This window comes from Xiphophorus maculatus, chromosome 19, assembly GCF_002775205.1.
Source record: "Xiphophorus maculatus strain JP 163 A chromosome 19, X_maculatus-5.0-male, whole genome shotgun sequence".
NCBI lineage: Eukaryota > Metazoa > Chordata > Actinopteri > Cyprinodontiformes > Poeciliidae > Xiphophorus > Xiphophorus maculatus.
This window is the reverse complement of record NC_036461.1, coordinates 17,241,786-17,368,625: the sequence shown is the minus strand read 5'-3', so window position 1 is coordinate 17,368,625 and position 126,840 is coordinate 17,241,786. Positions and strand designations below refer to the sequence as shown.

General features: G+C 39.4%; 6 protein-coding genes across 14 annotated transcripts; 4 read left to right on the top strand and 2 right to left on the bottom strand.

The window, feature by feature from the left end:
* Positions 1 to 16,864: 16,864 nt before the first annotated feature.
* On the top strand, positions 16,865 to 63,876 carry LOC102236994 (single-stranded DNA-binding protein 3-like). 3 transcript variants are annotated; one of them, XM_023353364.1, is made up of 18 exons: positions 16,865 to 17,131; positions 28,846 to 28,918; positions 30,927 to 30,988; positions 34,366 to 34,450; positions 47,148 to 47,237; positions 52,560 to 52,643; positions 53,749 to 53,808; positions 53,895 to 53,958; positions 54,530 to 54,594; positions 54,693 to 54,754; positions 55,812 to 55,857; positions 56,494 to 56,529; positions 56,614 to 56,665; positions 56,904 to 56,974; positions 57,205 to 57,283; positions 57,389 to 57,417; positions 57,512 to 57,613; positions 60,489 to 63,876. In XM_023353364.1, the coding sequence occupies exons 1-18, from the start codon at positions 17,076 to 17,078 to the stop codon at positions 60,516 to 60,518; spliced, it is 1,146 nt and encodes a 381-aa protein (XP_023209132.1). In that variant the 5' UTR covers positions 16,865 to 17,075; the 3' UTR covers positions 60,519 to 63,876. The 3 variants fall into 3 exon arrangements, with proteins under 3 accessions (XP_023209132.1, XP_005798403.1, XP_005798402.1); XM_005798345.3 differs by having other exon boundaries at positions 16,866 to 17,131; positions 56,614 to 56,668; XM_005798346.3 differs by lacking the exon at positions 52,560 to 52,643 and having other exon boundaries at positions 56,614 to 56,668; positions 60,489 to 60,518.
* On the bottom strand, positions 63,023 to 72,610 carry LOC111612311 (ankyrin repeat domain-containing protein 34B-like). 4 transcript variants are annotated; one of them, XM_023353361.1, is made up of 5 exons: positions 72,521 to 72,610; positions 67,020 to 67,952; positions 66,160 to 66,342; positions 65,827 to 66,043; positions 63,023 to 64,878 (listed from the first exon to the last, which is right to left on the bottom strand). In XM_023353361.1, the coding sequence occupies exons 2-5, from the start codon at positions 67,227 to 67,229 to the stop codon at positions 64,172 to 64,174; spliced, it is 1,317 nt and encodes a 438-aa protein (XP_023209129.1). In that variant the 5' UTR covers positions 67,230 to 67,952; positions 72,521 to 72,610; the 3' UTR covers positions 63,023 to 64,171. The 4 variants fall into 4 exon arrangements, with proteins under 4 accessions (XP_023209129.1, XP_023209128.1, XP_023209130.1 ...); XM_023353360.1 differs by lacking the exon at positions 72,521 to 72,610 and having other exon boundaries at positions 67,020 to 67,232; positions 67,825 to 70,959; XM_023353362.1 differs by lacking the exon at positions 72,521 to 72,610 and having other exon boundaries at positions 63,023 to 64,875; positions 67,020 to 70,959.
* LOC102226049 (RNA polymerase II elongation factor ELL-like) lies at positions 72,591 to 84,282 on the top strand. 2 transcript variants are annotated; one of them, XM_023353358.1, is made up of 12 exons: positions 72,591 to 72,858; positions 75,334 to 75,378; positions 75,463 to 75,584; positions 76,612 to 76,772; positions 78,988 to 79,286; positions 79,415 to 79,539; positions 81,243 to 81,732; positions 81,819 to 81,909; positions 81,991 to 82,057; positions 83,002 to 83,173; positions 83,270 to 83,314; positions 83,394 to 84,282. In XM_023353358.1, the coding sequence occupies exons 1-12, from the start codon at positions 72,724 to 72,726 to the stop codon at positions 83,520 to 83,522; spliced, it is 1,881 nt and encodes a 626-aa protein (XP_023209126.1). In that variant the 5' UTR covers positions 72,591 to 72,723; the 3' UTR covers positions 83,523 to 84,282. The 2 variants fall into 2 exon arrangements, with proteins under 2 accessions (XP_023209126.1, XP_023209127.1); XM_023353359.1 differs by having other exon boundaries at positions 72,592 to 72,858; positions 81,243 to 81,720.
* Positions 84,283 to 85,242: 960 nt separating this feature from the next.
* d2hgdh (D-2-hydroxyglutarate dehydrogenase) lies at positions 85,243 to 91,497 on the top strand. 2 transcript variants are annotated; one of them, XM_023352665.1, is made up of 10 exons: positions 85,243 to 85,388; positions 85,650 to 86,017; positions 86,109 to 86,166; positions 86,932 to 87,071; positions 87,148 to 87,341; positions 87,939 to 88,107; positions 88,193 to 88,336; positions 89,140 to 89,282; positions 90,441 to 90,606; positions 90,684 to 91,497. In XM_023352665.1, the coding sequence occupies exons 1-10, from the start codon at positions 85,348 to 85,350 to the stop codon at positions 90,944 to 90,946; spliced, it is 1,686 nt and encodes a 561-aa protein (XP_023208433.1). In that variant the 5' UTR covers positions 85,243 to 85,347; the 3' UTR covers positions 90,947 to 91,497. The 2 variants fall into 2 exon arrangements, with proteins under 2 accessions (XP_023208433.1, XP_023208434.1); XM_023352666.1 differs by having other exon boundaries at positions 85,243 to 85,600; positions 85,697 to 86,017.
* Positions 91,439 to 99,851, bottom strand: LOC102236735 (activin receptor type-1-like). 2 transcript variants are annotated; one of them, XM_005798344.2, is made up of 10 exons: positions 99,708 to 99,851; positions 97,920 to 98,003; positions 97,120 to 97,362; positions 96,812 to 97,017; positions 96,613 to 96,712; positions 95,902 to 96,048; positions 95,536 to 95,811; positions 95,181 to 95,378; positions 94,938 to 95,068; positions 91,439 to 93,729 (listed from the first exon to the last, which is right to left on the bottom strand). In XM_005798344.2, exons 2-10 carry the CDS (start codon positions 97,990 to 97,992, stop codon positions 93,598 to 93,600), a joined length of 1,506 nt encoding a protein of 501 aa, XP_005798401.1. In that variant the 5' UTR covers positions 97,993 to 98,003; positions 99,708 to 99,851; the 3' UTR covers positions 91,439 to 93,597. The 2 variants fall into 2 exon arrangements, with proteins under 2 accessions (XP_005798401.1, XP_023208435.1); XM_023352667.1 differs by lacking the exon at positions 99,708 to 99,851 and adding an exon at positions 99,375 to 99,679.
* A 10,369-nt stretch (positions 99,852 to 110,220) lies between these two features.
* Positions 110,221 to 116,578, top strand: LOC102225523 (otolith matrix protein 1-like). Its single transcript, XM_023352390.1, has 9 exons — positions 110,221 to 110,390; positions 110,503 to 110,639; positions 110,918 to 111,020; positions 111,504 to 111,689; positions 112,102 to 112,276; positions 112,964 to 113,031; positions 113,838 to 114,022; positions 115,220 to 115,391; positions 115,578 to 116,578. The coding sequence occupies exons 1-9, from the start codon at positions 110,309 to 110,311 to the stop codon at positions 115,586 to 115,588; spliced, it is 1,119 nt and encodes a 372-aa protein (XP_023208158.1). The 5' UTR covers positions 110,221 to 110,308; the 3' UTR covers positions 115,589 to 116,578.
* Positions 116,579 to 126,840: the final 10,262 nt, after the last annotated feature.

The window sequence follows — 126,840 nt, the reverse complement described above, 5'->3', positions numbered from 1 at the left end:
AATGTGATGGACCAAACAGAGCTCTGTTTGATGTTCAAGGCTTGGGATGTTGTTTTATAAACTAACTATGATTCGAATTTGTCCACTACTTTCTCCCTGACCTGTTTGTTGAATGGTCTCTATGACGTTTTGTGTTTTCTAACAAACCTTTGAGGCCTTTACAGAACCGTTGTATTTATACTGAGATCAAATTATACATACAATTAGTCAATTTATCAATTATAAATTGATCAATCTGATAGTATTTGGTTGCAATGGGTTTAATGCCCTCCACAGTTTTATAAATCTTGTTTCTTAAAAAAAAAAAAAAAAAGGGAAAACCACACGTCACCTTTCTTTCACTTTGCAATTATATGCTTTTTTGTGTTGGTTTATCAGATAACATAAAACCTCCATCAAATATTATGAGGTTTCTGATTGTAATGTGACAAAATGTGGAAATAGTTTAAGAGTTATGAATATTTATAAGGCAGCAGGACTCATTGGGGTGCAGAGTGGATTCTCTGGAAAAAAAAAATCCTATGTTACTTGAAAAGTAAGAAAGGTAGCCTTGCAAATAAATGTGGTTTACTAAAATATTACTTTAGGGGTATGGATGCTCATACAACCAGATTATAGAAGTTACATTTGGCTTCACAAACATTTTGTTTGTTTGTTTGTTTGTTTGTTTTTTATACTGAGTTGTACAAGATAAATCTCACATAAATGGTTAAAAAAAAAAGTTCAGTAATTTCTCAAAGTCTCACGTTTAGATCTTTTTAAGTCCACCCCGGGTCATTTTAAGGAAAAGTACGGCTTTCATTATAACACCCAAATGCAAAAAGTCCCTCTCAAAAACAGGAGTAAAAAATGAATGAAATTATTTAAAACATATATAATTCAAAAAGCCTTTTGACTCCACCAGTCAGGATATCTGCTAGGTAGAATCTCAAACCAAAAGTGGAACGTTTGGGGAATTAAATTTAGCTTTTCAGCATGCTCTTCAATTTTCATTAAACTTGGGCATAACATCATGAACAAATATCCTTTATTTAATAGAAATGTATAAATACGTGTATGCACATAATGTGAAATTAAATTTAAATCTCTGCTCGGCTCAATGTCAGCTCACTGACTGCTGTATTCAGATCTGTTTACGTCTTTGTGACATTACAGCGGCTCATATACATACACATACGAGTTGATATTACGGTTACACAAGCATTGTTACATAAGGGCACCAGGTGAAGCAAAACTGTTTCAGCCACATTTCCTCACTTTGAGTCTCCAAACAGTCCTTTCATGCTACATAAAATGCTAACTTCCTCTGTGTTCTGGTTACAGTGTGAATCTTTGCTTTTCGCGTGCATATTTCCGTGTCGCTCCCTGAAGGCATGTTGTCGTCAACCATGGGAACTTGTGTGTCTCACTGTGAGTCCACAGTATCTGCCCTGTCAGAAATAGGCCGGGTTAGGTTAAAAAATGTTTCATAAGCTCCGGCTGACCTCCTTCCTCTCCGCTTCTCCCGCTCTGCCGCCCCCCTCCCGTCTCTACCCGTCCTGTCTTTCTTTTTCCTCTTGTGCTTGCTTTTCTCCCTTTCACCTTAACGCACAAACAGCCGACGCAAAAAAAAAAAAATGTTGACGTCGCTGTCAGAAATATTTACTTTTTGCCAGTATTTTATTCTGCTGTAATAAATGTTTGCATTATTTATTTTCCACTTATGCCTTTGTTCTCGTGTTTTCTCAGTTGTTTCTGCCTTAAAATACTTGAGTGTAAAGGACGGGGTGAGCGCGCAGATGTGTGCAGGTTTGTGTCTTTACACAGATGTTTTAAGTCTCTCCTCATGCGTCGCCCATCTGCATATGCATTTGCGTGTGTGAGTCTGTGTGAGACTGTAATTGCATGCATGTGTCTCCGTGTTTGTCTCAGTCTACCATTTGACTGCCATCTGAATCTGTGGCACGTACAGCAGAGCAACGAAACAGCAGATTGGCAGTCAGGAGGGAGAGAAACAGAGGGAGAGAGACAGAAAGAGAGAGAAAAAGTGGACGTGCATGTTGGGGGTGGGGGCAGCAGGAGGGCTGTGGAGAAGCAGGAGAGAGAAGAAGAAGTGCAGGAGAAAGAAGAAGAGGAGGAGATGAGGACAGGAGGAGGAGAAAGAGAGGGAGAGAGATGTGAGCGTGAGAGTTAGACAAATAGAGATACAGAAGAAAACAGAGAGACAGGCTCAGAGCAGGAGGAGGGGGTGGTGGGAGCGGGGCATCAGCATACAGAGGCAGTCTGTGGTCTTCCAAGCAGCAGCAACAGCAGTAAAAATAGGGGAGAGGAAAAACAACGATGGCTTAAAAGATTAAATTCCTGTTGGAGTAGGAAGTGCAGAAAGCGGGAAGGGCAGATCCCGAACGTGGCAATGGGACAACACACGTTCTAATAATCTGCCATCGCAGTTTGTTGGGTCTGTGGTATCAATTGACAGCCTGATAGATTTAGTGGATATATTAAAGACAGGGATGTTATTAGAAGACCAGGTTCTGTGACGTAAAAAGTGAGGATTTTTTTGCGTATCACTCGAAAACTTATAAACATTTGACTTAACTTGCTTTGTCCCTTGCAACTTAAAAACAAATCACATCTATCAGAGGAAAAACATCAAAAACAATAAGCTGCATCACCACGGATGGATTAGTGTTCAGTTCTTTCAATCAAATCTATCCCTGACGTCAGATTGAGGAATATTTGCGCCACTCCTCACTTTTCAGCTGTTTGGTGTCTCTGTGGTCTCTTGCATGTGCACCACCTTTCTAGCAACCCCCCAGTATCTCAATGAAGTCAAAATCTGGGCTTTGACTAAACCCCAGAACTTTCTATTTTGTAATTCTCAGCCAGTCCTTAGTGAATTTACAGAGATGTTTGGGGTTGTTGTCATGTTTGAGTGTCCAGATTTAATTGTTTTTCAAATGGTGGCTAATATTCAACAAGCAATCCATGGTGGATGCTAATGGTGAGCCGCAGTGAAATCATAACACTCCCAGCTCTGTTTTCCACACTTTGCAGGAGCATACGGCCTTTGTTATGGAGTCCAGTAAAAAAATTTAATCTTGAGGTGAATTTCCTTGTGTGCTTTAGATCATTACTACTGCAGAACCCGAGCGGGCTTGTGCTAAAGGTTAAAATATCTGGTTAATCACAGTGGGTTCATGATTTAACAAGGGAGGCAATTGAATTTTCTCACAGGTTTAGGTTGGTTTGGATAGCTTTCTCCATGACAAAGATGAAATTATCATTTCAAAACTCCTGTTATTATTTACTCAGGTTATTCTTGTCTGATATTAAAATTGGTTTGATGATCTGATAGCATCTTTCAGGACTTCTGATGCTTTGTGACTTTAAGGTGTGCTGAGAATAACTGTCCTGTTTTGAAGATCCAATGATGCCAAACCTTAAAGGTGACAAATTATGCTTGTTTGAACAAGTTAGCACATGTCATGCTGTAGGATATACAAAACGTAATAATTATTTTTTTTTTAATCATTCTCACATTAGGAGATTTTTACCTGGTCAGTTCTGCCTATTTTGAGCTTCTTCCACAATGAGCTGTTTTAGAACTCTTTCACTTTTATGCAAATAAGCTGCTGCTGGTCACGCCTCCAACTTTAAGTTTACACTTTATGCACATGAACATGGCTATAAACAGACACAGTTGTACAGCTGTACATCTAAATAAGCAGTTCCTGAATAATAAGTCAATATTCAGTGCAAAGGTAAAGGTGCAATACTCATCTGCACCTTTATGAGTTATCTGTTTTGTTTTTTTTTTCTATTTAATTATGTATCTTACGTGGTCTTGACATGCAGCCATCATCAAAACATTTTTTTGTAGCAGCTATTGTACAGCATAGAGCAGTAAAACCAGCTGACCAAATGTGCTGGAGCTCCGCATGGGTTGCTAGGTGATTGTCGGGGCTGGCTGAGGTTGGTAGGTAACAGTGTAGCACCCAGCAATTGTTACTTTATAATGAAAAGTCTCATTTCTGGACATCAACAAAACACTTAGCTGGATGTTTTTTTTTATTAGTGCTTGAAATATTTGGAAGTAAATGGAAGTAAAACATGTACAAAGAGACAACATTTTGCATAGGAGATCCCCTTTAAATATCATCACAAACTGCACACAGGTATTTTTTTTCTCAAATTTTCTTGATAATTGACTAAATTCATTATGCTACATGCTTCAGATTTCCTGTGCCAGCCAAAGTAAAACAGTGGCAGGGCATTATTAAACCTCAGCCTTGCTTCAGTGTCAGCAGATTTTGCTTTTCAGAGTATTCTTCAACCCTCCTCCTCAGGTTGGCCTGAAAAGTTCCAGTCTTGCTACATCAGGCCACAGATCAGGACTGGCAAAACCGGTATGGGTTTTTTAAATAGTTTAAAGTAAAATAGAGTTGACTGTTCCTGTGCTCTTTGGGTCAGTCGTGGTGTAGGTCCTGGAGTTCGGTTACCATTTGGTATGGGTCTTGCTGTGGCAACTAAAACGTCGGTGGCCGCTGAGTGCCTTTGCTGTCGTTTTGAATACATTTCCCTGTTTCTGCAAAGGAAGGATATTTTCCCTGAAGTTTGTAGACTGTTATTTTGACTCAGCAATATTTTAACACACAATCCGGGTGTTAGAAGTGTTCAATCTCAAGCTCACCAGGCAGCTATCAGGTCCGGATTGACTACATCAAGTATTCCTGATATCGTCTTCTTCGAGAGAATTTGATTCAGAGGGATCTTGTGCCAACCTGACATGGTGGCACCAAAAATGTTTGGAATTAGAATTCACATCACCATCTTGCTTATGCAATTACTACATTATAATTAATAATCAATCAATCATTAATTGAAATTGTTGATCAATTTAACTTAAAGTTGGTTATGCAGACAGCTTTTTAAAGTTCGAAAGTTTTAAAAGTCCTCTTTTTATGTCCAGCAGGTTCGTAGGAAACGTGTGCAGAGCTGATGTGTCTTTGTTGGAGGCTGACTCCAAAGACGAGGTTTTTTCCGCCCAGGTCTTTATCCGCTCTTATCTGATCAGCTCTGAGTTTTATTGCAGGGAGGAAGTTTTGGCAGTGACAAGGGAAGACCTGTTTGTGAATAAAAATGGAGTCCAACAGGGTTGAACAATTAAAACTCACCATTTTATCATGTACAGGTGTTGGAAAAACTACATTAAGTTTAAGAAAAAAACTTTCAGTTGCATTGTTACAGTCAACGTCTAATACGTGATCATTCTGACATTACACCAGTTTCATAATCCCCCCACAATCCCTAACCATCAAAATTTCATCCATTTTTAAAAGAAGTTTATAAAATCAAGCAGACTCAGTTTCATGTGTTTCATCTACCTTGAGCTTTTTGGGATCAGTGTTCATGTCTGCGTTAATTTTGACAGTTATGATAATTATTGTTAAAATGGACAAAGTCATAATGCAATGAAAGTTATTGTGTTTGCTTCTCTAATAGAGAAATCAGACAGACATTTAACTGGTTCACAGTGCATTGGACTCTCACTGACAGCCCAGTTAGCTCAGCTGTTTGCTCCTACATGTGAGAAATATTGTTCAGAGTATTGTTGTATTGCTGTTAGTTGGTGAGAGTTCAGACCATCAAAAACTTTGACTTTTTTTTTCTTTCTTTTTTTCCAAAATCTGCATTTATTTAACCTTTTCATCCAGTAACACATAAAGGCGAAATGCTGTGGGTGGAGAACACAGTATTTACTAAAAATTACTTTTTTAACAGTAATGATAGAGGGAATTTGTATTATAGGAATGTCTTCTGTAGCTGTCTGCATGCTGTGAGATAAAGATTATGTGTGTTTTTGTTTTTTTTGGTTCATCTTATTAAATAGCCCTTCAGATAATTATGAATTCAATGATGCCAAGGTTCTTATTTTTGAATATGTTTCTCTCACATTCTGGGGTTATTTGAGTTTTTTTTTTTTTTTTTTTTTAAAAAAAGAAAAAACAGCTGCAGCCAAGTCAGAAGGTTGCAGTTATTGTTAAGGTGTTATTATTTAGACATTGAACAAATGACATTCTCTTTCCACATAAAAACATGAGGCCGATGCTGAACGTTTGTGCTACATTGTAATGGAAACACTGAGTCCAATAAGTTCTACTTAAACATTGCAGAAAAGACACCACTTTTTTTTTCCATGTTTGGCTAAGCTATGCAGATGCTCAGTCTGCCTCAGTGAAAAATCATGAGCATTCGGCAGGCTTGGAGTAGCCATAACTGATTACCTATTTTATAATTCATTCAACAAATAACTACTTGACCATTTAGAACCACACACTGAATGCTGATAGAGCATTGGATGTTCATGCATAAGTTTTTCTAGAGTTTTCCAAGTGACAAATATTTAAAAACAATGGTTAGAGCAGGACCTGGGATTTTTGACTTTGCTGTGTTTTTGTCAGTGAAAACGTAAATGTTCCTTCTCAGAGGTTGTAATTTCAAGATGGAAAGACAAACAACAAGGAATCAGGAATCTGAAGTCAGAATAAAAATGAAAAAGTCACCATACCAAACTTCAAAAAACCTATTATAGATTTTAAGAACTCTGCAACACTTCTTTTCTTCTTCTTCTTTGCATTTATTCCTCTCCCTAGGTATCCAGTGTTCATCCAGTCTTAATACTACTGAGAAATTTCTTAGAAATTGTCATTCAATAATTGCTACCTTAAAAAACAACACCTTCGTTGTTTTCTTCTTGGAGCTGGTAAGATGCTTCAAGACTAAGGCCTAGTATTTGTTTTTATATAATTACTATTTAGAGCAAAATCTACGCACATGGATTGATCACTTTGTTATATTAACATTCAAAATAAAGTTTATTACAGGGCATGTAGAGATGTTATTTTTCTCATGTCACTGATCTCATATCTTCTATAAATGATGTGAAATGCCTGGTTCTCAAAAAGGCATTGCTTGGCTGCTTTTCAGCTCTTATCTCCTTTCATGCTGCTTTCCTAACGTACACTGAAGTCGCTGCGTTCTTGCACAATAACCAACGGGTAAGTTCGTGACTACAAGCCATGAGAAGAGACTATAAAATAAGGACAATTGTAAGATCTCTCAATGACCTTTGATCCTCTTGCTAGGTGAGTTTTAGATGTCTGAAATAATTCAAAGCAAGATTCATCAGAGAAAAAAAACGTTGAAGCTCCTATTATTGTCCAGTTATTAAACTTACTGCCTCTTTCAGGTAGATGGTTCTTTACCATCCCTTTACTCACACTGGTAACAGCATTGATTAGCTACACTCTAAAGGGTACAGTCTCTATGGATGCAATCTGACTCTCCTTGAAGTTTTTGATGGTCCAGAAAACATTCCACATGAGGTACATAACATAAAGTGAGGGACGGTTTACCTTTTTCTTTTATGATAACTTTCTAGAACTTTAAGCAACTTCTTGCTGGTATTATTGGAGTCCCCAAACCCCTTTTCCCCATGGAAAAGAATATGGAAGACACCTTTGAATTATTGTGCATCAAAGCAAGTTTGAAATGCTGCAATGAACTGATGCATTGTCAGTCCGAAATATCCAAAGTGACTGTGGCTGCAAGGATATGAAATGGCACGGGGACAAAAAGATCTGCATCTGTTTCTAGAGTTTTAGAGATCTACATGTTATTTATGTTCCATACTGTATTTCAAACCTTTTGTATGAAACAATAATTACGTACAGACACATCAAAATCCTAGTATAAGCAACAAGCAGCAGACTTTAGAATGTTTCTCTCAGGGTTCCTCCGTTTATTTCTTTTGGTCGTCTCCGAAAACATCCAATAAATTCAGATTGTTTTCGCGAGAGTCAATTGTGGACGTCCGTTGTTCTGTGCCGGTCCTGTGATGAGGTGCCCCTGCCTCTCAGACAATGTCAGGAGGGACGGGACCGCCTGACCTTCTTCGGGGTAAAAGAATTTCTCCTTGCCCGACCTCACAAAGGGAAAGCCTGTTTTTACAAAAGCTCGCGCACGAGGAGAAGGAAGGAAGCGGCTCCAAAGTGCTGGAAGGAGTCCCACGTCTCTGTAAGAAGCCAGTGAGCTCCAATAGAGACGTCCCAACAAACCCAGCTGATTGGCATGCCAAAAGACGCCATTCATTTAGAAACTGAACATGCGAATTGAAGGCTTCTGAGAGGAAGCTGGAGTGATGAAAAATACAGGTTTGGCATGATTGAGCTCCAACCTGTTTGGGGACTGCACATGTGTATGGGATTGTGTGTGCATGCGTGTATGGGGTGTGTGTGTGTGTGTATACACTCTCGCTGATAGGATGGGGGGGCTTCGTTAGGGTAATTACAGCTTTGCTATGTAAATAAGCCCGTCATAGTGGAGAGAGACACACCCACCTCTTTTTCAGACCCAATTAACCTAACTCCCCTGGAATTTGCATACCTAACAATCTCAATACGCCCATATGTACACAGATGAATCCACCCCTTTCACATTTATACACTTTATTAAAGTCGAATTATGCTTATCATTACATTTATACATGTATTAAACTTCTCATTTCTGCTCAGTAGTTGGTCGCAAACACACCAGGCAGGACAAAGTCTGAACTTGAGGAGTATTTTGTGTGTTTTGTCGATCTTGGACGAGCGAGGAGACTACAGGCAGCCAGGTGATATCTGTATGCATAAGGCATCACCTGGGGCTAACTGGCTGCTGGAGCTGTGGTGAGCAGCATCTATCATCTCAGGCCGCTGATGAATGTCTGTCCTGAATGGCTCTCTGGCGTAGTTGAGGGGAGCAGAGATAGAGCACAAAATGAGTCGCGGTGGAAACAGAAGCTGGAGGAAGCAAGGTGGGAAGACAAGGAGGAAGGGTGTAGGCGAGGGAGGAGAGAATGAGCGGCACACAAACGTACGAGAGAGGTAGGAGAAGAAGAAGAAGAAGAGAGACCGAGAATATCCAATGACAGCAGAGGAGATGCAAAGGAGTGACAAGCAGGTGATGATGCAGGGGAAGAGAATTAGAAAATGTCGGGGGGGGGAGACACTTGGAGAGCCTGAAATGACTGCAGAGGAGAAGAGGAGGGAGAAAAAAGTAAGAGATGGGGATGGATGGGTGAATGAGGAGAACTAAGAGGATGACAACATGTCAGAAATAAAAGAAGAGGTGGACAAAGATGATGATGTTGGAATAACTAAAATTTGAATGGCAAGACACAGCATTACTGAAACAAAGGCTTTTACAGAAAATATTCAAACATATTTGTAAGCCTGATTAATTTTACTTTTCGAATCTGAAACATTTTCATGTAAGAGAATGGTTGCTAACCAGAGACTGGATGGCTTCTCTCAATCACTTAGCCTGAAATGAGCAGTTTTGACCGTGTCCACACGGGACACGGGAATTTTTAAAAAGCATCCATATGCAAACTCAGTTTTCATTAAGAAAAAGATATATATATATAAAAACACTTTCTATAGTGAAGATTTTTACTCTGTGGAGCAGAAGTCAAACTGTTACCCTTTAAATACAACATGAAGAAGTTATTGACTGAAACAAAAGTCAATAAACACGAGCTACAACCGTGACTGGGCGAGAAAGTCTGTTGGCGCTACTGAGAATCTTCTAAATTTTGGTGTTGGTGATGTTGACACCGTTGCTGCCAACTTTCACAACAACGGAACGATTATTTATAAAATTGCAGAAACTCTGTTAATGCAAAAGTTTCGAAAAGGAAATGATATCCACAGATTTTCAGATTAATACATGTGATTTCTGGAGATAACACTTTGCTGATGTGACCATGACGACAGACCAGGGGCGGAAAGTAACTACTATAATTTCCTGTCTACAAGATGCTTCTTTTTTCACTCGCTTTGAGTGCAATGCGGCTAATACACGTTTTGAAAGCCTGGACTCCTGCATGATGAAAAGGAAGTTTAAGTTTAATTAAGTTTAATTTTTACTTAGTTAAACTTGACCAGTCTAATTAACTATAAGAAAGGCATCAGCTTTATCATCCAGTGCAGACTTAGTTTGGTGTATATTAAATACTGTGACCATGTAAACATTCTGAATAAAATTTCAACAACAAATGTAAATATCAGTTTCATCTTTTACCAATAATCTCTTTTGACTAAAGCTGAAATCAGAGGATCAAGTGCTTCTTTTGGAGTGAGTTATTTAAAACTATTAGAAAGGAGGGACGGCGAATAAGTTTGGACAAAATGACTGGATGAAGGTCAGAAACGCCAGTTTCTGAGGAAGACGAACACCAGAGAGTAGCTTCGTAGCTGTAGTGAAGGTTGGAGTAGGTTTGGTGTGGCAGAAAGATGCTGAGATGGATACGAAAGACATGAGAAATTTATTTCCCATGGAAATATTCACGGTTTTATATGCTAACATGTTTTATTTTGTGTTGCACTTTTGTTTAATAAGGTAATCCTTAATTGAAACAGTTTGAGAACAATATATTCTTGCTTCTTTTGTGAAAACCACAAGCATATCTTGCTTCCGCTCACAAAAAACAAAGTAAAGTGTACAAGAGTAAAATTTTAATGAGTTTTCTGCTTTTATTGGAGCAACATTTTACACTGGTAACTTTACTAGTATTTAAGATTTTTGTTATTATTATTAAACTTCACTTTTACTGGAGTTGGTTAGTTTTCTACTCTTTCCATCTCTGCTACTACTTTGTTCTGTCCACTTGATTTTTATTACAAACGAGGAATCAGCCAATCATTTCGCTGCAACTCAACAAACTGAGGCAACCTGCTGAAGTTCAAACCAAGCATCTGACTCGGGTATTAAGGAGATTTAAAAGAACTTGCCGTCCAAGCTGACATGTTCAGTCAAACACGAAGCTTCATACACGTAGCTCAAGAACCATTCACTACAACCAAGGTATGCAGAATTTTGTCTCTAATTGCACATGTTGAACCCAGATGGGCTGCAACAGCAGAAGATCAGACCTGCTGCTCTTATTGTCAGCTGAAACCAGGACACTAAGGCACCAGCTTGCACATGCTCACTAAAACTGAACAACTGATTGGGAAAAAAAAACTTTGCCTGGGCCATTATTTAACCACAGTATTCAGACGTTATGGTCAGCATTTGTCATAATTGTTCAGGGTGGTTTGAAGGTATGCAAGGCATTTTACGGGCAATTCTGGCGACGTGTGTAGAGTAATTGTCTTGCAATTGAAAAGTTGTGGGCTTGATTTCAGCTTGCTGTCCTCGCATATTGACGTGGTCCAAGGCACCAAGTCGCCTACCAATTTGGTTATTGCTGTATGAAATTTTTTTTATTTTTTTTGAGTGTGAATCTGGACCGATAGTCTAAAGTGCTCTGGGTGGTCATTAAGACTTGAAAAGCATCACATAAATTTGGTCCTTTTAGCTTGTGTATTTGTTTTAGCATTGGCACCTTGATATTGATGCTCTGTCTTCTCGCTTTTCTGTTTCATTTTTTTTCTTGTTCTGATCTGGGGGCTTTTTTGGATTGGTTACATTTGGACAGTTTTTCTTTTATAAATTTTTTACAGTTTTTTATGAATGTATTACAGAAAAAAATATGCTAGGTTTTACACTTAACAATTCACGCACCTGTGTTGTGTTTTGCTGTTCTCTATCATTTTTTCAATACTTGACATTGGTTATTACATACAGTATTTATGTTGTAAAGCATTTGGAACTGCTTTCTTGCTGAAATGTGCTACACAAATAAACTTGACTTTGACTTGACTTGATTTTCTAGGTGGTAAATGTAATTTTATTTACAGGTACACATCCAAGGTTATTTCTGTAAACTTTGTTTGAATTCAACACTTAACTTTAACAAAGATTAACAAAAAAATATGCTTGAGTTTGATTGGTGGTTGATTCAAGCAAGAAAATAGAAGTTTTAATTTTCCTTTTAATGCACCATAGTACTTTATTAATATTTATCTGATTTCACTCAACTTAAAACAAAGTGCATCTTATGGAGTGCTAGTCCTTACAGGGCAATAGAGAAACCAGTTGAACTCAGTCAGAGTATGTGCAGAACATGTAAACTTCATGCAGACAGAAAGCAAGCTGGGATTTGCATATCTTATAGAAAAAAACATATTTTTGTAAACTTATTGTGCTGATTTTATTTATTTATTTATTTATTTATTTATTTATTTAACAATTCAAAACCACATTATTTTTGTGGAGTGCACCAGCTAGATATAGATGGGGAAGATATACAAAATGGCACAGAGTGAGAGAAACAAGAAACAATGGACGAAATGGAAAATTTTGAAATCATATGGACACCAAGGGGACAAAATGCTAACATCCCTGTCTGTGTCTTTATGTAACAGAAAAAGCAGAGACAGAGAGAGCACACAATGTCCTTGCTTATCTCAACTCTGTGCAAAAGACGAAGAGCCAGTGTTCCCAGGAATTATTGGGTTCTTGGATCAATAGTGGTGCTATGATAAGACAGTGATAGAGTTTGTGATCTAGGGCTTAAAACACAGGGGTGCACTATCTCTTCTTCTTTCTCTGCTGTTTTGTCCACAGCAGAGTCAGCTGAATTTAAGCTTTTTAATAGAAACAGTAAAAAGAAAATCACAAATAGTTCATGTAAGTCTTGGTGAGAAAGGTAAATAGTATAAAGAATAGACTTACAAATTATTATAGAGCGTATATAAGATCCAATATGGTGGTTATTCTAATATAGCATAATTTTTACGATAGGTTTTATTAGAAATACAAAGGTTTCACATTTTTAAAACAGAAATGTATACCAAAATACAATCCCTACTGCTGCTAAAATTAAATAAGAATAAAACAGTTTTACCTTAATAGGACTGAGGGGTGGCCATTCTGCAGTTTTTAAATGATCCTGCCTGTTAATGACTGGAAATATAAGTAACCAAATTTCTCTGTCTTCTAAGACAGGGTAATGTGTAGGAGTCTTCTTTCAGCCAGCTGAGTGGTAGTGTGCAGCAACAAGCGGTTCCAAAGCAGCACTCTGCACAGAGAAAACTCCAGAATCACGATATTTATAATGGGGAGGGTTGCCAAACAGCTGGACGTCTCCCTCATATAAGCTACTAAAAGTCTAGAAGCCTTTTTTCAAACATCTAACCAGCAGTGCAGATGTGCAGAAAACTCTTTCTCTCTGGCACAGTGTCTATCATTTCATTATAAGGACTTTAAACTGTGGAAATTGTCTGAAATTATACATTGATACTGATAAGTGATTCATGCAATTAGCTAATATACAAACATCTTATAATTACTTCCGGATAGAAAGATAGCATTTAATCTGTGTGATAAAAATGAACACTTAAAATATTTATTTTCAGTTTATTTATGCTTTTAGGTTAGTAAAAACAAATAAATGTCAGGTTTTTGCATTCAGTTGTCATTTTTGACATGAACTATACGGCTCTCCGCCCAGGGCAGCACAGATTTCTCAACCAGGTCATTTCATTTTTTTAATTATTTTTAACATCATAACCACCCAACAGGTTTGTCTTTTATCAGTTTATTTGTTTTGAATAAATGTCACAAAGTTTTAAAATGACTTAGCATGGGCATGCTGTGGTGGCGCAGCGGGTTAGCACGCCCCACGTTTGGAGGCCTTAGACCCGCGGACGTCGCGGGTTCGACCCGACGACCTCTGCCACATGTCCTCCTTCAAAAAATGGCGCCGGCTCAGCTGGCTGCCTGCAGACACAGCTCCTGTCGTGTGCTGTAACTGCGAAATAATTTCCCTGCTGGGATGAATAAAGTAAAAATTACTATTTCAATTTTTACAGCACAAAACCCTTTTTTAACGGCGGTATGTATACTTTTACATGTACTCTTCAAAGGGGAGACATTACGTAAAATCTGCTTTTTTTTTACCTTTACGTCATGTCGTTCCCTGTTGCTTTGACAATTTCACGCAAGTTTGAGAAAGCTTCTAATCTCCACGGCAACCATTCAGCTGTGCAAAACGTCTGGGGAGACCAAGCGCCGCCTCTGCCGCCTCTTCGTAGCTGCCGTTTCCAAGCCATGTTTTTGCATTACAGAGCACCGCTCCAACGCAACGTCCTCACTCAGTTCCTTCACACTGGCCAGCAGCAATTAGCAAACAGCTGGTGGAAACCCACATCTGCTGAGTTCATTACACGAGCTATTTGTCAATGAAACGCTGATAAAAACGTTGTTAATGGATTAATAGAGCACCACTGTTGTGATGACTTCCTGAAGGTGGAGTGCTGGAAAGAGTAGGAGTTTTTAAAGAGACAGAGACTTTGACAATTTCAAAGTCTTAAATTGTGAATTAAAATTTATTTTAAGTCCTATTTGATATGTGCAGCATTTTTATAACAAATGAACATATTATAGTTACTTGATTGTTCTATAAGATGATACTATTGTGGCTGGAGAACACATACGAATGCCCTTTTAAAATGATATCTACCTTTTACTGTCTATGTTTATTAAGTCAATTAATTACTCAGATTTTAAAAAATAAAGGATGGGTGTGTTATCTTTGTGCTCAACATAAAATCCAAATAATTTTCTGTAACTTAGAAGATAAAACAAAAAACTTCAGCCAGCGACATTGTACAGCTGTTCCCCACTTTGGACTCAGTACAAATTAGAATATACATCGTGTTATAGTGGCGCATAGGAACTCGTAAAATCTTACTCTGTTTAAAGTATATCTGTTCCATAACTGAGGTCATCTGTGCACTTATTTGTTATATAAACAAGATTATTGGGAAAATGTCGATCCTTTACAAAATGATGCCCCTCGCTCCTTTTCTATCTCTTTTGTTCCTCTATTCTTTTATGAAAATGTCTGCTTGCGAGAGCAGGTGTTTGTACCCTCTTATAGTAGAAGGCTTTAGCGCATATGCAGAAATATATTCTGTCTTTCTCTCTCCCTCTTTTTCTCTTTCTTTCTCTCTCTCTCTCTCTTGCAGACAGAAATACATGTGCATGTCCAAGCACATATACACACAGGGCGTGCGTGCAGACAGACAGTCAGCTGTGCCCTTCCCACAGCAAGTAGCACAAAAACAGAGCGCTGCCTGTCCCTGCCTTACATATACACACACACACACACACACATATATATATATATATATATATATATATACACACACACGGACACACAAACTCTACAAAGAGCTCTCCACATACTCTTAAAGGGACATGACACACAATTAAACTTAGCCGTCAAGAGCCGGCACCACACCTGGACAACAACAAAGTGCACGAGTTACAGCCGCGCCGTCCCTTATATCTGTTAAATGTGACTATTTGTGTTTCTCTACTCAAACAGAAGAGCATGTTTGTACTCCAAAAAGTCGATTTAAATAGACTTATGTCACTTTTTTTCTTTCAAGTCTTGCATGTTCATAGTTTAGATTGAAAGCAAGATGTAAAAAAAAAAAAAAAAAAACACCTGGCACCTTTCAAAATCAACCTGTTAAGAGCTGGAATTGTGACACCAAAGTCTGTTACAGTGCAAACATTTATGTTTAAAGTTCAAATCAAGAAATGTTGGCAGGATTTAAATGTAAACCTGCAGAAAATGAAGCCATCTGAGCAGCTCATAATGATTGTGAGCAGTTTAATGAGGGGATTTTGGAGCTATATGAAACATATCTTCAAATTTTACATGCGATCTAATTGAATTGTAAATTACTTTCCACAGCATGCCCATTAGAGCCTTTTCCTTTCATTGTAGCTCTGATTCCCATTTGGGCTGACTTGACTCTCATTGAGAATGACCCCTGATCAAGCCAAAATAACTGACCTTCTGCTGTTAGTATGTGTTGAATCCACATGTGCACATTTCCTTACAACAGTAAAGCAATAAGCAATAAATTATTACTTTCCAATTCAGGTTTGAACTGTCCATCTGGTGGACACAAATTAATAATCAGTATGAAATGTAAAGTACAGGAAGCTTAGGGACCAGAGAGGGGAGCAAAAACAATCTAGTGAAAGCACACTAAAAACAGTTTTATCAAAATCTCAATCTTTTTGGGGGGCTCTGGGGGTTATGACCTAATATAAGCTGGGTTCATGTTTCTATGTAGCGAATAAATTAGTTGATTTCATCGATTGAAACTTGTGTTAATTAGCACCTGCAAATTCTTGTAGGCATTGACTTAAAAAATATTAAAATTCACCTAATGTTTGGCCTAAATAGTTAGAGTGATCCTGTAATCACTTGAGAGAGAAAGATAGAGAGAGAGTGATCAGAGTGAAGGAAATACATTTAAAGAAAAGAAACCAAATAAATAAATATTGATAATCGTTGCTTAATTTTCTTTTCTCTCTTAAATACATGTTTTTAAAAAAAAAAAAGTAGTACTTTCAAATGCAATAAAAATGTGCAATATAATCTGATCAGGAGGTCAGTGGTGCTGTTGTGGGTGGTGGGCCCCAAACTATATTCTGCCTTGGGCCTCGTTCAGCCTGGAGCTGGTTGGGTCTGTGAACATCAGGATTTAGCTTTGAGTTAATTTATTAGGTACATTGTAAATTGAAGATGGTTAATTATTGTTTAGGGTGCACAAATATGACCAAAGCCATCCATTATTTCCTGTTAGTAACATATATATAGTACATTCTACTGTTTAGAATAATTAAACATAATAGTAATAGTTAAATGCAACAGTGTGATGCTGTAGATGAAAAAAAAAGGAAAAGTTGCACGAAGGCCTGAAGAATAGAACTTGAACTTGAGCGAAGTCTGTACAAACTTGGACACTGTGCCTTTAAGAAGCCCCCACCGTCTCACAACAGGGGGGGCGTGAGCTGAATCCAGGAACAGCGATTGAAAAAAAAAAAAAAAAAAAAAAAAGCTCCACCACTGGACTGTTTCAAGTTCCCCTCTCCGGCTGAAACCCTGCCTGATTTGTGGGCAATGTTGGGGATGTAGAAAAAAAAAAGAAAAGGAAACCGGAGCAAAGAGAGCGTAAGGAAGGGAGAGATAGAGAGACAACACTAACTGGGTAGCTATGGAGATAGTAGGTTTTCCTGGTTGCTTTCTTTGACAGGTGTCGAGTGGGATAAAATAAAGTGTGAGAACAGCCTCCAAGATGTACGGCAAGGGTAAAGGAGCTGTGGTTCCCTCCGATAGCCAAGCGAGAGAAAAGTGAGTAAATTATCGCAGTGTCACAACAGCAAACCCCAGTAAAGAGAGAGGAGTGTGCTAGGTGGCTAAACTTGCTAACTGATGTCGAAGCAGTTCAGCAACTTCAGACTCATGCACAAGTTTGTTACTGTAACTTTTCTTTTGTTTCTTGCCAGTGAAGCCGTGCTGCGTGTGTTTTTGCCACTTCTCCTGTGTGTGTTGTTGCCTTTTCTTGCCTCTTCTTCTGTAGCATCCTCCAACTTGCAGGCATGTCTGCTAAGTTAGCCCCAGCAGCTAGCTGCAGCCAGTTTCACTCTTGTGTTTAATTGTTTTGTTGCTCATGTTCAACCCAAAGCGGCTGCTAAAGTTGCGCCACTTTTTTCCCCCCTCTTCTTTACACGCGTGTGTGCTTTAAATATCCAATAAGGAGCATGGAAGTGGGGGCGGGGGGGATCCCACTCGAGTTTCTTCCTTTCTCCTCAGCCCCCCCACCATGGGGGAACAATGCATTTGGATTTATTGTAGCTGCGCATTTGGCATTGTATCCGATTGCGTTTTTGCGTGTATGTTCGTGTCTGCTCTCGGTAAAAATAGGATACAGCTGTTTTGTGGGAGTGGGGGTGGGCAGCTTTGTCACACACCAGCCGTGTTCGTGGCTTGTTCGCGCAGGGGTCGCGAGTCTGCTGGTCGCTCGGCTGCGTTGGATGCACGCGTGTTTTCGGCGACTCTTCGTGCAAAAGCGGAGCGGCGCTTTGTAACTTTTGTACCCCGCTCCGTGCAGATCTTCCACCCCCCTGGCAGCGAAAGCGACCCACGCTGCTGCCCGGAATAGGCGCTGATCGGTGGGGTCTTTGCAAGGGAAGCTGCAGCCCCCTCTGAGTCTCTTTGTCTGCATGCCTCAGTCTCGCCCAGAAGACGCACGCAGCTCCCCTGCTCAACACTTCAACAAGACACATCGCTTCCAGATTGACCTTAAATATCAGTTCAATAGTCTCCCCGTGCATTAGCGGGCCAATCAGGGGCCACTGACCTGGGTGAGCCTCCCTTGATGTCATCCTATTTGGTTGGTGTTAAAACTTTGTTGGACTGAACTTTTTTTTAATGCAGTTGCAATCACACCGGGACAGAACCTGAGTTTAGATCAACAGGCACCTCTTTTGTTTTCTCAAAGCTCTTCCTCGTCTCTTTCTTCATCTGCTGCACCTCGGTCCTCATCCCTCACATTGCTGTTGAATTATTGAGACTGACCGAAGCAGCTGCTCTCAGCCTTGCGTCAAGAGTTGAGAGAGAGAGAGAAAGAGATGGAGGAGAAGAAGAGGAGGAAGATGTGGTGGGCAGACTCATCCATGTTTAAAGAGGGGGTTTTGTCGCGAGCCCCGGGCAAGGTGTCAGATGTACTGATGGTGCACACCAGGGAAATTTCACTCTCTGTGGAAGCGAATGCATTTGCGCGCCGATGTCTCCCATCCTAGAAGTTTTGAGGGAGAGAGGCGGGACGGGGAGGTCAAAGGGCACCGCGCTTTCCTCTGCTCTTTGCGTTAACTTTTAAACTCGGTCTGCTGCTTCGTTTGTCCTGCAGGAAGTGAATCTTTCTCCTTCTTTTTGCTCCTGGAGTGGCTCGTCTCCTCAAACTTCTCCTGCTTTTCAGTGAGCCAGCTCGCAAACTTTAATAATGCAGCAGGCCAGGTGCATGCACAAGCAGCCCCTTATACAACACACACACAGGCAAACACACACACGGGACAACCATGCACATCGACGCCACACATAAAATTTTCATCGAAGGTCTCATGAAGGATGGGAGGGCATCGGCAGCAATGATCCTCCCATCCCCAAACATGCGAATGGAGTCCTTAAACATCTCCTACTGCGGGTCAAACTCCTCTAAGGATGCACATGTTTCAAGCCTGCACAGAGCAGGGAGATGGTATCAATATTTGAAGACTTTGCTGGATCCTGCGAGCTTTTGCCAGACATTTCAAAACTCTTCCAAATGACTTTAAATCTAGTTGATTTTAAATCAACCAGTAAAGTTGCTTGAAGTGTGTGTGTGTGTGTGGGCCAGTGCTAGACTGACCTGCAAGTGGCAGTGACTTACACTCTACACCAGCGGTCAAAGAGAGCTTTGTGACCTACAAATTGCTGGAAACCTCAGAAAGTGGTCAGATTCCCCTGGCTACCGTGGTCAAGTGTTTTTGTTGCTCAGTGGAAGGGAAGTCTCCATCCTCCTGGCTTTATTGGGCATTTCTGGAGCTGCGGTTACGAACTATGACCTGTGTTTAATCAGGCGCATTAAAGTAGTTGCAGTGATGATTAGCTTGAATTATTTTGGGAAGTAAGGAATTCAAGACGGCTTCTGCGTCGTCTCTAAGGCGTAGTCCACATGTAGCTGGATGTCTCAGAAAACAAAAATAATTTTAATGCATTTATTCATTTAATATCTCTAAAAATAATTATGAATAAAAACTCTGACCAAAGTGGAGTTTTGAGAAAACTCCCTCTTTGTGCGAACATGGGAAAACAGAGATTTAGGGTCCCGTGCCTTACAGTTTGTGACAAATAATGCACGGATATATCAGCATGTTTGCTTTGACATGATTCCCAATCAACATCGTCTTGTATTTTATTGACTTTATGTTCTAATACACTATTTAAAAGTAGTTCAACCTATACATCTTTATATGTCTGTCCATACAAATGAACCTCCTGTCATCATGTTTAGTTCCTACTAGGAAGTCGTTTTTAGTTTTGAAGCTGTCTGATTGGCTGACATAGGTTTTAGCTTTGCGCTACACTGCCCCCTGTGGGTGTGGAATGTTTAAAACAACGTTCGGGTGCAGATTATGTGGATTCATGGGGATGAAAACTTTTCTGAAACTGATCATGCGTGTACATATTTATATGTTAAACGATGCGGCGGAGATATTTGTCTTAGCTACATGTGTACATTTCCTAAGTTTGAACTGCCTTGTTGCTCACATAGTGCTTTATAAATAAAACAACTTCTTCTTAAGTTTGCCTATTTGTATATTTCTTTTGTATCTTAGTGTGAAAGGGAAGCTTCTGACAGACAGTTCATAATGTTTATGTATATAAACATGGGCAGATTGAATCTATCAATACATGACACTAAAACCTACTAATGTTTAACCTGGACTGACCCATTTACAGCCAAACACTGTTGTCACAGTGTTGTTATGGGACTGTAGTTGTCCAGATAGAGCGGGAGTGTTGAAACGTTTTGTCACATGGGATCAAAATTGTCCAGTCAAAAGTACCTGCAGGCCAAAAATATATAATTTTTAAGAACTAACATCACCATATATATATATGTGTGTATATATATATATATATTTGTTTTTACCAAGTCAATGACAAATTAGTCAACGACAAAGAAAATTTGAAGGAAAACAGAAAGCTTGGAAAAGATAATTTTTTTTGTATTTTTATAAGTAGATTTTAATTTAAAAGTCATGGTTTTGTCCTAATGTTTAAATGTATTTATTCTTGAATTGTGGTCAGGGGGAACAAGGAAAAAAAAAAAAAATCAGTTCTTGTGCCACAAATAGCTGCTGGGCCATACTATGAACACCCTTGACCTGGAGTAATGTATGACACTGTTATTTTGAATCTCGTTAAAAATAAATGTTAAATCATAATTAGATTTGAAAGCTAGTAAATACAGAAGCAATGGTCAGTTTTGTGGTTGATTTTTGAACACTGATTTTTGTAGAACATTGACTCGTTATATATTAAGAAGAATAATCTTGACTTCTGACTTAGCCTCCTCAAGTCAGTGGTCAAATTATTTACACTGTTTTTGTCTTTTTGGTGTTTAAAACAAAAGCTCTATTATTCTGGAGTTTACATTTTAAGCAGTCCTTAGCTATTTATATTAGCGACTAGAACAAGTAGTGTGTCTAGACACACTAATGTAGATTCCTACTATAAAGCTGATATTTCCAAACATATCCAGCAAGTCTCATAACAGACTCTACTGGATGAAACGGAGCAACTTTGCTGTAATCCATTCAGCCACCCTATTATCTTCTAAAAGCCTCGCTCTCTCTTGGACCCTCAGTCAATAGTGGACATGCCTGGACATATATAGTGGAAATAACAGTCTCTGTTTTTACAACTTTTTGTTTCTCTGTGTTTTACTCTAAATTGTTGAACGTCCACAAAGAAGTGAGTTATTGTAAAAGCAAACTGGTTGCACTTGGGTGGGGCAAAAAAAAAAATAGATATGTTTTTTCCTGACCTTCCAATTACTGGTGAGGGCAGATCAAGCTAAAAGTTTACTAATTACAATGCCTTGCTGATTTTCCAATAAGAGGCACATATTTCATTTAGTTATCTCAAGGGATTTTTGCAGTGTGACCTTTTATAAACAAGTTTGATATTCATTACCTGCACAAGGTGGCATTGGAGAAATGTCCTCACTAGGACCAAACTGCTTGTGAGGGATGCTATTTTAGCTTTTTAACATCTTGATCAACAAATATCAGTTTCCATTTCCTCCAAACTGTTTTTTTCCCCAATACAAATTTAACTAGCGATTCATCGATAATCCACTGGTAATCAAAATGGGCCAATAAACTCGGATTGAAACATCTTATAATAATAATGAACATTTTATTGTTTTATTAGTTACATCAAAATTAAAATTCACGTTGTTCTCAGTCTGTTAACGCAAAGGTTGTTTCTTCATTTTCGACTTGATCCAAGAACACTCTCAGTATATATTCTTGATTAATGTTTACTTTTTGTTGGACTAAAATGAGAAAATCCCAATTTGGCAGGTCAGAACTAAGAGAAAACAAATAAAAGCCTAATCGGCACATTCCTAAAACATCTAAAATGTGAATCAGAACCAGAGTTGTGATCCGTTTTCATGAAAACTTCACTCTGTAAATGGACAGTTTAATAATCAGCTTTTTGAAAAGTCAACACAGATCTACAGTATCAGAGTTGTCAATTAAATCTGTTTTCTATAATTGTGTTCAATTTATAAATAAATTGGGTCATGCAAATGATTGTTTTAAGGTTAAACAAACCCTGGGATAATGATATTTAAACAACTGAAGGGGTGTGCTGTGGTGGCTCAGGGGTTAAGCACAACCCATATATGGGAGGCCTTAGTCCTCGATGTGGCCGTCGCAGGTTCGATTCCCGGCCTGGCGACCTTTGCCGCATGTCTTTCCCTTCTCTCATTACCCACTTTCCTGTCAATTAACTATCAAATAAAGGCCACTAGAGCCAACAAAACCTTAAAAAAACAACTGAAAACAAAACCCTCTTAAGTGGAAACTCTACTGCTTCTAGATGCAGGTCAGTTTTCTTGTTGTTAAATCTTTAAACGTATAATTTTGTTTTATCTTAAATTACTGAGGAACAGACTCTAATATTGGCCTGTTAGTTGAAAATGCCTGTGATTCTGCCTTGGGCTGAGATATCATCATGTAAGAATCATTGGCTCAGTGTTTGCCTATTCATATCTTCCGCAGACTACATTTGCATACTAACAACGTATTTGCATACTATTGGTAGTAAGTACAGGTCAGGTATGGGTCGTATCTGTTGTAGCACTTTGGAGCAGTGTTCATTTCTCCTCCCCTCTGGCAGAAATACGCAGCATTCATGACACAAAGATTCAACTGGAGTCTTATAGAACCTGCGTTCTGTTTTACTGCGACACATGTGAACAGTTATTTTGTATTTCCTTCATGCACGAATGTCATCTGGTGTTTCAGCAAAGATAATTTTTCAGAATCTTGGATTAAACGGGTGTAATTGTGATTAGTAGAGGCAGGTGAAAAAAATTGATTGACGTTGCTGTTCCTGTTAGCTTCAATGTTCCGAATTGACTCGCTGGTGCTGCAGATCGTTTTTTGCTAATGACTTTCTGTTGGTGCGATGAAAAACCTGAATGTCAAATACAAAAGCAGAGCGCTGAAGGTTCACAGTTTAACACTTGGTTATTGTACAGCATGCAAATACGGTCTTTATTAAAATATTGAGGAAGATGCCCTTCCTTGTTGGTATTAAGCCAGACTTCATCAAACATGTTGGAGCTCTCCACATCCTAACTTGAGTCATGGCAAGCTTTGGTGGAAAAGAAATCTCTTTCTCCATTATTAGTTTATAGCTCTACTTTTTACAACAGATGCCTACTGCTTTGCAAAAAGAATTGCAGTGTTCCGCATAAAATCCAACGTTTTTAGCAAATATTACAATTTTCAAATCTTGCTGCTGAAAGCTACCAGTTTCCACTGCTCGAGTTTTAGCTGTTCTTTCAGAACCACTTTGATCAGGGGTGTCAAACTCCAGTCCTCAAGCGCCGCTGTCCTGCAACTTTTAGATGTGCCTCTGCTGCACCACCTGAATAGAATAATTAGGTCATTAGCAAGGCTCTGGAGAACTGATCTACACAAGGAGGAGGTAATTAAGCCATTTCATTCCAGTGTTTTGTACCTGTTGCACATCTAAAAACTGCAGGACAGCGGCCCTCAAGGACTGGAGTTTGACACCTGTGACTTTGATGCTGATGATGATAATAATATGTGGTAGCCGGTACTTGTCTCTCCTGGTACCTGCTACTGGGAGAGGCAAAGCTTCACACTTTGTCTACTAAGTCGGACTTGTTTCTGGTTAGAGTTGTTCTTTGTCGCCGATTCTACTCATAACCTTTATCGACAAAATTTCTTGACTCAACCAAGTTGTTGAGAGGATCCATTTTTCTGACCTCAGGATCATCTTTTTGCAGATGATATGGTTCTTTTGGCTTCATCGGGTCGTGATCTCTAGCTTTTACTGGAGCGGTTTACAGCTGAGTGTGTGACCGGAATGAAAATCAATCCCTCCAAATGTAAAACCATCGTCCTGAGCCCAAAAAGGGTAGAGTGCCTTCTCAGTCGAGGAGAACTTAAATTCTTCCCAAATGGAAGAATTTTAAGTTTCTCAGGGTTCTGTTCACAGATTAGGGGAAAAATTGAGTGGTACGTTGATGGACCTGTGGACGCCACAACAGTGGTGTTGTTGAAATGGCTGGTTAGGATTCCTTTTGGACGCCTCACTGGTGAGGTGTTCTGTGGATGTCCCACTAGGAGGGAGACCCAGAGAAAGATTTGGGGCCCGCTGGAGGGGCTATGTTTCTAAAAATACTTAGTAAATTAAGAAGAAGTTTGTCCTTTTCATTTATGTCTTAATTAAAAAGGAAAACATATGTTAAAGGCAGAATAATATAAGTGTAATAATAAGAAGTGCAGAATCAAATTCCAGTTGTTATTGCAAGGTGGGCAATGCTCAATTGCATCTTTAGATGCAGTGTTTGGTAGGACAGACTAGTTCCGGTGCATTAAACCTTAGCTTTCCATTGTTATCTGTGCTCCGTTTGATGATCTTCTATGTAACTGATGTTGGTGACCAAGATTTAAAAGCTTAAGGTGAAAGGGGCAGTGTTGCAGAAAAGAGTGAAAACATGTTTGCTCTCAAGAAGCAAACTGATGAACACATTAAGGCAGTATTAGAGTTAATAACCTCTCTTATCGTCATGAAGATTATCAATGCGCTTTGCATTTGATTATATTGCAGCCATGTTTCAATTCAGCAGATAGAAAAGCAGAAGATGTCTTTTAAATAGCTGTAAATTGAGTCTCTATATCACGCAGTACAGAGGAAAATCTGAAGAGCTATCATTGTTTAAAAGCAAAGCGCACAACAGCCTGATTATCTCAGAAACCATGTTTCATTGATCAGCTCATTGACTGCTGATGGTGACGATGACACTGAGCTACTGTCCTTCTCATTAGGACCTTATTGGCCTGTCAGAGGAGTGTCTGCTGTGGGCACACAGGGCACTGTCATATCCACACTCCGGGTCGATTGATGGTCCATTAACAGCCTATTAAACATGACTAAGTGAAGGAGTTTGGAGTACAATGTTGAGCCAATGGGGGTTTCCCACTCTGCCTGATAAGATTGGTGGATTTCCATTTTTGAATTTTTTTGGGGGCTTTTCTAGCAGTGATTTATTTTACATATTTTTTTTAAATTGTCAGACCAGAGCTTCTTTATTTTTTAATTGGTGGGAATGCCTGTTTGGCTTGCTCCAATGAATCATTAAATTAAATATAGTTATTGCATGATTATCAGTTTTGCATTTATTGAAAGTTGGAAAACAATAAATTTCCTCATAATGTTTTTCACCAGCTGTCTGAGTTGACCTATGGAGATTATGTTGTTTGAAAAGTCTTTAAAGTAATGCCAATGCCCTGTCTGCTGCTGTGGTGTCTCATGGCATTTTAGAGCTACTTGACTGTAATCAGAATCACAATTTTACCCAATATGAGCAGTAATAAAAAGGCAAAGCTCTGATTGGGGCTATATTTGCCGCGATCTTTATAGCAATGCTATAAAAATGTGCTTGCCAATAACAGATTTGTTAAATTGGATTGGCTATCACTCTTTATACCCACATCTAGGTGACCTTGATGGTAAAGGGCAAGTAGAAGATTATGGACTAGAAAGTGGTTTAAATTCAATCCTCTTGGATTATGTGTGTTATTCAGGATTGATATCCTCATCCTACATGTAACAATAATGTTGCATTTTCATGTGTTCCTAATCACGTGCAGCTTTATGTTCCAGTTACTGTATTTGTTTGGGAATAGGAACATAGTTCACATCCGGTAGCTATAGCAACCTCTTGCAAATGTTTTCTAGTTTTAATTTAGTGTTGGGGAAATTATAATTTAATTTAAATACTTTTTTTCTGTAGGAGGGGAAAAAATAAGCAAGACGACAGACATGTCAGGCAGTTTTATACTTGTTTCTCTTCGGTGGATTATCAAGACATGAGTACAAGTCACCAGAATGCTTCCTTTCTCAAAAGAAATAAACATTAGCATACAGTAAGATATATTCTAACTGGCTATATTGTATCTTGCCAAGATCTTGTAAAAACTTATGATAAAACATTACTAGTGTGTATGATAGTGATAGCTAATATTAAAGGTTTTTCAGAGATGTAAAATTTTTCTAAACATGATAAAGGGGATTTTTGTTTTAGAACGTTATCTGAATTATTTCACTTCAGTCTAATAATACTCATCTATCCAGCTTATGTACTCCTTATGCCAGTAGAGGAAACCATCTTTGTGCTGCTGGTGATCTTTACTTAATCCCTTCAAACTCAAAGACTTAGGCTTCACCCTATATTAACTTTTGTCTGCTACAGTTAACGAAGTATTTGCATAAAAAAGAAATTAGGAAGGTGGTGTTATTTTTTCAGTGATTCAAAAGAGTTTGGGAAATATTTAGGACATTGTTAAATATTGGTTATCAACCACATAGGCAAAAATATTGTATATCGATATTGGCCCAAATGTTCAAATTGGTGCATTCCTAATTCACACCATTATAAGAATAGGTGGCAACAACTGCTTCTTTCGAAAAGCAATTGTTTTTTGAAACAAAAGATTGTTTTTTATTAAATCTGTACCTAGTACAGATGTTACACCAGAAAACTTCCAGTTGGGAAACCCACCTAATAAATCTGTCCAAACTAGGCAAAATTACCACATTTTGACAGTATCTCAATATTAGTAGGACATTTGAATCAGAAATGTAGAATATGAGCATATAGACTTTGTCTGAAACAGAAAAGCACTGAAACATTTATTGCTGCTTTCCAAGAGAAATTTCCAGCTACTGCAGTACTTTTAGGTGTCTCCTTAATGGGGTTTTAAAGAGGAATGCACCAAATAAATTAATTAACATTTGTATTGGTTGACGTTTTTAACATCGTCAACCAATGTTGACGTCAACCAGTTAACTGGGCTGTCGTTAACTAGCGTCATGTAGCCATATTTTTATGTGTGGAGTAATGTGCTCTGTTTTTTTCTTTCTTACAATGTCAGAAGGGTGGTGAAATATATAATAATATAAAAATATATTCTGCTAAACATCAATTATTAGCAATAAAAGCATAATTTACATCTGATGGAGATACTGACCTACATTTTCCTGGGTAAGGTGGTTCATTTGAGGGAACTGAATAAACAAATTAAGAAAAAGAAAATAAGACATTCCAACAAGTAAAGAATATTATTTAAAAATGACAAAGTTTTGTCATTTTTAAATAATAGCAGTAAGATGAGGTTTCTCATCTTATCGTTTTCTTATCATTGCTGTAATACTATTCTTATGTTTCTGGCTTTACAGGCATGACTTGTGAACAAATGTTTTTGTTAGCAAAAAGTACCAGAAGCTGTCAAAGACAATTTAGACCTAACTTGTGATTTATTGGTATATCAGAATAACATTCTGTGTTATCAGAGTTCCCATGCAGATTTGGAAATTTTTGAAAATAATTAACTTTTATAATTTTCGAGCTCTGGATACAATCTGGATACGGTTGTTTCAGTAGCTTTGATTTTACTATAATGAAAAAAATTCACACTCAAGTTTAAGAAAGGGCTATAGCACTACTTTTTTGCCTTCTAGATGAATTTAAATTCAGGTTGACCTGAACCTGTGGTTCATAAACACAACTGTTCAATTTCTGTCTTTATCTACTAGTCCTTACAAGTCTGAAAGTTGTAGATTTAAATGGGGAGCAAAAATGCAACCTGTTGAATGTGACAGGTAGCCAATCAGAAAGCGCCATGACGTAAGCACGGAGGGGAATCCCAAACAGCTGAAATCACTCAACCAAAGCCTGGCTTAGTGCATAGCAGCAAATAGAGTAACTCCACCCACCGTCTTTTATCCAACGCCTTTTCTTTTTGTTTCGTCTTTTATCGCTTAAAGTGAGTCCACAAACTATCACTACTGCTTCCACATCGTCATCCATGTTTGATTATTCTAAAATCACATATGGTATGTTGGAGGGGTTTTCCGGATTTTCTTGTGGAATCGGGATGTTCGTGAGTGGAATCGATTGTGGACTTTTATCGACTCTGTGCTCACAGAGGTTTGGAAAATCGGCCGACAATTCTTAAATCGTGCCTTGTGTGAACCAGACCTAAAACTCACAAGCTCTAATTCTCTCCTCCTCTCGACCACTGCTAATGCTTTGACTCTGGTTGCTATGGTGACGTTTGCATATCCCTTCAAAATAAGATACAGATGCACCACAAAAACGAACATTTTACTGTCGTGAAAATTTTAACTCGATAACGACAAATCAATGGGAGCCCTGAGGTTTTTCTCTGCAACCAGACGGTCCATCTGGGAGTGATGGGAGACAATGACACCCAAAGTGTTGCTTATGCACAGGATGCTTGGTCTCTACGTGGAGAAACAGTTTGAAGCTTCATTGCCTCATTAACGAGCCGATTATCATATCATGCAGAGCTTGGACTGTGGGAATCACCTACCGGGATAAATCCATTCTTCTGTCTCTTCTCTGGGCCTTTTCATCTTCACAAACAAACTTTACAAAGACATTTGATCTGTTTCTTACTCATTTTGCTGCTTGTGGGCTCAATGTTGGCGCTCAAGACTTAACCGAGAGAATCCGGTTAAAGGATTTTCAAAATAAAAGATCCTCCAGATTCAAATAATACATAAAACGGAAATATTTAAGTATTTATTGTGCGGCCCGGTACTAATTGGTCCACGAATCGGTACAGGTCCACGGTTGGGGACCACTGCTTTAAACCATTTTCTTCCGATTTCCAATTCTTGTTTCACACAACACTTAAATTTAGCATTTCTTTTTCTCTTTTCAGGTTAGCGTTATATGTGTACGAGTACCTGCTACATGTGGGAGCACAGAAGTCAGCACAGACCTTCCTGTCTGAGGTAAGATGGCATCTTCGACTCAAGCAAGCGCAGAACACATTTAGCTCCGACTGAACGTTCAAAGTCCTCTTGAATTGTTTTTCGTTGGAAATCACCTCTGCTTTAAGTTCAGCCAGGTCCTGTTGAAACATGTTACCTGCAAAGTGGGCCCAAGTGCTTCTGAAGGCAAAACGACTTTCTACATTCCTCAGTCTTAATGTAGATCTGAGCAAATACACACTCTTTCAAGTTTTAGCTTTTACACAGCAGGATAAACACTAGTAAGGACATAATTAAATGAACAGCATGTCAATATTTATTAAAAGCTCCAGACAGATGCTGGTAATTTATGGCTAAACTGAATAACGTTTTAACAACCAAAACGTACTGAACAGGTTGTGAAGTGGTAAGACGAGAGCAATTATCTCAGAAGACTTAAGTGTGGGAAAGACTAAAAAGGACATTTTGAACAATTTGGATTCCTAAGTGAAAAATGCATGGTGTAGTATGAAAGATTAGTCAAAAATTTTTTTTTAAATGTCGCAGATTATTGTTGCATCGATCCGTTTGAAGTCTTTAGTCTTTCTTTAACGGCTCTAGCTGCTTATCAGCATATCGGTTACAGAAAAAAATTCAATTGATTTGATATATCTAAGCTAAAAACATGTTTGTCTATAAGAAAATCAACAACCAGTGTTCTTTGGTGCACTTTGTTTATAGTTTAGAGGAAATTGTATAAAGGTAGGAACATATGTTTTGATGAATAAATAAGGATAACCTTGTGTCTGTTTGCTCTGCAGCACATTTCCCAGATTTTTTTTCTCACGTCGCCATGAAATAAAAACAGTTTGCTGAAATGAAACTGTACCTTTTCATAGACCGCTCAAAGAGAATTGTTATTGTTCAGTAAAACATGACCAGCATGTCAATATTTGTTAAAAGTTCATCTACACCTGCATATTTTCTCAGAAGTTTTTCACAACTTATTGTCTTTTTGAGGGAACATTTATAGAGTTGTACATAAATAAATAGCTGGTGGTGTTAATGAGCCGAGGCAACGTTATATAGGAAGAAAAATCAAACTCATGCACCTCAATGTGATTGACAGAAAATATGAAATAATGATGTTACTTCAAGTATGATGAGTGGTTCCTAATGTTGTTTTTTTTGTTGTTGTTTTTTTAACAGTATTTAGGAAATGTCTTTTATTCTTGATGTTTTTCAGATGCACCAATAAACCCTTTCCTGGCCAGTACAAATGTCTATTTTTTTTACATTTTTGTCATTATTCTAAGGGCTATAAATAAAGAAGAATAGTTGTTGTGCAGGTTATTTTCTAGAGTTTGAATTTTGAATCCTTACAGAAATCGAAGGAATTACAAGATTGCCCTAGTTATGTACCCGAACATGTTCCTAACCTTTTGTTTTTTATTAAACTCTAGAAAAAAAAAATTCTTACATTTAACTGACTTAACAACCTTTTGATCACCTGTCAGCGCCAATAAGGGGAAAAATAGGCAGAGTTTTAAAATATTTTTATGTCTTGAATTTTCTCCCTCTCAATGGTCCGATTTAAAAAAAAAAAAAAAAAAATTGTTAAAAGTCGGATTTATTATTTCTATCTCAGTAATGGTTTTTTTTTTGTTGTTTCTTTGCGGTGAGTTCAAGGGTCTAAACATGATTTCCTGGTGCAAGCTGCTATGTAATGCTTTAGTTTTACACCAGGTCCTGCTAGCTCTCCACCAATGAAATGTGAAAACCTAAAACAAAGCTGAAGTTCTTTAGAGAACTCCATATTTAGATGTTTGCATCAAAATACTTTCTCAAAGCATCTCTTCAGTCATCTGGGAGCGTTTGAGTCTGGATTCATGTGTTTAACGTGCTCAGAGCAAAACATTAAAGAATGAAAGATGCCTATCATGATGTCAGGAGCTGTTCTCAGTTTTACGCAGTGATTACACTTTCTTAATCCCTGGACCTACAAACCAGATGCTATCTCTCATGACTCTCCTCCTTGTTTTCTTCTCAGATTCGATGGGAGAAAAATATTACATTAGGGGAGCCACCCGGATTCCTTCATTCGTGGTGGTGGTGAGTATCCCTGTCACGTTTTCCACATGCAGCAGCTTACTCCTGCCTTCATGAAACAAGTGACTGAATAAGCAGCTTGCACATTTACACTTCATATGCCTTTTCCATGCCCATTTGTTTGCCCTGACCTCCTACAATGTCTTACTATATCAGTGAAACCTACAATTGGTGGATACTTTTGAGCCCCCCAAAAAAGATAATATTATGTAAATGCACAGAAAGTGAGATTCATGTCCTCGTCGATGATTTAAAAATGTCCTCCTAGAACTGAAAGTCCAGCCGAGCATCAGCCTTTTACTTGACCAAACTAAGTGAGGCCCTGACCCCCACCGCTCTCTCCTCCTTCTTGGCCCCTCCTCTCGCTCCCCAACCTTCGCCGCCGCTTCTGAAACAATAGATCCAGATGGTTGGGGAATGGACCCCCATCTTCGCTCCTCCTCCTTCCCCCTCTCCTCACCCTTTGTGTTGCCCCCCACCCTCTGCCTTTACCCCCTTTGTTCACACGGGTGAGGGCTTTTTAGCAGATTAACCCGTTGCATTCCAGCTTCCTTTGTGTCATCTCCCCACCTCCTCCTTGTCATTTCTCCCCCTCTGTCAGACTTGACCTGTTGGGTCAACACCTTAAGCCCCGATCAGCATTTTCACTGGATTTTACTTCACTGGTGCATTGTGGGATTCAGTGCAGTCAAACATTTCTTCATTTACCCGTCCAAAAATGTCACAAAAGAGGCTTGTTAAATTTAAAGAAGCTATAACTCAGACTTACATGAGTTTTTCAGGTCATTTATAGCTTCTTTTTAAAATTACATTATAGTTTTAATCATTTTAATGTTTCTTGAGACATTTCTCAATAAGTCGGTGTGTTAAACTTCAGTTTGATAATTAAATTGTGAGACATATGCATAAATGTAAAACCACAGTGGGAGACCGTTTGATACCAAATTAACCATTTTTACAAACAAAAACTGTAACAGGTGTGTAAGAGAAGGATACCACATACCAAAAGGTGGTGCATGTAAATTATTGAGGTCTTCCTGTTGCGGTGCTCTTTATGAACGCTCATCTTGATACAAAGATGTGGTTTTGTGTTATAGAACAGGTTATTCTGCCACCAAGAGCTGGTGAAGTTACACAAATTTGAACTTTGACTCCAAAACGACAGAATGAACTCTTAAACACCCTTTTGGTGACATTGTTGTGTTTGTTTTACACCTCCTCGAACCTGCAGTTTCCGAGCTTCCACCTTGTCACCCCCACTCAGCTCCTTCAGACTAGCCAGAAGTAATTAGCAAACACCTGGTGGAACTGCACATCTACTTCTCAGTGCAATGCTGGTAAAAAAAAGTTGCTTTTATCAAAGGAATAATAGACGAGCGATGTTGTGATGACTTCCGGAAGGCGGAGTTTCAGAAAGAGCAGGAGCTTTTAAAGAGTTAGAGGCCCAAATTCAAGACTTTAAATTACAAAGTCAATTTTCTTTATTTTAAAGAAAACATCTGAAGGTTGCTTTATTGTACTATGAAATGGCACCACGTCCCTGGAAAATACATAATACTGCCCTTTAAATTATAATAATTATTTAGGATTTTGGATTTTTGATAAATAAAATGTTGCCATTGTTTTTTTACTTTTCTTCATAATTACCTTTTTTTGCTAACATAAGCCAAAAACGCATTCTTCTCCAAAAGGGAGTATTTGAAGGAGAAGAAACAAACTTTTGAAGTAATTTGTGATCTGTTTAGTGAAATAAAGGAGTTCAGGAGAAGGTGGAGACACTGAAAAAGCTGCTGTGTTTTTAGGTGAATGAAAAAGTCTAACTCTCAGGCCTTTGGCATGTTTGTTAGCAATGCAGATTGCTGATGTGAAGTGCAACTGAAGCGTCTGGCTGATTAGCCCTCTCAGTAGTTGTCTTGCTGTTTCTAATAATGTTTTTGTTAAATCAGTACTCAAAGAATGATCCAGTAAGAACCTCTTACACAGGTATTCAGCACAATTATTAGCAGTTTGATTAGCCTCTCTTCCCTTAAACGTAGTAGAAAACCTGTTCTCAGATTTCCCCACTGTTGTGCATCTGAATATCAGGGCTATCTGAGGCCCAGATTTGTAAACAGTATGTAATAACTAGCTATATTGTTTCAGTTACATTTACTTGAGCAACGTTTTGCAAAATATGTACTTTGAGTAGTTTTAGTGCTGCGCCGATGATGTCTCCTGTCCCTGTGGCCTCTCAGCTGACATAAAACATCATCAGAGGAGAGGGAGAGATTAATTTCAAGTTTATCGTTGCCTGCAGAATAATAAGCTTCTCTTCACTAAGCTCAAGTTCAAAATAACCCTTCATAAGAGAAACGGTGAAATATTAAGTTTAAGATGTACAACAGCGAAATATTAGAAGGTTTGCAATTATAATTTAGTTTTCCTTCTTTAATTTTATTTTATTTTATCTTGATGTTTTTAAGTTTCAATTTCAGCTCATAGAAGCACTTTAGACACGTTCACTTTAGACACCCATCTTGAACAAAGCAAATAAAAACTTTCTGTTTAGCAGATTGTTCATTAATGCAGGTTACCTTTATGGACAGTGATTTAGAAGAAAAAAAGCTGCTATGTCGAATGTATTTAAGGTACAAATTTGTGTGCACCTAAATAAAAAGGTTAGGAACACCAGTTCTACCAGTGTAGAAAGTAAGTCTAGATTCCTGATCAGCCAAAGTTACCCAAATGTAATGATTTCAGGGCTGATTATATAGTAAATAGTATGTCAATATTGTTGTCACATGAAGTATTTTACCCCCTCACACAATACAATATTTACACTACATGCTGGACGTATTAATTTTAGAAGTTTTGTATTTTTATGGGGTTTTTTTCTTACTTCATGTAATACCAAACTTATATTATGTTTCACTGTCTGATTCCATCATTTAAAAATAATAAATGTCATTATTCTGTACTTGAGTAGCCTTTTACTAATTCCTTTTTTATTCTTTCTTGATCATTTTTATCTGGATAGCTACTTTTTACTTGAGTAAATCGACTTTTTTTTTTTTTGGCCGTCTACGCATCTTTGACTGTAACTCACCATGGTGTTTCAGGGATGAGAGCATTTGCTCCTTTTGCACTTTATAGTAAGACATGGGCCCTAGTGTGATAATACAAGTACATGTGTGTATTTTGAGTGAGTGAGCGGTTGATTGAGAGGGTGACACTGGCATTGTGTCCCTCTCACAAAGATGCTCAAGTGCGTAAGAGGTGGTTTAAGAGTGCTAGGGAGATAATGAAAGTGTGTGAATGGGTTATGATGAATAGCTGTTACACATGGGCTTGGAACGCTCTGTTTGCTAACCTCTGACCTCTCCTTTCCCTCTTCATTTTAGCGTATTCTGGGATTTGTATTGTGCAGCTCCAGACCGAAGGGAGACGTGTGAACACTCCAGCGAGGCAAAGGCCTTCCATGACTATGTAAGTGACAAATATTGAATGTCGGCTAACGCTCGGTGTTGGTTTATCTTGAGAGTGAAACTCTGAAATGCTAGCATCTTCTTCAGGGACATTTGGCTGAGAGAAACGCGTGCAGTGAGGGGCGAGTTTGTTGAAAGACATGTAAAAAGGCCTGAAATGAATGGATTTTTCACTGCAGTAGCATAATCTCACTATGAAAAATGGTCTCCATTGAAAGCATTCATTTCACAAGGTTGAAGCATAAATATTATTGTTCCTTTTAGACCATTTTCAACTAATATAATGTAATATAATGCTTACGCAGAGACATTTGTATAGTAACAATGGAAGTATACCTTCAAAGATCAATAAACTTTAATTTTTAAGTAATATTTAACATTGTAACTGGAGGACATTTTAAATACCCCAAATAAACAAACAAAACAACCGATACAACAAATAAAATGGAAACTGAAGTCTGTGCGAACAAAATTCCCCGTCAAAAAAAGGAGATAGCTGAGACCGATGAAGACGTTTGTCATTGGTCTTTGGTAGAAAGCGAGAAAAACAAGAAATTATTGAGCTCGTTTTAATTTAGACTGCAATTTATTGCGACAGGCTTAGTGGTCATGATATGAGTTTCCACATATCCATCCTTAGTTTTCTGACTCACAGCTATGAGTTGTGAGTCAGAAACACAACTGACTTCTTTTCTTTTGTTTAGTCTTTTTTTTTTTTTCTTTTACAATCTTCATCTCAACTGACCAAATCACAGATTTACAGTTTGTCTTTGTGATGGTAGGACAGAACAGGTTGATGGTTTTTATCAGTCAGACAGCTAATCATTCAGTGCCTAATGGTTCCTACAGAGAGCCTGGGTGATAAGATGTCACATTTTGCTGCAGTTTCCCAAGAATGAGCTTCAGAGTTTTTTCTGGGTTTTTTTTAAGTCTCAGTTCAGTGTGGGTGAGAGCAAGATAAATATAGGTTCTCGTCCAGCCTGGTGTTCAGTTGCTAAAAGAATGGCTGGCTGTGTCACATCGTATTTATACCCCGGGAAACTAAAAGTCATGGATTGCTGATCAGAGGTTCCTAGAAATTCAGATGATCCTGAATCTGTGATTGCAGAATCAGGTGAAGATTTAAAGGTAGAGTTGTTGTTGGTGTTAAGTTTACACTGAAACTACTTCAGTTTACTCACTAGTCTGGTCTTTTGGCAACCCCACATTTACCCCTCAATGTGTGTTTCTCATCTGTGTGTCTCCCAGATCAAATGTCACCTAAATGAACTTCATGCTGTGGAGAAAAAGCTGCTTTCTCTTGACTCTTATTTTAACAAACTCAGAGCTTTTTCATCTTCGCTCAAGAACTTCCACAAACATTGCACGTTTGTTTGTGTATTATTTTGCATGTGTCTGAAGCTGTCCAATGAATTCAGCTGAAATTTTACAAACTCACATTTCTGCAACTAGTTGGAGAAACTGCTGGAAAACTGACATTTACTCTGACTATTTTCCAGCTCTTAGTTTTGACTTTCTGAAGGGGATGTTTTTTAAAGTTTTATTGGTTTTACTGGCTTGGTGTTGTGGTCTTGATACATGGTGCCCAAATGCCTTCAGTGCTTCAGATGACGAGTTATTCGGTGGCATCGTCAACATTGATGATCTGCTGATGCATGTTTTACTGCAATTAGAAGGAACCTGAAAAAAAAATCAAGCGTCTCTGCTCTCTCTGCTGCTGCTTGTCGTGTTTCTTGTTCAAAGTCTCTTCAGACCTTTTCATCTCATGACTGGGACTTCCTCCTTTTAGCTGATCATGAGGCCTAAAGAGCAAGTGTAGATCATAGATTGGGAGGCTTCAGAAGTCGCACAGTGGATTCCAGTGTGACAACTCTTAACTTTTGTTTTTTTTATACATATGTAAAAGCTGGAAATGCACTAATCCAGCTCTTCTGGTCAATACCAATATTTCCATTTTTCCTTTTGTCTTGACCTCCCAATTCAGATTTTTACTTTCCATGCATTATAAAATGCAGATGAGAAAGCTATACGCTGTATGTGCATTGCTTAGCAGTTTTGAATCCAACTAAATATATGGAAAATATGAGATTATCCCATTTATTCAACGAAACACAAGTCATGAAGGACTTGTTGTTGACTGATGTGTTTATAGACCAAAAGTTATGGGAGTTTGATGCATTTAATGCACCAGAGGCAAAAGAAGTCAAATTTTTTAGCCCTTTACTGCTGATCACAGATGAAAGCTAGTAAAGAAAATGTTGTACTGATTCTGGTACCTGGCCAATTTATTGATGCATCTCTAGTTACAGTGGCTGTTGAAGATGTTGACTGATTATTCTCTTTATACATTAGCAAATTGGTTGATTTTTTTTTTTTATGTGAAAATGTTGCAGAAGTTGTCACGATGACCTGATATTCTTTATCCTCAGAAGGGATTAAATAAGACAGCAACATAGAGAAGAAAGTTTTCCAAATGTATTAACTGGAAAAATGGAAGAAAATGTAAACGTTCTCATGCAATTGTGAAGAAACGTTGAAAAATTCAATCTGCAGGTTGTAGGCCTGAGCTCTTCTAACTTTAAGAAACGTACATTCAATGCCAAAGAAAAATCCCAGCATTTTGTTTCAAACTTTTTGGTAAACATGTTGTCTTTGTAATATGCTACCAATTTTAGTTGTTTGCACATTAGCAGGGATTTTCTCATGGCTAACAACAAAGTTAGGTACAATATAGTCATGATACTTTCCCGCTGCCGTTAAAGAAACACTGTAACTGTATGGTTTTATGTGTAAACATCAGCTGTTGTGATTGACACTGTTATCTGTCTTCGGTCTGTCTTTGACCAAGACTATGCCTGTGTGTGTATATGTGTGTATATATGTGTGTGTGTGTATACTGTATAGTGTGGGGAGATAATGGAATAGAGTTCTAATCCGGTAATCCCAGCACTGGGCCGAGGCTAAGCCAGGGATTTGTGTGTGTACGTGTGTGTTTTGGTGGTGGTGGGGCATCGTTGGCAACCTGCCCATAAGAGGGTGGCTGGGCTCACACCCTCCTTCCAGTTAATGCCGTGTATAAATGTAGATGGGCATGTGACATGGACACTTGCTGTCTGCTCCCTGACGGCGATAAAGCTCAGAGACGGGACCGGTTTAATTTTGGCTCCAGCCCCCCGAGGCTAGCCTCTGAGCACAGGTCCCCTCTCTGCTGGTTTCAAAAGAACGAGCCAGTTAAACGCAGCGCCGGAGGAAAAAAGAAATTTCACCTCGAAAGAGTTTTAGTCCTGTGAACTTGCCGGATCGCACGCTGGCATTAAAGACACACTATCACTGTTCTCGCTGCTGGATGCAGAGAAACCGCAGAAGTTGCCTCAACATTAACTAAAACTCTTTGCAAAGGTTCTGTTGTAGTTGGTTTTAATAATTGAATTACACACACGTCTGATTTACAGGGTTTAACTTGAGAAAAAAAAATGATATTGAGTAATTGATTTCCTTTTCTATTAAAGCCCATTAGATCTAATTCAGTGTGTTTATCTTATCAGTATGATTGCCCAAATACAGATGCAGAAATTAATTTTAGATCAAATGTCAGGATTCAAGTTTGTTGGTTAATGTTTTCATTTAATTTGCCTGCTTTCTGTTAAATGACATTAATCCTGCCCTGATGGTATGTAATATGTATGACTAATTCAAGTGTTATATTACAACAGTTTTTATTCAGTTTCTTTAGTTTGTTTTTATGGTTCAGATACACAGCAAAACTCAAATGTCAAGCCTCTCGCAATAAATCAATTAATCGCATGATAAATTAAAACGAGCTTCATAATTTCCATGTGCATGATTGTTTGTCTCTCTTTCTATTAAAGACAAAAGGCTTGAAACTGGCAGATTGATCTCCACTAGCTTCTGTTTTGATGGGCGGCTTTGTTTACAGAAACTTCAATATTCATCTTAATTCTTATTTTGGGGGTTTTGTTGATTTATTTTGGATATTTAAGATATCTTCTAGCTCCAGTGTTAAATGTTTGTCAGAAATGAAAGTTTATTAATCGTTGAAAGGCTGTCACTTGCATTATTACTTGAAAATTATCTCAAAATACCACTGTTACCATTTATCGCAATAACTTCTGGGACAATTTATCATCCAGTAAAATTTGTTATCATGATATGCCTAGTCAAGTTCACTTCATTTCACGACAATCCACCCATACAGCCTAAATTCAGATGTTCCCATTAAATCAAAGTTATAATACCATACAGTCTATTTTCAGATGATCATGCCAGTGAGTCTCTGCCCAGCTGATGGCATCTGATCATTGACTTTGCAGCAATGCCTCATCCCTTGCAGGCATGTGGCGACAGTAAGGAAGAAGCACCACTTTTTAGCAGAGCCATCTTTAGTATTGGTGGTAATCTGCTCCCAATTGGCTAAGAAACTGAAAGAACAAGAAGGACACGCAGATGCACTGGTCCAGGGGAACTTTCTATGGTAGTTAAAGATTACACCAACACTGAGGATTCAAGATGGCCGATAGTTCTGGGCAGAAAAGCTGAATTACTTTTAACAGTTAAGTAATGAGCAGTGAGCCAGGAGCACTTTCTCTAATAACAATAAAGCGATAAGAACCCACAAGTAACAGCAACAATAACCCTATCACAAAAAGTGATACAATTAATAACTGAATCACTGGGGAATGATTACTTTTCATGGGTAGAAAAGCAAGATAATTCATAGATAATGACAGAAATTGCTCTATCTTAAAGAAAACACACAATCTGAAACACTAGCCCAGGTACAGTTTCTAGTGGGGTGCAAAAACGAATGCTACACAAAAGTAAAGGCTGGAAAAAATGTCCCAGCAGAGACATGGCTAAATGTATTAGTACTGCTACTTTCTATGGCAAACAAAAATGTAGAGCAAGGGTTAAAGGGTAATTTGCTCCATCAATATTTTTACTCTGGAAAGAGATGGAGAGGAATGTTAAATAAAAAATGTAAAGTTTTCATGTCTGGCTGAGATTCTTCGGTTGTGTCTAGATTTCTCTGGAAGTTAGCTGCTTATAATGCTTAAATAAGCCAAAAAAACAACCTGGCTTGCTATTTAACCCTGTTGAAATTTTAATTGATATTTCTGCTGAAAATGTGGTTTATGGCTTCTGTGCAGGTAGTTTATTTGTTGATGAGATTCTCACTCTCCACTTGCTGAGTCCCTCGGGATGATCTGCTTAAAGCTTATAAGCTTCGTTCACACCTGGCATTAACGTGCATCCTAACTGATCCGATCACAAGAGGACAGCTCTTTGTTCACTCCGGCATCAGAACGTGCCGCCAGTAACTTTTAAGTAATCACTCATGATTGGATCTCAGATCTTTGCTCAAAGACGCAAATAAACACGCAGCCTACTTTTATTTTGACAACCAGGACCTGAGTTTATAACATGTTGCCTGCACTCGAGATGCTCAGGATAGGCAAGCTGCATCAAATTATCGATCTTATCCGTTTAAACTTAGTGTTTTAATCAGGATTAAACCTTTAGAAAGCATAATCAGTTGCATCATAATGCTTGTATTCGCTTTTGTTCATTACGCTAAAAGCGCAGTGCAGAAGAAATGGCTTTGTGAAGGGACCGGTTCCCTTCTGGATCCAGGAGTCTGCTGGTGTGGAAGCACATCAGACTGAGACAGGTGGTGCATCGGTGGGCCTTGAAGCACACACTGCTGCTCTTTGTGCTTTAGGAATGTGCCTTATACAGCCCACACTGTCTCCAGATACCGTCTCGAACCTGAACATAAAGCTGTCTGGTTTTGTTCACTAAAAAGACGTGATGCCACACATCCAGGCCAAATGTGCATTCACATCGGTGCATCCATAAGACACAAGTGGACACAGGGATGTTTTTTTCATTTTGCTTATATATCCCGATTAAAATTAAAGGTGTTAATGTCTTGCCTTACTTTTTTTCCCCTTCTCTTCCCCTCAGCTTCCTTCCCCCTCTGAATTTCTTAAACTTCAGCCTCTTCACATCTTGTTCTCCTGCAGCTTGGGTTTTCTCTCCAGCGCCTCCACATTACTTTTTGCACCTCTTCTCCCACCCAGCCATCTTAACTATAGCTCCTCTCCCCAACACTCCAGTCTACCTCTGCCTCACTTGGCTTATCACTTTGTCCTTCCCTCAACTTTCCTGCTCTTTCACTCTCACTCTTGGCTCCCTCTGTTCCTGAGAAGATTGATCACCTAATCTGGTGGTTTACCTACAATGCCCTGCAGCTCGTAGGAGAGGCGACCAGCGTAGAGAGCATAAAGATAGTTGGACTATAGTTTGTAGTCTCAGCAGATTTTATTCCCTGAGATTCAGCATTGGTGTAATGTGAAAATGTTTAAACCAAATGAATATAGGTGTAATGAGATGTTGGAGCAAGAAAATACTAAATGTGCAAAAAAAAAAAACAACAAAAAAAACCTGACAAGTTGAAAGATTAAAAACTCACCGTTTTCTTCATAGCTTCCTATCAGTACTCAGTAAAAGAACTATTTCAGACTTTTACTGAGACTAAACCTGATTAAAATGTCTTGATCTTTAAGTAACTGTTATTGAAAAAAGTTATTTTGGCATCAACACTAATCTTAAAACCTGAATAAATAGGCTAGTCAAACCTGGATTAACATATTCTGCACCCATTACTAGATCGGCACCAATCAAACTTTTCTGGCCTGTTCTGATCTACTTTGAGGTCTGACTGGCTAATTCCTGCTTTGACCGATTCAAGTACATGTAAAAAAAAAACAAAAAGCATTTACCACAGGATAAGACTATGCCTATTTATAGGTCTCATCATATATACAGTACATGTCCTTTATCTGATTCTTGTTCTCTATCTGATTGTTGTTCAACTTAAAAAACAAAACTATGTGCTATTTGATGAGGTGTTTATGAACCGAAAACGGTGGGAGTTGGTTTTTATTTATGACTTGAACAGGAAACAAGTGTTTGGCATCTGGTCAATGATCAATTAATCAATCAAAGGGAAATAGTGAGGTTCTGATTTTTGGCTTTGTTAAAAATCTTTGTTATAGAGTCACTAAAACAGTTTGTTGACTTTTTTTTTCCTTTGTTTTTTTTTTTAAATTTTTTTAACCAAAGCAAATAAGGATTTTCTTTAGTTTTTCCAAAATTATTCCGAAAACTACTTGACTCTAGAAAACCGGTTTATAGATTTTAATACAAGAAATAGATTTTAATACAAAATGTGCTGTTGCCATTTCTGCCAGCGGTAGTGTAAGATTTTCAAGCAATGAACTGTCCACCTTTCATTTCATGTCATCAGATATTCCATCAATTCTGGATCATATTAATATTCAATAATAGTTTATCTAAGTCCTACTTTTGGTTTTGTTTTGGGGTTGCCAGCAGAAATGTTGCTTAATGTGTTTGGGACATGGAGGTGCCTGTGCAACGCAATCTGACTGCCAGCCATGCACACAGAAAAGGACAGTAATGACTCACCTATATAATAAGATACCTTACAGACCAGGCGACTATATATAGCAGACATGACTCTGGTGTTGCGTTTTCTGTCTTAACCCACTTTTCACCTACTTATCCACAGCAGCTGAACTCTGTGCCTTTGACTCTTACTGCTGCTGATCATAAGGAGAAGAATAAACAAAGCATCAGGAGAAACTAATGTTGCTCGTAGTGCCACATGTAAATAACATGGATTATGTTTAGATTTATTCAGCTTGACCTTTTTTGCAGTTAAATGTTGTTTTTCAGATAATCTGACTAAATACAAAAATAAATAAATAATTGGAAAAAAAAGACTAACTTATGTGAAAAGTTGTTGATTTACATTGACTGCATTTTCTGCCTGACTAATGCTAGGTTTGTAGAACCAAGTAATCACTTAAATTTGAAACAAAGTCATTTACATCATTTACAGTTTCAAAGCCTTTTTGTAAGGCATTGGGACTCCAGTGAACTGCAGTGAAAGCATTTTTTTTTTTTTTCAAAACTTAAGAAATCAGAAACATTGATGAAGCCTTCTGGAATTGGCCAGCTTTAGAAAATTACTCTTAACAGCACATCCACGTCTGATCGAGGAGGTCACAAAAGAACCCAGAACAACTTCTAAGGCGTTTGAGATTGGAGGACAAATGGCATCAAAGAGAAAGTTTTAAGGCAAAAACCACTACTGTATAAAACGCACCTCATTTCACATCTGCCAAAAATATCTCAATTACCCTCATAACCTTTGAGTAAATATTTTGTATACTGACTGAAGTGAAAGCTGTATGTCCTGGTAGATCTGATGTGTCAGGATGACGATCTGAACCACACCTGCAGATCTGCCTTTGGAAGGTATTGGGGATGGTTTCTGAGTGGCCTAATAAAAGTCCAAATTTAAATTTGGTGGCATGACCTTAACAGATCATTGATACTCAAATATTCTCAAATGTATCCCGATTACAGCAGTAGGAAGATAAAACTAGAGTATACAAATACTTTTAACTGACTGTAAATGCTACGGTTATGAGGTAAATATGAGTGTGAACAGAAAATTTTTAATGTTTCAGATTTAAGCATTCTGGTTTTGTTCGGGTTAGGTTTTGATTTTCTTGTTTTCTTGCAGCTACCCCTGCCTTCTCTCCAGAGCCCCGGCTAAGTGGATGTTGTGTCTGCAGAGTTATTAGCGCTGCTGAGCGTTTGCGCACACTCCTCCTCCTGTCTGGTTGGGCGCTGCTACCTTGGCAGCAGCCTATTGTGGAAGTGTGTGTTTACGGTGCGAGTTGTGCCAGTTTTGAGGACCAGCTGGGTCTTCAGAGATGGTGTTTGCACTTGCATTTGTTTCTCAGACATGATTGTAGGAGTTTCAGCAGTATCCTGTTGCTCGTCGACTAAAACGCTCCGTTTTGACGGGGCGGGTGAATCGCCTAAATCACCACTGTCAGCTTTTTTTTTTTTTTGTCGTCCACCTCCCATCTTCACTCCTTCAGGCTCTCTCCCTTCTTCCTTTACCTCGTCTCTCCACACCCCTGCTTCTGTGTGCGCCAAGGACAGCAGGTCAAGGAGACGGTGATGAGGTACATATCAGTGTGAACCAGAATGTAGATTAGTACCTCTCCAGACAGGGACACACACAAATATAGACATGCACTCTCCATCCCTTCCTGCCTCTCCCTTTTGCCATCCAGTGTTTATGTCTCTGTCTTTATCCCTGTGAAAGGTATCAGGCGGAGGTCAATAATGTGTTGAGCACTATTGATCTGTCCGGTAGGTCCTACGGGCGAGAGAGGGGAAGAGGGAAATGGAGAGGTATGGATCAATGCTATTCTGTATAACCCATCTACATACCGCGCTCTGCCACCCAATCAGATCCCGAGTCTTTTGTTCTCTAATAGATTATTCATCAGCGTTTGGGATCTGTACAGAGGACGAAAAGCAAACACAACATAACGGTCCTCTCAGTGAGCCAAAACCCAAGATTAGAAATGTCCGAGTTGTAGTTTTCTGCCATAAGAAGTAGACGTTCCAGTGCTAAACCACCGCTAGGGCTAGTTGGTTCTTAACCAGTTCTTCAAAAAGTTAAAAACCAAGTCAAGACATTCTCATTTAAAACGTCTAGGCCAGTAAATGTTTTATAATTTCTCTGTTGCACCCTACATATTGGAGTGAAGATAATATTTAACCGACATGAGTCGTAGAGTCACCGGGTTTCATAGAGGGTATGAAATTTCATTGAAATACTTTTTAAAGTATGGGAAAGTATTGGTATTTAGGGACTTTGTCCATATAACTTTGTTTAAAAGTTTCATTCATCCATCCATCCATCCATCCACTTGTTCATCCATCTGTCCGTCCATCCGAAAACAGGGATGGTAGAAAGGTACATTTGAGGAGGAAAACATGGATGAATTACAATTTATATTATATCAGCAACATTGCTGTTGATTAGTTTTCTAACTGCACCGAAACATTTAATTCACCTGCCTGATAGCAGTGCAGAGCTCACACAAAACCTCCTGTAGTTTGTGATGATGTAGTTTTACTGTGAATAATTTTTTTAACAAATTTCTGATCAGCAGTGAGATTGTGATCAGATTTTAATCTCTTAGGAGCATTATTGGATTCCTGCTGGTCATTTACTATATAAAAATCTAAGGTAACCCACAGGTATGTGTGCTTGGTCCTAAACTGTTGATGTGTTTTCTTAAAGGATTCACAAAAATAACTGAAACATATCCTGTTATAATATTATCAGCAATCAGAATGCTTCATTTTTGGTGTCATTGGCTTAAATGTGGTGTAATTGGCCGTTACAATGGGATACGGTTTGTTTCTAGTACAGATGAGGTATTATTCTCACCCAGGCTACATCAAAAAGCTTTGGGAAGATGTTCCCGCTCTTTGCTGTGACACAGCATCCGTGCAGCTCCGTAGGGTAAGGCCATTAAAATGCAGTTTACGGTTTAAACAGCGTAAATATTTCTAGGCATTTGAAAATGTGTCCCATGGGTTTTGTTGAACTACCTTTAGCTGCTTTAAATGAAAGGAATATATTCTTGTCAGTTGTGCTTTATGCCAAGCATTAAAGCTTCTTGACTGTGTGTTTCTTATGCTGTTCTCAGCAGCCGACTTTTCCCGAACTTGACAGCAGGAAGAGAAATTATTCAACTTAACTTTTAAAATAAACTAATTAGTTCATTATTAATGCCTCATTCCTCTACCTGCAGGTTTCTTTAGCATTAGAAGTTCTTGTTTACCTTCTGTGCTGACTGGACTTCCAATAGATTTATTTTCTGTATGAGTCACAATTTTTGCAAGATTTTACCAACAAGCTAGTCTTTCGTTATGAAAACCAAAAAAAAAAAAAAAAAAAAGCATATTGATGGCACAAAAAAAATAAATAAAAAGAAGTCTGTTGGATCCTTTTGTATTTCCTCAGGCCAGTAGGTTTTGATAAAACCCGACTGCATGCAAAATCTACGCTCCAATCTCGCTGGCGGCAGTCGCTCGGTCTCCACACTCTTTAGTTTGCATTCGGTTTAGGTTGTGCAAATGTGAAAGTGGATGTGACGAATTATTACCAATGATGCTCCATAACAATAAGAAAAGATCTGCAAATTGACTAGAATGACAAAAAATCTTTTCTTTTTTTTTTTCTTCCAAACAATGTCTTTTCCTGCTAGCCCTCTTTTTCTTTTCTTCTTCTTCTTTTTCTTTCTCACTCCTCTATCTCCAAACTCACTCTCTGGATCTCTCTCTTTCTCTCTCTCTCTCTCTCCTGCATCTTCTTATTCTCTCTCTGCGCTCCTGGAGCGGGGGATGCCAGGGGGACAGAGTGCAGATAGGACCTGTCGCCATAGCAACAGCTTCTGCAAGCTGCTGACACCCTACTGTGGGGGTGGCGGGGGGATTGAGGGGGCTGAGAGGAGGAGCAGAAGAAAAGGTTGTGAGGGGGAGGCACAGTGTAACGGTCGGGGCACAAGGAGGGTTTGGGGTGGGGGCTGAGGGGGGTCATTGATGGAGCAGAGGAAGCTGTACAGAGGACACAGGAAGGGGGGGGGCAAGGAGGCAGCGACCCCACGTCTACCCCTGGGATTCAGTGCCCTGCTCATGTTCACAAGCAGAATTAGCATAACGATGGGAGGGGGGTGCATTGTTTCAGTCTCTATGTGTGTCGGTAACAGATAAAGGAAGAACGGAGAGTGTTTGCGTACATGTGTGTGTAATTAGACGGCAGTCCTGTCTTCCTGGCGTACAGTAGCATCACATGGACGCCGAGCGCTCTGGAGGTGTGCGTGCTGCTGGATCGGGGGTCTTGAACCCCCTCCACCCCTCTGTTCTTGCCTGTAGCCTGCGGTCCTCCCCTGTCTGTCTCTCTGTACCGAGGGGCTGCACTTTCTGAGCCTGTGATTCAACTCTTTGTGTGTCTGTGTGATTTTCCTGTTCATGTTTCTGAGTGCTGGTCTGATCTTTTGTTTTTGTTTTTTTTTTCCCCAGCTTGCTTATGTAAGCACTCTGAACATGTATTTTGTTTTACGCATGTTGTCAAGAACACAATGTATCATGTTTAGCCTGCTAGCTGCTCTACATCTCTTTCTGTGGTTTTTATTACTACAGACGTTGCTACTTCTTCAGGTCTGAAAAAGTATTGAATTTAATTTTAGGTTGGGGTTTTTTTTGGATTAGTTTATAATTAATATATTTATATCCACTGGTTTTATCATATATTAATTTGTAGACATGACAGAAGTCTGACCTTTTTAATTTACGGTAATAAAATCTCTCTGACCCAAATGTTTTTGTTTTAAGAAAAGATGCTGATAAAGTGTTATCAGTCTGTTCCTTTCTTCATTCCTTCATTCCTTCCTAGCAGGTTCCATGTTTAGGTCCTGAGTTATGCAGAAACGTATTCTAAATATTGGAGCTTATGTCTTTAAAAAAAGAGATAGAACTGACAGGTAAACTCAAAAATGTTGGTCTAGAAAGGTATGGACAAATCTGTAGGAATACTGCTTGGTTATTTGACTCTAACAAAGGGAAACTGTTGTGTTACATGAGTTAAGTTTCCATTTAAACAAAGTCCTTAAATATTTTGCATGAACTGGTGTAACACAGGTGTTGTGATTTCATGCCCAGTGCGCCAGCGCTGTGGAGCGGAGGGTGATTTAGTTGTCGTCTGTGTGTTTCAGAGCGCAGCGGCAGCGCCGAGCCCGGTGATGGGCAACATGCCCCCCAACGACGCCATGCCAGGTGGTCCCATGCCTCCAGGCTTCTTCCAGGTATAACCCGCCTCCTCTCTGCCCACTTGTTACATTTTCAGTGTCTCTCATTCATCCCTTGGACCACTCTTCAAAAAATGACAAACAACCAAATTATTTTAAATTTAAAGGCAGTTTTGTAGTATGAAGACTAATTGTTCAGAAGTTGTCCACTGAATTTAACAAAATTGTTTTGTTTTACTGTCTGCTGGACAGAAAATAATACATGATTCTCAAATGTTTTATATATATATATATATATATATATATATATATATACACACAGTACAGACCAAAAGTTTGGACACACCTTCTAATTCAATGGGTTTTCTTTATTTTCATGACTATTTATAAGGCAAGAAATCCCACTTATTAACCTGACAGGGCAGGTTGACCTATGAAGTGAAAACCATTTCAGGTGACGACCTCTTGAAGCTCATCAAGAAAATGTAGAGTGTGTGTAAAGCAGTAATCACAGCAAAAGTTTGCTACTTTGAAGAAACTAGAATATAAGGACTATTTTCAGTTGTTTTACACTTTTTTGTTTAGTGCATATTTCCACATGTGTTATTCATAGTTTTGATGCCTTCAGTGTGAATCTACAATGTCAATAGTCATGAAAATAAAGGAAACTCATTGAATTAAAAGGTGTGTCCAAACCTTTGGTTTGTACTGTATATATATATATATATATATATATATATATATATATATATATATATATATATATATATATATATATATATATATATAAATTTAAATCTGATAAGTGTGGCATGGACACACTTATCAGAGCACACTTAGCCCCTTTTGATACTTTAAGATACGTAAAATAAAATCAAGTACAACTTTCTGAAATCACCCTAATTATCTATTCCTAGAGTCAGTAGAACATTTCTGCAAATGCTTCAGTGTTTTGAGATTGAACAACAAAACAAAACTAAACCATATTTAGGTTATGAATCAACTTTCTAAGCTTTGAATATCTCACAGAGAACAATTTGTGTGCCTGTGTTTAGAGGTACCAGAAAATTGCAAAACACTAAAAGAGGTGTAAATGTTTCATGAAGTAGTTTTGATTTGTGAATATCTTTTATTGTTATTTGCAACATTCTCAGTAAGCGTGGAAAGATGAGACACAAACTCAACAAACATGTCTATTTAAGCAGTTCATTGTAATTATTATTATTGCAATTTTGGGAGTTTTATTTACCTTCTGAGTAAATGAGGTCAGTTATTTACTCAAAACCAGCTAAGACTTACTCGACCTGACTCTGTCCATTCATCTGTGGCTCGGCTCTCACTCCATCGACGCTTCAACCATCCCGTGTCCATCTCTCCGTTCCACCCATCCATCTCTGTTTCCGTCCCTCTCTGACCCGTCCCAGCTCTGTAGCGCCAAATGGGGGCGGGGAGGGGTTCCGTGTTGGAGAGCCTCTAAGAGCGAAGAGAAGGCGGCACACCGATGTGTGCGAGCACCCACAAACAAAAACACATGCTCTCACATCCTCTGCGAGGCAGCAGCGTGATGGACAGCGGTGGCATTTGGCAGGAGGCGCGATAAGGTAGCTGCGACGAGTGGGAGCTAAAACGCGGGTGACACAATATAGGAGGCAGGAAGAAAATTAGAGTGGAAGAAGAGGAGGGAAATGTAAAAGGTGGTTGCTACCAGCACTGAGGCCTCACATCCTCATGGTGCGCTGGCTCGTTGGTGGTGAGGAATAGTGAAAGCACGACTGTAAATAAGGAAGGAGGAGAGTGGGGGGGTGACGACGAGAGATGCATGGAAGTGCTATTTTTACCGTCGGTGGGAGAGTGAGATTGGGCGCGGGTTTGTGTGTCTGTTGTGTTCAGGGGAACTTATGTTTCCAGAAAGCTGCTTTGCTTCACAACACAGTATGCAGAATCTTGTTTCTATTCTTATCAGTGCTGTGGTCAGTGGCATGTCTGACTCCAAAAGAAAAACATAAAAAGCATATAAGAAGCAACAAACCTACAAGTTAAGTGTTGCACGGGAGGCAAATCCTGTTTTATCACAATTCAAACAAGATCAAGGCGACAGAGATTTCTTCCACCTTATAGTTTGAGACGGGCTTTTGTGCTAGTAAGCTTTGAGCTTTGATCAGTTTGTTGCTTTGATAATTAAATATTTGATAACAGCAAGCTCTTACTTGTGTTTTTATTAAACATTAAGGGATTCCTTCACACATAACTTTGATTTAAATTAAATGTTTAGATATTCGAAGGCCGGTTTAGCACATTGTTTTCTAAACAATACGCTCGTCTTTTTTTACAGAACAAAATCACCTTATAGATTATTAAAAAGCATGCCTATATGAATTACCTCCATATAGAGATCCACTGACAACAGAGTTTTTTGTTGTTGTAAGACTGTCATTTGTTTCTAACTCAAATTTCTGTTCAAGAGTAATAACATTACAAATATTTCGAAAGGTTTCTGAAATGCCATTTTTAGTCTTCATTGGTCATTATTTATTTAAAATAAGAGCAGAGGCAATGTCACGTGGTGTTAGAAAAAAAAGGTTTGACTTAAATTGTCATACACTTTTAAACTTTGCAAATTGTCTTTTGTCTCCTTTGTTAGCAATTAGCAGAGTTAGCTTGGGTAGCATTACGCAAACAGTTTTCTGTGTATATTCTAGAAAATATGGTTTGTTTACTATATTAAATGTTGGCATAATGGCTGCCAACATTTCCAAATCCAGCATGTTGGCTTAAAGGTCAAAAGGGTAGAATTGTACAATCTGCCCTCTCATTTGCCTTCTTGTTGTCTGCTGAAAGTCTTGCTCTCTCCTGCGGCCCAAGTGAAATGCAGACCTGCCTTCTTACACTCCTCCTGCCTAATTTTAAAGCTTTCACTTATACAGAACAAAGTCAGCTTATGTCTTCTTCCCTCAGTGACTGCGGCCACACTGAACAGCACTGTTGTCAGTTGCATTAAGCGTGGTGTGTTCACTGGTTGGAGGAAAAAAGGTTGGAACTGACTAATCCTCAGGTCGGGGCTGAAAATCAACCAATTTTGATCGATTTTAGGTTTAATTGTAGAATTAAAACAAATGTTACACAAATGAGCTTGTGTGTTTTCATGGTGTTCAGAAAGTTGATGGGATTTGAATCAAACATCAAATTAGAAATCATTATTGACCAGTAAAAGCCTGATTGGAGCTGTATTTGGCCCTGAACTTTTAGAGTCAGCAACCAGTTTTGGCATAAGGTAGCAAGATGGCACCATCTCAAGTAATTAATATTATTTATGGGTTGCAGGAGGAGTTCCCTACTAATACATTTTCACAATTTGTTTCATTTGAGAATGAAGTCTGGAAAAAGTCTAGAATTTACTTTGCGTGTTTTCCACCTTGAAACACGTCGCTTATTAACACCTAGTTATTTTACTAATGTCAACACACTTTTGCACCAAACATTTGCATTTAAGACACAACCTGCTTTAGGTGACAGTGTTATAATTGGAGACAATAAACAACACTTTAATTGTTAGTAAAAGGCCATTTTTGTAATTGAAATCCTCAGCAATTGTCCTGAATCCAAGTTTCTACTTGGTTGAAAACCATCATGTGTTTTGAGGAAATTGACCCTACTCTCAACATTCATACATTTTTAAAAATATGTTGAGGCACTGACCTCTTCAGGTAAGTCTCATTCGGCAATAATAGTAAAACAATCCAGTATTTACAATCTTTACTGGATGTTGCCATCTTTCTGGCTCCTCTTATCCTCGCACTGTCGTCTAAATCCGGTGTGTTTAGAGACAGAAGAGATGATCTGTCTGATCTGGAAATGTAACTGCTTACAGTCTGCTGTGGTCCTCTGAAGAATTGATATCAGGGTTCATAGATCCATTGCAAAGCACATCATAAATGCTAACTAAAATTAGCGCTGTCCAATCAGGGCTCATCGTTAACTCATCCACTGATCTGTCACAAGATTTAAACTGGTCACAACAGAAAAGGAGAGAGTATGCGACAACTGTAGACCTACGAAATGACTGAGCTCTTAAACTGAGCAAGGAGAGCATCAATCAGCAAAACAGTCAAGAGGAACCTGGTAACTCTGGGGGAGTTTCGGAGATCCACAGCTCAGGTGGGATAACATGTTGACAGTGTAAGTCATAGATATAACAAATCTGGCCACTTTGGAGGATTTGGTAAGCAGATAGTTGTTGAAAGCTGTAATTAACCCCATTTTCAGTTTAACGTAGCAAACATGGAAGAACGCGCTCTGGTTAGACTAGACTGAAACTTTTTGTGGCTGCATAAAAAAAACCTGCTCAGTGGTAGAAAACCCTGAAAAAAATGATCTCTCACAATGAAATATATTGGCAGATGCATCAAGCAGGAATTATTTAAATGAAATAAAATTAAAACTTTCAAAAGCATGTGCAATTTTCCTTCCATCCACTGCTATGTGAGGCTTACACATAAAAACTTCGTCTGGTTGTGAAATGAGAAGTTTTTGCGCTGTACCATTTCTGATGATACCTTTAAGAGCCCGAGCAGTGGATGTTGCTTTGAGACATATGTCACAACAGGTTACTCTGAACTAGTTATTCTCAGGCTAACTTTGAGCGCACACACTCCCAGACGCTCTCCGGTAGCCGACGTGTTGCCTCTCTCTCTCTCCCTGTGTGTTCGGATGTCTTGGAGGGAAAGGTGGAAAATTCCACTTGCTATTTGTGAATCTGCCACTCATTGTTTTGGAGGGGAGAGCTGGAAAAGAGGAGAAAAAGTAAAACATTGAACCTTGTTGTTGCATAAAGACATATTTATCAGAGGTTTTTAACCTCCTGTCCCGGGTGGAGAAGTCAACGATATGATGTATGAGCGTATTTGTGCGTTGGCACCGGAACTCGACTGTGTCATGAAGTAGGTTTCCAGAAATGCTTCTGTATTTTTGTTTTGTTTATTTTGTTTTTGGTCGGCATTCTTTCTGATTGTAAGTCTGTGCCTCTGCTTGGCTTGTTGTGGTAAGCCTTTGATAACACTGCCCCCATGTGGTTGAAAGTGCAACAGTCCCGGGACATAACAAGGTGGTGGAAATGAGCAGCGCTTATGGTGTAACAGGGTCACTTTAAGGCCGTGTATAAAGATGATACTTGTCAATTAGTTTGGAGTGTTAATTTCTTTCTTTCCCCCAAAAATAAGCAGCGTTTTCCTCTCAACTTCCCCCTCCAACGTAAACACTCCCTCCAGACTCCCTACCAACATGGTTTTCCTCTCTCCAGTGACTCTGATCGGGTTCTTCCTCCAGGTGTGAACCCCACATTCTGCCCCCTCCCCTCTCTGATATCGCTCTTCTTTCTTAAAGGGACCGCCCGGCTCTCAGCAGTCCCCCCATGCACAGCCCCCCCCACACAACCCCAGCAACCCCATGATGGGACCCCATGGCCAGGTAAGAAGCAGCAAACACTTCCTCTCAAACACCCCGTCATTCCCTGACTGACACACACCAGCTTCTCTCTTCCCATTTGCTACCTGCACTCTGTCCTCTGACCACCCTTGAGCCCTACAAGAGCTACATTTGTTCAGGCTAACTCCCCACTAAAGGAAGCCCCTGCAGTTGTGAGCTCCATTTTTTTCTTTTTTTTTTCTTTTTTTTAAATAAAAGAAATAATTTTAAAAAGCCAAGCATCCAGAGGCAGTAGGGCAGGCTCCTCTCGAAGGCCGAGAATCGCCTGTCCCCGTGCGGGATGAATAATTCACTCCCTGCCCCTCCCCCGGAGCAGCTTGTGGGGGGTTGCACACTTATCTGCTCCAGCCTGAACACACACAAACATGCGCACACACCTCTCCCCTCCCCCTCACTTACTTCTTCTTGCATCCAATAAATAAAACAGCAGACAAGCAAAATTAACAACCTCATACATGTCCACCAGTTTCATACAGAGTTTTTGGTTATCAACATGAAGGAAGTTCAGCCGTCGCTTCTCAGCTACAGCAGCTGCAGACGCCACTGTGGAGGTGAAGCTAGGCTTTTGCCCATTAACTGCGGCGGCTCGGCTTTTCATTCTTGTGGTTTCCAGTTTCTTTCTTGTGTGCGAGAGAGTGTGGGCACGCTTCCGCTAAGGGTTTTGAACCGTGTCGTTGGCCTGAGATGTCTCCGACTGCGCCAAGGCAGACCACAGGGCCGAGTCGGCTTACACCAAAGCGAGAGCAGGGAAGACTCTCGCACACCGGCACTCAAAACGAGCTTTCAGTCCATCTTGTTGGGTATAAGTGCACTTTTAAAGTTTATACCGCGCAAGCTCATGCAAGGATGTTTTTCTTTTCGGTTCCACGTTGGATGTGCTGCTGATTTTGCAGTTTTCCGATGTCGTCATCCATTTTCCAGCCGCGCTGTGTCCATCTGTGTGTTCTCTGTGCTTCCTCTGTTTGAGTGCTTTTGGATTTATCAATAATAGAAATGTCATTTTCTCTGTCTCTCTTCCCCATTGCCCTTGTTTTTTCCTCTTTTCTGTCGTCCTTCTTCCACTTTTTTTTTTTTCTGGTCCCTTTAGCCTTTCATGTCACCGCGGTATCCAGGTGGTCCACGCCCCTCACTCCGAATGCCAAATCAGGTAATCGCCTGTTTGGATCAAATTTCCATTAAATGAACTGTGTGTGTTATTATGTTGTTGAGTTTCCGTGTCTGCTCTCTTCCCAGCCTGGGGGAATCCCGGGATCGCAGCCTCTCCTGCCAAACAGTTTGGACCCAACAAGACCGCAAGGTAAGGCTGAAGAACCTCCTCTAGTGTGATCTAGATCTTTGTGTATCCAAAGGTGTTCCTCAGGAATTCTTTCTCATGTCGCTCTTATTTATTTTAATCAAAGAGAGAGAAAAAACTAACTTTTGATGCTGACAATACTGTGGTCAACATCCATCAGTCTACTCTTCTGTAGACTTTCTGCCTTGTAGTTTATGTATTCAGATTTAAAATCCTAGTCTTTAGGCCTTCAACCAGTTGCAACAACGTTTTAAATATGCTTTTCTTAATTTCTGAAATCACGTCAATGGCTAGCTAAATCTAACCTTTAAACAACGCAAATGTAAAAATGGCCCATTTGTTAATGTTCTAAGTATTTTTTGGCCTTTTTAACTAAATGGTGGGTGTGTTTGACTCAAGGAGGAGTGTGTTGTGATTTTGGCGGTAGATTAGACCTTCTGGAGTCTAGATGGCTGCAGCTCATGGGATTACGGCAGAGCGTTGTCTCTTGCATTGCTGACTTAATTCCTGACTTTTAGGAGCTGAGACATATGTGCCTGTGTGTTTATGGTGTGACTGTTTTTCTTTCTGCCAGGACATCCTAACATGGGTGGACCAATGAGAATGAATCCTCCCAGAGGAATGGCCATGGGACCACAGGTACAAATAAGGAAAATGGAGGATTTTCTTTCCTCTTTTTAGACTGATTCAAATGCGTTTTGAGTTTTCTCACATTTTTTTTATGTCCCTTTTCTTAGAACTACGGAGGCATGAGGCCTCCTCCCAACTCTATGGGGGGTCCCATGCCAGGAATGAACATGTAAGTCCGGTGAAATACTCATTAATTCAAAGGTACCTTAGTCAGCCTGTAGTTGCTCTTCTCCTCCTTTGAGTATCAGTAGAAAAGCAGTGCCTCCCGTCCTCCACCTGTTGCTGCCACTGCAGTTCAACAGCTGAAAGAAAGTTGCTACAATTTTTTGCTAATTTCACCTACTCTTTGGGTTACTTTTTTTTAAATGGATCATTCACACCACATTGGCCGTTTCATAAAGAATAAATAAACTGTCAGTTTGCAGTTGGCACAACCTGCATTTACAAAGTTGTTCAAATACGAGAGGACGGTCCTGCATTGATCCCTATTGGAGGAAATCCAGGTCACAAACATAAGTAAGTTACAAATAAAGTAATGAATTGCATAATTTAGATCAAGAATAGTTCTACATATTCTAAACTGAGCGTACAAATACTCCTAAATGGCGATATGACTCCAATGAAAATAACTGTTAACAGAAGTAGGATTATTAATCTGCATGTACAGACACTTCATGAGTTACACAAACAACCAACGTATCATCAGCCGTTCTTTCCGTCAGTACGAATTCCTGTAGAGTTTTCCAGGTTTTCAGATCATCAGAGGAAAGTCATGGTTCAACCGTAAACTAAAACACAATTCATCTTGAAACCTAGTTTTTGGTTTTCTCATCTGAACATTTGGACACAATAAGCTTATTGACTTTGAAGCTAGAATCTTTGAGCAAGTTGGTTAATTTATTTTAAAACATAAACTGCTTTTGGGTCCATAATATATATATTCTATTACCCTTTATCGTTGCATAGAAATGGATTAGAGATTTTGTCTAAGACAGTATAGACTATATGGTGAGTTTCTTAAGCTCTGTGTGTCTGTTGATGTTGTCAGGTTTGAAAGACATTGGTGGCAGATTATGATTTTTCTTAATGCAGTAACAGTTGCATGTTTTCTTCTAGTTAGTCTTTTATTGTTGGGAAGTCTCATCTCAGGAGTTTTCTCCTTCTGACCAAATTTTTCTACACATTTTCCTCTTTTTGTTTGTTGTCCTGCCCCATCTTTTCCTCAGGGGTCCTGCAGGAAGGGGGCCATGGCCAGGACCTAATGCTAACTCAGTGAGTCCGAGTCTTTGCATGAACCCACTGAACACGAACATAGCAGGCGATCGGTGAACATATTCTACTCTGGATTCTAAATAGTCATTTCTAAGCAGGTGTATCAAAATTTTGTTGCTTGTCACGATGACTACCGAGTATTTTTGAGGATTTAATTTGAAAGAGCAACACAAAGTTGGCATTTTAGCTAAAAGATTTTTCTTTTCAAAATGTTCCCAGTTCAGTCACAATTCAGCTATTTTTAAGTCTTTTCACAGATTTTCATTTGAAATAATGTCTGGTCTTTGACTAGGCCATTCTGTGCTTCAGTTTGAACAATTTCATGAGACTCTGACCATATGTTCGAGGGTGCTGTCCCGCTCAAACCTAATCCTCCTCTCCTCCAGCCTCAAGTCTTTGAGAGCATAGAACAAGTTTTTCTTTCAGCTTTGCCCTGCATTTAACTTAACTCTGACCATGCAGCCACCACCGTGCTTCATTACGCTTCATGCAAAGCTTTGAATGTAGTTCAGTTTTGCAGAGAGCCAAACTCGCATAATTTCAATGGGTTTAATTATCAGAGAAAAGTAGGCTCAATACAAATACACACTACAGATTTTTACTGTAAGTTGGTTCTAACCACTGTTCCCTCTGCAGATAGCTTACTCCTCATCATCACCAGGAAACTATGTGGTGAGTCAAACTGTAAATAAAGCCACTTTATTAAGACATGTCTTCTGTTTATGTGGTTTGTAAACATTTAATTTTGTTTCCCAGGGTCCACCCGGTGGAGGAGGTCCGCCTGGAACTCCCATCATGCCCAGCCCAGGTGGTGCGTCACCCAACTATGTCCCCTGTCACAAACACTCATCTATCTCTCTCAATTCACTTCCTCACTAAACAATCTTCATTTCCTCTGCTCGCCACCAATTGCTATTGTTCGTTTCTCATTTTCCTCGTCTTACATTGTCTTTATTTTGTTCTTAAATCCTTTATTATTATTATTTTTTGTGTGACATCATCATTTAAATAACTTATCATTAATGTAGTTGCGTTATTTGTCCTAGATTCAACCAACTCCAGTGAAAACATCTACACAATGATGAATCCTATCGGACCTGGAGGCAACAGACCCAATGTGAGTTTTTGTTGCAGAATCAATTATTTGCAGCAAAGATGAAAATGTAAATGTTGCTCCATGAAGTTGCTCTAACTGTATTAGTGTTGTTTAACATCAGGAGACACACTAGGATTAACCCGGGGAGTCTGAATTAAATCACTTCAGCTTTGCCTCCAAAGATTACAATTATATCTACGAGTCCGCAGAGAGAAAAATGATCTCAGTCATTCATAATTCCCTCTCATCAGTTCCCTATGGGACCGGGGCCTGATGGGCCAATGGGAGCTATGGGAGCAATGGAGCCACATCACATGAATGGATCACTAGGTGGGTTGAGACACAGTGGGACTTAGCGACTAGCGACTCTCATAACAATTTTTTTTTCCTTTCTTTCTTTCTGCAAGTACTCAAATCTGTGCTTTACGTCCTCAGGGTCTGGGGATATGGATGGGTTGCCAAAGGTGAGTAAACATCTTCTTTAAGCATTTCCTCTTCGCTCCAGCGGCGCTTCAGTCAGATCTTGTATTATTACTGTTCGACCCTCTCTCCCATCAGAGCTCTCCTAACAATATGGGAGGTATGAACAATCCTCCCGGAACGCCGCGGGACGACGGCGAAATGGGCGGCAACTTTTTGAACCCATTCCAAAGCGAAAGTGTAAGTGGAGTGGAGTGTGTTGGCGACATTTCACACCCTTTAACGGTTTGTCCTCTCAATCCTGACATAAACCAGTGGAAGAATGCAAGCAGAGGGTTTGGATGATTGAAATTTAGGAGTGAAATAAAGTGCTAATATGTCCCTGTTATAGTAATTTACTTAAGTGAAACTTTACATTTTTTAATTGAAATCTCAGTTTTGCAGACTATACTTTTCCTTTGTTTCTATTTTTATGCAATCTATGTTTTCTGCAGTTCAAACCAACAAGGTAAATCAAAGTTGAATCAAACCCTTTTGGGACATTTTAAAACAGTCATTGGCATGAGGCCGTATTTACTTTAATGATTCATTTGGACTGTTCTTTTTTAGAGTGGAATGAATTATAAAACACAAATTAGAAACTAGAATTAAATCAACCAATCCAGGAGTACCAATCGTTTCCCTTGGTGCTGATTGGTTGAACCCCGAAGAGCAGATGAGGAAGACTGGAGATACTGGTTTCTGTGGTAGCACTAATACATATTTTAACTTTGTGTTTGAATTATTGAAATATGCCGTTAAAAGTGTTTATAAAGGGAGTTTCAAGTATCAGTGGTTTTTAGTTATTCCCTGGCGGTTGTGAACCCCAATTCCTGCAAATACTAGGAGACCACTGTATATTCTTTTTGTTAAGTTGAAGTCTTCCTCATTCCAGAAACTTGGAACTGATAGGTTCAGCCCCTCAGCATAACGCTGTCAACACCGTGCTTAACATTTGCACTATTATATTTCACAGCCTCGCCTTCTTTCTTCAGATTTTTCTGAACTTTTTTTTGTCATTATGACCTTAGTCTTTCATAGCCCTGTTGAGGACTACAGATGGTGCTGATTCTCTCCCGCTTGGTGGGGATGAGTGAAGTTAAATAACTTTAGTTTAAAAAAAATTATTTAAAATGTTTGTTCCATTTAAATGAATCATTAAAAGCTCTAAGTTGTTAACACTCAGTCCATGACGAGCGAATATTAAGATCTGAACACGAAAAGGAATCCATACCTACTGTCAAAAATTACTCTTAATTGTGAGATTTTTGGTTCCTGCGTATCAAACTCAAACATGGCTGTTGGATATCTGGGCCTCAAGATCCAAAATAGACTTATTTTACAAGCAGTCTCTTTGTAAATCTCAAATATTTTCTGAATTTAGGCTTCTTTTTAATCTGAACTTTACATGTTGGGACACAGCACTCTAAATTTAGTTTTTAGCGACAAAGAAACTCACTTTCACCCACGTGTACTCTTTATAACAGCTTGTGTTCTGCTTGCATTGTAGCCGCTTACTAATCTCTTAAAGCTTCATTCTGTACCCTCTGTATCAGTGATGTGATTATAGCTGATTGATCTGTATCTGAAACTCTCAAGGCAAACATGTTGGGTCTGGTTAAATTGCCGTAACGGGTGGGAGGTGATGGGTTTGGTTCCCTGCGTTGTGTAAAATTTGTGATGCTCTCTTACCCTCAGCCTGCAGAGCCACGGGGTTCACAGGATGGCAACAAGCTCTGATAAAAGGCTGCAGCTGCTGTCAACTAAAAACAAAACACATCTGATTCATTATTGGAGCGACCAAGTTGTTCTCCGCATCTGCTCTGCAGGTCGAGCAGGGTTCCTGTGTCAGGGTTCCTCCCAGGCTTGTCTGGAATTTGCTTTTGTCATTTTTCAGGTCTGAAATGACAAGGAAAAAAAAGGCAGAATATGTCAAAATGTTTGAGATTGAAAACTTTCTTCCTTATTTGTTTAAGTGATAGTTAAATGGTGATTTCCTTAAAATTGTGCTTTCCACCTTAATTTATGACAAAATAATATGTTTCATGTTTTATTTGACACTTTTAAAATTCAAGCATTCTGAGTTCAGAGTTACTGAAAGACCAACACATTTATTAGCAATTTTAAGAAGGGGCAATTTGGAGATTAGAGCAACTTAAATTAGGGTTTTAAGCAGGACACCTGGTTCTTAAATCAGGTCTGGTTTCAACGTCAAACAGGATTTATTGCTTTGCGATATTAGAAAAATATGTTACTATGGATGACGATATTGACTCAGATTAACCCACATTTTCTTTTTTTATTTTTCAATATCACGTCACTCTGCTTTTAGTTTTAACGTCATCTTCTCTTGCATCTACGAATATGAAAGACAGAAGTTGTCCATCCAGCTCAACAACTATAATATTGGCAATCTAATAAATATTGTAGCCTAACAGGAATTGCAGCTAGTGAATTGTAGCTAGTGCTGTTATAAAAGGACCCATTGACCTTTTTTCTGTTTTAGAAACAGAATAAACCTATCAGATATTATAAAGAGGTGCTTTATAGAATCTATTGCCCCTTTTCCACTGGCCCTATCTTTAGCGAATACCAATTTGTTAGAAATGAACATCTGAAAAAGTAGGGAGGACAAAAAGGGCCTATTTATCTCACTATCCGAGTAGAGGCCAACTCCAGTAGATTTGTGGGAAATTCAGGAACTAAAATCCAAATGGTTAAACATCTGGTGCTCAAATATCCAGAATGGTCTGAAAACTAACTGTTTTGTAAATTTGAGTCTGGAAAATTGAAAAGGAAGCCGTTTTGGAACCCTGACCTGAGAGCGCCGTGGTAAAGCGTGCTTTATCTCTGAAAGCAGTTTGACCTCCCTTCCTGTTTGTTGAAGACAACAGGAACATGACAGAGCTGACTGATGGAGTCTGTTGTATAAGCAGCCTGACTCAGACCTCAAGTCTGCGCTTCCTGTGGCTCTGCAGGCCTGGGTCTGAGCGCCCTCTAGTGTTTAATCGTTGTCAGTGATATCTCCACTCATTTCTGCCCTCCTCCTCCCCCCGTCCCCTCTCTCTCTTTTCAGTATTCACCCAACATGACGATGAGTGTGTGATTTTCTTTTTTTTTTCTTTTTAATCTTTCTCCCCCAATTTTTTGTGACTCTGCACCTGATTTTTTTAATTTTTATTTTTTATCATTTTCTTCAATCCTAACTTGACCCTTGGACTGACCCGCCTCCTCTCATCACACACACACCTTTTCTCCCTTGCCCCCCTCCGCCCGACGGCGGCCATCCTCCACCGCCCCAACCCGCCCTCCGTCTTTCCTCTCCTCCCTTCGGGAACTGGTGTGGCCACGCAGCCTTCCGGGAGCGCCCTCGAGCATGCTGGGACTCTAATTAAGACGGGTCCTCCCGGAGCGTGCAAAATGGCTGCCGGCGTGAACAGGAAGCAGTCGCAGGGCAACAGGAAGGGCCTCCTCTCAGACTCCGGCCCCAGCCTCCCCGGCTTTCTCTCGGGGTCTAGACAATGAGCGAGTGGATGGAGGAGACCGGAGAGCGCCGCCGTCCCTCATGGACTCTCTTTGCAGCTGCTGGGAATCTCATCAACCAGGATTTTTATTTTTTTTTCTCATCTTTACTGGTTTTTGTTTTTGCTCCCAACAGATTCCATGGAGGGCCCTCGATGTCCCTACAACATTGTTTTGTTTTTTTCTGTATGTGTACATTTGTAACAGAGTTGTTGTGATGATCAGTGAACATGTTTTTCCAAAATTCTTTTGTGTATGTAATGTATCATTGATATTTTTATTTTAATTGTATTATTATTATGATATTGCTATCATTTTAAGATTAAGGTTGTTTTTTTTTGTTTGTTTTTAGGGGCACACTGTTTAAATGAAGACAGCACATGCGCGCACGCACACACACACACACACACACGAGTCTCAAATACAGATTCCTCTCATTTAGAATATCTTTGCAAAGTTAATTCGTGTCAGAAATTCAATTCAAAATGTTAAATTAACCAGAGTTGAATGTTGTAAGTGTATATTTAAGTAAGTGATTATAGCTGACGGCTGATGAAAATGCAAAATGCGGTTTCCAACAAAATTTTAATGAAAACCATCAAAAAAAAAAAAAAGTTACTGAAAAGCATGTAAACTCATTATATGCACTCAGTTCTTGATCCGGGACACTTTTGCATTAATTTCTGCATCAGTAGATTCTCTGCGGGGGTTTAAGTCATGCAAGTTTACCAGCTAATCAAGCTCAGACTGCACCGAAACAAAAAAACTGTGCTGCTGAACAACAGTACAGTCTGACTTTGTGTCGGCTCGAGGAATGTGACAGCTGTACTCCGTGTTGGTGCATGTAATCATACAATAGCACATTTTTCTTCTTCCACCTAGTTTTCCATTAACATGCTTAGAGCAGAGTGTTTCATCACTGTTAGGTCAGAGGTCACCATCTTAGCTGAAGCTGCATTTCAGATTTTCTATTGGCTGTTGACCTTGATCAGCTGGATAAATATATCACTCTGTCAGTTTCACATTTTGAATTTAAACACTGAAATAAATGTTTTGATATTCAGACTCACTGAGAAGCACCTGTAATTTGCTGCGCATCACATGGCTTTCTGTGAGCACACTGCCCCCTGCTGGTGGGATTTTATTTCATCCATTACGGTACCTATTGAGCATTTTGAAAACATCCAGACCTTTTTACTCCCTTGCTCACCAGCAGCTCTGCCTCCTGCTTTTGTAACTTTGCTGCAGTAAAAAAATAATAATAATAATGATGCACAGCTCTATTTATTTATGTACTTTTAATTTGTTTATAAATCCTTTTCTTTTTTTAAGTGTCATCCCTGTTTTTGTCGTTGATTGCAGAATTGGTAGCAACTGTTTAAATCTGCAGATGCACTCAGCAGAGTCCTCCATCTGAGCCCGAAAGGTTCTGTCCACTCCACCCCACCGTCCTCTGCAAACTTTGCGATCCTTTTCGTCTGCCTGTGCTGTTTTGGAGCTTGATTTGCCGAAAGGAAGGTCTGGGAGCCGCAAATCTCTGCTCCGTTGACTAAAAGAGCGATATCCCTCCTCTTCCTCCTCCTCCTCCGTCCTTCTCTCTTTATTCTCATCTCTCCATCAGGCTGGGATTCTCACACAAACACCACTTTTTTCCCCCCTCCATCATTTCTGGATTGTTTTGTACAACTCCATGTTTTTTGATTTGTTCTGTTGTTGTTTTTTTTGTTGTTTTTTTTCCTTTTTGTAAATACTGTAAAATGCATTTTGATATCATTGACATGTTTTGATATTTCAAATCACAACTGAACAGTTGATCAGTAGCGTGCTGATTCAGGCAAACTGTGTGTACTTTTAACCAGAAATGATATGAAACTTAAAAACCGGAGCTGCTATAGACGATTATGCTATTTCACCTCACAACCCATATTACGTGGGGATTGGGGGGATCTCTCGGTGCTGCAACTGAGCAGGACAAAAGGAGGAAAATTACCTGTAGTTAGTTCTGGGATAACTCATCGACACATGTTTTAAACATGGTGCCTTTGAGGCGACAAAGAAAAATACAAAGTAGGAATTTTTTTCTTCTTCTTTTTGTTTTGCAATTTTTTGGCAGAATTTTCAAAGACCGGGTGCAAAAACAAATGACACTTGGTCTCGGATGCACTGCAGCTCAGCTTCTTTTGACTTGACAACAACAAAAAACACAAACAAAAAAAAACAAAGCAGGGCACACAGGACACTGGCTCTCAGTCCAGCACACCGGAGATCAGAGTACGTACTTTACTATACTATGAAGGATTTTCTAATCTATTTAAAACCAGGCAAGAGAAATGTTTGTGGAAGTAAGAGGAAAGAAGGAGAGAAAAAGCCACATGGACATATTTGTTGCTAAGATGAGGTAGAGAAAGTGCATCAACATGCGTTGTACTTTAATACTGTTGTATAAAATGCAGTCCGACTTCTCTTTCTGTCCTGTAAGCAAAGCCGTCACAATGTTGATCATTACTGTATTTCTATCGTGCTGATGTATAATACTGTAACATTAAGGAATGGGGAAGGTTAAGAGAGGACTTTTGGGCAGAATTGGGAGTAAAGATTTTTTTTTTTTTCTGTTCGGTTCCTCATTATTTCCTCCTGATGACAAAGCAGTATTGAATATGAGGCAGGAAGTTGCTTTGTATATCATGTTAGGGTAGTTTCAGATCCTAAATGTCTTGTGTAGTTAAAAAAAAGAGGTTCCTTCGTACGTTTCTTTATATTGTAAAGTTACTTTAGACAAAAAAAAAAAAAGGTTGGAAATCTACATCGATGCTGATTAATGTTCTTTATTTGATTGTTTTGTTTTAATTTCCATCAACTTGTCGGTCGTTTTTGCCTGTGTCCCCCTTGTTGTAGATACATATTAAAAAGAAATAAAATGACTTCACTCCTTTTGCCATGAACACGAGCTCCTGTGTTCCTTCTAGATTTGAACCCCAAACATTTTTCTTCTCAAATATTTATTTTCCATTAGGCTCCAAAAAGACATTCAAACACACAAACTGAGTGAAAAGATGTTAGCTGGTTTTGCTTTAGCTGTTAGTTTTGCATCTAAAAAACTGACAGTGTCATTTATGCAGATCAAGAACCAACTAGTTGATACAAAATAAGGCAGAAAGCTGCAGATGTGGCTGGACTCGACACTTATTTTAAAATAAAATAAAACCAGACCGCAGACCTATTAATCGCTTCACAGTTTCAGAAGTCCAAATTATTTTGCTCTAACTGCGCCGAGTGACGACGCAGTGACCTCCTGCTCCTCTCCCTGTGACTGAAGCCAGCAGGGGCGAACAGGGAGGAGGCCTGGGGGAGCAGAGGGAGCAGGGCTGCTCTGGCAGATGCTGAGGATGGGGGAGAGGAGCAGGGCGGGCGCGGCTGAAACAACACGTGTCTGCTTCCTGCAGGTAAAACCTTAGCTGGCACCTGCAGGTGAGAGTCTGGTTGCGTCGTTAAGGGCGGGAGGTGAAGCGGAGGGTTGACCGCCGTGACAGAGGGGAGGGTGTTCCTGCGGAGATAAAAGCGAGGGGACGAGCAGGCTGAAAGCTTCATGTCTGACCCTCCTGGTGACGGAATCCTCTTGGGGACACCGCCGTCTGACTTGGTTGAAAGCGAGTCCTCACTCCAGCATTTATGAACGTCCCCGGTAAACCCAGCATCCAGTCTGTGCGCCACGTCGTCCTTCCTCTGGAAATGCATCCCCTCATCTACGTCCGCATCTCCGCCTCCTTCCTCCTTGAGGTTCCTCTCCCTCATTCCCTGCTCGTAAGCCCTCTTCAGGGAGTCCAGGTTGTTAATGGCCAACCACGGTTCAGATGACACCCTCTGTCTGGAAGCCGGACCGCTGCACGGACTCGACTGGCTCAGCTCAAATGACGAGCGTCTGCTGCGGCTTCCATGTTTGCCTGCTGGACATAAATGAAATGGTTTACACAGCCTGAAAAGCCTGAGTCGGAATCATTACTAAATGAGACTATTTCTACGCTTCCAAAATTATACTCTTTTTTTTTTTTTTTTTTTTTTTTACAGGAACAATCTGGCTAAACACAATGTCCTTTAGTTGATGTAGTTACTTGCAAGATTTCAATGCTAGAAATTCACATCCGAGAGACATGGTCCTCATGGAATTAGACTGAACTAACACTGAGTACAGTAACAATTTGAAACTTCCTGGCTAAGAATTTTGTAGACAGAGAAATTTAAAAGGAAACTTTCTTCAGAGGGCATTTGCTAAATGTTAGCCGTTCCCAACCCAGTGTTGATGTGAGGCTGGGATCATTGATTATACCAAAGTTCTCCTCTTCTTGCTGTAGATTTTAGATTAAATAATTGTGAGCTAGTTCACCTTTACCAGCCAAACAACCCCGCAGTATGAAGCTACCACCACCAGGCCTGACAGTGGGTACAGTGTTCTTGGAGTTAAAAGTGTCGTTTTGACCTGTCCAATAACATTTCTCGTCAGCTAGCTGGTTCTGTCTTTATTACATCTGATTATAAAACATTTCTCCAGATGACTTTAGATTTCTGCAGAAGGAAAGTTGCCAACCCTGATCAGTTTAGAGCAAAGGTGTCATTCGTTCTAGCCTTTCATCTGAGGGTTACGATAAGGGCCGATTAACTGAGACTTGAAAACACTTGGCTGTTGCAACAAAATAATGATCCAAGACTCGCATCAAAAGTGATTTTAGAAGAGGTAAAGCAGACTAACATTATGCTCGGCTATACTGTGCATAGATCATGCTTCATATTCTGGTTTATTAAAGATACACAACCAGTTCTCACAATTTTAACCAATTTCTGACAAGAGGATAGGTCAAATGGGGTTTTTTTTGTGGGTTTTTTTTTCAAATCCTCACTTGTTCCTCTGAAGTTGAAGATGTTTCCCCCCTCAGGTGAGCTTGGCGAGCCCGTCTTCAGGATGATGTCGGACGGGGACATGCAGGACACGGGGGAGGAGTCCGGAGACGGGGGGACGTTCAGGTACCTCCTGGTCACTGGACCTCTGTTCGCGCCCGTCTCCGTAGCAATGATGATGATGTCACGACCTTTGGCCCGACAAGCATCTATTAGCACCTGAAATAAAAGTGAATCATCACGAATCATCTGGCTGCTCTTGTGGTACTTTTACAGTTGCTTCTTATATCCTCTTTTTTAGGATTTTTCTCTATTTTTTTTGTTAGGATTATAACCTGCACTGTGGGTTGGTGCTGTGCGTTGATGGCGTAGACCAAAGCTGAGGCTCCAGAGCCGTCCTCTATGCACGGGTCAGCTCCTGCAGCCACCAGGGCGGACGCCACCAGAGCGCCCGCTCTCTGCATACAGGCGTACATCAGAGCAGTGCGACCCTCCTGGTCCTGTGCGTTGGGATCTGCCTGATTGTAGGTGACGTTTAAATATTTCTGAAATTCAAACTTTAGCTGATCTAAATGCTGTTTGCGTCATCTTCCCACCATAAAAAACTGCTCTGGGTCTGTTGGTTTTGTGTTGTGGCTCCTGAGTGAAGATGCACAACCAAAGTGTCTGTTTCATAACGCACTTTTGATGAGAGGTTTTGTGTTCCACAATGGCAAAATGTTCAACAACACACACGCAGGTGGATGAAGTACATAAATCTGAGGCTTATTTAAGTATTTTTTGTCTACTTTCTAGTGCAAATATGTTGGTACACTTGAAATAAAAAACAAAGTGCTAACTTATAAGTTAGTACTTTTTTTTGTTTTTTTTTAAATCCTCCAATAATATTGGAATTCCTTAATATTGATGGAAAAAGTACAAGTTGAAAGTGAAATAATCCATATTCCACTGGGAGATTATTTCACTTATACCTAACACTCTTTCATCAATATTAAGGAACTATTCACTTTAAACAAGCTCATTTGTCACGCTGAAAAGCTACTTATAAGTTAGTTTTGTCTTATTTCAAATGTACTAAGATATTTGCACAAGAAACTCGACCAAAAATACTTAGTCTGTGAAAAACATAAACTGTTACACTGCTGTTGCACATGTGTTTTCATGAAAGGGGAAGTATTTGTCACCACAGTTTGACCTTATTCTGCAGCAGGAAATTCAGGAGTTTCACACTCTCCTTCCCGACTGGCTCTTCTCTCAGGGCCTTGCAAGCAGCCAGGAGGGGCGTCTCTCCTCTCTGGTTGCTCCCGTTCACCTGAGCTCCACCTTCCACGAGGAGGCGGAGCAGACGAAGCTTCCCGCAGGAGGCTGCGCTGATGAGGGGCCTGGAGTCTGTCAGAGGATCCATTTCCTGAGAGGCAAAACAAAGTCTGGCTGTATTTTAGTTGCTGACCCGGTGAGACGTTTACGTACACTCTTCATCAACGTGAATGTCGTAATCGTGTTGGTGCTTCCAATGATCCCGTTGGAATTGGTCTGAAAATGCAGGATGCAACTCAAATTACGTACAGAAGTTTCAGTTTATGGTAAATTTTTTGCCTAGTCAAACAAATGCATGCAACACCACCAACAGAAACAGATGTTTGGAAAAAAAAAATGTAATTTGCAATTTATCAACAAGCTTCTGGCTCCACATTGGACCAATCTTCTGATCTAAAACGGTGGAAATCATTCATATTTGTTGGTGGCCAGCAATAAACATGACTTTTAGCAATAGTCTGTAAATTTCTAGATCTAAATGTCTTCACAAAGATGTTTTTACAGTCAAAGGAGACAAAAAAAAGGTATTTGGGAAGGATATTATATATATTGTATTTTTGTTGTCTTTTTGTATATTTTTCGTCACCTGCTAAAACTTCCTGAATTAAAATATAAGTTGAGAACAAAGATGGAGAAAGACACTGGCTGATGCTTATTAAATTAACAAAAAGCACACCACTTACCTTATGGTTCTTTTTGCTGTCAATTCAGCAGGAAAGAAATCTTTTCGCACCAAAATTGTTGTTTATCCTCTGAAACATTTGCCTGTGTTTTTAGAAGGAGCACCTTCATGCTGCCGCGTCGCTGCGATCTGCAGAGGGAAAAAATGAGTTTCCCTCCCACCTGCTCTATAATCCCTGCTCTCCTTTTCCCTGTTCCCGCAGGAGAGGTTCGGCTGAGGGCGGGCGTTCAAAGTCATAAACAGTTTCCAGCCCAAAATGTCACCTGCTGCAAACACAGCATCACAAAGAGCCAGAGGGCCTTTGATATGAGTCAGCTTTGAACGGCTCTCATCTGCCTTCTGACCACCGTCTGTGTTCAAATAGACGCAGGGAAAGACAAAAACCAAAACAAAAAAAAAACCCTTGACGTGCACAGGCTCTCTCCTCAACTCTCAGCAGTTCATTAAAACTGTCTGCTGCTGCTTTAGAGTTGAGCAATTTCAACGATTTCAATGATTCAAGAAACCAATAATAATAATAATAATAATAATAATAATAATAATAATAATGATAATACAGACTTTTGGGCACTTAAATAACTTAAAAACAACATAATGTGTAGGCGAAAACATACGATACAGAAACCCTTCAGCTGTGAGTTTGACAATGAGGAACAGCAAAAACAAAAACAAGTCTATGATTTAAACTAAAATGTGCAGTTTCATCATACTGTGATGATTTAAAAATGTCTGCTGGAGCTCAAACATTTCATCCAGCTTTGTCGTTGTCAAAAGGACTTTCTAGAGAAGGTGAAACTCTAGATTCCTAAAACAAAGAGTGGAATATTTCAGGGGTTTGTTTCTGCTAATTTTTTAATAAATGTGGCTTGCAGGATTCAGAAAAATTCCTCAGACAACTGATGTGTGGATATTGGGCAAATACTATGTTATGAAATCTCATTCCAGAAGTCACAGTTGTATTTAAAGCATCAACATCAGTATATCTGACAAATCTTGTGAATTCCATCAGCTTAAAGCTATTCTCCAGAAAAAATCAGTGACTGACTGCTTCAGTGACTGACTGCTGCATCCTAGGTGCACAAAGGAGCATTATATCCTTCTTCCCAGCATCTGTACGACTATAACCATCACTCGCTGTTATTTTTATGTTTTTCCCGTTTCTTTTAAATGACTGTCTCTTGTAACCCTGACTTTTAAAAAAATAAATAAATATGGCTTACGACACCTAATAACTCCATAGTATTTTATGCTGTAAACCTGCCCTCATTGTACAGCCTCTTTTCCTACTTTCTGTTTTTATTTTAGTTCAATTTAGTTCATTTACATAGCAACAAATCATAACACATGATAGCTAAAGGCACTTTAAGGTAAATGTTTACCTTGATGTGGAAGTACATTCTTCTACTTGGCTGTCACTTTAATGCTGCTACACCTGATTTTCTCACTGAAGGACAATAAAGAATATTTCACTTTAACCTGTCCACAACACAGGATGATGTAGGTCTGAATGTTTACAAAGAAAACATGCATAATGTTATGCATTTTTATTTTTATTTAACCTCCATGGAGTTTATTGCTACCTCCATTAGCCCCACCACAACCTGCAGAATAGATGACTGCAATACTGCACTTCCTGGCTTTCCTAAAAGAATGTGACTCCTTCTACAACGACTATGAGACCAGAAAGAGAGCTTATGCAGCATTTTCATTCTCAGGTCTCCTCACTGCTAGTTAGCTCCACGTTTAAGAATTGATTCTAAACGTGGAATCAACTCTCGGTGCTTCTAATCGCTTTTGAAGCCATCAAAGGTCTTAGGAGGAACAAAAATCCTCAGTGATGCATAATTTTCCTCAAAAAGGCACAAAGCCTTTCTGAAGACTCTTTCCCAGGGGAGGCCATTGATGTTTTAAAAAGCAAATTTGAGACTGATCTTTGTGGATTAGGGTTTTGTTTGATTTTAGGTGATTATGATAAATTATTCCAAATTTAATTATCAATGCAATTTCCTTGCACTGTTTGGCTTTATACTGATTACATTTTTTTTTAATTTACTTTATTTTGTGTCATTATCATGATTTACTAACTTTTCTCCTATTTTAGTTTATTTCCATGTCATTTTTTAAAATTCATGAATGAATTAATTTATTATTTGTGATCTTAGTTGTACGAATTTTCATCAGGACATTTGAAACTATATTTTTACTATTTGTTATCTATTCCTAAAGCCTTCCCCTTCACACCAACCTCACCTCTGTTAACAATGCATCTTGGTACATTTCTTTTTTTAAAATCCATACTTAGCCTTGTTGAACTCACTATTTCTTTTTTTATATATACCTGTTTGGTCATAGATACTGCCTTATGTATCTAGCTTATGTAAAGCACTTTGCGTTCCCCATTACTTGCTTGAAAAATGCTCTGTAAACAAAGATTGACTGGTCGCTGTTCGGTAGCACTTAAACAGAGAACTTAAACCATAAGACAGTGATGTATGTCCCATTTCTAACCTATGAGTAGTGTAACACAGCAAATCACATTTACAGCATCTATATCCTAGCCAACTCTGACTAGGTTTGCACTGCACTTCCTTCTACCACTCCTAGTCCACAATGTAAACACAGCCATGTGCATTTATACAGAATACCACACAGCTTTCGTCCTCAAGACAAATATGTCACGGACACATGATTGCAGTTCAACTGGTTTTATCAGTGTGGCTCAGACAGTCTTGTACTCTTTTACCACCATCCCTTCAGCAAGGACAGGCTTTGGCCTTTTTTTTTTGTTCTGCCTTTTAAGCATTTTTTTCCCACAAAGAAACACAATAATACCGAATAACTGCCTCATCCTGAAAGTTGCAGTTGTCCGTAATAAACTAGGATGGAGCACATCGTCATTGTTTTTGTTATTTCACAATTACAACAGTTTCATGATGTGGCCTTTATGTAATTCTGGTTTAAAGCAGGGGTGTCAAACTCATTTTTGTTTTGGGCCAAATAAAGATCATGAGTGCTCTTAAAGGGCCGGTTGTGCCAGAATGTGTTGATAAAACCCGTTCACAAACTGATAAAATATCAAGGAGTTCTTAAAATTAAATAATATTATTGAATGTCTTTTCAGTCCCTCCAGGATTTTGTGATTTTTTTTTTTGGGGGGGGGGGGGGGGGGGGATTTTTTGCAATAAAAAGTGTTTGTTGTAGTAATTTGGAAATATTTGCTCTTATTTATAACGGTAAATGTGACTTTTTATCACTCGTATTGATAATAGACTATAATCTGACATCAATTAAGGTTGAGGCAGCTGTTTAGTACAAGTAAGAAAGGTTTTGACCATTTTTGAGAAAAATCTACAATAAACTCCCAACTATTAGCTGAGAAAAGTGCTGGGATTTGTTGACTTTGTGAATTTCCACAATAATTCTGAAGAAACTGGAGGGACTGATTGATATAATTTGGCAGTAAACAGATAAAAACTGAATTAATTTGGTTGATAACATAATATTTAAGCACATTCAGTGTTTGGCCTAGAATCTTGAGGGCCACATAAAAACCTACTGCGGGCCGGATTTGGCCCACGGGCCTTGAGTTTGACAAATGTGGTTTAAAGGCTAAAACTGTGAAGCTGTAAAAACATAGTCCCTTCTCAAACCTGTATGGCAAACTACTTTACTATATAATTGTTTGACAATAACTCAGTTTTTCCCTGTCGCATAAGCACTTTCATTATGTAGGATTTCTAGAAATTTTACTTGCAGTTATCATTAGAGTTGCCACAGACATCCCACTTCCATTAAATATGTGTTTTGCTAATGGCTCTACGGTGCGTCTATAGGACTTTTGCCTCGATGTCAGGAGGTATGATAGATACTGTAGCATGTTTCCACAAGCTGCATATTTCTGGAAAGAAAATGTGATTTTAGAAGAAACTAAAGAAAAAGTATATTTTCTCCATCCAATATATAATTTCCTACATATGGCAGGAATGAACATGCAGTTTATGTTGTGAAATAAATTTTTTTTTGTAAAATATGTGTCTTTAAATAAATTGATTAAAGTTTTACGTGCTGTACGTGTTAATTACCTAACTGGGGGGCAAAGTCACAAACTCTTGACTAAAACCAAAGTCTGTCATTTGCACTGCAATACATTCTTTATTGACCTGTAGTTTTGGACAGAGTAAGCTATTTGAAAATGATGTTGTGTCATTAGTTGTGGATCATGACAGTGAAGTTGGAAACTCATTTGTAGCTTACAGTTAAAGGGCTAATACACTGGTTTTGGAGGAGGAACCTGGTCTGCATTTGATCACCTTTAGTTCAAAATCTAGGATTCTCGGACTGGTCAAATCTGGACTGGATTTATTTTTCACTAAAAAGCTTCATTTTTATCAAGCTGAGATTTTTAAAACTTGGAGTTGTTTTATTCGTTTTTATTTGTTGACATGTACTTAAATCTTTAGATAGACACGTCTAAATATTCATATCTATATCTAAATATATCTTTATATAATATATCTAAAGCCCTTTTCTGGTGGAAGACCACCGTCATGACAGGTGGTTTGAATTATATCTTATTACGGCCTGCCATAGCCTTCGCTCCCCCATTACCTCATGTAAAGGACCATTAGCATATTAGCATAGCGAGACGAGGACGAGAACCCCAACAAAAAGAGTGGAAGTGGTTACGTAAGACCTACGTAATGGCTTGTGCGTGTCTCTCGACCAATAGGATCCGCTTTGAGTTCAGCCGTAAGAGCGCGCCGCGGAGCGGCAGCAGAAGCCTCGCAGCTCCGTGGAGGTCTTTCTTCGGATCCGAACCGGCCAATGTTTGCCCGCTTATATCTCGTCGGGCTGCTTTGGTTCGGAATATTTCTGACCGGGACGGGAGGATTGTGGCGCGATGTCGGCTCTGAGGGAGAAGCAGTGCTACGGACTGTCCAGCGGTAAACTGAACCTCGGCGGCAACGTCTCTGTTTTTCACGTAAAACTCACTGACAGCGCGGCAAGAGCCATTGGTACCTTTCAAAACGGCCAGGTGGGTCTTCACGCCGCTCTTCCTCTCAGCAAATTGTGCTGCGTGAACTTGTTACGGGGGCTCTCGCTTGATTTAAAAACGAGGCGACGGGGGTTGTGCTGTGAATTTCGGCCGAAGTTCACCGCCGCCTTCCCCCGCTGGTGGTTGCTACCAACGAGCCCCCCTTTTTTTTGTTGCCAATACATGTTGCATAATGCAACGCGGAAACATGGTGTGTGTGTGTGTGTGTGTGTGTGTGTGTGTGTGTGTGTGTGTGTGTGTGTGTGTGTGTGTGGGCGTGTGTGTGTGGGTGTGCGTGTGTGTGTGTTATGAAGCGTGTAGCAAGCTGATGGCCAAGTCCAAACAGGCTTCTGGCAAAGTATGAGGGCATCTAATCAGTGTGGAGGACAGGAGACAGAAAGTGAAGCTGTGGGGGTGAAGGTTTGTAGTAGGAGGGAATATTTGGATTGGCCTGAAGAAACTCCACGCTGGACATTGAATGATATTATACTTTCTTCTAAAACTAGGCCGTGGCCGAGTGACTGAACTCAAAATCAGCCATTTAACCCAGTAAATCACCACTGAATCAGATGCTGCAGGAAGTCTAATGCAACAGGCACTTCCTCAATTCAGCAATTCCTTGTAAGAGGGTTGGAAACTCCTCGGTGAGGAAATTACAGGCACCTCTTTGAATGCTTAAGCGTGAAACCCCCGATTGATCTCGTCGTAATTTGACCTGAAGTGGTGATGATGAGACAGAAACGGCGGGGGAAATCACCTAAGCCCAAGGAGAGCTTCGGGGCTCTTCAGGTCACACTTGCGCACAATCACGCAGGAAAAAGTAAGACATCTGCACACGCATACAAGCAGGGCCAGACCCTGTGCTGGCAGCCAGCTCACACTGCGCACTCAACAGGTGGACTCCCCATTTAAAAAGGTCAGTTAGATTGTAGTCACTGCATACTTTCCATCAGGACAGCAGGCGTGTCACTTTGGCTCTGTGATCTGTGTGTTTTCCCCTCAGGCATGAGCTTTTTTCATTTCACTCAATGTGATAACGCAGCTTTATTTTCGCTGTGTCATGATCTTTGAACACATTTATAATGCTGAATCTGCTGTATGTTTGCATAGATAATCAAAATGTTGTTTGTTTTTTTTCACAACTCATTGGTCATAAAATCAAAGGTGAATCTGAGGGAAGGTTGAAATGTTGCGCAGACATGGGTCACGGATGTATTTACTGTAAATGAAAGCACTTGCTAAAGAGTTCGTGCTTGAACTTATTCACATTGTTGGCATATTTTAGGCACAAACCTCAATGCTATTCAGGTTTTATGACCAGCACACAATAAAGGATTGTTTTTTGTTTGTTTTTTTTTCAAAGAAAAATGCATTTATACACTAAAGCTGCAGAATAAATGGCAAATATTGCTTCATTTTTTGCAAAAGACTGTCTGGAGAACAGTTTATATATTCCAAGTGTTATGAACTTGCATTTTAAATGCTAAGGGAATATTTAGCCAGCTGGACAGAGTCTCACGTCATTAGATGATCACCAATCAAATGAAGCTCTCCAAAATATTAAGTCTCAAGAGCATAGGAAGCATAGATGAAAAAGACACAGGAGAAAATAGGCACATATCACAATTGGTAACAGATTTAACAATCCAATCGCCATTGCAAGGTTGCAGGCTGGACAAGAAGCAAAGCAGAGAAGCAGCAATGAAGGAAAGTCGTGAAAGAATCAGTCAACAACTTTTAGTTGGGGAGCTCACAGATTTTTGCCTTATTTAGTGGCAAGAATGAAGTCATTATTGAATTAAAATGATAGGAGTGGCGTGCCACAAATCGTGTGCATGGACACCGAAAACATGGAAGAAGCTCTGGTCAAACGTGACCAAAAGTAAATTTTTCAGCAAGTCATGCGTGCGTCGGAAAACTAACCCGTCACGTTATTATCAACATGTGAAAGATGGTGACAACAGTCTGTGGGAGGTTTTTATTGAGCAAGAACAGGGAAGTTGGTCAAATTGGAAAGGGAGATGGATTGAGCTAAAACTTAGATAATCACCCTCAATCGGGGAAATGACCCTAAACCTACAGCCAGACAAACAATCGAATCCAGAATCTGACAAGAGGCACACTCTTAAAAACCTGCAGCTCCTATGGCAGCAAAAAAGTACAGTGAAGACACAGAAGCTGAGAACAAATTCATGCCACAATTTTCAGATATTTATTTGCAAAACTTTATAAAGAATACTTTATAACTTGTCTTTTCTCTGCGCTTGAAAATCCAACACTTGCATTTCGTTGGTCTATTATACAAAAACCAAATGAATTGCACTGGTTTGTTTATGTAAAGTAACAAAACATGGAGAAGTTTAGTACTTTTTCTAAGAGCTGTATGTTAATGTCACACTCATACTGAATTACTACGCACAAAATTCTGCTTGATATTCTTCACAGCTCCTGTTTTTTTCTTCTTCTTTTTTTTAGAGCTCGTCTTCCTGTCCTACCATCACCTTCAGTGGAAATCAAGGGGTAAGATGATCTGCTATTTCTGCTCCCTAAATGCTGTATTTTCCCTCGTCTTGTATCTTAAAAGATATCCAATCTCTGTTGTAGAGAATTGCCGTACCTTGCTCAGAAAATGGAAATGAAGCGAGGATCTTCACCTTCGGAGTGACCAACGTCGCTCGAAACAGTCCGCACGGTAGCTTTGACTGCGTCCAGCAGCACGACGCAGGGTAAGCCATAAAGAAACAGCCAGCAAAAACATAAATATCGACTGCATTATTCATTTTGAGTAAGTGAACAGCCGGCTTCTCTAAATAACAGCCACCGTTGGGACCTTATTGTAGCATTTAGTCATAGCGGTTAACGTTGCAAAAAACAGTCTTTAGAAGTATATTCAATGGGATGGTAGATGGTTTCCAAACCTAATATGTTTCATGCCAGACTGTGACTAATGGGAAAAAGGAAAGTGCCTTTACTATACCCTCCTGAGCCTTTCTGTTATCTACTGAAAGTCTTTCTCTCTGTTGCTCTCTTGCAGCCTGAACAAGCTTTTCTTGTCCTGTTGTAGAAAGTAGTTTATATTTGAAATGGTTTCTTGTATTGGTGTGGGCCCTTCATTCATGAAACACCTCACTGGCTTTGAAAATAGCAACTTTTATTGTTTTCTTCTCAGTGTTTTTTTAAAACAATTTGTCCATTTCAAGTGTTATTAGCTGAAAGCTTTTAGCATGGTATGTTCTCTTATCAAAAGAAGACGACATTTTTGAGTTCCTACTTGTTGATTTAGCCAGTTTCTCTGTGTAGAATGTGAATAAAGGTTGGACTTTTCAATTCTCCTCTAGTAAAGAGAAGTTTTTTTTTTTTTTAATAAATCAGCCACAGTTGGGCTTCTGGTTAGGCAAATTACTTTCCTTAACAGCTAACAGGTCATCTTGCCTGCAGCAACATTATCACATAAAGTTGCATTGTTGACGTTATCTTTGGATTTGATTGCCAGAGAAAACCCGGGAAGCAGAGAAGAGAATTTAAATAACGTCGAGGACGGAAATTAAATCCCTCCTGTGGAGTCCTGACGGAATCAGAACTGACGCGCTTTAGAGCTGTTCCTAAAAACTGAATTGGACTCGGCCGGCGAAACGGTCTGGCTGATGCAAGCAGGCATCAACTTAAGCAACCGGGTTCTCTGAAGCAGGTTTTTTTATTAGGAGCCTAAATCATGGCAGGCTGAATGCTGACTGTCCCCCGTCGTGCTCTCAGTGCTGCCGAGGAGCTGACATGTCTCGGAGTGATTCAGAAGAAGATGACAGTCAACGCCACAGATGACTCGTACGATAAGGCTCGCCAGAGCATGGCCCAGGCCGAGGAGGAGACGCGCAGCAGAGGGGCCATCGTCATCAAGAACGGCGCACGCTACCAGGGTAAGAAGAACGGAAAAGCGCTCGCATGTCTGCAGCGTGTGTGTGATTATACAACCAGAAACCCAGCGCAAGGCAGGCGCTTGGCCTGAAGGCAATTCTCTACTGTGCTTCTGATATCCTGAAAATGCTGTCAGCCATATTGCATTGGTTGCCTTGGAAACATGTGTAGTAAACAGATATTTTAAGGGTTGCTTTCTTTTTCTTTTATTTTCTTCCTGCACATTTTGTCCCTTTTCTTGGTGATTGCATTTCAGTTTAGCACAAAAATGGACCATGCGAATCCAGAACAATCAGTTTTGCTCTCCGCGTTCGTTGTAGAGCCGGCGCTTTAGCTTTTCCTTGTACTACCACTGTTGTTGCATATCCAACCACCAAACCACTTCCTCCTGAGATGATGTTAGTCACTGTCATCATCTCTCAGTGAACACACACACAAACTCATACAAATGGAGTTTAGCATGTTAAGTTATGATGAGTCTGTTGTTTTAGAGGAAGCTTAAAGGAGGGGTAGGGGCGAATCAACATTATTCATGCCAGGGTTGTGCAACAGTGTGGTTATGTCTTAAATTAGATTGCTACATCTGCTCACTGCGCTCTGTGTGTGTGTGTGTGTGTGTGTGTTTGTGTCTTTCTAACCTGACTGTGACTTTCTGGTGGGTTGAACTGAGGTCTTCTTTTTTTCTATTCACAACTCTGCAAGTGGAGAAAGTTAAGATATAATGACTTCCTCTTCTCATGTCTAATCTTGTCTAAAATGATTTAACAACCTCATTATTGATACATATTTAGCATGGACTCTGGGGATTAAGTAACACTTTTTTATTTAAACTAACATAACATAATATAGGATTACGTTTTGAATTAAAAATCTTTCATTGTAAGGGCCTGTTTTTTGTGGGTAACCTGAAAGGCTGCCTATTAAACTGAGTTTAGATCAGTCATGTCTTGGCTCCCATAGATTGATTGCTAAACTCCTATGAATAGCAAACATTCTTAAGAAGGTTGTAACATAGACGCTCCTACACACAGGAAATGATTATAAACCTTGAATAATACTAAATTGGTTTTTCACTGTGTGTGCTCTCCTCTGAATTATGCTGTGATGAGGTCGTATTTACTGTCACTGTTGGTAATTCAGTGTTTTTTCAGACAATGATTTGTTGGACACGTATATCTTAAGAAATTGTCTGCTGCAGAATCAGACTTCTTCACTAGCTCTTAAGGATGTAGTTGCACAGAGTTTTTTACTTGGCCTCGTTTTATTTTATTTACTTCTCATGCATCGAATTTTATGGGTGATTTGGACATGAATAATTAGGATATTTTGTGATGTTTAATGCAAAAACTTTAACTAACTTTAAAAAAAACAAACCTGGATTTTCTGCAAGCATTGAACCTATTGTGTAAAGAGCATTTTTGGCTCTTTACACAACTTTTCTATGGGACTGAAATCAGGACTTTGTGATGGCCACTTCGAAACATTGACTTTGCTGTCTTTAAGACCAGTGCTATGCTGAGGGTCAGTGCTTATCCATGTGTGACAAGGCCTGTTTTAACTTCCTGGCTGATCTCTTGAGATGTTGCTTCAATATTTTATCATAATCTTCATTCTTCAGTCCCTCCTGCAGCCAGACAGCCTCAGAACATAAAAGCACCAGTGCCGCTCTTCACTTTGAGGTGTGCTGGCTTAGTTTCCTCCAAAACTAACGACAGTCATCATGGCTAAACACTTCACTTTAGTTTGATTAGACCACGAGACATGTCTCTACAGCTTGGGGTTGTGTCTCTTTGTGTATTTGCAAACCATAATCTTGCTTGTTGTGTTGCTTTTGAACTAATGGCTTCCTCCTGTCTGAATGGACTGTGAGCCCCTGTCTGTACAGGACTTGTCTCACCGTGGATAATGACGCTCTCTCTCCAGCTACAGCCGGTTCCTTCACAAAGACTTAAGCTTTTGTTCTGGGGCTTTCGCACAAATTTCCCAAAGCACATCCATGTCTGGGACTCGGAACCTAAACTTGTCTAGTAATGAGGAGGTTTTATTTTTAGAACAGTATTTGTGAGTGCAATGCTCTAACTGTAGCAATAAGGACAAAATGTACTTTTTTTTTGGTAGTGTGACTATTTATCTGGAAGATGCTATAAACACAATTTCTAAATGTACTTATTGGTGATGCCTTTCCCCTCCCCCTTTCTTTCTTAATTTCTATCTCAGGCAGGAAGGTGACTGTGCGAGCTCCAGCTCCAGCGCTGGCCAAGCTGACCAAGCCCAAACACTCGTCTCACTCCCTCCTCAACAACATCAAGAGGGGGGTCAGCCTGCCAAGGCAGAGGAAGGGTCCCTGTCCAGTGAGTAGGAAAAGTGTCGGTGACATTAGGGAGCGACCCCTCAGGGAGAGAGTGATGCACCTGCTGGCTCTGAGGCCGTACAAGAGGCCCGAGCTGATCCTGAGGCTGCAGAAAGACGGGATTGCAGACGGAGACAAAGACGTGCTGGACGCAGTTATGATGGAGGTAATGAAGTTACTTTGACGTTGTGGGAATGAATCCAATAAAACATCAGAATAATTTTACTGCCGTTCGACATATGGTGCAGGAAGAAATTCGAACAGACTGACGGAGGTGGCCTGTTTGTTTTGCAGGTGGGACAGCTCAGTAACAGAGACAGCACATTTGTCCTGAAGGACGGCCTGTACAAGGAGCTGCAGAAGGACTGGCCAGGCTACACCTCAGGGGACCAGCAGCTGCTAAAACGAATCCTTGTCAGGTAATAAAAATGAATCCTCACTGTTTGTTTTGTTGTTCTATCAGACAGTTATTTGCTGTTTTAATCAGTCATCTTTATTATATTTATCAATGCCGGTTTACCAGCTGCTTGAGTAGAAAACCACTCGCACTAAAATAGAAAATAAATCTGTTAGTAAGATCGTCGCAGAGGGTGAAGGTCAGAGAGTGAAGATGAGAGAGTGATATCTTGTAAACAACATTACTTTGGTTTTAAGTCATGCAGTTGTACTGAGCGGCAGCTTGAGGATCATCAGCAGCCTCCTTTGGCGTTGCATAAACTGAGCGAAGTATGGTGTCACCTGCATGAAGTCACTCTTTAGCTGGAAATGTATTTTGCTGAAAGTTCTCAATAAAAATGAAAATTAAAACTCATTCTGAAATGAGCTAAATATGAATCAAAAGGCCAACATTCTCAGAACTTAAATGGCTTAAAGAATTTAATAAGGAGCTCTTCCACAGTACGTAGGTTCACCTGTACCGGCATTTTCATGATTCCTCTATTGCAGCTCATCTTTAGAGAATCCTGCAGCAACAGACGCATGAAGTATAAAAGTCACATCGCTTGATCGGCTCGCATGTGTTAAACACAAACCACTGACAGTGTGACAAGAACTCGGCCTTAAATAGAAACCTGCATGACTTTATATGTGTGCCACCAACCTGAATGTACAGTAAAACTGATGTGAGCGCATATGTTGTGTATTTTTTTATTTTACTATTCAAATAAAAAAAATAGCTTGTTTTAAGCATTAAATAGCTTGTTTTAAGATTCACTGGTGGTTTATTTAATTAGAATTTAGCTGAAGTGCAAAAAGCTTCTTATTTATTTAAATGATGTTTTTTGGTATATGTTTTTTTAAGACTCTAGTTAGTTTAAGTATTGTCAATAATATCTTCCAGTAACCCTAACCCTATTTTAAAATTTTATATCAACTTTTAACTTTTTTCTTTTTTTATTATTATATTTTTATTTAGAAAGACTTCCATCACATTCATTAATTACAGCTTTACCCATTTAAGGTCGTTCATGAGGATAGAAGCAGAGAGTCCAAGTGATTTTGGCCATACTGCCTTTTTGGTATTTTCTCTTTCAGACTATTACTAACTTTAGTTGTGAACGATAACAAAAATGGCAGTTGCACCACCTCAAGCAATAGAAACCACAAGAACATAAAAGGGCAGCACACATAATTCACAAGGGCAGTCAAATGAAGTCAGATCTAAATGGTTTTACATACTCAGTCCATTTGGTACAGTTCTTATATAATTTTTCTTTTTCAACTTGGAGGCAAAAAGAAATCTTTTCCATAACATAAATCTGGTAAACAATTTCAATCCATTCATCGATAGTGAGGGGATCTGGTTTCAGCCATTTCCTCGTTACTGCTTTCTTACTGGCTGCCAGTAGAATAGCCAGCAGTTTTTTTGTCTTTATTTTAAAAACATTTTTAACACAAAAACACAGTTGGCTGTTGCTTGACCGCCCCAGCAACCTTACCAGTGGGCTTAGCAAGTTTTCTGGGGGAAACTCTGCGGTGCATCTATCATTTACTTGGTTCCTTATTTTGTGTTTTCCTGCTTAACCAGGAAAAAGCCACAGCTTTCCATGCCTCCCACTTAAAACAACAATTTATTTCTGTGTTCTGCCTGCTTGATTGTTGATGTACAATGCTTTCCTTGCAGGAGACTTTTCCAACCACAGCAGAACCTCCTCACTGTCCCCGAGGCCCAGGTCAGCCCTCTTCGGGAGACCCCCAACTCATCACCTGCACACCGCCCAAAACACTCCCTCCTCGATGAATACGCCGATCCTCTGGCCAGCAAGAAGCCCAGAATATCTCACCTGACGAGCAAATCGACGAGTGAGAATTTCAGACTGAGGTCTTCTAAACAGGAGGCTCAGAAAGACGCCGAAGCAACAGCAGAGGACGGGCAAAACAACTCGCTTAACCCCAAAAGACTTTTTGACTCGCTGTCAGCAGTTTGTCAGCAGGAAGCAGAAGTGGCTAAAAGACTGGAACAGACGGATGCTCCTGAAGAGGAACCTAGAGACCCAGAAGAGCAACAGAAACCCAAGTCGGATCACCCCTCTCTGCCCCTGATGGTGCCCGATCTGAGCAGACATACGGTCAAAAAGAAGAAGAGCAAACACAAAGATCAGGTGAGAAAACAGGTACCTGCTTTAAGGTGGTTGTTTTTTTATTTTTAATGGGATTTCAATTTTAGGGAATCTGTTGATATTTTTTATGTTTTTTTAAGGAGAAAGAAGAATGGAGAGACAAAAAGCAAAGGAGAAAAGATAAAGATTGCAGTTCAGATTCAAATAACGATGCTCCTTTGCAATGCACAGGTAAGAACTGACAGACTTGGTGAAACCGTTAATTTCTCTGTACTTTTCTCCTCACTTACAGCTTTTCTTTGTTTCTTTCAGAGACGAGTAAGCTAATGTTTGACTCCAATGTACCTCAAGTTGACACTGACTCAGCAGACTATTTATCGTAAGTAGTTTGTTTGACCTAGTTGCGTTCCTGTTTAAGCAATAGTTTGCTTTCCTGTTCCCCTGCAACCTGCAGAAGAGCAAACATAGGAACGCGTCTTTACAAAACCGGGGGTCTTTCATTGAGGTCTGAAGTTACAGCCGTATAAAGGAAAACGCTCGCAGGGCACCAAAATTTATTTTTTCCAAACTAAAAATGCAAAACTAATTTCTTAATAAAACGGGTCATTCAAAACAATGTGAATTATCTCTGTTTCTATAAGGAGAATTGATTATCTTTTATAGTTACTACTTCAATTTCAATAAAGTACTGTCATGTTTTAACTTTTGCAGTTTATAGTGACCACAAGTATTATTGTGCTACAATTTTCTTTTCAGATGTTTAACTGCTCAAAAATGTGAGCAACACAGAAAATGATTAATATGAAATCCAATTAATTATTTGTATGCTATTTATTACAAAATCAATATTGCAATATTTAAGGATATATTGAATCACATCGATTTCAAATTTAAATCTAACCCAAAGAATCTAAATTGAATTGAATTGGGAGTTTCTTGATACCCAGCCCTTGTGATTATTCTTTCCCATCTCAATAAAAACCTAAACAGTCAAAATTTTATTGACATGAAGTAGTTTTTTTTTGTTTTTTTTTGCTCTTATAATTCTGTTCAGTAGTTATTTTTTTTGTAAGTCTCTGGTCGACTTACAGATGCAACTTTCAGGGATCTGTAACTTGTGGTAGATCCATAACTTATGAAGGATGTCACATGTTTGCCTCCTTAAATGAAAATCATGTAACATAAACATAAATAATTTATGTTATTTATTTTTGGGTCGATTGGTCCACCTTCTAATAGGATAGAAAGCATAAACATAAAGTCAGAGCAATAATGGATGCTTTCCTGCTCAAACCAGTATGTTTTCTTTTTTTCTTTGTGCAGGAAGTACACGGCCATTTCCAGCCACAACCAGAGACAGAGCTATAAACTGGACTTCAATAAGGAGTACAGCGAGTACAGAGACTTGCACGCTCGCATCGACTGCGTCACGCAGCAGTTCATGGACCTGGACACTCAGCTCAAGCAACTTCACCACGAGTCACACAAATACAAGGTAAGCTATAAGAAGAAAAATACGCATTTTATTGAAGGTGTGGATATTTCCTGCTTGTTCTGATTTCTGTGTTGTTTGTTTTTTTTTTCCTCTCAGACTGTTCGGAATAAAATCCTACAAGAGTACCGGAAAATTAAAAAAGTAACTCTCCTCTTTTTCTGAACAAATGTTTCCTCTGGTTCGCCTGGAGGTAATCAGTGTTCTTTGTTTGTCTCTCTAGTCCAATCCCAACTACAATCAGGACAAAGTTCGCTGTGAATATCTACACAACAAGCTGGCTCACATCAAGAAGCTCATATCAGACTTCGATCAGCAGCAGATCACAGTGGATCACTCCGGCCCCAAGTGAAGCGCCCGGCTGGGGAGAATTCGAGGAGAAAGGAAACATCCTGAGGCTGCTGAGCTCAGCGCCATCATCCTGCAGTCGTCATGGCTGGAGCAACCTGCTGTAAACATCAGCAGTGTTCAGAGTACAGAAAAGTGGCTTATTTTCTTAGACAGCGAGGAGCTCTCACTGTCTGCACTGATGTGGTGCAGACACGAGAAGTCGCTGCAGTTCTGTTCAGGCGGCTCAAACTGGAAACGGGTGCTGAGATGAGCTACTAACCCTGAAAACATTTAGCAGGTCCTCATCTCTTGTTATACTTTAGTTGTGAAGTATCGCTTGTGTGTTCAAGTTTTAACCTGAGAAAACTGCATGCTGTACATATCCAGAAAGTCCGCATGATTTGTCAGGTGAGGGTTATTTTTTTTTCTTTGTGACGGCAGCTAGGACAATACAAAGGCCTGTCCTTCAGTGTTATTTAAGCTGGGTGAGCTCTTCATCTGTTAGCTGTTCATCAGTTTGGATAAAATCATTTAAAAATCCACTTCGACCCAGGACTCATTGTTCATCAGCTGCGTAATCAGAGAACATACTCTTGACATTTGCTGAAAGTGTAAATTACAAATGGTTGAAACTAATGTACAGAGCCGTCCATACTGTAAGCTGAGATGATTTAAAGAAAACACTGTAATCTGAAAATAATGCATGTTGTGTACTTTGCAGACTGTATGATGAGAAAAACTAAAGGTATTGTCAAAGTTTCTAATAAATAATTTTGTATGGATTCAAGTTCTCATTTTTTTCTTGGATTTTTACTGGTGTGCATAATAGGACGTTATAACTTCTTGTGTTTTCCTTTGTATCAAGTGATGATTGCATTGTCCATCCATTTCTTTTCCCAGTGTGATCCCTTTGCTGTTATTATAGTTCTGGACGTTGTTAAGATAGACATCATATGAGCATTTTTGACGGATGTGCTGATTATCCAAGGTGAAACTAGAAGTAGATGAACAAGTTTAAATAAGTTGGGGGGTTTTCTAAGCTTCACATACAATATCAAGTTGTACACATAGGACCAAAGACACTCCATTAATAAGTGGATAAATGTTCAAAAGGTTATGGTTGTATATTTGAAAAGGGAAAAATCACCTCAGTAGTTTAATTTTATGGGGCAGACAAGACTAGTAAACATTATTTACAAATACTAAATGAGGTTAAAGTTGGAGGCCAATGCATAAGCCGGTAGTTGGCATTATCCCAGTACCAGGAATCCTAACATCAGCTTTCCTAAACCAGCTTAGTTGTGTGTTTTGGGTCATTGTCCTACCAGAAACACACACCTGGTCAAGCCTTCAACCATCCAACTGTTGATTTGAGGTGAAGTTGAAGAACTGAAAGGGAGTTCTTCGTAATTCCATCCACTTTTGCAGCAGTAGTTGCACTGGAGCAAAAAATAAAGGTTTTGGAGTATTTATATTAATTATGGAACACCCATAAATATGCTTAAAAATGTTACATGGAAAAAGAAGACTTACAAAAGTTGAATGTTATCATTTGAAGAACAGTGGAAAGAAATTGCTTCATTTATTTGTATTAACTGGAAGATTTTCAATTTTTTAAAAAACAAAAATAAAGCCAAACTGAAATAGTAAGCAATGATTGGCTGTTCAGTCACAACTGAAGCCTCGCCTATTGGCTGAATGTGCGAGCGGCCTCTTGATTGGCTGCCCCGGAGCTTTTTGCCCTGGTAACAACTTCCGGCTTTTGTTAGCATGCTAGTGGTAAACAAATTGAAATCTGTGAAATACTAAGGTGTCCTTGAATTTTATGTGAGACAGCTCAGGTTGATATGAAGGGAAAATACAGACGCACGCGAAATGAACGCTTACGGTGGGCTAAACATGTTTTTTAATGTATTAAGTAATTTAGGGCAGTGATAAAACACTCCAAGCTAATAATGCAGGTGTGAGACCAGCAATTTTATTCAGTCGGACAGCTCGGTGTATGACCATTTCAAGAAAGAAATTTTGCATTACTAGTAGCGACTGTAATTTTTAACATAATTGTTATAACTCACCTAACTTTCCTTGTATCACTACTAGGTAAGAAAAAAAAACCATGCAAATATCAAATATGTGATTTTCTTCCCAGTTTTTTTCTGTGGCTTCTATCCACACCTCCTCGTCCCGTCTTCTCAGTCATGTTAGGAGTTTTCCAGACGACACAAAAGCTGAGGACATCGCTGAGACTCCTGTCCAGAGCGGGACTCCCACCTGTTGACCTCCAGGTGCAGCTTCTTCTCAGGGGCCGCTGCCCACAAAGTGCGACCTTCTCCCGTGAGCTTCACCTCGGACCAGGTGGATCCGCGTCGTCACCGGCCGCTGCCCCACAGAGGCTGCCTTTCTCCAGGGTAACTGTGGAGGATTTGACCTTTTTCAGGAAGACGCTGCCAGGCAGGGCCATCACTGACCCAGACCTGGTGCAGTCCAGTAATGAGGACTGGCTGAAGTCTGTGAGAGGTGAATCCTAGAATTGCTTGTCTTTTTTTTTTTTTTTACTTCATTTGGTTAATTTATTGCATGTTTAGATGCTTGTGTTTGAGTCCTGCAGGGTCAAGTGAAGTGTTGCTGAGACCTCAGACAACGCAGGAAGTGTCACAAATTCTCAGGTATACTAGTGACTATATAATGCTTTGAGGTATTGTTCCATATTTTATCTCTTTAAAAATATAACATTTGAACACACTGCACAAATTTGAAGTGGAGAGAAGGTTATTTTTTAATATTTTTTAAAAATCTGAAAATTGCTGAAAGCCCACCAAGACCTGACTGGTCAGCTACACTGACATGATGGCGAAAGGAGAACATTGATAAGAAAAGCATCCAAGAGGCCTATTGTAACTCTGGAGGAGCTTGAGAGAGCAAGACCAATCTACAGGACAACTATTAGTCATACACCTAGCATATTCTGCCTTTGAGAGCGCAGTGGTTGAAAGCAATAAGAAATTTATTACAAGCTGTGTAGTAAACCTAGAAGCTAGATGAAACCACATTTGCAGGCCCATCTTTTGGTCTATGAGCAAATAAAAACAAAGAACTGAATATCACCTTAACTGCTTCACTCCAATGGTGATAACATAATTTTGTGGGAAGGCTTTTTTCAGGAGGAGTTATAGAAACTGCTCTCTTAATGGGAAGATGAATGGAGATCCTGAAGGATGACCACAAGAGGCAGAATAAAAATCCACAACACACTTTTAAGTTGTTTTTTTTTTAACCCAACAAATACTTTGTCTTTAAAGTTATGTACTGTTTTGTTTAGGTGTGTCAATATGTGACAAAATGGGATAGAAACTCAAGGACTGTGGATATTTATGCAAGGCCCTGTAAACGTATTGTCATTTTTCATGAGGACTTTTGTTTTCCTTCTTTAGTTACTGTCAAAGTCGCAACCTGGCAGTGAACCCTCAAGGAGGCAATACTGGTCTAGTCGGTGGCAGCGTGCCTGTGTATGACGAGATCATCCTCTCCACCTCTCTCATGAACAACATACTTTCCTTTGATAAAATCTCTGGTAAGGTTCAACCTAAACCAGCCACCGCTTTAAGAAAGGGCACTTGAACAATAACCCTTTAGATTCTTCTCCTCAGGTATTCTGACCTGTCAGGCAGGTTGTGTGTTGGAGAACTTGTCCCTCTACCTGGAGGAGAGAGACTACATCATGCCACTGGATCTTGGAGCAAAGGGCAGCTGCCAGATCGGGGGCAACGTGGCAACCAACGCAGGCGGCCTGCGGCTGCTCCGATACGGCTCCCTGCGCGGGACTGTGCTAGGCCTGGAAGTTGTGAGTGGATATGTGAGCCCACAACAGACGCACTCGGGCTCACTGTGTTTATTCTAACGAGAGAGAAAATCACGTTGGTGGTTAACATCAGTCCAGCAGTTTCTACCCCTATGCATTAAATAAAATGCAATAAGAAAAAGAAACAGACTACAGAGCAATGGTTCCCAATGAACAGTTGATAGAAGTTGTAAAATTAAACACAGCTAAAAAGTACAACATTAATAATAATAACGGGTAAAAACAAACATAAAACAAGGCAAAATTACCAATGAAACGCTGTATGTAACTACATTTTTCTAATGTATGTTAAAATGGAATACTTGTAAACTAAACACAGAAGAAGGGGAGGAGCTGACTGTTACTGGTTGCCATGGTAACCACCAAGCGTCAACATAGAAGTCAGGAGAAAAAAAAAATGTTTTGCCTCAACAAAATGAACATGAAAACTAAACTAATTGTGACAAACTTCACAACTATAATATTGTTAAAATAAAACCCTGTTACAGATGTGGCTTTTACATCTGACATCGTTTGTTTTTGTGAGGATTGTGCAGTACTTGACCCAATGCTCAAATTTTTAATGCATGTCTTGTTTAGGTGCTGGCAGATGGACAGGTGCTGGACTGTTTGTCCACGCTGCGGAAGGATAACACAGGATATGACCTCAAGCAGCTGTTCATTGGTTCAGAGGGCACTTTGGGCGTCATCACTGCGGTCTCCATCCTTTGCCCTCGAAAGCCAAAATCCGTTAATGTTGTTTTCCTGGGTAGGAGTTTCTCCGCGTTCGTCCCCTGGGTGTAAAATCGACAGCGGTTCGGCAGAGCAGTGAGTGTTTCTGCTTTCCGTTGTAGGCTGTGAAACCTTTGACCAGCTGCTGAAAAGCTTTCAGCTCTGCAAAGGCATGCTGGGAGAAATCCTGTCAGCCTTCGAGTTCCTGGATAGTGAGTGTATGAGGCTGCTGAACACACACCTGAAGCTGGCCAATCCTATCTCTGGTATGCACACACATGCCAGTAGTTTATAAAAACACATAACTCGTACAACTTTTTTACATTCTTTCATGTTACAACCACTAGCTTCAGTGTATTTTATTGGGAATTTATGTGACGTAGCAACAGAAGGTAATGGATGCAGCTGCTGCTCTTCCAGTTACCATGGACCTCTTGGCTACTTTTACTAGGAATGAAATCCTAGCCCTGAACAGAGCGGGTTGCTCTGGACTTTTTGGGGGGGGGAAAAAATCAAGAAACAGGGTTGAACACAGATGACAACAGATTTTGCCTTCATTCATTGTCCCTGTAATTATTGTGATAACATTTATATTGTCATTTTGAGACTGTTTTCAAGTAATATATTGATAATAACGTAATAATGCAAATTCTCCCTCTCAAAGATGAATAAACCTTAATTTTGTAAAGAGCACTCAGCTCTTTGGAACAGGAACAGAAAGATATTTAAAATATCTAAAATAAACACAATTATGTGTAAAATAAAATTAATTATGATTTCTCTGTAAACAAAATTGGTCAGAATTGAAAATTATTGAGTTCATTTTAATTGCACAACTCCACAGGCTTACATTTACACATTTTTTTATTTATTTTTATGTGTAAAATTGTACTATTTAAATCATTTTATTTCCACTTCACATGTACAGTATGTGCTACTACTTTGCGTTGAGGCATGACGTATAATTCCAGTCACATCTATTGAAGACAGTGGTTGTAATATGACAAAATGTGCTAAAAGTTCTAGTGCTATGAATTCTTTTACAGGATACATGTTTTCTGTTGTGCAGATTGCCCCTTTTACATTGTCATCGAAACATCTGGATCTGACTCAGACCACGACTCACAGAAGCTCCACAACTTTTTAGAGGAAGCAATGACGTCGTTATTAGTTACAGATGGTACTGTAGCAACCGAGGAATCAAAAATAAAGGTAAGGGGATGTTCTTAAACTTCACATCTTCACATACTGTATGTGGGTTCACCCATTCAACCAAATGTGACATAAAATAATAAGGATGAACAAATTATTTTTAATCCAGACTCCTATATCTTTGCATCGTAGAGCAGTTCTTGTGTCTCTGGACTATTAAAAGCACATCAGACGCCTACAGTCCTGCAGTGGGTGATTTGTGTTTTCATTCTAACAAACTCAGACACTGTGGTCTATTCTGAGTCACTGAGTAGAGAGTCAAAGCAACCCCTGAAAAATGTCTCAAAACCACTGCAATACACCACTCGAAACTTTAAATGAGTGAAGTAATCAACGCTGATCAAAGATCATCTGATCACAGTGCAGGAATCAGCTGAAGAACTTTTGGTTCAGGTGATTATGTTGATGTTCCTTCAAAATTAAACCGCTGCAGACGGTCCTTTTGAACTAGACACACAGAGAAATCAACCAGTGACTGAAGTCAAACCCATCTTTGGCTTTTTGATGGGAAACTCAACAGTTGAACTTTTTCCAGGCAGTAAACTTTCAAATGTCTGCTTTTGTAATGATAATCGTGCTAAAAGCTAAGATAACACGCTGAAGATAAAAACAAGCTACGTTTCTTTTTAAAAACAAAATCTCAACTAGCATGTATTCTTATAAAACACATGTCATTTTCTCTGCTCCCACTGTAAATAGTTATCAACCTCATGGGAGCTTCTTGTTTTGGACAATCATTTATATTGTCTGGATAAGTATGAGAAAATATTTATATTGTAACTTTATTCCCTATCCCATATTGGGTGTCAATTCATGCCTTTCTTTTTTGTCATCCCTTTCTTACTTCTTCCCTGCTTTTTTTCGTACACCTTTCCAAATGTCACCCTGTCCTCCTTCATATTTTGTCTTTCTTCCAGGTGTCATATTTAAAGCCCGAACACTGTAGACGCATCTGCCATAAATTCACAGTGTATTTCATATTTTAAAATGAATGAAAATTATGTAGAATTATGGCTCATAATGGTAATATTCTTGGGAACTTTTCTTTCCTTTTTTATATTAATGAAAGTAAAGCCGTGTTTCCTCCTGCTGCTGCTTTAGAACATTAGTTTTGAGAGCTGAATGACTTATTCAGACTTTCCATTTCCACCGCTCCAGACGCTGTGGTCAATGCGTGAACGTGTCACCGAGGCGCTGACTCACGACGGCTTCACCTACAAGTACGACATCTCCCTTCCGGTGGAGCGGATCTACCAGCTGGTGACGGACATGAGGCAGCATTTGGGAGAGCGAGCCAGGAGCGTGGTGGGATACGGACACGTAGGTAAGATCACAGTATGGGAGGATGAGTCAGGAGGTTTTCCGTCCTATTCTCACCCTTCCTCTCACTTCCCCTTGTAGGTGACGGCAACCTCCACCTTAATATCACCTCTTCTGCAAAGGATCCCGCCCTGCTGGCGTCCATTGAGCCGTTCATCTACGAATGGACGGCCAAATTTCAGGGCAGCATCAGCGCAGAACATGGACTGGGCCTTAAAAAGAGGAATTACATCTATTACAGTAAATCAAGGCCAACTGTGGCCGTCATGGGTAAAATGAAGACGTTGCTGGACCCCAAAGGTATCCTGAACCCGTATAAGACGTTACCAGATGATCTAAAGTGATTTCAAATAGAAATATTCCAGAAGCCATCCTTTACAGCGTATCTGCCACATTGTCTGCAATCTTCTTTGTATGTTTGTAGTTCAGAGCTGCCACTTTTGCACTAAAACAACAATGAGATCTTTTTGGTAAAGTTGCAGTCTAACATTCACTTTGACTTGCTTATGTGTAGCTTTAAAAAGGACAGGGCAGACCTTTCAGTGTGGCTCAGAAAAAAAAGAAAAGAAACTGTTAATTATGCATGTTAGTGTAACCTTTTGGCTTCCACTAGAGGGCCATCATGGTGCACCAGAGTAGAGAGATCGGATAATGTCTTATAGGTGTGTATTTGCTTCAGATTGAAGTTGAATGAAATTGAGAAAAGCTTAGACACTAAAATTGCAATAATCAGTTAATCGTCAATCAGTAAATGCAGTAAATGTTTTATTACATATAAAAAAAGACAAAGCGTTATTTTTCTTCAAAGCAAAGCCAGCACTTCTGAGCTTATTTTTTTGTACACCTAGGCAATGTTTTAGTTTTGAATCAGTAATATAAATAAGTGTCCAATGAATATGGAGTGTTTTCTTTTCCCTCCAGTTATTTAGTCGGCTTCTGCTCCATCGCATTACTGAGGACAAGTGAAAAATCAGCCGCTGTCGTCTGAATGACAGAAAAAGGAAAAAGTAGCTTAACACCAGCAGATCCTGTCTATTCCTTTCTGCTCGAGTTTCGAACATTTAATCAAGTATGCAAGGCAGAGAGAGTGTGTTTCATTGTCTTAATGTAAGATATTAGATCTTACTAAATTTACTTGCTTATAGTTTAGGTCAGAAGTTTCTATACCTTCCATATGGACATTTAAAATGTTATTTTGGGGCTTTTAATGATTTTTGATTTGACAACTTCATTGTATGGCAGGGAAAAAAAAGGCTGGAGCACCAATTTGGCTTTAGTTTTCTGCAATCAACACATGGTCAAAAGTATACATACAGGTTCAGATATACATATACAAGATATGTAATTGTTATCACACTATCAATATGTCCTGTGCCACTGCTTTGGGAGGTAATTCAGTCACAATGTGCCTGTAATATGTTTAATGCAGCATAAAAAGCTTTTAAACATGGCAAGGTGGTCAAGGCATTAAAAAACTACAACTAAAATATCTAACTTCTAATACAACAGGCATCAGCTAGAAGCTTTATTTTAAAAAAATAAAAACCTTACATGGATTTTTTTTTTCAGGAAACTAGATTATGAACTTAATCTGAAGTCCGTTTGCTATGAACTCTTTTATTCATTCATCACAAGTCCCTATAGTGACACTGACTAATATTATAAATGGCATTTTTTTTTACTCAACATATACATCCTAATGTTTGTGGAAAACGTTTTTTTTTAGATAATTACACCTTCACAAGTTTTCTAAATCCATATGCCAAGTTAAAGCAGAAATTAAGAGTTGCACATTTGACTGCCCTTCTTGTGAAAAATATTTGAGTTTATTTAAATTGGTTGAGTTTCTGTGTGGACCTGGATTTTAAGCATTATTCAAAAATGTTTTATATAATTAAGGAGCTAACTGTTAGCCTGCTTCATCCAATCTAAAACCAGTCTTGGTGTGTGTTTGGTTTCACTGACCATTTGAAACGCCCAGTAAACCGACTATAAACTACAAAATGCTGCAAAGTAGTGTATATATATGTATTCATTGGAATCCCGCTCCTGGTAAAATGTTGCATAAGTTTAAACTTCTGCACCTAATTCTTGTCTTTAATAATCAGTGAAGTATGTTGTCTATTCATTCCATCACAGAACAATTAAAACAAACAATTAAAAGCCCCAAATTAATATAATATTCTTCCCAATTGAGAATGTAATTCAAACTTCACAAACAGCATAGTGTTCTCCTCTCTTTATACTCACCCACATCCTGTTTCATCCCATTTCTCAATATCAAAAAGTTAAACGTTCTGCATTTCTCAAATTATTTCCTACTTGGTAGTGACAATAGTTACAGTCCAATAGCGTTAATGCCTATATATGTTCACAATCACTTGCACACATCATCATCATCATACACCAGTCTTACATAAATCCTCAGTAGTGTGGTAACAGTGGAGGTTCAATACATAAATATTATTTTTAAAACGGACTAAAAAGTTTTGATTCTATTGGCTCTTCTCCTTTAGTAAGTGAACATGTTGAGTATTCGTTGGCTTGTTCAAATCACGCCGAGTGAGTGAAGTAAAATCTGATTGTCTCTCAGCAGAATGCCACAAACGCATGCCAAAGAAAATGCTTGGCTGGAGATCAGATATTGGACTCAGCATGTAGTGTTTGGTGTGTGTAGAAAGGCCAGACCCAGAGCCGTGTAAACTGTGCATTGAAGCGGTATGATTGGGGACTATAATATGCCAACCCTTCACACTCTGTAACAGTCTGCGGCGGTAACTCGCACGGCTACGGCTGGTTTGTTCAAATGCGACGGCTCCAAATGTCTTCAAGTCAAACAGAGGGATGTTGGTGGAAGGCAACAACAGAGAAAGGAAGAGCAAGAGAAGGATGGAAGCTTTCCTGTCCATCTCCATCCTTCAGATTGCCTCTTGTTTCAACAAACTCCGAGCTCATGTCGAAGTCAAGCCTCTGACATCACGCAGGCGCTTCCGTCTCATGACTCCTTGCCCTTCTCCAGGGAGCTGTGGATCTTATCAAGGGTCTTCTTGATGCGCAGCGCTGTGAGTCTGGCAGAGGGGTTCTGGTACCAACACTCCTTCATCAGCTTAACCAGAGCAGAGAGTGTCTGAGGGAGACAGCGTGTGTTAGAGGAAACTCCACAATCAATGTATTCACTACAGCCTTCAGATAAAAACAATCCTATGGATGATTGCATCAGAAAACTGTTTAGTTCTTATGGGTATGAAATTTTTATTTAATAAAAAATTTTAAGAAGGCTAGGCTCATAAGCTTATATGGCAAAGCCTCTTGACATCTAATAGTGCAGTGCAAACCTGACACTAGTGTTAAGGTTGCAGTTGCAAAGCCAGTAAAGCAACTAGAGAAAAACTAAAGATAGAGCACTTAAAACAGAACTACCGTATTTTCCGCACTATAAGGCGCACCTTCAATGAATGGCCTATTTTAAAACTTTTTTCATATATAAGGCGCACCACATTATAAGGCGCATAGAATAGACGCTACAGTAGAGGCTGGAGTTACGTTATGCAACCATTAGATGGAACTGCGCTAAAGGGAATGTCAACAAAATAGTCAGATAGGTCAGTCAAACTTTATTAATAGATTACAAACCAGCGTTCTGAAAACCCTGTTCATTCCCAAAATGAATAAACAGCTGTTTTATTATTTTCCCTGAGGTAAAGTAAGTGACGTGGTATTTTCGTGACACAGTTTATCTTTTAACAACAGCAAGGTATAACATATAGTGGGGGGGAACTTTTCCTCGATTCAATAAACACGAAAAAACAGTCTGATACTGTTACAGTAAATCAAACATTAGTGCAATCACAATATATATCCACTTCTGCACCATTGATTCGTTCATGTTAAATTCTCTTGCTGCTGCTCTATTCCCGTGTTCTACTGCGTGACTGATCGCCTTGAGCTTAAACTGTGCATCGTAAGCGTGTCTCATAATAGGAGCCATTTTGGGGTCTTTACACAAAACCCAGTGTGCACCGCGCGCTTCTTCTTCTACGGGGGAAAATGAAGTCGGCGGCTGCTTACCGTAGTTGCGAGACCTGTTGTGGCTCAATATTGGTCCATATATAAGGCGCACCGGATTATAAGGCGCACTCTCGGCGTTTGAGAAAATTGGAAGGTTTTTAGGTGCGCCTTATAGTGCGGAAAATACGGTAAGTCATTGTAGTTTTGTGCTGTCTTACTAAAGTTGCTTCCTTAGATGCTCTTAAAGCAATTTATTTTCTAATTTGCGTCTTTGTGACAAATATGAGTAAAAAAAGGCAAGAAGAAAAAGGTTTTTCTTTTTCTTACCGGATCTGAAAACCAGCGATTAGGAATGAAAGGCCTCTGCTGCTCCACACACACCACTTTCCTCATGTCCTCAAAGCTGGGGTCGTTTGGCACCTGATCGTAAAAGGGAGGTCTGTACTCTTCGACGATACCTGCACTCAACAGAAAAAAAGAGAGAGCGAAATTACAAAAACTATTCTAGTCTACACAGAAGTTTGAACGATTGCGTCACCCTGGCACCCGAGGTTCACACATGGCGCTCACCGTTGCTGTACGTGCGTCTCGCTATCTCCCACAGCACCAGTCCGAAGGCCCATATGTCAACCCTCTTGTAGGCGTCGAAGCAGTCGGTCTGAATGGTTTCATCCAGCACTTCAGGTGCCATATAGCGTTTGGTGCCAACCTTGGGATTGTTGCCCACATCCAGCAGGTTGTCAGCCTGAGTGTGTGTCACAGCCAGCCCTGTACATTACAAACAGAATCACAGCAAAAGAGCAGAAAGAAAAGGAAAGCTATATTAATTACACAGTCTACAAACCCGTCAAGGTTTGATAAGGGCAGAATCTGTTATATAAAAAAAATTAATTACGGGAGATGAAGTAGTGGAATAAAAACTAACCAAGGTCTGCAATGCAGCAGCGCAGCTCCTTGGTCACCAGAATGTTTTTGCTCTTCAGGTCTCGGTGTGCAATGGCGGGTTTTCCCTCCGTGCCAAAGATCTCGGTGTGCAGGTGAACCAGGCCGTTGGCGATCGACGCCGCCATCGCCAAGCCCTCCGACGTCTCCACCGCAACTCGCTGCAGGTAGTCGTACAGCGAGCCATTTTCATGGTATTGAGTGATGAGCCACAGCTGAGTGCTGGAGTTTCGAGAAGTCATGTCGGACGCCATAAATCCTGGGAGAAACGAGCAAACCAAACTAAGAACTATGAACACTTGATTCTTTCATCCATCTATTTTGATTCGGTAGTTCAGGTTTAGCTCACCAAGAATGTTCTCATGCCTTAGCATCACAGTGTTGTAGATCTCCGTCTCCCTGAACCAAGACTTTTCGTCTCTGGAGGAAAAGATTTTCACGGCAACGTTCTCCCCTTGCCACTGACCGCGCCACACCTCTCCATATCGCCCCTTACCTGAAACACAAAGAGTATTTTTTCTATTCAGGAACTATACTCGGAAAATGGCTGAACGAAAAAAGTGGAAAAGCAACCAATATTCAATTTATTAGGTATGGGAAACTCAATTTGTTTCCATCAATTTGTTTTACGCACATTTTGAAGACACGTTAGAAAAGGTTTTAATTTGACGGAAACAGCTAAATAAATAAAAAACAACACACAAAACGTTTCTACACTCAAAGTGATTATTGTTTTGTCCCAAAAAATTTTTATTATTAAAGTTAATTACAATTTTGATATTAATATGTAGATATGTGATGCTTTTTGTCACTACAGTGAAAAAGTTACATGCATTCATCTGCTTGATGTGTGATGGCACAATATGGACTCTCTGTTTCACTTGCCAAATATTAATTAAACTGAATAATAAAATGCTTTCATTCAGTGGTAGGTTTGTGCCTTACTAGAGGCACAAAACTAAAAACTTCCTACATATCCTGGTTGAGTTGCTTCAAACTAGTAGAAGAAAACACGGCTAAATTGAAACATGGCTAATAAGAGAAGTCTAAGTCCGCTTACCAACACACTCCACCAGGCTGATCTGCCTGGCTACAGTTCTCTGGACGAGGAAGGGAAGACCTGAACCACTGCCTGAAGTGCACGAGTGATCCAAAAGATCCTGCATGAGAAAAGACGAGCGGATGCTCAGACTGAATCCTGTCCTAGTTCACTATGACTTTTTGGGGTTTTTTTTATTATTAATCTGTACAACTCTTACAGCTAAAGTGCTGTCTCCCACATTGGAGGTGATGAGACCATCTCCCTGCTCAGTGTCAAACTCTTGCAGTCTCTGGAGGCGGCCACGGTGGAGCCTCCTGCAGGCCAGAACCGACACCACAGACAGCAGGACCAGAACCACCACTGGGGCGAGCACAAAGAGAGCCAACGTCTCCACCCGGTACCGAACCGGTTCCCCTTCAGGGGCTGTGGGAAAACAGAGAAAGAAAGGAGAGGATGCTTATGACAACCTTCGTTATCCGGTACGGCACTCGTTCTGATTCACTGTCCGACTCCTTGCTGTCTGACCTGATATAAGAAGCGACATCAGGAAGCTCCTGGTGGTGTTTCCGTTGCACATGTGCTTGGAGCAGCAGTGGACGGCCTGATGGAAGGACGGCGCCGTGAAGCACTGCAGTCGCTCTTTAAAACAGCCATGCTCCAGCAACACCTCGCCGCCGCTCACTTTAATCGAGGAGAAGCACCGGGTGCCTCGACACTCTGGGGTCTGAGGACATTTGGAGCCTTCGCAAAGACACATCAGGTGTCCTTCTGTAAAAGATATGAGGTTAGGTCCAACACACAAAGAAAGGACTCAAATAATCTGAGGGAAAAACCTCTCCAGAAATAAATATTTTTATGTTTTAAAAAACCTAAGCAAAAGTCATCACATCTTCACCTGACATCTTGCAGTTTTCACATTTTGTATCCCCACACATTTTATTGGGAAAATATATAGTAGACAATTGAATCACATCATTTGATTTAAACTATCTCACAACTCTGTGAGATGTCCAGTTATTTGGGATATCATCTCTGAGACACTTTTCAGAATTGTACTTGTGAAAAAAATCTGGAACACAGTTTTGTTTTTCTTAGTAATTTAATTAATAAATTAATAAAAAATTAATTAATAAAATAATTTCTTCCGCTTAATAATTAGGAGCCACTTTGTGTTGCTCCATCACATAAAATTTCACTAAAATGCACTAAAGTCAGCAGTTGTGACAGGACAAAATGTTAAAACCTTCAGTTTGTAATTGACGGCTACATTTGCACACTAATGCATAAAAACCTTCACTGAAGATAAAGAAGATGCAAAAGAGTACCTGAGTCCTCAGCTGATGCCTGTAGAGCCTGCAGGAGGAGCAGCAGAAGGACGTGGAAGCTGCCAAGATCCATCTTTCCCTATGCTAACAAAACGGATGAAGAGATGCCAGAGATGGAGTTAGGTCAATGAGGACAGACGCAATGTGCATAATCTCATTTACCGCCCTCTGTTTTCTGATGATCATGGATTCAGACAGAAAGAAAAGGACAGTTTAGAATTTTAGTGAACTTTCAGAGGCTCAGAGAAAATACAATTCTCTATTTGATTAGACTAAGGGTAACGTGAAGTCTGGCAGCCATCAGCTGAATAGCCTAAGATGTGAACGGTCCATTTAAGCATCAAACAACTAGAATTATTACAGAAGAAAATCAAAATATAAGTTTGTCCTCTTTAAAATAAGCTAAAGATGTGAAGCGTCATGTTTTTAGATTTTGATTTAGAAATTGTGGGATAGACAAACGGGATGCAGCAAATTCAGGACAGGTGAGGACTATGAGAGTTACAGGCACACAAATAAAAAACATAATCACATAAACTTAGAAAGCTGTGCTAAAGTCCTGCAATAAGTTATTTAAGTATCACAGCTATATTTATTTATTGTTTTGATCTTGGTACATAAAAAATGAATACCTGCTAAATTTGAAACAGATTCTTAATGCTTTCTGCCCAGAGTCAGCAAGTTTATTTCAATTTTCATTTTACTACCTCAGCCTACAATAACCCAGCTTCAAGTACGGGACTGTTTCACATGTTCTGAGCAAACACCGAACAGTCAGGGAAACCTTTGCTGCCTTAATAGTGGGGATTGTAGCGAAATCCTAACTAATCACCTAAAAAGAAAAATTAAATACACATACCTACAGAACTCGTGTCTGATTGAACACAAAACTAATCAGCTCTTCACAAATCAAGTACTCTTTTATTCAATGTTTTTAGGTACCAGCAGGCATAAATAAATAGAAATGATCAACAAATGTGATGCATGAGCACATGCTTGATTAACCATACATGCCTTAATTTCAGGATTTAACCAAGTTTCATGTAAGCTTAACTATTTTCTTTTTAAATTTTATTTTAGCTGCTCTCAACAAATATAATCTCAAGTAACAACACCCTTTTGCTAATTAAAGGGTCAATTACAAATCAATTAACTAACATGTATTCTAATAATTATGTATTGTTCATTCCAGTGCATTAAATGGAGACATTTTGAAATCAAGCTATGTTCAAAGGGTTCAAATTTTCAGCTTTTAGAAGTACTATTTCTAAACTTTTAACCAATACATCTGATAGTGGCACAATTTTAAAGTTCCCTTCCCAGTAATTGTTTTTGGTACAGTAACTAGTTTAACATGTTTGTAACTTACATACTCCCAGGCTCGGCTACAGAAACCTAGCATCGCGCCTGCATCAAATCCAAATACAAAAAACGACAAAAACAGAACAGTTTTACCTCAAAGTATCACATTGGTGCAGCTGATCGCTGCCCAGATTGGTTTCTACCAACTTTAACAGATTCTCCGCAGAGCAGCACAGATTTCCCCTTGGAAGCGAGTAGCTTAAATCCAACGACAAAAAACCTTTTCAGACTGATACAGAAACCCCACCAGGATGTTCCTGACGGTAGAGCTCGGTAAATGGAGGCCTGCTGGTTCGCCGGGGCCGCTTATTGTCCGTCCACAGCCGCCTGAGAGGCGCCAGCCGGACGGGCTGTTAGCCCGGCGAGCTAAGCTAACTCTGGAGCACAGGGCTAAAACTCTGACAGGTGGTTCAAACAACAACATACCTGGCGGAGGTGCGCCCTCTAACTCATTCTGGGAGCCCGGCGAGTCCACATAACGAGGCTCAAATATTCACAGCGACGCCATCTGCAGCGTGAAACAGTCCTGAAGCAAAGCAGGGCTGCAGCCCACCCACTGGCTGGTCTCGTCTCCTGACGTCACCAAAACATTAACGTCGAGGAGCATTGTGGGGCAGCAGAGTCCTCCGACACTTTACTCCATTAAGACTGAATAGATAGCAGTTGATACATGTTACTTAGCAGCAAACAACATCGGCTCAATTAAAAACTATATTTGCTGTAATGAGTCATAGAGTTCTCGTGGATTCGGATCATTTTTGCTCGGCTTAACTAAAAAGAGCCGATTTCTTCTCCTCTCCAAAGGCTTAGCATTTGCTACAAACTCCAACATGCACCCACTTTAGATATTTTAAGAAACGTACATGCGTGCATTTGCTGTGTTTTGCAAAGTCTCATGCGACAAGATAACAAGTTCAAATTGAATTGATTAAATTATGTTCATAGTTCACCACCTGAACTGCAATCTGGCATCTGAATTGTGAGATAATCACAGAAAGTTCTCCTATGATTGAACTTGGTTTGATATGTCATTATGGATCATATCCTATATTGACGCTTTTGTATTTGTTTTGAATGTATTATAGAACTTTCTGCCTATCTTTATGTCTCTGCTTTTTAATTGACGGAGATAAATAATGTCTGAGGTTGATCAATGACAATAAACTATTTTTATATTAAACAAAAATGTTATACACACCGAAATCCTTCTCTAGAAGGAGCCCTGACATTTGTGATAAATGATATGAAAGTATTGCACTGCTAATGTGAGAGGCGAGCAATAGTTTCAATCTATTCTGTATTTAGAAACAGGGTACAGACTTCCTCCCACAGCCCAAGAACAAAACTGTTAAAATACCTTTACATAAATCACTAAACTCTTGGTGGAGGGTCTAAGCATCAGCTTCGTTTCCTTCCTCCTCTGTGAAAGAAAAGTTTAATTCTGTAAAAACAATGTGAAGCAAAACCCTTTGTAATCCGCAAAATCTCCATTATCTTACCGCTTCCTTTACATACATTGCTTGATCTTCCTCTCCGGCGACAAACACTGACTCTACCATCCACGCTGAGCAAAAGTCATGCCTGAATACTGAGACCAGGGCTTACAAGAACCACATCTTTTTGCGCCTGTCTTCCCCAGACGCTTTGATCACTCCCATTGCTCACTTTGAAGCTTCCAGAACCTCTCCTAACACCAGACCCACCCAGCTGAACAGCCTCACAGCTTAACTAATGAGAATATGAGTTGGCTCTCTGTGAAAGCTGCACGCCTGGACAACGTCTCAGGCTCTTTCCTCAAAGATACCCCACACCAGCTGCAATAGGTACTGATTAAAATGTTCACCATATTTCTCTTTAGAAAGATTAAAGCTATATTTGTACTTGAAATATGCCACTATTCTCCCCTTTCCAAACACATCTTCAGCGTTATCAGTTATAATTGCCTGGTGGCACACACTTACACTGACTTTGAACAATTGATCAGTGGCCAAACAAAGCACAAATCCAAATAAGTAGAAACTCCTGTTCTTTGAAAAGAAAGTAAAATATAAATTAGGCGTGAGTAAAACTATTACAAAGCACTGTGGACACATTAATGCTATGCTCTCAACAACCAGTTATCCATTTTGTCTCATCGTCACAGCCACAAAACTCAGAGTATTATATTGGGATTTCAAGTGAGAGACCAACACAAAGAAGGACACAATTGTGAATGGGAAAGAAAGTAACAACTGAGTTTCATAATATATACCAATCACAAATGTAAATGCCAATAATTAAGGCTTTCATCTTGGCACACATTTATGCTGTCATTCTCTTAAGCAAATTGCCAAAAATTAAACTAAGTATATGTAAATATATAATAATGTACTCCAAACATGAAGTTCAGTCTTCAAAGCAGCTGAACATTTTACAATGTAAATTTCACGTTTAAGTCTAAAAGATTCTGAGGTTAGAGAAACAGCAGCAAACTGGTTTTAGTGTTTCTTTATCCCTAAATCAGATTATTTATGTGTAGTGGAGGAGTGTTGGGTGTGATTCACTGTTACAGCTTAAGGCAAAAAGCTGTGACCTGTCCTGTGGTTCCAGCTACATGAACAGTGTTGCATTTTGCCTCGTGTGGGTGAGCGTTTACTCACTAATGCATAAAACGCTGCTTCACAATGACTAAAACCTAGTTGATTAGCAATTCCTAGTTGACTAGTTTATTGAACAGCACAGATGAGGCTAAACAACAGCAAAAGTCACTGGAGTTTGCCAGAAAGTCAAAACGCTGCACTTTAAGCTAAAATTCCAGCTTAAATGGAGATGATTCAATCATCTCCATCTGAAACAGTAATCACTCATCTTGTGATTCACCAACATATTTGTGCTGACATGATGCACTGGGTCAGATTTATTTCTAATTATTGCACAATGCTTGCATGACAGGCACACTGTGAATCAATGAGACAATGGTGAATAATTTATATACGAATTTTAGATTCAAGAAAGACACATTATGTGTACTAGTTAATTAAATTGTTGACGTATAACAATTTAAGACTCCCTGGATTTGAATGGGGAGTCTCCAGTTTAGCCTATAAACTACCACAGTCCTTATGACCCCGTTTATTTGATCAGTGCTTGGTTTTCTGGTTTGTTTTTTATGGTTAATATTTTTACGTTCTTTCATACCTGTATTGAACATAACTTGTAGAGTTACTTCAAGAACCAATGAAAGATTAAATTGGCTGTATGCTAATGTGCTTTGCTAAATGATCTATAAAATAATTATATCAAGGTTTCCTGAGCAAACAAGGTAAATAGATCAAAGTTATTCACTGATCTCTTCAGAGTTGTGTGTGTAACAAATTAATTCAAGTAATTCTGGTTTAGGTAATTTTTTAAAAGTTTGCCATTGTTAGAGGTTTTAAGTAATTTATCTCGACACATACTGTAAAGCAGAACAGAAAAATGGAGTTAGGTGAAACATCAGTTAATTCACAGATTTCTTGGATTTCTATTTTTTAATAAATTTGCAAAAATATAAAAAATGTTCTGTCACATTGCTAGAATGAGGTATTTGTATTGACTGAATCCAAACACCTGTGTGCATGTGTGAATAATAATAAGAATCTAATAACAATTAACATATATGATGTGTTATAATAAAAATATTGTTATAATATCAATATTTATATATTATATTGATTATTATTGCATTATTATAATTATTAATAATAATAAATAAATAAAGAAGTAAATAATAATATATAGTATTAATAAAATTACTTATTAATATGCATCATATATAATAATAATAATAATATTGTTATAATATTAATATTATTATACTCAATTAGCATTATTATAATTAATAATATTAACAATAATAATAATAATAGTAATAATAATATTGTTGTAATATTAATATTATTATACTCAATTAGCATAGCATTATTATAATTAATAATATTAATAATAATGTTAATAATAAATTAAACAAATAAACTACAGAGTGAAATTAATTAAATAAAGACACCAAAACAGTGGGATGCTTTGTTGCGGGAAAAGTCACGTGACCAATGACGTCAAAAACCAACGCGGTTCTAATCACGCCAGTCGTTGAAGTTCTGCTGTGGAAGTCTGAAAGTGCTGCTTTACTGTGTGTGTAGAAACACTTTGTGTTATAATAATTCAGTAGATCAGTTGCGGTCATAATCACCACGGATGTTTGAACGGGAACCAGTCCAACCAGTGGATGGATGGTTGGTTATCAGTAAAATGTTTTCGTCCCAATTACATAATCACAGCTCACGCGCGTTGCTTTATCGCAACACACGTGACTTTCTCCCCCAGCATCTCTTTCATAAACAGCGCAACATACAGTAGTCTACCCACCACATAACAAACATGTCACGAAGGCGTGACGAGGTTTTCTTTTTCACCCAAAACAGTTTTTTTAAAATTTATTTTTAAATAATGATCATCTTTGTTTACAATTACAAAGAAAAAAAAAAGAAAAGAAACAGAACACAACATATTATAAAGTATGCCAAGGGTGTAGCTTTCATACATTGGTATGAAAAATAAAAAGAATAGATAGAAGATATTACAGACATGACAAATTAAAAATATTCAGAGATCTACGACATTCATGTGTCTACAGCTTTTGTTGTTCATACTCTTAGAAATAGTATATAAGTAGAACTCGATTTCCTTAACCAAAACTGCAAAAAAAAAAAAAAAAAAGAAATAGGTGAAGATGATGAAAATTTACATTTGTGAATATTAAATTTCCCAAATATAATAATTAGATTGATTGCCAGTTTTTTGTCTGCTTTAGTATTCCTACAATGAAAGCCAAAAATAATATACTCATACCTCAGGGAACATTTAATATCAATATTACAATTTATAAAGTTATTACACTCTTTCCAAAATTTTCTTGTGATACGAGAAATCCAGAATAAATGCTTAAATGTTTCTGGATGCTCCAAACTGAGTTCATTGGGCCAGTCACACGCTGTTTTTCTTTCCCCTGTGTCGCCACTAGATGTCACTAAAACGAAGCCGTGATTGAATGAAGCCTCCCAACTCCAGGAAGTGGAACAATCTTTTCATTCTTTCGATTTTGATTATGTTTTTGATTACATTCACCTTTGTTTGTTTCTTTGTTGAGATGTTTTAAATCTGAACAAGGGATTAGATTAGAGGAAATTATTTTTTTGTCTAGCTGATTAACAACAAGACAACACCCAACAAACATATCCTTCAAACTTCTTCAACAGTTCTCCATTTCTTGTTCTTTAGTTTTTACATTTTTCAAATTTACTTATAGATCTTGTTTTGTTTTTGTTTTTTAAAAGTGGAATTAGTGCTTAGTATTCCAACTTGTTTCCAAACCTTTCAAAAGGTATCTGGGTTTCCATGGTGGCATGGAGCATCAAGAACTATAGCAGCACCTGGCTATAACATCTAGCCACTGTACGCATGATAATGTGTGAGCGTGGAGGGAATTTACTTCCTCACTTTGGAGCGAGAGACGGTATAAATGTTGAGAATACATTGAAAGGTGAGAACAGTCGTAGATGAAATAAGTAAAGACAGGAGACTAAGGTTACTGTGAAAAGTTTTAAATAAACAGAAACCTGATATTTCTGCTAAAGATCTGCACTGAACTTTATTCTCTGAAATAGCTGCTTTCTTTTTAACATAATGACATGTGCTGCACTGGAGTTAATATAGCTGTGAAATAATGCGTTTTTATCATTTTCCTTTACTTCTACTTTTGAGAAAATAAAGGCAGTCAACTTTTTTTTTCTTTTCTGAAAAGTGCTGTTCTGACCTCTTTGCCTTTTTACTTTGTAAAAATGGAAAAACAAACTACGGTAACCCAGGGTGTAAGCAATTAGTCCAATAGAATAGAAGAAATTAGGAACTTCTTTTTCTCTTGTTCAAGAAAAATAAAAACCGGAAGATATTCATTGCAAGATTACTGACATGTTTGTCAAGAAAAGGAAGATCTTAATAATCTTAGTAAAGGTAATTTTCTATGTATGTGATAATAAGGGGAAAGGTAGGAGTGAACAAATGTAGTACTTCTTTTATTTCAGTATTAAAAGTCTTAATAATTTTACTTCAAATATCCAAGCAATCAATACAAAATGATGTACAACCAGCCATTTTCAATGTAAACCTAAAGTGGTTGGTCATGGCAGGCTAATAATCTAAAGCAGGGTGTCAGACTCACTTTTATAACAACATTATCAATGTCCCAATAACGTTTGGTCATATCACAATTTATAGATCAAATTATCAATTTCAAAACTGTTAAAATATAAATAAATCTAAAAAAATAAAGCCTCTGCATTTAATAAATACTCTTTAAAATTTAATACTACTAAACAAACTTTCACATTGATGCAACTTGGCACCATACAAACAAAAACTGATTTGATTAGATTAGTGAAATAATACTTAGACACACTACTTCTGTTGTAGTTTTATTTTTTTGTGTAGTTATGGGGGCCAGATTTGGCCTGTGGCCCTTGAGTTTGATAGATGTGACCCAAAAGACATGGTCAAATCAAGACAGGAATGATTCAGCAGACACTGAATCAACTTTCCTCTAAACTCATCTCAGAACCCAGAATTAGTCAGAAAGCCCGTGGGTTCGCCACAGACTATCTTGCTAAATACTTAATCTAAGGGTTTCATATTTTTACTGTTTTCAGGGCGGGATTACGCTACTACAATAAATTGTTGATTTGTTTCAAGGTTGATACACATCGTCACTGTGAGTAAATGTGGAGGAATATTACTCTCCACATTTCTATTGGTAAGCTTCGCCTCTCTTTCGCCAAACTAAAGCAGGACAGGAGACGGAACAAAAAGAACTGCAGATGTAGAGTTTCACTCTCACCGTTGCTTATAGCAACTCACCTAAATCCCTACACCTTTCCTTTTTTCCCCCTGCTTCTAAGATATCTATTTCAGGAATTAAATTTCAGGTGGTTCCTGCTGAATGCCAGATGTATCAAGATAATCTGTGTTATTTTTTTCTTTTTGTCACCTGGCAGAGCTTGTAATGTTATGTCACTTAGTCTGATGTGATTAGCTGTTTCACAGAATTCAGAATCACTGAACCATTTTATCACAATGCCACAGTCTATCAATTGTTAGGAGTACATTAAAGTAAACGCTGTATTTTAAAGCTCACACTTTTTCTATTCTGTTTGTAAGTTTCAGACTGGAATGTGCAGACAGAAATGTGAATAAATGTTTTATCATGGAAAAAAAAAACTGGAAAAACAAAACAATACCCCATAAATATCGAATTTCACCTATAAATAGACCCGATTTCCTTTCATGATATTATTCTGATCCTGGAAATTCTTGTGTAATGCAATACATAAAAAAAAAAAAAATCCAACATTCTTTTGGCTACAGAGAAGAAAGCCTGTTCAAAGTCAAAATCCTCAATGATAGAAGAGTGCTTTAGTGTTGTTGGCAAGGGTCACATAAAAATAACAATGACGTAATGGCTCTCACCTCTTCATCTTTTACATTTTCCTTCATAGAAGCCCCTTCTTACAGTCAGTTTTCCGTATCTTTCAAAGTTGTAATTTTTGTCAGTAACTTTGCATGGAGCCCCTGAACCTACAGGGGTGAATCAGTGTTAACTCAACGCCTAACAGTCAATTAAGCAAATTGTATCAGTAAATTCAGTAAAGGTCCCAACTATTCGTTTATTTAGAGCTGAGGTTTGACTAGTTTTGGACCTAAATACACTTTGCGTGCAAGAATTTCCAAACTCCGATTTATATTTGAATGTATTCATGCAGTGAGATCACAGCAGCTCCTGGAATTGGCTGCTGCAGGTAATTTAACTTCCACATAGATGACAGTGATGGCGGTTAAAGAGGGAAGTAAGTGCCCATGCAGGGTGAATGCTGATATTAGTGAAGATGAAATAAGGTCCAAAAGACACGAAGCAGAGCAATATTTTGTAGGAAATAGAAAACGACGCCCTGTGAGGAGATGTGAATTCTCAGCAACTATGCAGATGTAAATGAGCCGAATGTGTTCGTCTGGACTTTACTTCTCATGTTCGGTTTTTAATTAAGATGATTTGGAATGGATAAGAGATGCTTTGTCCTTTTTTATGTGAAGTTTCAACTCTTTAATTAAAAAATAAACCAAGTTTGATATCTTTACTTAGTAACCCATCTAAGCCAAAGCTATTTAAATTTGATTTCATTTTTGGATAAATTTAGTTTTTAGCAAGATCACAAAGGGAAACTCTTTCACTTTTCTGTAGCAGAATTCAAATAAAACATAAAAAAAAAATACTCAGTTTGACGGGGAAATTCCAACAACTTGATTCCTAAAGGTAAATTAGCAAAAAAAAAACTTGGGATACAGTGAATGTTTTTTGTGTGTGTGTGTGTGTGGGTATGTGTGTGTGTGTGTGTGTGTGTGTGTGTGTGTGTCGCAGCCAAAACAAGAGACAGATTACTGGAAGAAATACCTTCCAATGTTTCTTCTCCAGGGGAAAAAAGCAGTGTTGGATGCAGTATATTAAAGGCTTATTCCAGTTAAGTGTGTTGTACACTGGTAAAGTATGTGCACCATCTACACCTCTGATTTTATTGGTTATATCAGGATCTGGTTGCGGGTGTGTTGCTGCTAATACAATCTCTTCTTCGATATGTCCCTGTTGCTCAAGTTAAATTGATATTTTCCCACTTTACAACATACTTCATCAATTTAAATCTGAATTTTATGTAATGCACAGCATGTTTTTTCTTTTTTTTATAAGTTCACAAATATTACTTTGTGAAGCCTCCAAATGAAGTTCAGTTCAATACACAGAGTATTTAACCTGATTTTATCTGATCTGAGTAGAAATGCAGCTGCTCGCTAAAGGTACCAGAGGTTGGTTAGAGAACTAACAGCAACACGAAGACCGAGGAACACGGCGGACGGATCAGAGAGGAAACTGAGGAGAAGCAACAAGGACTCCCTTTGTGGAAAGAAAGTGAGACATGCCAAACATGGGGAGGAAGTCGATCTGGTCAAATGAGACCAAACTTGCACTTCATGGCCCAAATGCGAAGCGCCGCTTGTGGTGGAAATCTAAAAACACAACACATAACTCCAAACACAGCATAGTGAAATATGGTGGCAGCGGCATAATCCTGATATGAAGTAACTCTGGAAACCTATTTACTCTTTTGACTGCAAAATTAGACGTTTGCTAGCCAGAAGTAGCCATTTGTGAGAACGTGAAATGTACTGGGTGAGTGTGTGTGTGTGTGTCAAACAACGCAGGTGCAGCGTGACTGCTCCTGAGAGTGGCTGATGACGGATGGGAGTAAGTAGCTAAAGGCTGGAAATAGAGAGTTTTGCATTGTTAAACAATGATATGAAATAATGATTTGGTAGCTAGTGTTGAACTATGATAGAGATAACCATTTTTACCGGGAAGCAGTTTGTCACGCAGTTTTAGGATTTCCTCTCTGCATTTTTCCTTTTTTTTTTTTTTTTTTTATAAGGCAAAACAAAAGTACCATCTAGATTGTTTTACTTCAAGATAGTAAAACAATCATCTAGCAGTAGTTTTTTATTACGTATGATTGAGTCTGAATGCTCAGTGGTGGAATAAAGTAAGAATAAAGTGAAGTACTCAAATGCAGAACTCTTCCGGAGCCTTTATTTGTCAGTTTAGCAAATTTCTGGCCGATCACACTCTATGTTTTGGGCACCACACTAGAAATGATTCTGCCCTGGTTTTGACTCAACAAGAAGCTTAGAGAATGCTGAAACCAGGCTACGGGACAGAAAGACGTCATTTTGTTCTTTCAGGCCTGGAAGGGAGAAAACAAACCTGTGTTCTTGTGGAGTATTTATAGGCCTTAAATGGTTCCCAAGGGCCTGATGAGCCTTTATGTCCTGAGCCAAATCTATGGGGAAGCTTTTCTTCAGTAAGGACGGGGAAGTTAAATGGAGCTAAACAGAGAATAAACCTTGAGGAGAACCTGTTGGGAGCTGTAAAATATCATTGACCAGAGGGGTGGAGGTTCACCTTCCAGCGAAACAGTCGCCCTAAACACAGAGGTTTAAATCAAAGCAATTTCATGAGGTAGAACGGCCCAGTCAAAGTTCAGATCGAAATCCAATTGACAATGTGCGGGCATGGCTTGAAAGCTGCTGTTCAGAGACCAGCTCCATTTATTCCAGCAGGACTTAAGGTATTTTGGAAGCATTTAGTGGAGGCCTGCTGCTATAATTGTTGCAAAAAACACCTTTCTAAATCTCCATGAAATTTAAATTGCAACTAAACACTGACCCAGAAGATTCAGTTTTGCATTCCTTCCCAACAGATTTACTTAAATTTATAAGAGTTTTTATGTGACTGGACGTTGTTAGAACTGAGTAAAAGACAGACAAACAGTTTAATTGTCTCCAGTAGGTGATCTGTGTTCCCTTCTCTGGGTCTGCTGGGCATGAACAACAGCAGACGCTGTTTGTTCTTCCTTTCTTAGAGCTGTGTACTCTGGTGAGTCGGAGCAAGACCTATTCGGTATCTTTTCTCCACGAACAGCGCTTAGGCACAAAGATGCATTGTCCACTGCTTTTTTTTTTTTTTTAATTAAAGACCCCTGCTCGAGTCTCTGTGCCAGGTGACCTGAGCTGCTGCGATGACATGAGCCAACCAAAACGGTGTCTATGGTTGGGCTTAAATCTTAGTGGATAATTGGAGGAAGAAACACTACACCACTATCGAGAGATGGAGGTAAGGATTATCTATTGAGGACTTAGACCTAATAGTCAAGGATGGAGGAATAATATGATGTTTTCTTCTCTCTTCATCCAATCTCCCTACGACATTCCCCTGCTTTATACCTCCTCTCTCTGTGGTGAGGTTATGTGAGAGGGAGGGGGCTGAATTAATTTTTTCTGACCAATGAATCCCACCTGGTCCTCATCTCTGCTGAACTACAGAATCATTCTGCAGCCGGTTTCAGACCAGAGTCGACATGGAGAGAAGATTCGCTGTGACTTTCCTGCTTTTGCTGCCTCTTCTGAGCGTCGACTGCGTCTCCAACCAGAAAACTACAGGTACGCCAGTCGAAGGCTTACAGGGAACATTTGTTTCTAGAGAATACAGAAATTTTCATGTGATCTTGCTTTAACGAGGGGGAAAAAAAAAAAAAAATCTTCTCTGATTCAGTCTCCTGGTGTGTGCTATCGGACGCCGAGGAGCAGAAGTGCCTGGATTTAGCCGGCAATGCCACGGCCAGGAATGTGAGGGGATCGCTGATGTGTGTCCGCGGCCTGAGCACCAGAGACTGCATGGAGAAAATCAAGGTGCACAAAGATGGAAATAGCATACCTGTGTTTTAAAAATCATTTCTAACTCTGTGAAAAATACGCAGCAACAATTCTGACTGAATTCTTTAAATATCGTTTACATTTTTCACAATGTGGTGAAAAATAACACTGCAATACATATACAATAAGATGTGTTGTTTTTTAATAAGCAAAATAAATGATACATACATATGTATATATATATGACATTATTTTTGCATTTAGTTATTAGTTGTATGTTAATAGGCTACATGAAGACGTCTCTGTTTTCTCAGAACGGCACAGCAGATGCAGCTTCGATGTTTGCAGATGATATGTACGCTGCGGGTCTCTGCCATGGCCTGGAGCTTGCAGCAGGAGAGTCTCATAATGGAGTAGGTAAGCCACATGTTGGAGCACTTAGTACAATTAGCTCACTAGGGATTTTTGCCCAAAATGTATCAACATTTTTGTTTCCAGAAGAAGTACAATATTTGGTAGAGATGCACTGATCAGGCTTTTTTCTGGCTGATAACGATTTCGACTTTGGCCAGTTTGATTTATTATATAGTCAGGATTTTTGGAAGTAACAGGCAGATTTGTTGATTGGCGTAGTACTTTAGATTTCAACAGAAACTTCAAAACGTCTTTTATCCAAGAACATGTCTCCAAAATGATATTTAACTGAACCAAGTGCATGCAAGTTGATAACTAATGTATTTAAAGATTAGAAGTGGTGTGTGATTTACAATTTGATGCATTTAAAAAAAACAACCTGATAATTTTTCAATGCAAAACCAGTTAATTACAATCTCTGCCTCATCAATTGGTTTCTTAAGTCTGATTTCCTGCTTTGATGTGTGTCCAACCGCCTTATTCCAGACGGAATCAGCTACTATGTGGTGGCAATGGCCCGGCGCTCCTCTTCAGACCTGTCCTTGCTGGAGATGCATGAGCGCAGCTCCTGTCACCCCGGCGTCCGTACCACGGTGGGCTGGACGGTTCCCATCGGCTACTTGGTTAACACATCCCAAATCAGCGTAGGAGAGCAGTGCAATTTCCCCAAAGGTGAAGGCAAGCGTGACGGCTGCGCGCGAGTGTGTGTTGGTGTACACTGATGCGTGGAAGGTATTTGAGAGGTCCGGAGGCAGGAAGTGGGGGGAGCAGAGTGGTGAATGGATGGAGGTGGGATTTGGAAATGTGGGAATGAGATGAAACACTCAAAAACACTCTGAAAGAACAGACAGGAAGATTTAATTACCAAAAAAAACTGTGTCCTCATTGTGTATGTCACATAATGTTTCTTGGACTTTAGTTTAAATGTAATCACATAACATTAAATATGCAGCTGCTTTGGTAAAATACTATAAAGGGCAAATACTGATAACTAATTTGACATAAAAAAAACCTAAAAAATATGCAAAAGCAACATTTGTCAGTGTCAAATTTTGGCTGACTTGTTCTCCACTTCTCCTGTCAGCGGTGGGGAACTTCTTTGGTTACAGTTGCGTGCCTGGCATTAAGGATCCTCTGCATGATCCCAGAGGCAACAACCCGAAGAACCTCTGTGAGGCATGTATAGGAGACGAGAACGACAGACACATCTGTGCCAACAATCACAGGGAGAGACATTACGGAGAGGCAGGGGCCCTGAGGTACGACTCCTTCACCAATAACTCACTAACGACACCTGGAGTTGGGGTATTTTACTCCAGTTGTGACCACAAGTATTCAGCAACTTTTGCTCAATACCAGACTTTGGCACACCCATTCATGAAACGTTGCAAAAATCTTCAAGTCATTTTGAAGAGTGCCTCATGTTTTGTGGTGATTTGGCTTGTTGACACACTTAGATCATGCAGCGTTCTGATTTCTTCGTATGCTTTGGATAATTTTCTGGCCAAAAAACACAAGGTTTAGTTCATTAGATTTTTCTTCACAATATTCTGGTATTTCAGGGTTTGTTGGGTAAATTCAGTGAATAGAAACAAGCATGCATCATCCCAGCTGCCCCCGCCCTCTCATACCTTACAGTTAGCATGATGTGGTTTTCTATACATTTAAGCCAAATCCAGCTGGATTCCTTATAGCCAAAAGTTGTAGGTAAATTACCAGAAGAGTTAAGGGGACTCCACATCTTCATGTTTGTGATGTTAGGACAGAAAAGTCTATTGTTTTAGCAACACGCCGGACTTGTTGCTTGTTGTAGGTCACAGAGAGAAATGCTTATCACTTCCCCTACCATTCGTACTGAATTTGAGAGACAAATAAAAGTCTGGTCATATGTTTCTATAGATTTTTTCCCATAGGTTAAGTGGGTTTAACTGTTGTTCCCCTCTCAGGTGTGTTGCTGAGAACCTCGGTGATGTTGCGTTTGTCAAACACACAACAGTCTTCGACAATTCGGATGGTAAGAGCAAAAAGATTTCTTCAATAGACAAGTGGTGATGAAACACTGCTGGTGTTTGCCCGAAGCCAACTGGGCTTGTAGTACCCAAACCAGACACAAGATGTCATTGCGGCACAAAGTATTTCTGCTTTTTAAAATTGTGTGCAATCCAGGATAAATGAGAAAATTTCACTGAAATTCAGCGAGGCACATCAATATGTCTCCCTGTGAGATTTATAAAGACATAAAGATGGATGAAAAACAGGAATTAAACAAAAAAAAAGAGAAATGATATCATAACAAACAGATGTCCAAGCATTTTTCTGTCCAGCAATAGCATCCTAATTCTCAGCTTGGTGCATCTGCTGCTTTGCTTTGGGCAACATCCAAAATTAATGGTGATCATTATCACAGTCATGCTGCACAGACTCTGTTGGTAGACGAGAAGGAGCAGCTTGGCTCTGGCTCCACGAACACTGCAGCTGTTTAACGAAGCTTGCTGCATCATATGCTTTAGAAAGGTCCAGAGTGGCACCAATTAGGGCAGGTCAGGAGAGCACAGAAGGCCTCAGCTGATGTCTGGGGAAAAGTCAGCGTCAAGGTGGTCTACCTCTCTTTCACAAAAACATCTGTTTGGATGCGGAAAGGTTAACTTTTTAGGATTAAGAAGGCAAATTGGAAATTTTGTACTCAAAACATGGATCTTGACCAGCAAGAAATACAAATGTAAATATGTTCATTTATCAGCATTTCCATTTGTGTTTTTGTTTAGTTTTTTTTTTTTTTAAAAAGAAAACTAAACTCAGTTTTGCACTCCTTTTGGTCAGGCAAGAATCAGGAATCCTGGGCCTTGGACTTGGAGCTGGAGGACCTCAAGCTGCTGTGTCCAGACGGGACAGAGGCAGGTCTGGATGAGTATCTGCGATGCCACCTGTCAGCTGTCCCCGCCAACGGCGTTGTGGTGCGCATGGAGGATAAGTGCCGTGTCTGGAAATACCTGGAGCGTTTACAGGTAGAACGCAACAGCTGTCATTATTAGTTTGTGTTACCCCAAAGGCACTCGCCAGCCACTTTATGGGGTGAACTTGTTCAATTGCTTACAACAGAATTAACAAATAAGCCAAGTCCCATGGCTACAACTCAATGCATTTTGAGTCTTGTGTGATGTTGAGGACTTGCTGGACTTGAAACGGGGCATCAAAATGGGAAAGAAAATGGTTTCAGATTTATGGAAATGGGTCAGAAGAGAGAAAACATCTCTTGGGGGGCAGCTGTACGGATGAAAATGCCTTGTCGAGATCAGGGGAGACTGGTTTGAGATGCTAAGGCAACAATAACTCAAATAGCCACTCATTACAACAGTCTCTGAACCTTGAAGCAGATGAGTCACACTAACGCAACATCCTAACAGGTCCCACTTGGGTAATTTAAGAACAGAAAAACAAGGCCAAAATTTGACCAGACTTCCAAAAGTTGGACAATAAGAGACTGGTAATAATGCTGTTTGGTCAAATGGATCTTGATTTCAGTGGTAACATGCAGGTTAGGTAAGCTCTGGTCTTCACCACAGGAATCCACAGGAATCCTGGGATCCAACCTGCCTTCTGACAGCAGTTAAGACTGAAAGTGGTATAATGGTTTGGGGGTGTTTTCTTATTACACTTTGGGGCCCTTGTTGCCAACTAAGCATCATTTAAGCTCCACAGTGTTGTTGAGTATTGTTGCTGACAATGCCCTTCCTTTATGACCAGAGTACCTATCTTGTGATAACTTCTTTCTGCAAGATGTCACAAAACTTAAATCATCTCAAACCAGTTTTTAGTTCATTATCACTCCAATGGCCTCTACAATTTCTGGCCCACAAATCTGTAGCAGCTCTCAGGTCAGTTTGGGCTGAAATCTCTGTTAAATCTATGAGGAATTTAGTAATACTGAGGTTTAACCAGTAATGTGACCAGTATATAAACCAGTATGTATTCATCCAGAGTGAATATTATCGCTCTGTGCTGCTCACTGTGGAGATCGTAACAGGGAATCCTCACTCCTCCTTCCTTCCTTGCAAGAGAGTGTAAGACTGATACGTCCTGCGCCATTCCTCCAGCTGCACATGCCCTCAATCTCCCAGCCACACATGTTCCCTGAACACGCCAACGCACATCCATGCATGCCCTCATGCATTAAGTGCTGTCACACGCTGTCTCTCCTGCAGAATGTGTTTGGCAACGCCACCGAGGGCTTCAGCCTGTTCAGCTCGGCAGGCTACGGCCAATCCGATCTGCTGTTCAGCGACGCTACCCACCACCTGCAGAGAGTTCTGGGTAGTTACACCTCTTGGCTGGGCCCCAGTTACACCACCATACTGCAGGCCTTCGAGTGTGAGGGTAAGAGTGATGATGTCCGCCTATTCGCCAGTGTGCACAATTGGGTTTATGTGGGTTTGCTTATGAGGAGTGGGTGGCTAAGTGGCTGGATAAGTGTTTTCTGCTTTTTATATGTGCGTGTTGGGGTGTGTGTGTGTGTGTGTATTCACTGCAGCTGCTCTCATTACTGCTCTTTTCCACAAACAGGCTTCTGCTGATGGAAGAGGGGGAAGATACCCAGCGCATCAACTTCCACCCCATCCTGCTGTCTCCATGCTAGTGTTCTGCCTTCCCGCCCTGCCATCTGTGTCCCTCTGCTTTAACACCATTTAATTTTTTTTTCTATTGCTTTGTGTTTTATATTTGTTTTGTTCCTGAATTTCACCACCCATTTCTCTCATTTTAATCATTGTCCTTCACTAACTTGGTGTGTTGTCCAACATAGCAGCTGCGAGGACAGCCAAAAACGGGCTAATCAACTTTTAAAAACTCTGTCAAACAAGATGTGGGGGAAAGGAGTAGAAAATATGACGTAAATTGGTAAAAGTACATGATAATAATGTAGAATATAATAGTTATGGTACCTGTGGTAATTACAGATGAACTCTCTTAATTTTTTAAATCAAAGGTTCAAACAGTAACCATTGAGTTTGACCCTCAGAAACCAATTGAACACCGCAAAAACATCCTGCTAACTGTTTCACTCCTGTGTGTCTGTTGGGGAATTGCATCCTTCTTAGTCCACAGCTTCAGCACCGCCACCCTCTCACCTCCTTCTCACAGGGTCCGTCTCTGGCACTGAACAACTGGGTGCTATTAACGTTGACATTAGGAGTCTCAGTTACTGTATCAGTGTGTGTGGGCGTGCACGCACGCGGGTGTGTGTGTGTGTGTGTGCTTGGGAGAAGTATGCATGCTTTCCCACAGCCATTACTGCCCTAATTGGCAGTATGGTGTATTTTATATCGTGTGTGTGTGCGCGTGTGTGTTTATGTGTAGCTGTTGGTAGGGTTGCTTCTCTCCCATGGCTTGTGTAGCTCGCCGTTTTGGATCAGTGCTTTCTCACGTCTGGCATGGTGGGCCGCACCGTGCCAGCACACTGTGTATTGTAACGCTATGCAATTTGGAGGAAGAACGTTGAGGCTTGAGTCGCCTCTATTGCCCCCTTAGGGATTCTTGACTGAAATAAATTTTTTCATTACTTCGCATCATCAAGATTTCCACACTTGTACTCTTCAAAATGTGCCTGCTTGTTTATCTTTTCTTGTTTTTTTTTGTCCACAACAAAAGTACAATTCCTTTCAAACTTATGAAGCCCATCAAGCTTTTCCACATTCTGATAAAAGGGTGCCCACAAACTTCAGTGGATTTTATTGGGTTCTTAAGAGGAAAACCAATACAATCACTGCCTGTTTATGAAGTGGAAGGAAAGTGAAACAGACAAAACAAAACAAAAAAGTCCCAGTGGGATTTAGGGTTGGAATGTAACTGGACTATTTAGACACATCATTTCACTTTGATTTAAACCATCCTATTGTAGCTCTGGGAGCATATTCAGGGTTATTGTCCTGCTAAAATGTCAACATCTGTCATTCTCAAGTCTTTCAGAGCTTTCAACATGTTTTCAACATGTTTCTTCACTCATGGCGCCACCTTCAGAGGGTGGCACAAATTCTTCAAACGAGAAAGTCGTCCATATTTGTTGATTTCCTTTTCTCGTTGGCATGACTAGTTGGTCGGTGGGGAGAGATTGTGCCTCTCAATCAGTTTTCCCACACACTCCCGCATGCCCACACACCCACACACACACAAACACTTATGCAACAACCAGAATGATCACCTTTAGACTTTGACCAGCTTTCCTGTCGCATCTCCATGAAATAACACCGCCACCACCATGCTTCACAGGAGAGATGACATTTTAAGGTGCAATGTTGGTTTCCCAACATTTGTTTTTACAAGTTGATGTAGGAATCTGGCAAGAAAACAACCTGATTGCAGAACAACTGGATTTATTCTGAAATGGGTAAATTATTAATGATTAGATGAATTGAATTGTGCTGAGTAGAAGAGACAGAAATTGGTGCCACACACTTTGAATTTGCATTATCTCTGTCATATAAAATAAATTAAAGTTTGTCATTGCATTATAATAAAACAAGGAAAAGTTTAAGAGGTATGAGTAATTTGTAGCTGAATGTTAGCGCTGAAGGAGCTACTTACACGTTTGCGCTTCACGCTGGGTTTGCCACTCAATATTAGTAGGTTGAGGTCTTTTTGGTGATCATTTATAATTCTGGTTACAGGGTAAAGTCAGTCAAGTTTGGCAACTACAGATAAAATCACTTACCACTTTATAGCTGCTTGATCTTCTGGATTGTCTTCTACAAAAGTCAGAACGGTCAATAAATTTCAGCCTTTTAAGAGTTGCTTGCTTTTGTTTCCCACACCGCTTCCGACATAAACTGGACGAAGTTCTTCTCATCAGACTGCGCTTTTTGAAGTCTCCTGGCATGAAGCATTCACAGGTGGTCCATTGGCAGGATTTTCAAAGAGGTCTATTTTCTTTCAACTTGGGTATGTATCATTGGTGCTTTTTATGCCACTGCTTTAAACAAGGCTTGATGTAAATAAGTCATCTGTGCCTGAATGTGTAGAGCTGCAAACTTCCCCTTTTTCAATCAATTAAATGATGATGAAGAATAATTCTCCCTTCATTTTGTGTCAACTATTCCGGCTGACGCAGTCGCGCAATCCCGATTTGCCTGAAAACAAATGATCCTTCTTGTTTATCACATACACACTTAAACGGTTTGACTGGTAAATCAGGGACAAAACCATTATCATCAGTGGTCCCAGCAAAAAATAAATAAAAAAAACAGACATCTTTCTAGAGACCCAGTATGCCTTCTGGCAGAGCTTCACCTCATTTACAATATTAATCCTATAGAGAAAGCCTCCACATGATGGAGTGGGACCATTTAGCAACAACTAGATACTGTAGATTGAACTGCACTGCAGCAAAATGCTGCAATCACTCTCCTTGGATCTCCTGCTGCTCCCCTTTTTGCTGTAATGCAACACTAAAACCACGAACAGAACAGCCTCAGTGCAGCCCAAGTTCTCAGCTGAGAATAATTAAAAGAATAATTAAAGATTATAAAAAGTGTAGATTTGCATGCTTTTTTTATTGCAACAATCTGACATATTAAAGAGGGCGGTAGCTTTAAACAGCAGGGCACACAGTTAGAACAAAACACATTTCAACAATGTGTTTTATTGAAACACAACAAACACAGTGTGTTTGTTTCCTTTTTTTAATGGAAAAAAAAGAAAAACGTTCAGGAAAATCTAAGCAATTCTCGAGCATTTTTGTGGAAAGAGATGCCCAGCCTGAAAAATAATAATAATAATAATAATATTAGGAAACACAAAACTGATTTACAAATTATTGATATGGAGCTATAAAAGGCTAACTTTTCCATCCCAGCAGTGAAAACCTTCTACAAAGACGCAGCTGAAAGCGTACTGATACACCTCGGCGGTCAGATCACCAGTCCATCGCAGCGCTGCACATCCATTTAACTCAAAAGTTGTCAATTAACAGCAAAAGATTACAAAGCCATGAAAATTTCCTAAAAATGTTTTTTTTTTTCCAATTTGAAAAATTCTTAAAACATTCACTATTTTTGCTGTAATGCTTACTGACTATGCAGGAAAGATTGGTCTGATTTCATGTCTGAATGTGAGGAAAATCAGGTAATGTCCCATTTTATACAGAGTCTGGAAATATGTGGTATTCATGTAAATCTTTCAAGCACATAATGTGTATAACTTTTAGACATTCCCATTTTATAATGCTATATGCTCAACAAAACACAAGACCTATACTAAATATTGTTAGTCGAATTAACTCCACTTCAATATCATATCAGAAACATAGAAAATGATTGTATGTTCTGTCAAAACTTTTCAAAAATGTATTTTATTTATTCAAAATTGGCTGCACTATCTGACAGGTCAGAGTTAGAAACTAAGTATACCCGGCATGTCGATGCACAGGCATACAAACCAAATGAAAACCTTGTGTGACTTTGCTAGTGTCTTTATTTACGCTGGCACGAGGGACGCCCTGGACGAGGCGCCATCTGACCAGAGGTTGTGGGGCAAAAGCGGCACAGAAGAGAGAAATGACAGTGATGGAGGGGGCAAAGATAGAGGAATGACAGGTAATCCATCAGAAGGATGACTGTCATTATTCAATTACCACCCATCCTTAGCGCTCTTGATAGCCACACACACACACACACACACCCACACACGCACACGCACACACACACACACACACACACACACACACACACACACACACACACACACACACACACACACACACACACACACACACACACACACACATCTCTACTCTCACACAGTGAGAATTTGCAGTGGGTTGGGGGGGATCCTCTTACATGAGGTGGGTGAGTGCTCTGTGGGTGGCGAGGTGAAGCAGGATATGGGACTTGGCTCCAGTTTCTTATACGCTTTTAGTGCAACAGACCCTTAAATCTCTGGTCCTCCTTCCTACATCTCTCATCTCCATTCCTTTCCTCTTCCCATTGCCTTTCACATCTAACCCATTCACCATGCTTCCTTCATTCCCTCCCTCATCTCGTTCCACACAGTTCATTCAAGCTCCTTAGCCCTGAGATGATAAGGGACATAGAGAATGATTAGATACCAGTGACACCAGGCTTATCGCTCTGCTCCCACACTGCTCTCCAGATCCTTTTGCATTATGAAAACCAAGCAAAGCAAGAAAACACACACACACACACATGTGAGGCTCATGGGATTTGCTATACGTGTTTATGGACTCTGTTTACATTATGGAGCATGTTGCTTCTGTAATGATGCAGGTGCTGAATAATAATGATAAAAAAAGACCAAAAGTGGCAGATTGTGAGCGTGAAGCAACGGAAACAAAGATGTTTATTAATATTATTGTTTCTTGACAATTTGTGTAGTTTTGTGCAAAGTTGTAGAAGTGAATTGATAGGTAAAGATGCTTTTGTACTTCTCTTCAGATCCTTTGACAATATTTGTTTTGCCTGGAATAAACGTCTCCATGTCTTGTCAGAAGCTTTGTGGACATGAGCAATCACTTAGCCTCGAAATGAGCAATGAAAGCATCTGCAAATGCTTTGACTGTTAAGCCACGGCCCTTTAGTCCGGCAAACCCAGCTGTGTGCTCTAAAAGCCTGTTTAATGTTAAAGAACAAACTGATCTGCCTCTGGTGGCAGACTTCATATCTGAAAAGGATTTTTATTACCTTTTGCTTCATTTCCATGCCGTGTTAGCAAATTTAACTCTGTTATAGCAGCTGAACATCTTTTGTTTATGCTTCTGACATGTGAAGCAAAACTTTTTAAACCTTCAAACTCATCTTTCTTTTTGGCAAAATCAAGAATGCCCTTAAAGGGCCGGTTGTGTCAGCATGTATTGATAAAGTCTGTTCACAAACTGTTAAAATATCAATAAATTCATAAAATTAAATAATATTATTGAACATCTTTTCGGTCTCTCCAGGATTTTGTGATTCTTTTTGCATTTTTTTGCAATTAAAAACCAAAGTGTTTGTGCTACTAATTTGGAAGTATTTGGTGGAGGCTGTGGTGGTGCAGGGCTTAAGCACAACGATTCGATTCCTGGCCTGGCAACCTTTGCCGCATGTCTTTCCCTTCTCTCATTACCCACTTTCCTGTCAATTAACTATCAAATAAAGGCCACCAGAGTCAGTAAAAACTCTAAAAATAATAATTTGAAAGTATTTGCGCTTATTTATGACGGTAAACGCCACGTTTTATTATTCGTTGCATAGATCGTGGACTATAATCTGACATCAATTAAGGCTGAGGCAGCTGTTTAGTACAAGTAAGAATGTTTGAGAAAAATCTGCAATAAACATTAAATTATTAGCGCAAAAAAGTGTGTGAATTTCCACAATAATTCTCAAGAAACTGGAGGGACTGATTGATATAATTTGGCAGTAAAAGGATAAAAACTGCATTGATTTGATTGATAACATAATATTTAAGCACACTAAATATTTAATCTAAAATCTAGAGGGCCACATAAAAGGCTATGGCGGGCCAGATTTGGCCCATGGGCCATGAGTTTGACACACGTGTTCTAGACCATAAGCCGGTTCCTCAAAATGATCTTGTTTTCTGCTCTTACAAAACTGTTGTGAAAGCTAAAATCATTCCCTTATGATGGCTTCTTTCCTTGAAGCTCTTTAGTCACAGAGAAGCATTATTGTGTTGAAGGATACAGACTGAACTCTGAGGAACCTCTCAGGAACAAAAGGGCAGGATCGGATCCAGTCACAAGGTCTGACTGACCTCTGAAAGCTGCAGCTGCAATGAACAACCGTGGAATAGTTCATTATACGAAGCAAACTATTTTGAGTGAAACTCTGCAACCCTCTGGCATGTGTTTTAGCCATCAGCAACATTTTTTTTTCTTGTTTCAGAGTTCAAAGTAAGTAGCTATTCCAGACAGATGCAGGAAGCTCCGAAGTTGAAGAGAAATTCCCTAAAGTCGACCTCCTGGCTGGCCGAGCGGCTTTCAAGAGTTATTCCGCTGTTGGTGTTTCTAAACGGAAGGCGTCTTCCACTATCCCCATTGCTGGAGCTCTGATACCACAACATGAGGAACTCCTCCAACATCCAATCAACCTTTTATTTACCTCTTACAAAATCATGATCATTTTTAGGTAAAAGATGTTTCTTACGATCAAATCTTACTAAATACATTTTATGAAGATACGAAGTGAAATTATTGGACTTATATATTATTAGTTAGTCTGTCAAATTTAATTTTTAATCTTCAAAATTGCCCTTAGTTTTGCTAAATATAATTTTTTCACTTCTTATCATTTGTTAGACTGCCATTGCCTCTTTATTCTCTTCTCCCTTCAGTCCTCTGTCTGGGACTTCTCCCATTGAGCTCGATTTCTCAGGATGGGTTTCATTCTGGTCAATCAGCAAACAGAAGGAGAAGTTGTGAATGAAGTCCTGGATTTTCTGTGCAGTTTCAGTATTGTATCTGTGTGTAGTTTTAGCAATGGCAGTAGAGTACGCAAATAAAACCATTCAGTCCATGTTGGCCACACTTCCAAATATCCAGCAATTAAAGTCAGAGAAAAAGGAGTGTTAAAGACATTTTATTTATATTTATATATATTTATATTTACCTTCAGGGTGTTTCGTTCAGTTCGACACTTCTCCCTTCGCAGTAGAGGATGGTTGTTTATAATGTGGCCGATTTCCGGTGAGATTCACGTCGTTGTAAATCGAGCTAGCGCATTACATACGTTACAAAACTTTAGCTACTGGAAAAATCAGATCCAGTCGTTTAAAAGTCCACGTCTTGTTACCATCATCTGTGCTCTCCTCTTTCTTTCTTTATGCAAACTTTTTTCTCTGCATTTCTTGCCTTCTAATGCTCTTTATTCATTGAATATATTTCCTTCTTTCTTTTCTTATCCTCATGCTAGCTTCGTCCCGCCCAGTTTCCTCATCCATTACTGCGTCCTCTCATCCCTCTTTTTTTTTTAATGTTTATCCACTTTTTTCCACTAACTTTTGCATTCATCTGTTCCTCTCCTCATCTCAATTTCTCTGTTCCCCTTGATCTTTTTCTTTTCATTAAAGTTCTCTCAGAGCCGCATGCAGATCCTTTTGAAGTATACACACAACATGTACTAGCAAGTAACAGAGACTCATTTTAGTCAGAATAAAATGATGTTCATACATGTCAAAAGATTAGGATGATTAGTTCTAACATTAGAGTGCAAGCTGCTTGTTGCAGTTTTAATTGGATTAAATATTAACATTTTAAATGACTCCAGTTGCGTTACAGGCTATTAGATTTATCTCAGGACAATTAGACGATGAAATTGAATTCAGTGTTTTTAGGTTTTTTGTTAACTATTTAATCATGTTGAGCTGACATGTTTCAAGGAAAAAATATCATAAATGAATAAAATTACTGTACTTATTGATTGATTTTCATTTTACAATGCTTCCCCAAATAATGCTGGACTATTTCACATCTTTTCAGATTACAGCAACAAACTTCTACGCATATTATTTAGATTGTTTTTTTAGATAGAAAAAGATTGCGAGTGAAAAAGTGTGAATTAGAAGGAAATAAAAATGAAAAACCTGAAAAGTTTGGTGTACATTTGCATTCAGGGCGATCTCCTCTGATATCCAGAAATAGAACTGATGCAACAAATAGCCTCTTATGTTGCCTAATTAGGACATTGTCCCATCCTGTTTGTATTTTAATTTTGTTATTAATGCAACATTAAGACCTCAGAGAACATTAGCGAATAAACAGCCTAACAAGCACACACTTTTAAAAAAGCAAAATGGATCCACACACCATGTTTGTGGTGATACTGGCAGTCTCATGCTTTTGCTATGATTTTCTTGTTTCGATAATAAAGTGGATTCATGTAAACAAAGGCAATTCTGAAAAATAAACTCTTTCAGAGGCTACAAAAACCAGGGGTTGTCACTTTTGAATTTTCAACCAGACCTACTATGCAGTTGGTTTAGACCAAAGTACATCAATGCCTTACAAAGACTCTGGAAAAAAAACGTCCAAAATTTAACCCGGGTAAAAAAATCTATGCAAAGACTTTCAAATTACCATTCACACACACTCTCAGTCCCATCTAGCTAAGGTTGAGGTACTTTTCGAAGAAGAAAGGGAAAAAAGTTGATTCTCCAAACCCAGAAATGTTTTAACTCAGAGCTACTGAATCCAGGCTCACACGTTAAAACCTTTTGGGAGTCGTTAAAAAATGTGAAAACTTTCACAACTCACTCCTTGACGTTGGTTCCATCACATAAAATCCCAATATAAATACATTGAAAAGAAAAAGTTGCACAAATTGATGCTGTGTCCATTTAGGACACACATACAGACAGAATAACATTTAACATCTGTAGTTTCCTCAAGTTCCCAGTGAGATCCATTAATTCTGTCCCTTGTACCTTCAAAGAGTCTCTTCTCCTGCCTCTTACTTTTGTCCACTGCCTACTTTTTCAATTACCCTCCCCTGTGTTCCTTCTACCTGCTCCCTTTCCCATTTGCTTTCATCTACCTTTCTTTTATTCTTTCCTTGTACTTTATTCTCTCCCACGTTTTTTTTTTCTCAGTGCCTCTATCCTCCTGCTCCCTGTCCTGGTTCCCTCTCTCCTGCTCTCTCCTCCGTGGGGCAGCAGCTCTGTAATGTTGTTAGGACATGCACTCATTAATAACCCGCACTCCGAGAGTCTTTACTAGTGGAGCGTGAATCTCTCATCCATTTGGGGACGAATAGAGGGTGTTGTTCTGGGTGTGTGTTGGTGAAGGGTGTACGCATAAAAGCCAATAAAGAAGAAGAAAGAAAGAAATCAGTGACGTGAGAGAAACGTGATGTTTTATAGCATTGCTAAGAGAGTGCTGAATCAATTTGAAGTTTTCCCTAGCCAAAAAATACTTTACGTGTTTGAAAACTGCGCCACTCGTCCTCGTTATGGGACCTCGCCTCTGTGCACACCTTGGCCCCGTGAGTCATTACTTGCGAAAGACCGCCAGAAAAGTCGCGCACATGCAACAGAGAGAGCATCTTGCAATCCTCCAATTACGGGGAGGATCTGAGAGAGAAGCACCGCTGCCTCATAAAAGAATAATTTGTGGCCGTCCATGTCTGAACCTCATTAAGGAACCGGGAGACATTTGAAGTAGTGTCACGGATAAACATGAGAGCTCAGGTAAAGGCGGCTGTCCGGCAATTAGCGGCGACAGGAGGAACTTAAGAGAAGTTAGTGAAAGTTAGTGTGACTTTAACAAGGTTATGTGTGTGAATGGGTGTGAGCGAATGTTAGATTTATGCTCGGTGTGCCACCTCTGCCTGCTCCTGCACACCGTAACAAGTCGACAGGTGTACGGGCCGGCATCCCGGACAATGACTAATGCAGCACTAATGGTTGAACTCACCCCCACACACGCACACATATGGAAAGAGAGAGGAGCGATGTATTGTACAGTGAGTGTTGTCTAACCTTAGCAGTGCATGGAGCTTTGAAGCCAAAACAAAGAGGAGAAAGCAGAGGATGGAGGGAGGGTGATTAAATAGTCTTGTTAGTCCACAGAGTGGTTCAGAACATTAAGAGCTGGGCCATTCATCAGTATAATGCACACACGCTCACTATGTATACGCTCATATTGATTGGGCATGTTCAAAATGTCTCTGGTCGGCGAGTCTGGGAATTCTCATCAGATAACGGCCTGCAAAGACACATCCGCTCTGTACCCAAAAATTCCCACATGTACACACACACACACACACACACACACACACACACACACACACACACACACACACACACACACACACACACACACACACACACACACACACACACACATAAACCTTTTACTTCCCATCTCGCTTTCTCTCAAACAGATTAATTTTCCATCACTTACCCCTTCTGTCATGAGTGAGCGCGGGCTCATTAAAACTCTCCAAACTCCCTCCCACACCTCCCCATCAGTCTCTCCCCTCATAAGTGGACAGAGCTCTCTCGTTCTACGGAGGTGGAGATGGTAAGTGAGAAAATAAATAACTTACACACACATACTTAGAGACGTGGGCAAGATGAGGGGGTGAAGGCAGTTTGACTGTCAGGAGAGGAGATGAGAGAAGGAAAGTGAGAGGAGGGAAAAAAAGGGGACAAAATAGGTGGATTGTTAGCAAAGACAAACTAAATGAGGAAGGAGGAGGAAGGATTTGTGCAAATAGGATGAAAAATGAGCAGACAAGGCAGGACAAACGTTAGGAAAATGGAAGGAGGTTTGGGAATGTTTAATAAAAGAGATACAAAAATAGAACCTATATGGATAAATCCATGAATTTATTCATTGATTAATCTTAAGTGAGAAGAGAAAGCAAAAATGACATGTTTACTGAAAGGCAGTGGTGATTTCTTCTGTTAGCGATATAGCTCCCCCAGAGCGCCCTGGTGCAGTTTTCTATTGCTTGTTTGCAGGTCCGGTCAATGGGAGTCGGGCTGTAATAAAATCCAGCCATGCATAGATTCATGAAACTGAAATCTGGGACTGTTTACCAAGCAGTTTTCTACTCTGATCTCTAGTTCAAAGCTGAAACACCTAGACTGGTCAAACTCCTGGTTTATTAAATTTTTATTCTATGTTTGAAAGTGCAAAAAAATATGTTTTTTTTGCCACTATAAAATGAACTGACACAATCATGAAAACAGCAAAGTACAAATAGAAAAAACGTTTGACTATATGATGCTAACCTGATCCCACATTCTTGATTTTTAAAACCTACTGATGAAAACCTTATGTGTATATATATAAAAGAAATGATAAAAAAGAATCTGA

Bases quoted from the DNA above. Each gene is read 5' to 3' on its own strand.
- LOC102226049 (XM_023353358.1), top strand. From the start codon at position 72,724: ATGTCGGCTCTGAGGGAGAAGCAGTGCTACGGACTGTCCAGCGGTAAA. The intron at 75,585-76,611 runs GTAAGCCATAAA...TCGTGCTCTCAG, and splicing joins GTCCAGCAGCACGACGCAGG to TGCTGCCGAGGAGCTGACAT. The intron at 81,733-81,818 runs GTACCTGCTTTA...TGTTTTTTTAAG, and splicing joins AAGATCAGGTGAGAAAACAG to GAGAAAGAAGAATGGAGAGA.
- d2hgdh (XM_023352665.1), top strand. From the start codon at position 85,348: ATGAAGGGAAAATACAGACGCACGCGAAATGAACGCTTACG. The intron at 86,018-86,108 runs GTGAATCCTAGA...TGAGTCCTGCAG, and splicing joins CTGGCTGAAGTCTGTGAGAG to GGTCAAGTGAAGTGTTGCTG. The intron at 90,607-90,683 runs GTAAGATCACAG...TTCCCCTTGTAG, and splicing joins GGTGGGATACGGACACGTAG to GTGACGGCAACCTCCACCTT.
- LOC111612311 (XM_023353361.1), bottom strand. From the start codon at position 67,229: ATGGATCCTCTGACAGACTCCAGGCCCCTCATCAGCGCAGCCTCCTGC. The intron at 66,343-67,019 runs GTCAAACTGTGG...ACCTACAATCAG, and splicing joins ATTTCCTGCTGCAGAATAAG to GCAGATCCCAACGCACAGGA. The intron at 64,879-65,826 runs GTGAGGATTTGA...ATTTATGTCCAG, and splicing joins CTTCAACTTCAGAGGAACAA to CAGGCAAACATGGAAGCCGC.
- LOC102236735 (XM_005798344.2), bottom strand. From the start codon at position 97,992: ATGGATCTTGGCAGCTTCCACGTCCTTCTGCTGCTCCTCCTGCAGGCT. The intron at 96,713-96,811 runs GTAAGAGTTGTA...TTTCTCATGCAG, and splicing joins TGGGAGACAGCACTTTAGCT to GATCTTTTGGATCACTCGTG. The intron at 95,379-95,535 runs GTTAGTTTTTAT...TGTAATGTACAG, and splicing joins CTGCTGCATTGCAGACCTTG to GGCTGGCTGTGACACACACT.
- LOC102236994 (XM_005798345.3), top strand. From the start codon at position 17,076: ATGTACGGCAAGGGTAAAGGAGCTGTGGTTCCCTCCGATAGCCAAGCG. The intron at 52,644-53,748 runs GTAAGAAGCAGC...TGGTCCCTTTAG, and splicing joins TGATGGGACCCCATGGCCAG to CCTTTCATGTCACCGCGGTA. The intron at 53,959-54,529 runs GTAAGGCTGAAG...TCTTTCTGCCAG, and splicing joins GGACCCAACAAGACCGCAAG to GACATCCTAACATGGGTGGA.
- LOC102225523 (XM_023352390.1), top strand. From the start codon at position 110,309: ATGGAGAGAAGATTCGCTGTGACTTTCCTGCTTTTGCTGCCTCTTCTG. The intron at 111,690-112,101 runs GTGAAGGCAAGC...TTCTCCTGTCAG, and splicing joins GCAGTGCAATTTCCCCAAAG to CGGTGGGGAACTTCTTTGGT. The intron at 112,277-112,963 runs GTACGACTCCTT...TTCCCCTCTCAG, and splicing joins GGAGAGGCAGGGGCCCTGAG to GTGTGTTGCTGAGAACCTCG.